The sequence below is a fragment of the Mustelus asterias genome, chromosome 1 (assembly GCF_964213995.1).
Source record: "Mustelus asterias chromosome 1, sMusAst1.hap1.1, whole genome shotgun sequence".
Lineage (NCBI taxonomy): Eukaryota > Metazoa > Chordata > Chondrichthyes > Carcharhiniformes > Triakidae > Mustelus > Mustelus asterias.
Window position 1 is genome coordinate 76,552,859 of NC_135801.1, and position 144,179 is coordinate 76,697,037.

A 144,179-nucleotide genomic window follows, 5' to 3' on the forward strand; every position below is an offset into this window, starting at 1 on the left:
GGTCTTACAAACACTTCCAGAATTTCATCAAAATTAATCTTAATAAGGGACAAATCTATAATTTAAATAAACACATATGCACAGGCTGTTAACAGAAACGAATGTCATTTTGGAAACGGGGGTGGGGAAATGTTCCCAGGCCATGTGAGCTGGATTTGGACATGTGCAGGGAGATAAATCCTCTTGTTACAGTCATATTATATGTATGCAAACTTATGAAAAAGATGGACATAGAATTTGGACAATTCTCAGGTGATTTTCTTTTCTGGTTTCTGTGCAGACAAGGACTGCAAGGACATACAATGCAATGGGCATGTCTCTGGGAGATCATTAACATGTAATTGACCTTTTCCAGTTACTGATGACTTCCCCACTGCAGTTCAATTGAAGTTACTTAGAGCAACCATGCCTGATAAGTTTAACCAGTTTCTTGGAGATGGAAATTCAAATAAGGGTATCTGGAGACTATTCATAATTGAAATCTTGATAGGCTATCAAATGTTCATCAGTGTGAAAATTGTTTAGCCCACTAAACTATTTGTGTGGACAATAGGAACATTGTTACTGCAGTCACATGACAGAAACTGGCTTGTGATAGGAAATATCTTATTAATTCTCAAGGCCAGTCCTGAAGAGTCAGACTGAGACGAAAGCTATAGAAGGAATGGATCCCACCCTGAAAATGAAGACCCCTGCTTCGTAGATCCATCACAGGCAGAGAAGTGGGGCTATTTATTTTACCTGTGGATTATAATTTCACTACATGTGTTCAATGACAGCTTCAGCTGGAAAAAAGCCAGAAATCTGCTGTTGTATGGAGTCAGCCACTGTGAGTTCATTGCCAGAAACATCCATCCTCCAGTGAACCAAGAATGAACCCTCAGGCCTTCAACATCACCAACTGTGACCTCTGGGACTGAGAATAGAACACAGAAAAAATACAGCACAAACAGGCCCTTCGGCCCACAAGTTGCGCCGGTCATGTCGCTACCTACCTCGGCTTATATATAGGCTTACCTATAACCCTCAATCCTATTAAGTCCCATGTACTCATCCAGAAGTCTCTTAAAAGTCCCTACCGAGTTTGCCTCCACCACCACTGACGGCAGCCGATTCCACTCACCCACCACTCTCTGAGTGAAAAACTTACCCCTGACATCTCCTCTGTACCTACTCCCCAGCACCTTAAACCTGTGTCCTCTCATAGCAGCCATTTCAGCCCTGGGAAAAAGCCTCCGAGAATCCACCCGATCTATGCCTCTCAACATCTTGTACACCTCTATCAGGTCACCTCTCATCCTTCGTCTCTCCAAGGAGAAAAGACCAAGCTCCCTCAACCTATCCTCATAATGCATGCAAACCAATCCAGGCAACATCCTTGTAAATCTTCTCTGCACCCTTTCAATCATTTCCACATCCCTCCTGTAATGAGGCGACCAGAACTGAGCACGGTACTCCAAGTGGGGTCTGACGAGGGTCTTATAAAGCTGCATCATTATCTCCCGACTCCTAAACTCAATCCCTCGATTGATGAAGGCCAGCACACCATACCCCTTCTTAACCACCTCCTCTACCTGCGAGGCCGATTTAAGAGTCCTATGGACCCGGACCCCAAGGTCCTTCTGATCCTCAACACTGCTAAGAGTCTTACCCTTGATATTATACTCCTTCATCCCATTTGACCTGCCAAAATGGACCACTACACATTTATCCGGGTTGAAGTCCATCTGCCACTTCTCCACCCAGTCTTGCATCCTATCTATGTCACACTGCAGCTTCTGACATCCCTCCAACCTATCCACAACACCACCAACCTTCGTGTCATCAGCAAACTTACCAACCCATCCCTCCACTTCCTCATCCAGGTCATTTATGAAAATGACAAACAGCAATGGTTCCGGAACAGATCCCTGCTCCACTCCACTGGTGAATGACCTCCATTCAGAAAAAGACCCGTCTACAACCACTCTCTGCCTTCTGCAGGCAAGCCAGTTCTGAATTCTGAATAGAAGTGACTTTTCTTAATAAATTTAAGTGCATGCTACGACTCTTGTTATAATGTTTTCTTATGTGTCTGTGTCCTATGTGAATGAATGCTGCTTCGTTTACATCTTAGGTATTGAGAAAATGAACATTTATTCTTTCTTTTAATTTAAAGCCTGTCTTGTGCCTATTCCTGAAAGTCACAGCATTAAAAGGAATGAAAACACTTCTTCTCAGTAATACATCAGGTATCCCCCTAGTCCTTGTACCATCAGCTAATTGGAGCCATTTTTCCTTGTCTACTTTATCAAAACCCGACATAATCTTGTGCACAGTTATCAAAACTCCCCTAAATCTCCTTTGCTCAAAGGACAACCCCACCTTCTGACACCTAAGCTTGTAGCTCAAATACTTTAACCCTGGAACCATTCTGGTAAGTCTCTTCAAGGACCCCCATATCCTTCCTAAACAGTAGTGACCAGCACAGTATGCAATATTTTAATTATGATTTATAAAGATTCAGCATAACTTCTCTGATTTTGTACTCAATACCCCAATTGATGAAGGCCAAGATCCCATATGCATGACCAACTATTCTCTCAATATGTTCTGCCACCTTCATTGATCTATGCACGTGAAACTCCAGATTCCCCTGTCCCAGCAGACTCTTTAGGACTGCCATGAAGTCTACATTGTCTCATCCTATCCCTTCTGCCAAAATGCATCACTTCACGCTCCTCTGTATTAAATTCCATCTGCTGCATCAACCTTTGTACAAAATACCTTTGTCCATTATTATAATGAAGACGTTAATTCATTTCTGGTAAGCTGTGTTAAAATTGTCACGAAGTAGCATATAGAGGAATTTCATACAAACATCAGTAATGGTTTTTAAAAGGGAATTTGATATATTTGTGCGGAAACAAATTGCAGGGATATAGTGGAGAGAGGGAGGACAAAATTTGAGAAGTGTTGGAGCAGACTCAACAAGCTAAATAGCCTCCATGAATGCTGTACTGTTCTACGGTTGTCAACATAGAGGATCGTACGAACCTCAGGCGGACGTGCCAGTAAAATTCCACCTAGAGTCTCATTGTAATTAGAAAGTACCACCCAGTTTGTACGTTCTGGTGCAATCACTTTTCAAACTCCTATTCACAGGTTGCATTGAATGGACGCCTGATGGGCAGGAAAACAGGAAATTTTCCTGCCTGTTTTTTGGGTGAGGTTAGTTAAATGAGTTTATGGCACTTTGTGGCCATCAGGAGATTCATGCCAGTGGTGGTGTGGTGGTGGGCTGGGGGGGGGGGGGGGGGGTGGTCTAATCTCCCTCGAGAGGCCAGAAGCAGTCTGCTGAGGGAGTCTTTGGGCATGCGCTGATCCCCCAGAATACCAGATCGGTTAACTCGACCCACCCGACCTCCCCCACTGGACATCGCCAGCCCTGACCCCCAATGGCTGGCCCTGGCCTCTGATTGCCATCCCCACATCATCCCTCATCCCCGATATTGAGTTCACCTTCCCCCCCCCCCCCCCCAGGTCTGGATCTGCCCCCACATCTGTCCCCGTGAGGCCCCACTCCCTTGGCACTGCCCAGTACTTGGTGTGCCAGCCTGGCAATGCCAGTGTGCCCAGTGGCAGTGTCAGGGTGCCAGGCTGTCACTGTCCAAGGGGCACTGCCCCCTGCCCCCAACCATCCGGCGGCCCCTATTGCCTCTGGTCCCAACAGCGAGTCCATCACGTCAGGTCCCAACTGCTGGGGACCATCTCCCATCCCTTGGTGGGATCCTTCACCAGGAAGTTGGAAATCCAAGTGAGCCCGGATGATTGCATTCCAGGCTCACTAAACAGTTGCAAACAACCATGGGGAATGGCACGACGCTGATTATGTCAGAAAAAAATGGCCTGGGAAGATCACAACTGGCTGAACGCTGGTTGCGATTCCCGTTTTTGGCCTCCTGCTTAACTTTCCCGCCCCACGATGCTACTTGAGCAGTGCAGCGGGGTGGGAAAATCATGCCCAATATATCCGAACCTGGAGAAATATGTGAATGTGTTCTGTTAAGCATGCGTACACAAAAGATTAAACCGCTTCCAAATAAACACACAAAATGTCAGGTTGAATCTTCTCTTTCCAAAGGTTGAAAAAAGTTACATGATATTAAACTGTCACAATATGTTACAAAGCATTCAACATACATATATATATATGTACACATTCTATCAGGTCAAATATAAATTGAACAAAAATATTACTATAGCAATGGCTGTTCTATAGCAACGGAAATTGAAAAATGTTTTCATGCAACAAGTGGCAATGTGAATAATAAATGCTTTTCAATGGACATTCAAACATGGAGGTAATTTTCCTTTCTGACATATTCAGAAATGTAAGGCTTTCATTGTTAGTCTTTATATATAAACATATCCAATGAAAGTTCAAAATGATCTCCTAGAATTAATATGGATTAAAATTTGAAAACAAATGACAATAAGCAAAACTTCCATCCATTCAGCAAACTTAATCAGAGTGTGAAATCAAGTTCTACCCTGGCATGTCAGATATCCTATATGACCTCCTCTTCTGGACAGTTACACATCTCAGGTACAAGATTATTTTTTGTGACAAGAAAAAGCTATTTACAATTAATTTTTACCCAAATGTATTATTCCACAAAAGTAGAAGGCCAAAGAATAGCAGATATGGGAGCAATCACTGGTTTTGAAGATCTGGTTGTACTCCTCACCTCTGCCAATGATGAGGTTTTACTTAAAAAGAGACCGAACTTATACAAAGTCACCTTAACACCAGCAACTTTATCTTAACATCACACCACAAATGGTTGGTCACGTGCAATTTCAAATGTAAAGTAATTAACAACTGAGACATGCGTTTTACACAAGTAACAAATCAGCTTCTGAACAAGAACCACTTGTAAACACATTAAACCACAGGAAGGATACATCGGCCTTGGAAGGAGCATGGTTTTAAATTACTAGAATGGCATCTGGACGCCAAAGGTCAAGAGCTAAGAGGAGGGATTAATTTAGCTTCCCTGGAATTTTGAAGGTGATGTGATCAATTTTTTCAAGTTAAGAACAGATATGATAGACTGGGAGGAACAATGTCCGATAGCCGGGAAGTCTAGGACAATGGCGCATGGTCGAGAAGTTGGAGCTACACCTTTCAGGAGTTAAATTATGAAACGTTCCTTCATGTAAAAGATGGTGGAAGTTTGGAATGCTCACTCACAACCAACATTTCATGCCAGGTCAATTATCAATTTTAAAACTAAGATTGCTAGATATTTGTTAATCAAAGGTATTTAGATAGATGGGACAAAGTTGGGTATATGAAGATGGCCTTGCAAATCACCCATGAATTCTTTGAATGGCAAAAGGCTAGAGGGACTAAGTGGCCTACATCTATTCCTACTTTATGCAAGCAAATTTTTATGCTCCTCAAAAAGGGTCCCGATATCACAAAGAATGCAGTTACTTTGTAGAACATTAAGGGATAAGGGAAGCTATTTTTTTTTATAAACACAGTCATGTCATTGAAACAGGAATGTTAAATTTGTTGTTACTTGTGTTGTCAAGGGAGGAATATTGATAAGGACACTGGAAAGGTCCTTCAAAAATGACATGGGGCTGGAATTCCCTGGCTGTTAACGCCAGCGGATTCTCTGGTCCCGCTAGCAGCGCATCCCCACCCATGGGTTTCAATGGGAAATCCCAATGACAGCAGCAGGATCAGAGAATCCCGCCACCAGCGAACGGCATGCTGTCTCCCACTGCTGAGAAACATGCGGCTGGGAGGCTGGAGATTCTCACCCAGGGTGTTTAATCTTTGCTGCTCTATGTACATGTACACCCCAACCCCTCCCCCAGCCACAAAGCGGTACCAGCTTTTAGTGGATGTATTCCTCACGTGTTATTCGACGAGCGGTGGCAGGTCAAGGGCCTTAAATGGAAATTAATTTGCCACTTAAGGTCTTAATTGGCATGCATGTAGAAAGCTATGCTCATCTTTCACTGCACCAGACTTAATTGGGGAGTGAGGGGACTGGGGGAATATTTGAAAGATGATGGACACTCCATTCCCACTTGCCTCCTAATTCTGCATACCCCCACACCACCTCTCAGGCCGCTCCCGAGGACAGAATTAAATTTTTCCTACGATGTTTCTCACTGAGCCAAATTGACAAAAAGCCAGAAAGCTTTGCCCATTTGCAATATTTTCTAATACACAAGCACTCGAATTTCTATTGCATTACAATTGCATGGAGTCAGCTGTCTGGGCTGTAAGTTCTAGAATTCCCTCTGTAAATCTCTCTCCGTCTTGACTTCTCGCTAGTCCTTTACGATGCTCTTTAAATCCTTCCTGTTTGACCAAGCTTCTGGTCACCTTTCCTAATTTCCCTTTATGTGACTCAAGATGTCAAATTTTGTTTGGTGACGCTCCTGTGAATTGCCTTGGGAGGTTTTACTACATTAAATGAGCCATGTAAATGTAAAACTGTTTTATTGCTGGCACAATAAAAGGAAGCTTCTGAGTCGTATTTAATGTGTTATTTAGGTTTCTCTTAGAAACAGAAACAAAGAACTCAGATTAAAATATAACAAACAGCAGCAACTACATCAGGGCAATCCTCAGCAAAGGCCTAGTGTTGTTTGAAGGCATTGATAAATATTCATAGCAAATCGGTTTCATTCCAAGGTTGCTATTTTGGATGTCTTTTTGCTGAGGTATTATCTGGAATTAAAAGTGGAAAGAATTGCTTAGGATTAGTTTGATACAGTTTTCAAAAGTAGTTTCTTTACATTTGGTCTTCCAGTAAGTGCTGCAGACATACCAAGACAGTGATTAGCAGTAAGGTCAAGCCAAAGGCAGAAAGCTCAAGAATGAATATTTTTCACAAATTATACAAAAATCCGGAGCCAAATGGACCAGTTTGTTTGATGCGGAATTGAATTTACATCATTAATCCCAAGAATAGAATGAAGTTTATTTAAACTGCTTTAGTATTGAGCTGGTCAATTTCTTACCTTTTGGTCTGCATTTTTGAGCATTTTGTTGGTCTGGTGATAGCTGGTTGGAGAATGGAATATACCATGGACACTCTGTCTGCAAATTACAAATTATACATATATATATATCAGAATTGAACAAACGGATTGTAAATTTATTGGATGGCTAATGAAAATGACAAGACGGTCTTGCATTCTTTAGCACAGATGCCAGAAGTAATAGCTCAGAAGTTAAATGGTAAGTTATGCTTTTAAAAAACGTTTAAATATGTCTCAACCACAGAAATGCTGGATTAGATTGGAATTACAAATACATCTTTCTATGAGTACATGTACCTGGCATGAAAGAGAAATTCAAAATCTACTTTGAGCTTAAGAGCAGTGATAAATTGCAGAAATTGCGATAAGCAGCAAGATTAAAAGAATACTCCAAGATAAATTTCTACATCAGCCCGATCCTTGAGCGTTCTTCTGCATGTACAAACTTATGTAGAATTTACTATTTAAAATTTAAAGTCTCCTTTGTTTAAGTTTTCCCATTTATCGTCTTCAGATTAAGTTCAACTTCTCTTTTCCAGAAAAAAAAGGTTGAATGTAAAATGGGATGCCAATTCATTATTACCATTGTGTTACCACCCAAGATGTAATTTATCTGGATTTTCAAAAGGCCTTCAATAAGGTGCCCCATAATAGACTGATGAATAAGGTCAGAGAATGTGGAGTCAGGGGACAAGTGACAGAATGGATTGTTAGTTAGTTTCATGAGAGAAAGCAGACAGTGCAGTAAAGGTAGTTATTTAGAATGGCAGAAGATGGGAAGTAGTGTTCCACAAGAATCAGTGCCAGGACCACTGCTGTTTACAATTTACATCAATGATTTGGACTTGCAAATCAAAAATATAATTTCTAAATTTATGAATTATAATCACCATAGAGACTGACAACTTGAAAAATAGACAATTGAGCATGCAGCTGATAGCTGAATGGATGACATGACAAGATTTTACATTTTAAGATTTTTCCTGTAATAAACAGACTAAAAGTACGTTTGACTAAACACTGGCGGAATTCTCCAATCTCGCTTGTGGTTGGGATTCTCCGATTCCGCTGTGGTGAATGGAATTTTGGCTAAGTGCCTAATTCTCCGTTCTTGCCGGCAATGGTGGCAGGGCATACGAGACTGGAGAATACCGGCCACTGAAGGCAACCTACACTTTACACTACAGAACAGAACGATTCCCTTTTTACTGGTAACATAACCAAACAAACTCACCTCAAAAGCTGTAATTTACACTGTCCCTTAAGTAGTCATTCAATTTTCATAGCTCCTGGGGGTTTACTTCACTATTTTCAATTCTAACCTTCTAGGCTTTTGTGCCTTGCTGACCTGTGGCACAATATTTAGTGCTGTATGCATTTGTATTTCGAGGTCCCTGTATTTTGAGGTCCCTCTACCTCATCTAGATTGCACCTACCAAGTAATAACTGACCTCCCTATTCTTCCCACCAAAACCTACTACCTCACATTAATCTTATTGTAGAGTCCTATAAAACTTTGATTAGACCACACAGACTGCTGGGTGACACTCAGATCACCATATTATAAAAAGGATGCAGAGACACTGGGGAGGGTGCAGGAAGATTTAGAAGGATGATACAAGAAACTCCTGAGTATATATATATAAATATATCAGGAAATGGTTGACAGGTTGGGTCAATTTTCTCTTGATGAAATGAGGCTGAGGAATGACTTTAAAATTAGGAAAGGTTTTGACAAAGTGGATACAGAGAGAACGTTTTTTCTTATGGGAAGAGGCCATCAGTATAACATTGTCACCAAAAAGTCCAACAGGGAATTCAGAAAAAACTACATTACCCCAAGAGTAGCGAGAATGTGGAACTGGCTGAAGTGAATAATATAGATGCAGTTCAACAAAAGCTGGACAAACATTTGAGGAAGAAGGGAAGAGATTTAGATGAGACAAGATGGGAGAAACACCAACATGGGCTGGTTGGGCAAAGTGGCCCGTTTCCGAGATGTCTATCTTATATAATCCTACGTATGACCAGTTTTACTGCCACCAACTTTGATTTCAAGTTTATTGGCTCTATCATTCCATGATATGATATCCCATGTGTTTTCTGCAGTGCGGTGGGGATGCCTTCAGTATTCATTTAACATACAAACCAAGAAAATAGGAATAGGACTAGGTCATTCAGCCCTTCTAGCCTTCTCCACCATTCATTTTGATCATGGCTGATAATTCAAGTCAGTAACCTGTTCCCAATTTCCCCCCTTATCCTTTGATCCCTTTAGCCCAAACAGCTATATCTAACTCCTTCTTGAAAATATACAATGTTTTGGCCTCAACTGTTTTCTGTGGTAAAGAATTTGACAGGCTTACCGCTCTCTGGGTAAAGAAATTTCTCTTCATCTCAGTACGAAATGGTTTACCCCATATTGTTCGATTGTGATCCCTGGTTCTGGATTCCCCTGCCATCGAGATCATACGTCCTGAATCTACCCCGTCTCGGCCTGTTAGAATTTTATAGGTAATATGGGATTCCTCCCTCATTCTTCTAAACTCTAGCAAATATAATCCTAACTAACTCAATCTCTCCTCATACGTTAATCCCACCATCCCAGGAATCAGTGTGATGAACCTTCACTGCACTTCCTCCATTGCAAGAACATCCTTCCACAGATAAGGAAACAAAAATTGCTCACAATCTTTCAGATGTGGTCTCACCAAGGCCTTATATAACTGCAGCAAGACATCCCTGCTCCTGTACTCGAATCCTCTTCCTATGAAGGCCAACATGTCATTTGCCTTCTTCATTGCCTGCTGCACCTGCATGTTTATTTTCAGCGCTAGTGTACAAGGACAGGTCACATTGCACATTCCCCTCCCCCAGTCTGTAGCCATTCAAATAATCATCTGCCTTCCTATTTTTGCTACCAAAGTAGATAACTTCACATTTATCCACATTATACTGCATCTGCCGTGCATTTGCCCACTCACTCAATTTGTCCAAATCACATTGAAGCATCTCTGTATCCTCCTCACAGCTCACCCTCCCAGACAGCTTTGTGCATCTGCAAATTTGGAGATATTGTATTTAGTTCCCTCATCTAAATTATTAATATGCTTCTGCTAATCCATTTCAGTGATCAGCAAAACTTACTTCACAAGACACCTAACCAGAATAGTTACACCCAATGACTATAAATGTGATTTCTGGGCTACCATGTTTCAACCATTTAGCTGCTTCGTGGACTGGTCTCTGTTTGAACTTTGGTTCTTTATGGCTTGATGGCTACTCACATCATGCAAAGGGGTAGACGGCTGCCTGGAGCTTGTTATGCGAAATGGGTGACAGTGAACAGTCTGTTTTACAACCCACTTGAGTGGAGTGTACATAGAGCTGCTGATCCACTAGAGCCTATTTTACATTACCTCCCTAGACAAAGTTTTATCCCATTGTGCCTTGCTTAAGCTGCTCGGACTGAGCGTTTATTCTGGCAGCATTAATCCCAACACTGTCAAAACAGTTTAATACAGTCAGAAAGGAAGTTAAATTGTTTGTATTCAAGCACAAAGGTAAGTTCACATTAATATCCAAACCAAGGATCAATAAGCAGAGACAGAGTTCTAGACTGAAACAGCACAGAAGCAAACTATTTGGTCCATCATTCCTGTACTGGCTCTTTGAAAGGGCTTTTTTCATAACCCCACTTGCAGTATGAAACCATCACTGGTCAACTGCTTAGTTCAAGTATTGCTGAACAATATAGACATAGAAACATAGAAGATAGGAGCAGGAGGAGGCCATTTGGCCCTTCGAGCCTGCTCCGCCATTCATTATAATCATGGCTGATCATCTAACTCAATAGCCTAATTCTGCTTTTCCCCCGTAACCTTTGATCCCATTCGGCCCAAGTGCTATATCTAGCCACCTCTTGAATACATTAAATGTTTTGCATCAAGTACTTCCTTAGGTAATGAATTCCACAGGCTCACCACTCTTTGGGTGTAGAAATGTCTCCTCACCTCCGTCCTAAATGGTCTACCCTGACCGCTGGTTCTGGACTCCCCCACCTTTGGGAATATCTTCCCCGCATCTATCCTGTCTAGTCCTGTTAGAATTTTGTAAGTCTCTATGAGATTCCCCCCTCATTCGTCTGAACTCCAGTGAAAACAATCCTAACCTAGTCAACCTCTCCTCATACATCCCTGGAATCAGCCTGGTAAACTTTCGCTGCACTCCCTCGAGAGCAAGAACATCCTTCCTCACAAAAGGAGACCAAAACTGCACACGATACTCGAGGTGTGGCCTCACCAAGGCCCTGTATAATTGCAACAACACATCCCTGCTCTTGTACTCAAAACCTCTCACAATGAAGGTCAACATACCATTTGCCTTCTTTACCGCCTGCTGCATCTGCATGCTTACCTTCAGTGACTGGTGGACAAGGAGTCCCAGGTCCCGCTGCACACTCCCCTCTCCCAATTTACAGCCATTCAGGTAGTAATCTGCCTTCTTGTTTTTGCTTCCAAAGTGAATAACCTCACATTTATTCAAATTATACTACATCTGCCATTGATTTGCCCACTCACCTAACCTGTCCAGATTCTTCTGAAGGATCTCTGCATCCTCGTCACAGTTCACCCTCCCACCCAACTTGGTATCATCTGTAATCTTTGAGATGTTACATTTTGTTCCCTCATCCAAATCATTAATATATATTGTGAATAGCTGGGGTCCCAGCACCGATCCCTGTGGCAAGTTACTGCCTGCCAATTTGAAAAGCACCCATTAATCCCTACTCTTTGTTTCCTCTCTGCCAACCAGTTTTCTATCCATCTGAATACACTTCCCCCAATCACATGCACTTTAATCTTGCACAATAATCTCTTATGCGGGACTTTGTCAAATGCTATGTATAGCTATGACGTGGCAATTGAACTAAATTTAAAAATGGGACAAATGGTGCGGATCCACAGATGTGTGCAGATGTCAGACTTAGTTCAATGGTGGCACTCTTGTTTCTTAGATTCATGGCCCCACTCCAGGGTATATAACTGATGTTTCAGTTTGGGGTAATATATGGTTGAAAGCAAATTACTGCGGATGTTGGAATCTGAAACCAAAAGAGAAAATGCTGGAAAATCTCAGCAGGTCTGGCAGCATCTGTAAGGAGAGAAAAGAGCTGACGTTTCGAGTCCAAATGACCCTTTGTCAAAGTTCAAATGGTTGAATTTGGTGCCCTTCAAAGATGATGGGTGGGACTTTCCGGCTGCGCTCGCCCCAAAACCAGAAAATCCCGCCTGATATCAACGGAGCTTTGCATGGTTCACCCCTCCCACCCGCTATGATTCCCGTGGTGGGCAGGATGGGAAAATTCCTCCCAAGATGTCAAATTGAAGTCCCCTCTGCCTCAGAGAATAGAATGACTCTTGATACTGTTCAAAGAAGAGCAGGGGTGTTTGCTTGGTATCCTAGACAGCATTTATCCCTCATCCAACATCACAAAGCCAGCTGAATTGGTCATCAATCTCTCTTTAACGTGCTATATATATGCAAGTTATTTCTTTATGGAGTAAATGCCACCCTGGCTGAGATTGTAAATTCAGTTTTACAATCACAGAGATAAAAATTGAATTTTCTGGAATTTGTTTCATGAGGGAAAATAAATGAAATCCAGTCACATTATTTTCAGCTACTACAATTATATACTGTATGTTATCAGTTTCATTTTGGAAAACAGTTTGGTTGAGAGTGAAGGGAGAGAGAAGGAAGATTTTTTGTTCAAAGCTTTTGAATACTATGGCAATTTGGTTTTATGTAGATAACATTTTTTCCTGAGGTTGGATTCCTCTGTATCAGCTCCCGGTTGGTTCCTCATTTAAGTCAAATGAGGCCAGGTAAAGACACAAGCAGATTCTCCCTTCAGTGATGTTACCTGGACTGCATGGACTGACAGGATTACATAGTGGGTTAGCACTATTGCCTCACAGCACCAGGAATCCTGGTTCAATTCCAGTCTTGGGTGACTGTGCATGTGTGTGGAGTTTGCACATTCTCCCCGTGTCTGCGTGGGTTTCCTCTGGATGCTCCTGTTTTTGCCCACAGTCCAAAGATGTGAAACTTGGGTTGATTGGCCATGCTAAATTGTTCCTTGGTGTTGAACGATGTAAGTTAGGGAGATTAGCAGGGTAAATGCATGGGGTTACGGGGATAGGGTGTGGGATGGGCCTGGGTAAAATGCTCTGTCAGAGAGTTGGTGCAAACCTGATGGGCCGAATGGTCTCCTTCTGCATTGCAGGGATTCTATATGATATACATAGTTATGAGTAGGGTATATTAAATGAAAAGTGTTGTACTTCCCTTACCTCTTACTTTCTCTTTAGGGACGAAATACAAGTTACAATTTTCTTTGTATATTTTTAGGATTTCATTGTGTAGCATAAACCACACTATTACTCACCATGGGGTGTTGATAAGCTCTACTTTCCGTCTGTGGCGCCAGTAATGCAGACCCTGGATAGTGAATAGGGATCCCGTAGGGATGTCCATAATTAACGTATGGTGCACAGGGCGCATACGCAAGAGGCGGGTAAGGAGTTGTAGGTGACTGTGAAAAGCCTGTAGCCTGAGAGAAAAGTACAAAACGTCATATAATTTACATTGGAACTGAGCGGGTTCACACAAATCTGATGCCATTAACTTGAACTGTGCCAAGCTTTACCATTATTAGAAACATAAACTGCACAAACCTTTATAACTTCTACTCGTGGCCTAGCTCCTCTGAATGCACAGAGGCTGGACCAATGGCATATTTTACAGTTAGCAAAGTTGAACTGATCTTTCCAAAGTTAATGAAAGTTTATATTAAGGTTGCATTTGTGTCCCTCATGGACATTTCGACCCCTTGATTGTCCCTGCAACGCCTCATTTCAAAGATTCAGAAATAACACTCACCATTCCTTGATGTTGGCATGGCAGGTTGATACCATAGTTATGAAATTATTTGGGATATTTTGTTTTGTAAATAGGTTGAATACAAAACCCAAGGAGGTCACACCAAATCTTTATGGATTATTGGTTAAGTCTCAGATGGAGTATTGTATTAAATTCTGGGCACCAGGCTCCACCGTCGGGGAATTTTACCAATGGGATGCGCTGCGGACAGGCTTCTCACCACAAGTAGGCGGGAAGAAAATTTAAATATTCAAATGCCTTATTGAAGGCAATTTTAGCAAGTCATCAGTGTTGTTCCAACAGTGGATTGACCCCTATCTGTCAGATGGGGAGGCTGTCAGCTGAATGCAGGTGGCCTCTTCAGCAGCAGCTGACAAGGAAATTGTGTTTTTTTTAAAATCAGAGAGTAGGCCGCATGCAGGGAAGGCAGCTCCCATGGCCCGAGCAATGGGCTCAGAGGGAATTCCCTCCAGGTAGTGCCCCTGCATGTCTCAGCAGAGGCCACTGCTCCTGGTGGGGCTGCTGAACTGCCAGTCCTTTGACTGGACCGGCAGCTCTCGGACCGAGGAGATGGATGGGGGTGGGCAGAGGGGGCATGAGCAACTGTTCTGCACAGGATGGCAAACGTAGCGGTAGATTAGTCATGAGCTACTACCAGTAAAATTGGAAGTTCCACTATCTTCCTGAGCGGGTTTGCAATCCGGATTTGCGCAAGGTAAAATTCTGCGCAATGTTTCCTCCTGTGGAAGAAGAGCATAACTAGAGGATATCAATATTTTTTAAAAATCCAATATAGAATTCAGGAGATAATCTTTCTTATCCGAACAGTGTTAAGAATGTGGAACTCAGTACCAGAGGGGAGGTTGATGTGAGTGCTATAGATGTATTTACAGGGAAGTTAGACAATCACGTGAGGGATAAAGGAATAGATGGTTACAATGGTAGAGTTAGATGAAAAAAGATGAGAATGAGTTTGGGTGGAGCATAAACACTAGCATGAACTGACTGGGCTGTTTCCCCTAGATGCCACACTCCGGTGCCTATTCGGGAACACTGAGGGAGAGCTTAGCATGGCCAATGCACCCAACCAGCACATCTTTCGGACTATGGGAGGAAACTGGTCCATCCGGTTGAAATCCACGCAGACATGGGGAGAACATGCAGACTCTGCATAGACAGTGACCCAAGCCGGAATTGAACCCGGGTCCCTGGTGTTATGAGGCAGCAGTGCTAACCACTATGCCACTGTATATGGAGAAAAATCCTGAGTGTGTGACTACATGGGACAGTTCTTCCAAAGTACTGGCACAGTCATGTGAAGTAGAAATGACCTCCTCCTGTGCTCGAAGATTCCATGATCCTTCTATTCTACTTCCACTTAAAAAAAAAGAAAATGGCTATTCCTTCCTTCATGATTCCCCACAATAAAAAATGAAAGAAAGAAATTAAGAAAGGAAAGTTGCATGACAAAAAGTGAGAGATAGGGGAATGTTTGGTCTTGATTTTCATTCCTGTTACTGGCGTGAATGGGGTTTTACAGCACACTCAGAATCAGAGTGCAGACTCTCTGCCCCATTCCTGTTGTTGCCGGGTTTGCTGCTGTTTTGACTGGGGTCTTCAGATAAGCAGTCAAGAACAGAAGCAAAACAGCCTAACCAACAGTCCCTAAAAGGGACATTGTGTGTTCCCCCGAAACCAAAGAATATGGTTTATCTTTAAGCAATTTTGAGAAAGAGGCAAGTGGAGAAACAGAAGAAGTATTGACGCTCCCCCCGATACCACATAATTGCTTTGTCTGGTTCTCCATCCTTTTGCTATCCTTCACTTGGTATCATCTCTCTTCCAAGATCGGAATATGCCAGTTTAACACTTGGAAAGTCTCAGGTTTCTTACATTCCATCTCTCCCTTTGTTGTGTAGCCTATCTGCTTCCCAATAGACTTCCTGCTTTTACTGTCCACTGCTTGTAACAGTCAAATTGGGTTAACACCCATGCAGCCGCAGTAAGCGGTGGGGACTGTTATCTGTACTGCCTCCAGAACTGTGCTCGTCCTGGTATATTGTGGTAACAATAAGGAAATGGTGAACAATGACCAGACATAATTCAGTGAGGACCTTGGAGTACATTTCAACATTGTGCTACAGGGTAAAATGGAGTGGTAGCAGGTCATTACCATTTTAGATATAGAAACACAGAAACTAGAAGCAGGAATAGGTCATTCAGCCCTTCAATGAACTGCCATGAACTCAGTGGAATTAAAAATCAGGAGAAATGAAAAACAGGCTGTTAAATTCTCCATCACCTGTTTTACACAAAGTCTAAATCTACCCCTTCCATTTCGGCAAGTTATGACTTTGATAATTATATCTCGATAATCACGAGGTTCAACAGTTCCCTGTTTTTATCTCCAGCTACCTCACAGGTACCCAAGTAAACTGAAAGGTTGAAGGAGGTTTGTTCTGCGTTATGTAAATTCAAAGGGATTTTAGCACAATACAACCTGTTAATGTCACCTTCAAATGTTTGCATTTATGCAAATTGTGTTTGAGAATCTAACGGAGTTGTTGGGGTTAATTTGTTGAAAAATTGAATGTCATTGTTTTAAATTCCAATCAGCCCCACACCTCATTGATGTAAGCATGGTTAGTCAGTGCCTTTGTAGAATGAGTTATGACAAAGTGCCGATAAAGATTGAGAAGTGAGTGGGAGCAGCATGAAGTCTGAATGACGATGGTTGTCACATGGTCCAGGGCTCAACTTATTTAAAATGGCTTCCTAACTACAAAGCGTGTTCCACTGCTGCCTGCAAATCCCTCCTAATGGGCAGCAGTGATGGAGGACATTCAGCCATCACTGACTATAGTTGCATCAGGAGCCATTCTTGTTGCTTAACCACAGTGGCACAGTGGTGAGCACTGCTGCCTCAGTGCCAGGGACCTGGGTTCAATTCCCAGCTTGGGTCACTGTCTGTGTGGAGTTTGCACATTCTCCCCATGTCTGCATGGGTTTCTTCGGGTGCTCCAGTTTCCTCCCAAAGTCCAAATGATGCGCTGGTTAAGTGCATTGGCCACGCTAAATTCTCCCTCAGTGGAGTCGAGCAGGGAGCTAGTAACAATGTAACTAAAGTAACAATGTCATAAAAAGTGTAGCTGTTGCTTTCTGTATTTTCATTCTAATTCTAAGGGAATTTCACAGTAACTTCATTGCAGCGTTAATGTAAGCCCACTTGTGACACTAATAAATAAACTTTAAACAAGTTATTTTATCTGCTTTGGAAGTTGGTACAAATCACAAATGAATCCCAGAACTCTTGACAGGAGGTTAATGCTACAGTAATCTTGATTATTAACTGTAGAACTTTGAGATATGGTAGGATTACCAGAGATATACAGAAATATTTTATAGGGAAAAGTGTAGATGAATATATAGCCAGATTGAGAAACAAATGTTCTCTCCTTAAAGGCTCATTCTGGGAGACAGTTCCACAAATGCCTGTCACCCCTCCCTAACTTCCCCTAAGAACTTTATCATCATTTATAAGCCCAGTCAAATTCAGCAAGTGATTCAATGATGGAATAACAACATAGTTGAACTGGTATCCGCACAATCCTCACTCACTCCACACATGACCCACTTTAACACTGATTAGGAGTTGGAATGCACAATGGTTTTACCTCTGATCTGCTAATTCAGCACAGACTAGAGATCAAAAGTGGAACTTTACTGCTCTGTATCATTCAATCCTACAACAGTTTGCCTCTAAAAGAATAATAAACGATGGGGTGAGAACTGAGAAGTTTAAATCCCAATTGGCCCAGGTTTTTAAAAAATGGCTGCAGGATACGAATGCTGGTTTTCCATTCTACTTTCAGATGCTGGTGTAACAGATGGCTAAGGTGGCCATCCGACTCAACTGGTAATCTCATGAATACCTTAAATCAGGGTGTTATTAGGTAGCAAGAATCATGGCATACTGAATCCACTGGAACCCAAACTGAGGCTCAGTGAGTAGGTTATTGCTTATCGAGTGCCATTTGATTGCACTGCTAATGATCCCTCCCATCACTGGCGGCACGGTGGCACAGTGGTTAGCACTGCTGCCTCACAGCGCCAGGGACCCGGGTTCAATTCCTGGCTTGGGTTACTATCTGTGTGGAGTTTGCACATTCTCTCCGTATCTCCGTGGGTTTCCTCCGGGTGCTCCGGTTTCCTTCCACAGTCCAAAGACATGCGGGTTAGGTGGATTGGCCATGCTAAATTGCCCCTTAGTGTCAGGGAGACTCGCTACAGTAAATGCATGGAGTTATGGGGATAGGGCCTGGGTGGGATTGTAGTCGGTGCTGACCCGATGGGCCGAATGACCTCCTTCTGCACTGTAGTGATTCTATGATTTTGCTGATGTTCAGGAGTAGACTGGTAGGGCAGTAATTGGCCAGGTTGCATCTGTCCTATTTCTTGTGTACAGGACATACTTGGGCAATTTTTCACATTGCCAGGTAGATGCCAGTGTTGTGGTTGTACTGGAGCAGCTTGGATAGGGACACGGCTAGTTCTGGAGCACAGGTTTTCAGTACTGGATTGTTGCCAGGGCCCATTGCCTTTGCAATATCCAGTACATGATTAATCATCCACTCAGCACTGGTTGAAGTTGGACACAAATGCTGCAGCCTTTTGCACTGATGTGCTGGGCTCTCCTATCATTGAGGATGGGGATATTTGTGGAGCTTTCTCCCCCAGTGAGGTGTTTAATTGTCCATCACCATTCACAAATGGATGTGCAGAACTGCAGAGCTTTAATCTCATCCATTAGTTGTGGGATTGCTTAGCTCTATCACCTGCTGTTTCCACTGTTTGGCATGCAAGTAGTCCTGTTTGATAGTTTCACAAGGTTAGAATCATAGAATCCTACAGCACAGAAGGAGGCTAATCAGTCCATCGAGCCAGCACTGACCACAACACACCCAGGCCCTATCCCCATAACCCCATGTATTTACCCTAGCTAGCCCCCTGACATTAAGGGGCAATTTAGCATAGCCAATCAACCTAACCCGCACTTCTTTGGACTGTGGGAGGAAACCCATGCAGACATGGGGAGAATGTGCAAACTCCTTACAGACAGTGACTCAAGCTGGGAACTGAACCCGGGTCTCTGGTGTTGTGAGGCAGCAGTGCTAACCACCGTGCCGTCCCAGGTTGACACCTCGGCCAGAATTTTACCAGCACGCCCACCCAAGGCTCGTAAGATTGCGCCTGAGGTCAACGGAGAATACCGTTCTGCAAGCCTCGCCCGCCCCAATTTCAGAGCAGCCGAGCCGGTAAAATCATGGCCCTCATTTTTAGGTAATGCCTATTGCTCTTGGCATGCCCCCCTAAACTCTTCATTGACCAGAATTGAACCCTTAGCTTGGGGATAATGGTAGAGTGAGGGATATGCCGGACCACGAAGTTACAGTCTGGCTTATTTCTTTTAAATTTATAGCGAGTGGTTCACGAGGCCATTTCATTTCCGAGGGGAGTTATGAGTTAACCACATTGCTGTGGGTCTGGATTTGCATGTAGGCCAGACCAGGTAAGGATGGCAAAATTTCCTCTCCTAAAAGGACGGGTGGGTTTTTATGGCAATCAACAATGATTTTGTGGTCAACATTATGGAGATTAGTTTTAAGTTTCAGATTTATTAATAAAATTGAAATTCCACCAACTGCCATGGTGGAAATTGAACCCGTGTCTCTAGAGCATTAGCCTGGTCTTCGGAATTAATAGTTCAGTGACATTATCACAATGTCACTACCTCCCAGGCTGGATTCCAGGTGGAAACACTGTAACATGGAGTTAAAATTCCTTGACATTTGCGGGATCCAGAACTCCTCCCTGCCACTTGGAAATCTTGCCCCAGTAAAGATCAGGGCCAAAGTTTCCATCAAGGTCTTACTTGGCAAAACAATATATCAATTTTATAATTTATTCTTGTTTTGTGGAAGCCAAACTGTAAGATGTCTAGTTTTAACAGATCCAGTTTAGTACACTGCTGATGCTGAAGTTTATCTGTCCGTGTGTGCTGTTTTCTGGCTTTTACTCAACCAAGAAATAAAAAAAGAAGAGTAAATGTCAGCAGAAACTGAGAGTTACCAGCACATTGAACTGAAGAAGAGTCACAGTCTTGAGGCAGGTGAGCAACAGATTGCCATCTTCAGTGGGTGACTCTTGCAAAAACAGAGATATTCGCAGGGTGGTTTAATGCTGCAGCTATATGCTGTTCAGTTATTATCTTTTGCACCGTGCATATGCCAAATGATTCTGTTGATAGCAAAGGCAGAAAGGCCGCTTAGACTTGCGGTGCTAGTGTTGCATAGCAACAGCAGTCACACTGCATTCCGTACAGAACTGGGCTTTTCAAAACTTACAAAATGCAGTAATCCACTGTTCAGACTGTAAATCTGCGGGGGGGAAGAGGGGTGGGGGGGGGGGGGGGGGGGGCGTGCCTGGTTAAGATGGTCGGAGAGTCGGTGCAAACTCGATGGATCAAATGGCCTCCTTCTTCATTGCAGGAATTCTATGGTTTAGAAGGCAGCTAATTTTAGAGGTAGCACAATTATAACTTTAGAAAATCCACCATCAGGAGAGACCATCATATTTTTGAGATTCTGCCTTTTCCAAGTTGAGGTGTAACTGTGGCTGCCCCCTTTCATTCTCAGATATAGGAAAATCTGCAAGCTTTCTACAACTGTTTCAGACCTCAGAAGTTTTTACCGCCCCGCCTGCCACGGAATTGAAGCTGGCGAGGGGTGGACAATGGAAATGTCCATTGACCTCAGGCAGGAGTTTACAGTTCCAGGATGAGCGAGGCCATAAAATCCCGCCTGTAGTGTCTCCCTTTTCTTTCCAAAACTCTTAAATTAAATGCCATAGCAGGGGTTTTACAGACATTATCATCTCTGTAGAAGATAAATTCATTATGCCAGGAAGAGATGACACTTGGATCAAAATTTGTATGAGCTACTGGTTAAGACAGACATTTTCAAACCTTTATACCACACTTCATTTACTCATTCTGTCTGATAATCCTTGTGTTTACAAAAGCCCAGAAAAAAAGATATCAAACTAAAAACGGGATTTTGTTGGGGTTCTACATGAAATCTGGCAATGTGAAAAGCTGCTATTTGGCAACGTACATAAGATTGAAGAGGTTCAATAGGATATACTGATACTGAGGCTAGAATAAGGGTTATTCAGAGTGTCCTTCATTCCTTAGAGTCATTTTGCAAGGCTAATCTTCAGTTCTAAAACTGAAGTTTTCTAAACAGTGTAACTAATATCATGGAATGTATTGTAGTGAATAGGAACCAGTGTACAACATGTCATCAGTATATATGTATTTTTAATTTTACTGCCAAAATCTTGTGAATACTCCCTTCAATTTTCAGTAAACTGGTCCACTAGCATAAAAGCTAAATCTAAGCTTAAGTTTATTTATTAGTGTCACAAGTAGACTTACATTAACATTGCAATGAACTTACTGTGAAAATCCCCTAATCGTCACACTCCGGCACCTGTTCAGATATACTGAGGGAGAATTTAGCATGGACAATGCAACTAACCAGCACGTCTTTTGGAGTGTGGGAGGAAACCGGAGCACCCAGAGGAAACCCATGCAGACATAGGGAGAATGTGCAGACTCCGCATTGACAGTGACCCAAGCCGGGAATTGAACCCAGGCCTCTGGCGTTGTGAGACAGCAGAGCTAACCACTGTGCCATCGTCTAAATCTAAAACTTAAGTTAAGAAAGCTCACTAATTAGTTAAATTTCAACCCTTTTAGCTCCTGATGCAATCTAAAATCTGTCTGATGGAATCAGAAACTAAAATAACAGCATTAGATAAAAGGCTACTAACTGAACTGTTGTACCAGAGGCATCCAGGCAGAAGTTCCACATGATACATATTTAATAGTATGGTCTCATACCTGTTTTTTCAGTTTCTTCCCTAGTAAATCCTTTTCTTTCCTTTCTTTCATAAAGTCTTCCTCATAAGTTTTAAGCTGTGAAAAAAGAGTTGAAAAATCCCTTAACTGACATTTGACTACAGCATCAAACAAATATATAAGACCATAAGACATCGGAGCGGAAGTAAGGCCATTTGGCCCATCGAGTCCACTCCACCATTCAATCATGGTTGATTTCAACTCCATTTACCCGCTCTCTCCCCATAGCCCTTAATTCCTCGAGAAATCAAGAATTTATCAATTTCTGTCTTGAAGACGCTCAACGTCTCGGCCTCCACAGCCCTCTGTGGCAATGAATTCCACAGACCCACCACTCTCTGGCTGAAGAAATTTCTCCTCATCTCTGTTCTAAAGTGACTCCCTTTTATTCTAAGGCTGTGCCCCCGCGTCCTAGTCTCCCCTGTTAATGGAAACAACTTCCCTACGTCCATCCTATCTAAGCCGTTCATTATCTTGTAAGTTTCTATCAGATCTCCCCTCAACCTCCTAAACTCCAATGAATATAATCCCACGATCCTCAGACGTTCATCGTATGTCAGGCCTACCATTCCTGGGATCATCCGTGTGAATCTCCGCTGGACCCGCTCCAGTGCCAGTATGTCCTTCCTGAGGTGTGGGGCCCAAAATTGCTCACAGTACTCCAAATGGGGCCTAACCAGTGCTTTATAAAGCCTCAGAAGTACATCCCTGCTTTTGTATTCCAAGCCTCTTGAGATAAATGACAACATTACATTTGCTTTCTTAATTACGGACTCAACCTGCAAGTTTACCTTTAGAGAATCCTGGACTAGGACTCCCAAGTCCCTTTGCACTTTAGCATTATGAATTTTGTCACCATTTAGAAAATAGTCCATGCCTCTATTCTTTTTTCCAAAGTGCACGACCTCGCACTTGCCCACGTTGAATTTCATCAGCCACTTCTTGGACCACTCTCCTAAACTGTCTAAATCTTTCTGCAGCCTCCCCACCTCCTCAATACTACCTGCCCCTCCACCTATCTTTGTATCATCGGCAAACTTGGCCAGAATGCCCCCAGTCCCGTCATCTAGATCGTTAATATATAAAGAGAACAGCTGTGGCCCCAACACTGAACCTTGCGGGACACCACTTGTCACCGGTTGCCATTCTGAGAAAGAACCTTTTATCCCAACTCTCTGCCTTCTGTCTGACAGCCAATCGTCAATCCATGTTAGTACCTTGCCTCGAATACCATGGGCCCTTATTTTACTCAGCAGTCTCCCGTGAGGCACCTTGTCAAGGGCCTTTTGGAAGTCAAGATAGATAACATCCATTGGCTCTCCTTGGTCTAACCTATTTGTTATCTCTTCAAAGAACTCTAACAGGTTTGTCAGGCACGACCTCCCCTTACTAAATCCATGCTGACTTGTCCTAATCCGACCCTGCACTTCCAAGAATTTAGAAATCTCATCCTTAACGATGGATTCTAGAATAAGTGGAACATGAAAGCTATTTATTAAAATAGTAGCAGATATTGAGGCAAAAATAATGTAGAAAGGTAGTTACTATGGTAATACCCTTGTGTTAAGTAAAGTAAGTTTCGATTGTAGGTGTTCAATGTTTTTCTTCAACTCTTCTTTTTCTTCATTCATTCTTTCCCGGTCACATCTTTCTTTCTGAAAGTCTTCTTCAAATATCTGCACCTTTAACAGAACCCCAAACATTTTAAGAGCTCATGGATGTAATTTGGATTGAGCTATTCTGAACAACATTCCTAACTGTCCACAGAAGAAAGAATATAAAGCTTCTTCAGATAGATACCACAACACACATCGCTTTCTTGATGTGGTTGAGTGGAAAAATGAATTGCAAGGCGCTAGCTATGAAATTCTAAATGAGAAGTTAAAATATGGAAGACGAGATGGATACGGGACCAAAAGGAAAATCAGACTTTACATGGTCTGAACTAAAAAGCCAAATATTTCCAGGCTGCTGAACAAACTGGAACATTTCCATAAGTACCCATGGAAGTTGGACACATTATCATTCACTCCTATCACCAATATTGCAAGAAAAATAGGAACATCAAGTGCATCTTTACAAAAATGAAAGATAGTCATCTTCATGGTTCATTGACATCCAAATGTTGTCTACCGATACAGATGCCATTGTTCACATGTAGATGTGAACACAGTCTCAGGATAAGTGGATGTTTATTTAGGACTGAGAGAAGCAGAAATTTCTTCACTCAGTACGTTGGGGATTTTTGAAATTGTCTAGCCCTAGTTGTGGAGACTACACTATTGAGTATATTCAAGGCTTTGTTGAATAGATTCTTGATCTCTATGGGAATCAAGCGATACAAAGAGCAAGTGGAAAAGTGGAGTTGAGATTTGAAGGTCAGCCATAATCACATTGAATTGTGTAGCAGACAGGAGGGGGCAAATGGTCCACTCCTGCTCCTATTTTGTATGTTCTTGCATTAACTTGTTTTTCTTCCCTGTATGTGCAACTTGAAATTATATAACATCTTTGACATGGACCAACATCCAAAAGTGCTTCACAGGAGTTCGATAAAAAAATTGACAATGGACCATGGAAGGTGGTATTAGGACAGGTGACGAAAAGCTTGGTTATAGAGATTGGTTCAAAGGATTATGTTAAAAGGTGGAGAGAGAGGCACGACCATGAGAGGCCTCCCATTCTAATGCAATGCACGAGATTTCAAAGGCATGGCCACCAATGCTGCAGATGAAAATCAGGGATGCATACGATGCCAGAATTGGAGAAGGGTTGTTGGACTTGCAGGAGATAAGGGCGAGCCCATGGAAGAATTTGAAAAGAAGGGTGAGTTTTCTTTTTTAAAGAATTCTTAAGAAATAAATGGAAACAAAACAATGAGGCAGGTTTTTCTAAACTCCACACACCACACTCAGTTATAATTACTTGGAAAACATTCAGTGTGTTATATATTACCTGTTGCTTCAGAACCTCAATTTGTGTTGTCAGTTCTTCAGGATGAGATTTTTTCATTGTCTCTCCACTATCAAAACTGTGAGACGTGCAGGAAACATTCTGCTTTCTTAGAGCAGCTGACAGAGCCTGTAACAAAATTAATGTAAACACTTCAGACTAATAATTGTTATCCACTGTGTCACAACAGCTTTTTTCGAAACACATATATCCTCCCACTGTGTGCTACGACATGTTGGAGCTCCAGTTTGTTGAGCTATTGTGTCATAGTCTGGAGTCCATAGAGATTTTGAATGCCCTTAGGTGAGGTGCAGTGGCCATGCTAAATTCTCCTTCAGTGTACCCGAACAGGCGCCAGAGTGTGGTGACTAGGGGATTTTCACAGTAACTTAATTGCAGTGTTAATGTAAGCCTACTTGTGACACTAGTATTAAACTTAAAACACTTTTATTTTGAAGTTCCTTTTGTGAAACATTTGTGAGGTACAGCGCCACAGTATTGTTTACAAGAATAAATCGAGTCCATGGCAAAAGTGGGGCAGTCAAATGTCTGTCAGGTAACATCCTGCAAAAACTAAAGCCATTTTGATTCCCAGCGATATCCACCACCATCCAAACCTAACAGAACTGCTTGATCAAAAATAGAATGTTTTGAAAATTTGGAGGAGGTCTGTCAGCATTTGGAAAGATTAAAAATGGCATTGGCAAAATCTTTGAAGGACAGAGTTCCTATGAAGGATATATATTTGAACTCTACCTTGTCTTTTCTCTATAGAAACTGTCAGATCTTCTCTATTTCCAGCATTTTTGTTTTGATTCCATTTTTTTTCAAATCACTTCAATGTTTCACCCTGATAATTTACTGGCGTTGGCAATAAGATCCCAAATGTGGCTGCATTTATATTTTGCAAAATATGTAAGAACTATTCAGTAGGAAATAAAATACACTGATTCATTCTGGAATTATCACAGAACAATCCACTTTTAATCTATTAAAGCAAGAATGCAACTCTCACTGCGACACTTAGAAAGTCAAGGACTTGTGCATAAATAAATTCCATGTATTCAGAACTTTAATAATAAATCTTTTACAAAGTACTTCAGGTCTCCTTTGTGGATTTCTGTGTTGTGTGAAACAGCAGGAGACTGATATTTGAAGAGCAACTGGTGGATATAATCCAGTAATACAGAACACATCTGTTTCCTAGTTTTGGAATTGGCAGGTACCAAACTGATTGGGAATTTAAAAAAATTCTCTTATTCCATATTTTCTTTTCTATCAACAAATCTGTTCTCATTGTGATTTTGGACTTTAACTATTTAACAAAAACACTTGAATCATCTCTTTCCTCCCCCAATATTTGTTTTGTCAATTTTGTAGGTCTCCCATGACATCTACTGTTCCTCAAATCTACAAGGGAAATAAGTGAACAGCTCCCAGAGCCTTACTGATGCGAAGGGACTATGAAAATACAATGGCCGACAGGTTAAATAATTCTCCAAATTTCCTTTTCCTTCCATTTAAGGAAGAACATGGATGAGATTTTCCAGCCATTCCCACTGGCAGGATCTTCTGGTCCCACCAAAGGGGACACACCCCCCTCACCCCACCCCCCACGACGGGTTCTTTAGTGGTGAGACAGGCAAACCAAGCAAAATGCCATAGATATCGAAGGGACCGGAAGATCCTGCCGGCGGCCGATGGTAAGCCGCCTCCATCTCTGGAAAACACGTCACGGGGGGGCCCGGAAATTCCTGCTCTATGCTGCCACTGGGGCCGTTCGAGTATGGCCTGGAGGTGATCTAGAACTCAATATGGCACAGCAGGGAGTGGGAGTGGCACACACACATATACACACACACACACATATGTGCACACACACATTCTTCATAGAGTCTTAGAATCCCTACAGTGCAGAAGGAGGCCTTTCAGTCCATCTGTGCTGACAACAATCCCACCCAGGCCCTATCCCCGTAACCCCACATTTTCATAATCTAGCTCATTCGAACACAAATGAACTGTGCCACGAGACCAACCATTGAAAACCTGATTCCATCTTAGGAAGGAGCATGATCATTAAAGATTGGTTTCAGCTCCAGTACATTGTACAAATACCTAAAACTCTCATACTTCACATACCACACAAGACAATGTGCAGTACAGCACTTGGCAGCAGTTAACCAGATGTTTTTGTCTTAACTAAAAAGGACATAATAAAGAGGATCTTTTGAAAGTTTAACCAGAGGCAATTAAAAAATTATATCATTTTGAGGACCTTTTGTGAGGCCCTCCAGTCCTTCACAATATTGCCTGCTGAACATAAATGGACGAAACATATGCGATTAAGGCCTACTAACACAGAGTGCGAGATAGTGCCCATGTACCTGTGCTTCAGCACCTTCACAGGAGAGAAAACTGGGTCTTCAAAATTCTGAAGAGGATTTTGTGATCAAGAAGCAGGTTTACAGAGAAAGACTGACTTGTTTGTGGAACTATTCAACTTCACTGGGCAACAGGTGAACAAGCAGATCAGAACAAAGTAACAGTACAGACCTTATTCAGACGAGAAATTTCATATTCATAATATCCTTTCTCTTTGGTTATCGAGGTGTGGCATTCTTTCAAATGTTTGTTCTCCTCTTCAGCCTCAAGCAACTTTGCATTTAGTGTCTGCTTTTGTTCCTTTTGTTCAAAAAAAAAAGGAATAAAAAATAAGCAATAGGAAAACCAGATCTTAGGGAAACAAGCTTCAGCCAAATTAAAGTTACATTAACTGTGTCATTGCTGGAGCTTCTGAAGAACTCCAAGTTTTCTATTAAATGAATTTGTTTTACAGAATTAAACATCAATTATTTTCAAGGCAGTATTGGTAAAAGCATACTTCTGCCGTGTCAAGTTTTGCTTTAGCAAGCAGCAGCTTCTTATCGAAATCCCTCTGCTTCTGGTCCAACTCCTTTTCTAGGACACTCAGGGACTGTTGGTAAGTGGTGAACTTTTCCTTCAGCTGTAGAACATGAAAGCCAATGAAGGATCCATTACATGTTGGGGTACTATAGATGATTCAAGTCAAACAATCCTGTTAGGTCAGCGAAATGACTTACAGGTTATTGTTGAAAAAGAATCAAGAATCCAAACTGTCAAATCAGGACCCAAACACACAAGTCTAATTTTTTTAAAGTTTAAAGTTAAAGTTTAAAGCTTATTTATTCGTGTCACAAGCAGGCTTTCATTAACACTACAGTGAAGTTACTATGAAAATCCCTTGATCGCCAAACTCCAACACCTGTTCGGGCACACTGAGGGAGAATTTAGCATGGCCAATGCACCTAACCAGCACATCTTTTGGACTGTGGGAAGAAACCGAAGCATCCGGAGGAAACCCACGCAAACATGAGGAGAATGTGCAAACTCCATACAGACAGTGACCCAAGCCGGAATTGAACCCGGGTCCCTGGCGCTGTGAGGCAGCAGTGCTAACCACTGTGCCACCCCATAATAAGAATATTTGACACATTTTTTATTTGGATATTTGCTTTTTTTCCCCTCTCTGCCTTTCTACGTTTTAAGCATCCACCCACCCCCGCCCCCCCCCCCCCCCGCCACCCCCCCCACCCCCCCCCCCCCCCACCCCCTCTCCCCGCAAAGAATCAAACATCATTCCCAACCACGAAGGTGTAGAAATAACTGACTGCCAGGTCTGTGCGGATGTAATTCTCCACAAACTCACTAGGAGGTGTGTGAGAACACTCTAACCCATTCAGATACCTACAATCATTTCACAAAGTGCATTTACGTTGAGAGCATTATGGACTTGGTTGGAAATTAACGCAATTAATTTAACAAGAAGGTGTTGACAATAAAATAAAACAAAGCAGATTTTGGTTTACACAAAAACGTTACGAAGTATGCTTCAATAATTTTTAGAATTTGTATATCAGCAAGATTCATTTTAAGTGCGTGTACAATCCACACACGAGGTATACCACAAACAAAAAAAACCTAGAAAAAAAAGTGCAAAGTAGATGTGGGTGTTTTACCTTCTGCTCATACACCGCCTTCATGTTCCTGAATTCTTGATCCCACTGCTTGTTTATCTCCAGAAGCTGTCAGAACAATTAGCCATTGAGCCACATCAAACTAAAAAAAAGACATTTCTCCATACACAGCCTAAAGGTTCGAGTTTTTAAATGTTACAGATTGGAAAGAACCAAGCCACAAGTACAATCTTCACTGACATAGGAAACAACATGAAAAAAAAGCACAACTGCTCCTGAGTTTCCGAAACTTGGAAGAACATAATTCCAGGACATGCCATCACCAAGCACACCTGCCCCTCCCTCTCCTTTCAGCATTCCGGAGGGGCTATTCTCATCATGGTACCCTGATCCGCTCCTCAAATCACCCCCAACACCCTCACCCTTTCCCCTGGAACCTTCCTATGCAAGCACAGGAGATGCAACACCTACCCTTTTACCTCCTCCCTGTCCACCATCCAGGGCCCCAAATAGCTCCCTCCAGGTGTAACAGTGATTTATTATACATCTATCATACAGTATTCACTTGTGAATACGCGTTGATCTCTGCACTGGGAAGATCAAACACAGATTTGATAATCAGTTTGATGAATATCTTTATCCAGTCCACAAGTCTGACCATGAATTTCCAGCTGCCTGGCATTCTAATTCTCCTCCAGCCCCCATTCTAAGAAATAGGAGTATAATTTGGCCCCTCAAGCCTGCTCCACATTCAGTACGATCATGGTTGACCTGACTGTGGCCTCATCTCCACTTTCCGGTCTAATCCCACAACGCTTGACTCAAAGAGCAAACAAAGAATAAAGAACAAAGAAAATTACAGCACAGGAACAGGCCCTTCGGCCCTCCAAGCCTGCACCGACCATGCTGCCCGATTTAACTAAAACCCTCTACCCTTCTGGGGATCATATCCCTCTATTCCCATCCTATTCATGTATTTGTCAAGCACACCTGCCCCTCCCTGATCAGAAATCTGCCAAACTCAGCCTTTAATATTTTCAATTATATTATATATTCTACTACCCTCTGGATTAGAGAATTCACTTTATAATTTATATCAATGACTTGGATAAAAGGATTGATGGTATGGCTGCTAAATTTGCTGATGATACAAAGACAGGTAAGAGAATAAGTTATGAAGAGGACATAAGAGGAGGCTACAAAGGGACATAGACAGGTTAAATGAGTGGGCAAAGATATGGCAAATGCCTTACTGAAATCCATATAGACGACATTACATGACCCCTCTAAATTGTCCACCCTCTGCACCACTGTAATATGCTCCCTAACTAATACCGCTACTCCCCCACCTTTTTTAGCCCCTCCTCTGTCTCGCCTAAAACACTTATATCCCGGAATATTCAGCTGCCAGTCCTGTCCTTTTAACCATGTCTCCGTCACCGCAACCACATCCAAATTCCGCGTAAGCATTAAGGCCCTAAGTTCGTCTGTCTTACCCGTTACGCTCCTCGCATTGAAGCAGATGCACTCCAGACTTCCAGGCCCACTCAGGTCATCCTGCTCCAGAATGCTCTTCTTCTTAGCCAGCCTTACCCTGGCCCCCAGCTCGACCCCAGCCTCAGTACTTACTGACCTACTGTTTTGATCCCCACCCCCCTGCCACACTAGTTTAAACCCTGCCGAAACACTCTAGCAAAACTCCCAGCTAGGATATTTGAGCCCTTCCAGTTAAGGTGTAACCCATCCTTTCCGTACAGATGCAATCCTCTCATGAAGACTTCCCAATGATCTATGAATTTGAAACCCTTCCTCTTGCACCAGTCCTTTCGCCACGTGTTCAATTGTAGAATCTCCCTGTTCCTGGCCTCACTAGCACTAGGCACTGGGAGCAGTCCAGAGATTGGAACCTGGAATGGGAGGATTGTCTTGTGAGAAAAGGTTGGACAGGATAGCTTTGTATATACTGGAGTTTAGGAGAGTAAGAGGTGACTTGTTTGGAACAGATGAGATCCTGAGGGGTCTTGATGAGGTGGGTGTGGAAAGGATGCTTCCTCTTGTGGGAGAATCTAGAACTAGGGATCACTGTTTAAAATCAAGGGGTCGCCCTTTTAAGACAGAAATTAGAAGGCTGGTGGGCGGAATTCTCCAGCCACTTTACGCCACTTTACGCCCATTTTGCAGTGGGAAAATGTTGTAAAATCGGACATAAAGCGGCTAGCATGAATGCCGCTGGTTTTCGTGCCTGTCGCGATTTCACGACACCCGGATTTCCGCCGTGGTCCGCCTCTCGCCGGAAATGGGCGAGATGCTGATTAATTTATTTAAATTTATGTATATATTTATTTCAATGTGTTTAGTGAGCCCGACACGCAATTGTCCGGGCTCACTTGCCTTTATGGACTCGCCGGGAGAGGTCCTCCCTGGTGAGGAAAACACCGGCTCCCTATGAACGGTGGAACAGTCCTGTTGGCCTCGCCGATGAAACCGGAGGCCATTGAGGCCCCCTAGGGAGGCTGAGTGCAAGGCAGGGGGGTGCCCTTTGGGCAGTGCCAGACAGGCAGTGCCACCCTAGCACCTGGGCAATGCCCACTGGGCAGTGCCAGGGGCAGGGCCAAAGGGGGAGGGGGGCCGCTGCCACTCTGCATGCGATCGGTGGGAGAAGGTGGGGGCCGCAATCGGTCCGGGCGGAGGGGAGGCAGCGGGGACTGTATCTTAGGCCACAGACCCCTGCTATTGCAGGGGGCGGGGGTGGGGGGGTAGCTAGTTGAGGCTGCCTGCAGTAGCAGAGGCCTGACAGCTCTCTCTCTGTCTGTCAGACCCCTGCTACTGCTAATGCAGCATCAGACATCTGCACATATGCAATATTTTGCTCTACAGGCTGTCTAGTGAGTTAAGCCCCGCCCCCAGCCTCTCTGGCTAGAAACTAGCCCATCTTTTTAGAGACAGAGTGCATAAGACTCGGTGTGAAAACTCACCCAAAAAAACGGATCTGAAACTCTCCCATTTTCAGACTTGCTAGACACTTAGAAAAAAATCTCGTAAAATTCCACCCATTGAGTCCTTGGAACTATCTTCCTCAAAAGGTGGTGGTAGAAGAGTCTTTGAATATACTTAAGGCAGAAGTGGATAGATTCTTGATAAGCAAGGGGATGAAAGGTTAATGGGGGTAGGTGGGAATGTGGAGTTAAAGTTGCAATCACCCATGATCTTAGCGAATGGCGGAGCAGGCATAAGGGACCGAATGGCCTATTCCTGCTCCTAATTTGTGTGTTCGTATGCTGACTAATGACCCTCTGAGAAGAAATTCCTCCTCATCTCAAATGGGAGGTCTCTTATTTTGAGACTGTGCCCTCTAGTCCTAGATTCTCCTACGAGGGGAAACATTTTCTCATCAACTACCTTGTCAAGCCCCTCAAAATCTCTTATGTTTCAGTAAGATCACATCTCATTTTCCTAAACTTCGATAAGAATAGGCCCAACATGCTCAACCTTTCCTTATAAGACATCCCTTCAACTCAGGAATCAACCCAGCGAACCTTCTCTGCCTCCGATGCAAGCATATCCCTCCTTAAGTAAGGTGTGTTTTCATCAATGCCCAGTTCAAATGTAGCAAGACTTTCCTATTTTTATGCTTCATTCCCCTTGCAATGAAGGCCAACATTCCTTTGAAATGTACTATACAACAGTAAGCTGTTGTTGTATCCAGAAATGTTACAGAAAGAGGAGACGGGATTACAACTGCAATTTCAAAATGAAGGTACCTCTTTTTTCTGATTTTCTAAAATCTTAATCCGTCTCTCGCATGTTTCGTTTCCATCTGTGGAAGGCTTCCTCTGGTTTTCGATTTCCATTCCAGTCACATTCTACCAGGGAACAAAGACAGAAGAATCTTCTCACTCCCTTTTCTTGGTGACCCTTCTAGTTTTGCACTTTGTGGCATTCACACATAATTTATGTTAAATGCTTTAAACATTCATAATCAAAGTTGTTTTCAATGTTGGTAACGCTGAAATGCAAACTAGAACACTTTTTTAATTGATAGCAACATTTACTTAAATTCGCCATAGTCCCAGATGGCCACATGCTGCTCATCCCTTTAAGGGAGAGAGCTGACTGGCGGTGATTTAACCTGAGGATCACCACAGCTCAGGCGAGGGGCAAGGTTCAGAAGGCGAGGCCTTCATGAATAATCTCAGCCGGTACGGGAATTGAATCCGCACTGTTGGCGTCACTCTGCATCACTAGCCAGCTGTCCACCCAACTGAACTAAACCGACAATTACTGGCATCCTTTCAGGAAATCAAATATAGGGAAGAATTCTGCTGGATTGCCATATTCCTTGATTTTCTTGTACATTTATTCAATCATTGTGTTAATCACTGTTAATAGCAATCATCTACTGATGCTAATTTAACTCGCTCATACTGGCGGGCTCATTAATTCACATTCAACTAAGTCCCTTAAAAAGGCAATCAACAATCTCAGCATTTAAAAACAATGTTTTTCCCAATCACTCAGTTATTCTTTCCAGTCCAGTGCTTGATTACATAATACAGCTCCCTTCACTGAGACTCAGTTGTTTTCCCATTTCCAAATCTCAGGTTAAAGCTGACCTTTGACCTTTGCATCCTCTCAGTTTATGGCCATTTCTATCATTTCCCTTTCCTCTTCAAGAACATTCAGAATGTTGTTTGCAGCTCCATATTCACTTAACCCACAATGCCTTGTTTGAATCTTATCAGTCTAGTCTCTGACCAGCCTCCCATCCATTGACTCTGTCTACACGGGCGGCACGGTAGCACAGTGGTTAGCACTGCTGTTTCACAGCTCCAGGGACCTGGGTTCAATTCCCGGCTTGGGTCACCGTCTGTGTGGAGTTTGCACATTCTCCTCGTGTCTGCGTGGGTTTCCTCCGGGTGCTCTGGTTTCCTCCCTGTTCTCTTCCTGTGCTCTTCCTGTGGGGGAGCACTTCAGCGGTCACGGGCATTCGGCCTCTGATATTCGGGTAAGCGTTCTCCAAGGCGGCCTTCGCGACACACGACAGCGCAGAGTCGCTGAGCAGAAACTGATAGCCAAGTTCCGCACACACAAGTACGGCCTCAACCGGGATATTGGGTTCATGTCACAATATTTGTAACTCCCACAGTTGCGTGGACCTGCAGAGTTTCACTGGCTGTCTTGTCTGGAGACAATACACATCTTTTTAGCCTGTCTTGATGCTCTCTCCACTCCCATTGTTTTGTTTCTTAAAGACTGGATTAGTTGTGAGTATTCGCATTCCAACCATTATTCATGTAAATTGAGTCTGTGTCTTTATAAATTCTGTTTGTGAACAGAATTCCCACTCACCTGAAGAAGGGGCTTAGAGCCTCGAAAGCTTGTGTGGCTTTTGCTACCAAATAAACCTGTTGGACTTTAACCTGGTGTTGTTAAACTTCTTACTGTGTTCCTCCCACAGTCCAAAGATGTGCGGGTTAGGTTGATTGCCCTTAGTGTCCTGAGATGTGTAGGTTAGAGGGATTAGTGGGTAAAATATGTAGGGATATGGGGGTAAGGCCTGGGTGGGATTGTGGTCGGTGCAGACTCGATGGGCCGAATGGCCTCTTTCTGTACTGTAGGGTTTCTATGATTTCTACTTCCCACTGCCTCGGAAAAGCAACCAGCATAATTAAAGACCCCACGCACCCCGGACATTCTCTCTTCCACCTTCTTCCGTTGGGAAAAAGGTACAAAAGTCTGTGGTCACATACCAACCAACTCAAGAACAGCTTCTTCCCTGCTGCCATCAGACTTTTCAATGGACCAACCTTGCATTAAGTTGATATTTCTCTACACCCTAGCTATGACTGTAACACTACATTCTGCACTCTCTCATTTTCTTTTCTATGAATGGTATGCTCTGTCTGTATAGTGCGCAAGAAACAATACTTTTCACTGTATGCTAATATATGTGACAATAATAAATCAAATCAAATGCACATAACCTTCTTTTACTTCACTTCTCTGAAGCATTACTGTGCCATTCTCCTCCACAGCCCAGTTCTATCCCAGGTCTTCATATTTTATTCGCTACATCTTTCTTCATTGACCTACACTAGTGCTGCAATGACATTGAAAATCCTATCCCTCCATAGCCTCCCAATCCTCACCTAATCTCTACAACCTTCTCTATATTTATAACCCTCTCCATGCTCGCTAATCTTCTGACTTTGTCTGTGTCTTTTATGAATTGCTCACACCCTGCTGTTCCAGCATCATTCACAAAAGTTTCAGTCATTTCAGACTACTCTCTAAACCAAACTATAGTCACTCCGCTTCTCTTAACTATCTCTGTGAAAGTTTAAGGCCACTATATAAATTCAGGTTGTTCTTGTTAACCAAAGACCTTCTACCATTTTCCTTAAAAACAGTTTGTGAGTACACAGCACAGTAAGAACAAAACAGTTTTGTACACAGCCTTACAATTTCTATCTATAGTTGAAAAGATTAATCCAGTATTACCTGTATTTTGATGCTATAGTCCTCTAAGGGTTAGAGATTTTTGACCCAGGTGTTCAAACAGTAGCAGATAAAAACAATTGTGTAACTTGAAGACACTTTTTAAATCTATGTTCACTCACCTTTGTAGAATCTCTCCCTTTATTCATCTGAAACACTCTGTTTACCATAACTTTTGGGGCTTGTCAAGACAAAGACTATGTATTTCCAGCTCCAACTCAATACAGTACACCGATTCAAATTTGTTCTCATATCCAGATTTTTAAATGATCCCAGTTCCTTTATCATATTTCAAACCACACCAAATTACATAAAGAGACACTACAACATTTTTGATCAATGACAATTGGTATGAACCAGGTCAGGGCTTTCCATTATGTTGCAAACGTGATACGTCTTGCCTGGATGACTAAGATATTAAACACAATCTACCAATATCTGAAAAGCCTGTTGGCAGCAGGAGTGAAACAGTGGCCAAATAGAGTAACTGCACAATGTGGGAAGAGGTGAACTTTAATTCATGAAGGTCAGCACGATCAAAGGGCCTTTATTTAATCTGATAGGCTTCATTACGGAACACAATTGTCCCTGCTCAACTTTGCATTAGTCCAGGTAATTAGATAACACCCAAAAGCAAAGGAAGAGGATCTTCTTTTTGTGTTTGACCAGAAGAGTAAGAGCCAGCATGATTGGTCTGTTTTTATAAGACTAGAATATATATATGCTTTATTCATTCATGGGACATAGGCATTGCTAGCTGGCCAGCATTTATTGCCCACCTCTAGTTGCCCTTGAACTGAATGGCAATTAAGAGTCAACCAAATTCTGTGGGTCTGGAGCCACATGTAGGTAAGGACGGCAGATTTCCTTCCCTAAGGAACATTAGTGATGGTTTTTTTCCAACAATCAACAATGATTTCATGGTTATCAGTAGATTCTTAATTCCAGATATTTTTTTTATTGAATTCAAATTCCACCATCTCCCATCGCGGGATTCAATACAGATTCCCAGAACATTAGCTGAATTTCTGGATTAATTGTATAGCAATAATACCACTCGGCCATCAGCTCCCACCATGCCATTTGTATAGCTGACGCCAGACTCCCAAAGCAACTACTTTACTTGGAACTCAGTATTGCCAGGAGGCTCCCAGGTGGAGGACAGCAGAAACACTTTCAGGACATTCTCACTGTATTCCTAAAGAGATCAAACATCCTTACTCATGGAAATCCCAGGTTTGTGATCGACCAAAATGGATAAGGCTCATGCAGAGAAGACACTAAGCACATCAAGAAACATGGTCCGAACACAGAGACCGGAATTTTCCTGTCCCACCCACCACAGGAATCGTAGCGGGCAGGACATGGACCATGCAAAGGTCCATTGACCTCGGGAAGGATTTTCGGGCCTTGGGACGAGCGCGGCTGGAAACTCTCGCCCAGAGTTGTGAAGTCAAAGAGGCAGAGAGAGCACAATAACCTCCAAACAATTCATCTGCCCAATTCACCAAGCACCACCTGCCCAGTATGTAGCAGAGTCTGCTAATCACTCATTTGATTTATCAGCCATCTTAGAATCCATTGAACTGGGATGGTAGCAAACTCAATCCCAGTGGACTGCCTAAGAAGGAGAATGTAACTAGTAATTAGTTCTGCATCTTATATATATTATGGGAGATAGTTTCATGCAGAAACAGAGTCTCAGTTAAGTGTGGATTGGTGACTATAGTGGAACATTATTGCCCTGCAATTGGAAGGTTTGAATATTGGCATCCCTCTGTGCAAGAGATCTATGTAGGGATTCTCAGTGCTGACCTGAGAATTGGGTACAGAGGCCAATGTGGCAGATTCAGTCATCCACATTCAAAGGATTGTCCTCTGCCATTTCCACCAACTCCAGCATGATGCCACCACTCAGCACATCTTCCCCTGGCTCCTCCTGTCAGCATTCCACAGGGACCGTTCTCTCTGGCACACCCTGGTCCACTCCTCCATCACATCCAACACCTCACCCACCACTGATGGCACCTTCCCATGTCATTGCAGAAGGTACAGCATCTGCCTCTTCACCTCCTCCCTGCTCAGCGTCCCAGAGCCCAGGTCTTTTCAGGTGAAGGAGTGCTTCACATGCACCTCCTTCAATCTGGTCTATTGCATTCATTGCTGCCAATGCGGTCTACTCTGCATCGGAGAGACCAAACACAGACTGGGTGACCACTTTTCAGAACACCTTTGGCCCATCCACAAGCAGGATCCCGACCTTCCTGTCGCTTGCCATTTCAACACTCCTGTCTCTGTACTGTCCTGCTCTCCTGTCTGCATTGCCGATCCTGGCATTTTGCAGTGTTCTAGTGAACCCCAATGCAAACTGAAAGAACAGCACCTCATCTTCTGATTGGGCACTTTACAGCCTTCTGGACTGAGCATTGAGTTCAACAATTTCAGAGCATGAACTCTCCCCTCCACCTTCATCCCATTTCCATTTATTTTATTTCTTCTTTCCAGCTTATTCATCCATGTTTATTACTTTATATTCTTACTTTTATTTTTCCACTTCTAAAATCTCGCTTTCCATCTTGTTTTCCATTCCCACCCCCCACTAGGGCCAACTGCCATATCCCCAGGTTGTCCTTTGACACTCTGCATCTTTGTTCTGCCATTTACACATTCTGATCTCTTAATGAACGCTCTTAGCACCATTCTCAGCCTTTAACATCACCATTTACATTCCCTTTGTCTTTTTGTCTAAGCCATTCCTATCAATGCCAGCCACCTCACCCTCCCCCTCATCCTCATCATATAAATCTTGTCTGATTTTCCTAGTGTTCAGCTCTGGCGAAGGATCATCCTGACTCGAAATGTTGGCTCTGTTTTCTCTCCACAGATGCTGTCAGGCTTGCTGAGATTTTCCAGCAATTTGTTATTTGTGACAGATTCACTGCAGGCCTGATTTTGCAACAATTAATATCCATGGCCAGGAAATCAGTGACCTCATTAAACTATCCAAAACTGAGCTCACTCATAAAATCAAGAGCAATTAATAAGCATGGAACTGAAATGTGACTAATACGCGAGTTATGAGGATTTTCCTCATTTGAGTAATCTAGAAATCCCTGGTTTTCACTGTGTATTACATTTATACAGAGTTTTCGAAAAATTATTTAACATATTAATTTTTAATTAGGCACACAAACTACTTTATTTGTTAATGGGATGTGGGTGTCACTGGCTAGACCAACATTAATTGCCCATTCCTAATTGCCCTTGAGAAGGTGGTGGATGAGCCATTGCCTTGAATGGCTGCAGTCCATCTGGTGTAGGTGCAGCAGCAGTGCTGTAAGGGAAGGAGTTCCAGGATTTCTGCCTTTCTTTTCCCTTTAACATCAGAGAAATGCCATTCCAATCTATAGAATCAACTGCAAGTTTCCTATCATTAATCCAAAAGTGCTTGATTAATGACTGATGTTTTAAGGACTGTTGTATCCAGACTAATGGCAGAAATGGAAGCGAGGAGCAGTAGATTCTAGCACCCTATTACTACAGCATGACATGGGATCCAGGTGTACAAACATCTACACCTTCATTCGCAGTCCCTCTCATCAGTAGGGACATTATTATTTTTCAAAACAAACAGATTAGAAACTCTGCTGGAATAGAGAGGAATTTCAGACGAACGTGTCAATTGTTCATCCATTAGTATCTGGAGTATTTTTTCATGCACATGGATATATCTAGAGTACACTTATCTATCAAAATATTTGAAAGCAAATTCTGAGACCGAGAACTATAAAATCCATTTTTTAAAATACTAATTTGGCCCTGATTTCTGGTGCAATCAGTCTTTTATGTAATTTAATTTGAATTTTTTGATCTGTTTTGGTTCTGCAGAGGACAGGACTACAGGAACCTGTGTCTTGAACAAATCCTTTACTCTCAAATTCCCACTAGTCTGGCTTTGAGTCTGTTTCTTGAGTGGGCTTGCCCGAAATGCCAAAATATATACCAAGATTCATATTTTCAAAATAATGCCCCTTTTTTTCATTTATATTTCTGTGTCTTATGATATGAAGGCATTTAATTTGTTTTGTCAGCACCAATTTACAATTGAAGCCAAGATCCCGCCCTGCTGGTCTCCGCCCCTCTCCAGTTCTTGTTCAGGTCTGGACTTGACAAGAACTCAGAGCGGCCTCTCCCACACGCTGAGTTGTCGAGATCGGACCTCCAGAAGCACTTACACATAGTTTCCAGGTCTCTGCCTTTTGGCTTAGATCAAGCCCCAGATCAGGTGTAATGCCTGTTCTTGTCAGCTTGGGATCTAGTATGTTTCCCTGTGGGGACCACCAATTGGATTCAATTTGAATTGGATTTTGGAGCAAGCAAGGAGATGGATTAAGGGTTTGCCCTTAATTTCCCGAATCCAGAGTTTCCGAACTCTGGGAAAGAAATAATCAAAATAAAACAACGGAGGTTTGTAGATGTACATGCTTGAAAAAAGGAAAATCCTCTCCCCGCCCCCCGTGCCCGTTTAGAAACACACAAAGCCCCAGGTTCACATCGCTTATTATCACAGTTACCTTTCACAGCTACACTGAAATCAGCCGCTGACAGAGCAGCAATATTGCCTTCAGCTTCCACCACGTCCAGCCTGTGCCGTTGTTGGAGCGGATTGTTTGCAGGCAGTTTCACACATACACAGCAAGTAGCTCAGCGGTTTTGACGATTAACCTGCACCACTTCAAACAGCCTCCCAGTAGCTGCACAATTCACATGCAATTGTTTGTGTAAACTACACGCCCAGCCAAATAAAACAAAACAGACTCCACAGGTGCTAACATGGTAAAATGCGCCTTACTTACAACTTCAATTTTTTTCCTTACAAGGCGCAAAAAGGAAAGCCCTTTCCAATTCTCGTGCTTATTCACTGCCAACTTATAAATGAAAAAATCAGCTCCCTGCGTGGGGTGATGGTAATTAACAATGCTGCATCCTCTCCCAAAACTGCCCAGATTCGAGTTTTGATACTGCCCTCTAACGGAGATCCGCTTCTGGACTTCACTGCAGTTCGGCTGTTTTTTTTTGTAAATGCCAAAACTCAGGCACCATGACTTTATATAAAAGGACAGTATCACCAGGTTCAGTGAGCTATAGCTACGGGTGGACTTAGATCGCAGCAATACAGGTCTATTCTTGGAAATCGATTTTAATTCTAGTTTTAGCCCCGTGCTAGGACTACAGGTTTTATTCTTAGTGCTACCGTGCAGATTTCGAGAAACAAATAGCATGTTTCCGTTCCCAATGGTGGGAATGGGTCGGGCCATCCTGTCATTTTCATGTTCTGCTCGCCTTCCAGCAGTCAAGATCGCCAGCCAGGACTCTCACTTTCTAAAATTGTCCCTTTCACTCGTAGTTCTGTTCTAGCCTTCCCAAATTTTAATCAGATGTTCCTTCGAAACTTAGGCAAAAAAAGTAACAATGAATAAAAAGTGTAGCTGCTGCTTTCTGTATTTTCATTCCGATTCTAGGGGATTTTCACAGTAACTCCATTGCAGTGTTAATGGAAGTCTTACTTGTGACGCCAGTAAATTAACTTAAACCCAATTACTCCAGGCATCTTTTCAAAACTCACTTTGCAAAACAAATCATACTTGTGGTTCCACTGATAGACAGCTCACGAGGTCACAGCAAACATTGAGAAGAAACTACAATAAACTGGTGTTCCACTGTAGAGCCTCAAATTGATAGCGGAAGTGAAAGGGTTAACTTTGTTCAAAAAAACACATGTAAAACATTGCTTCAGATAGTTACCAAACAAAACCTTTGCAACTCTGGAACTGTGGTGACAACAGGAAATTCTTGTTGTGACGGAGGGTTTGTTACAGCTGTCTTTTTGGCAATTTTTCAGATTTTATTTTGCTCTCAAAGTTTGTTCTGTTATTGTGACACAAAATGTATATGGAGACAGCAAGAATTATGTCGACAGCAAAAATAAAAGATAGTTTTAAACATTTCCTACTTTTGTCAGATATCTTTAAGGCCCAGAGGAGATAGTTTATGGTATGAGGAGCGCCAGTGTAAACGCCCTCACCTTCACCTGATCGTTGGGACATGGTTCACTTGGCATGCACCCAACTCTGAGAGCTGCTGCACCCTTGGGGTGTAGGATATAGAGCGTGGAGATAGCCTTATCCTGTTTTGTACTCACTGTTTAATTGCAAGTCATATTTTGATGTGTGGGGCACACGGGTAGCTTCACTGAGTCACGCAAGTGGCCAAAGGCTTGAATTCCGGATTCCGCCTTCCCCTCCGCCTGCACCCAAATGCTCTGAACAAACGCTGCCATTTGAAATATGTTAGAATGCATTCACACTCAGAAGGATATGAACTAGCCAGAAGGGTTTGAGTGTTCTGACAAGTTCTAACATCTGGATATCTCATTTGTACATCCAAGAGGAGACATTGTGTAGCCAGTTGTGCTGACTGACAATTGCAGGAACTGTGGAGATTTGAGGAGTTGCCTTTTGGGATCTTCTGCACTGGAGTCTGGGCAAGGATTTGGGTAGGGAGGAATTTGCCATCCTCTATTAATCTCAATGTTATCTTGACTCATGACCTTGCTCAACAACCTGGTGTAATAACCCACAGACCAGATTCCACCACAGCAGCAGGAGATGTTTAAGTTCTATTAGTTAAATCAATCTGGAATTAAAACTACTAGATTGTCATTAAAAACCCAACTTGTTCACTATTGTCCTTTGGGGTAGGAAATCTGCCATCCCTTTACCCAGACTGGTGTACAGGTGACCCCAGACCAACAGCAATGTGATTGACTCGTAACTACCCTCTAAATTGGTCAGTTCTGTCAAAAATGTTGTCTTTCACTCAACCATATGATATTAACAATTATGTCACATCATCTAGTTCCTGTATAGCAAGGGATGTGTTATAAAAGGAAATGCCCTTCATGTGCATTCTGAGATTTCTTAAAAGCAGGAAGTTCTGGCTGGGCTTTTATTCTCTTGCTTCCCAGAGGGTGTTCTCCGTTTCTGCCTCCTGGCAATGCTGCTAAAGTAAACAACCACCCACCTGCTGCGTGTCAGGGCTTTCTTCATTCCTGTTAATCCATTGATGCTTGGAGGCAATTTCAAATTTCTGTTCCATACTTTTGCTCTCCTTCTTGCTCCAGCTCTGTGGCTCAGCCCTCACACTGACAGTTGCACACCTGTTTAGTATAAAATATGACAGCATAACCATGGGAGTCTTGTCACTGTTATTCAATTCTGTCCCCATTTTTGCAGCCATTCCACCTTTGAATCTCCCCAGTTTTGTTTCTATCCCACTCACAATCATGAGACTCCCTTGGTCAAATTCACGAATGTGACTTTTAGGGTGATGCATCATCTCTATCTTGATCTCTCTGTGACCTTTGATGTGGCGGGCTAATGCAATTATCTTTTCTGATGCATTCCATGGTGTCAACCATTCATGACTCCATTCCCATAAGGCCATATGTAGCTAACACATCTTTTGCAATGGCTTCTCCACACATACATAAGATCAGATAAATTAGGAGCCAGGAGTAGGCTAATCAGACAACTGAGCTTGTTTCACCATTTGGGGGGATGCGGGGGTGGGGGGGGAGGAGGGGGCGCTGTGATGGCCTATTGGTATTATCGCTCGACTATTAATCCAGAAACCCAGATAATGTTCTGGGGACCTGGGTTTGAATCCCGCCACGGCAGATAGTGGAATTTGAATTCAATAAAAAATATTTGGAATTAAGAATCTACTGATGACCATGAAACCATTGTCAATTGTCAGAAAAACCCATCTGGTTCACTAACCCAGTGAACCAGATTAGTGAACCAGTTAGTGAACCAGACGGCGGTGGCACAATGATGTATAGTTGGGATGGAGTTGCCCTGGGAGTCCTTAACATCGACTCCAGACCCCATGAAGTTTCATGGCTTCAGGTTAAACATGGGCAAGGAAACCGCTTACAGGTTACCACGTACTGTCCTCCTTCGGCTGATGAATCAGTATTCCTCCATGTTGAACAACACTTGGAAGGAGCACTGAGGGTGGCAAACTGTACTCTGGATGGAGAATTTCAATGTCCACTGGCAAGAGTGACTCGGTAGCAGCACTACTGATCGAGCTGGTCGGGTCCTAAAGGATATAACTGCTAGACTGGATCTGAGGCAGGTGGTAAAGGGACTAACAAGAGGAAATAACATACTTGACTTCATCCTTACCAATCTGCTGGTCCATGATGGTATCGATAAGAATGATCACGGCACAGTCCTTGTGGAGACAAAGTCCCGCCTTCACATTGAGAATAACTTCCATCATGTTGTGTGGCATGATCACCGTGCTAAATGAGACAGACTTCGAACCGATCTAGCAACTCAAGACTGGGCATCCATGGGCACTGTGGGCCATCAACAGCAGCGGAACTGTACTCCAGCACAATCTGCAACCTCATGGCCCAACATATCCCCCACTCAACAATTACCATCAAGCCAGGGAAGCAACCCTTCTTCAATGGAGAGTGCAGGGGGGCATGCCAGGAGCAGCACCAGGCATATCTAAAAATGAGGTGTCAACCTGGTGAAGCTACCAAACAGGACTACTTGCATGCCAAATGGCAAAAACAGCAAGTGATAGACAGAGCTAAGCAATCCCACAACCAATGGATCAGATCTAAGCTCTGCAGTCCTTCCACACCCAGTCGAGAATGATGGTGGAAATTAAACAACTCACTGGAGGAGGAGGCTCCACAAATATCCCCATCCTCAATGATGGAGGAGCCCAGCACATCAGTGCAAAAGATAAGGCTGAAGTATTTGCAGCAATCTTCAGCCAGAAGTGCCGAGTGGATGATCTATCTCGGCCTCCTCCAGTGGTCCCCAGCATCTCAGATGCCAGTCTCCAGCCAATTCGATTCACTCCACATGCTATCAAGAGACAGTTGGAGGCACTGGGTATTGCAAAAGCAATGGGCCCTGATAATATTTTGGCAATAGTACTGAAGATTTGTGCTCCAGAACTTGCTGCTCCCCTAGCCAAGCTCTTCCAGTATAGTTACAACACTGGCATCTACCCAACAATGTGGAAAATTGCCCAGGTATGTCCTGTACACAAAAAGTAGGACAAATCTAACCCGGCCAATGACCGCCCAATCAGTCTACTCTCGATCATCACTAAAGTGATGGAAGGGGTCATCAACAGTGTTATCAAGCAGCACCTGCTCAGCAATAACCTGCTCAGTGAAGCCCAATGAATGTATTCATTGACATAGCCTCCACTACTCTTTGTGGAAGAGAATTCCAAAGACTAACCACCCTCTGAGTTCCTCCCCATCTCTGTCTTAACTGGGAAACCCCTTATTCTTAAACTGTGCCACTTAGTTTTAGATTCCCCGCAAGGAGAAACATACTACCAACATCTACTCTGCTAAGCTCCCTCAGAATCTCACATCTTTCAAGAAAGTCACCTCTCATTCTTGTGGACTTCAGTGAGTCTAGGCCCAACCTGCTAAATCTTTCCTCATAATATAACCCCAACATCCCAGGAATCAGCCTAGTGAAACTTCTCTGAACTGCTTCCAATGCATGCATATCCCTCCTTAAGTAAGGAGACCAAAACTTGCACACAGTGCTCCAGGTGCGGTCTCCCCAACACCCTGCACAGCTGCAGCAAGACTTCCCTACTTTGATACTCTATCCGCCTTGCAATAAAGGCCAACATTCCACTTGCCCTCCTGATTACTTGCTGTGCCTGCATGCTAAGATTTTGTGACTTATGTAACAAGATTATGAGTTAATAAATAGAGAAATGGCAGGGCTGCTCCAACCTCGAGAGTGCACATCTTGTGCTACGTGGGAACACCAGGAGCTTTCTCATTACCTGGATAACCATTTATGTAAGAAATGTTGTCGGTTGCAGCAGCTTGAGCTCTGAGTTGTGGAAGTTGTGGCAGCAACTGGCATAAATGCATCACATTCGTGAGAGTTTCATGGATTGCATGTTTAAAGATGTGGTCACCCTGCACATTAAGAGAGAGAGGGTGGGTGATCACCAGACAGCCAAAATGGAAGAGGCAGATAGAACAGGAGTCCCTGAGTGCATCCTGCTCCAAACCCAGTATTCTGTTCTGAATATTGATGAGAGTGATGGTTAATCTGGGAATGCAACCAGAGCCATGCCCATGGCAGCATGGATAGTTCAGCAACTGGCATAAATGCATCACATTCATGTGCGTGAGAGTTTCATTGATTGCATGTTTATAGATGTGGTCACCCTGCACATTAAGAGAGAGAGGATGGTGATCCCCAGACAGCCAAAATGGAAGAGGGATACAAGGAAGTCTGGATAGTAATAGTGATCAGTGATTAGATTTGGGGAATAGATTGGTGTTTCTGTGGCTGCAAATATGAATTCAGGATGGTGTATTGCCTCCCTCGTGCCAGGGGCAAGGATGTCACTGAGTGGCTGCACAGAACCCCGAAGTCATTGTTCACATAGGTACCAATGTCAGAGATAGAAAGAAGGATGTGGTCCTGGAACTAGGTAGAAAGTAGCAAGCAGGACCTCAAAATTAGCCATCTCCGGATTACTTTCAGTGTCACATGCAAGTGAGTACAGGAAAAGGGGAATAAGATAGATTAATGCGTGGCTGGAATAACTGTGCAGGCAGGAGAGCTTTAATTCTTGGGACATTGGCACTGACTCTGAGGGAGATGGAATCTGTACAGGCCAAACTGCTCTCTCTGATTATATCACGATTTGCTAAAAGTTTTACTACTTGAAGATCATTTGTCAAATGTTGTCGGTAATCCTAATTTATTCCTTGTTCATTCTCGATAGCATTTCTGTAAGAATAGGGTCAACAGCTCAACATGTGTCCAAAATACCCATCTTTACCCTTATGCTTGTTGTAAGCTGCAGTTCAGCTAGCCCATCATCATGATCATATACTTCCATCCCCAGAATCATGCCTGCTTCTGTCTCAGCACATTCTCACCACCACTGAAATTAATGACCACTTAAAGGATCTCATCCCACTGCCTCTGGTATTCAACTACATGGGGAGGCTGAAAAGCAAACAGGTGTGTGTTTGGCTGGGGGGTGGGGAGGTGGGGGGGGGGGGGGGGGGGGGGTCCATTATTCAAAGCCACTCACTGCCTGATCAAGAGACGCAGCATTGTGAAGAGCTGTGTGTGGCTGTGACCCCACCCCTTCCCCCACCTGACCCCTCCCTCCCTCTATCAGCTGACCCCACCTCTATGGGGCAAGCCTCCACTTGCCAAATAGGGGAACTCGTATTCTATGAGGTCCACGGGGATATCCACTGATGGTCCCCTGTGGCCATCATAATACCGGGGAAGGCCCAACACTGCCTAGTGCCTCACGGGCACCAAATTACAGTGGGCCTTCCCCAGTGCAGGTGACGTGGAGCTCCAGAGGGTGGGTGAGACTCTTGTCACCAACATTAAGTTCTGCCCTATGTCATCTGGGACCATAGCAACCTTTTTATAGATTGAGGGGGGGTCACTCCACATTAAGCAGGAGTCTCTCTCCCTCTTACTGCCAGCCATTGGCGTATTTGTCGGAATTTTAGGTTGATACTCAACCTGTTGGACCACATTATGAACGCACCTTCATTGGTCATCAAATTCTGAATGGGATTCGAACCTGGAGCTTCTGGCTCAGAGGCAGGGACGCTACCCACTGCACCACAATACCTTCCCTAGTTATCTTACTGATAGGTTTAATGAACGGGATAGAAATAAGGCACACCGTTCATTTTACAACATGCTTCTTCTCGAGTTTCCCAAGACAGATTATTTAGTTGGTTCACTATGCTTTATTGGCAATTCTAAGTTTATCATATAAATGTTGTCCATTGCTCCATGAGTACTGTCTGTGTGGAGTTTGCACATTCTCCTCGTGTCTGCGTGGGTTTCCACCGGGTGCTCCGGTTTCCTCCCACATTCCAAAGATGTGCGGGTTAGGTTGATTGGCTATGCTAAAATTGCCCTTAGTGTTCTGAGATACGTAGGTTAGAGGGATTAGTGGGTAAATATGTAGGGATATGGGGGTAGGATTGTGGTCGGTGCAGACTCGATGGGCCGAATGGCCTCTTTCTGTGCTGTAGGGTTTCTATGATTTCTATGATTCTATGATTGCATCGGTTCATCTTGAGAAAAGAGCTTTGCCATTTTTAAATAACGTTATAGATGTCAAGTTGTCAAGGCACACTGATCAGTTCCATTTTGTTCTCAGAAAATTTCTTTTTTTTTCAAATACCAACCAGCACATAAGAGATGATATTGACTTTTATCAGTGATAATCTGAGGTGTAGATCAGGAACCTCCTCCCACACATTCTCCAGGATCTGGTACTGTCAGCTGTAGATGATGTTGTTTTTCAGAACTGTGACTTATTTTGGTTGAGTCTCATTTCCTGCTTCACTTCAGTTGTCAGCTTCTGGCTTTTTGAAAGCAATACCTTGCACTGCAACTGTGCTTCAAATAGGTTGGATAACTAAGTAAGTGGTAAGAGTTTCTCTCATGGAGCTATCAGCCTCAACCACCACTATTTCATAACAAGTTAGTTCAATTATGGTGGAATCAAAACATTAAGATTCTAAATTCCCCGATTGCCCATCATTCTTATGAAATTCTTTCAAGAGATGTAACCATCATTGTTGCCCATTCCTAATTGCCCTTGAAGTGGGTGGTTTGCTAGGCCATTTCAGAGGGCAATTAAGAGTCAACCACATTGTTGTGGGTCTGGAATCATGTGTAAGCCAGACCAGAGAAGGAAGGCAGATTCCTTCCCTGAAGGATATTACTAAACCATGCAGATGGGTTTTTACAACAACCAGTTATATTTTCATGGTCACCATTACTGAGACGAGCTTTAAACCCATATTTTATGAATCAAAATTAAATTCTAGCAGCTGTGACAGTGGGGTTTAAACCCACCGTCAAAAAGGATTCACCTTGTTCTCTGGATTAATCATCCAGCAACATTACCACTACACCACCATCTCCCCTTAGAAACATGGGCCGCGATTCTCCCATTGTGGCCCACCACTTTTCTGGCGGGTCTGGCCGGGTCTGTGGCCTTGAACGGGGATTTGCGCATGCGCCGGGAACGCATGCGCATCTTCCAGAGCCGGCGAACAGTCGCCAGTCAGACCACGCTGGAAACCGGTGGAAAGGCAGGAAAATCATTTCAATCTGTTTTTAACCTATTTTAAATATGTATATTTGTTAATTATCGGGACCTTTCAGGTCCTAATCGAATTTCCCACCCCACCAGAAGAGTACTTCATTCCTGCAGGGTTCAGACTAGCTCCCCACATTCGGGGAACTAGCCGGAGACCCCGCTGGAATGAAGGGGGGGCAATGGGGGCTCCCCAGAGGGTTGGGCAGTGGGGGGGCGGTGCCCCCTGGGCCTGGGCACCCACAGTAAGAAGTCTCACAACACCAGGTTAAAGTCCAACAGGTTTATTTGGTAGCAAAATCCACTAGCTTGAAGGAGCAGCGCTCTGAAAGCTAGTGGAGTTTGCTACCAAATAAACCTGTTCTACTTTAACCTGGTGTTGTGAGACTTCTTACTGTGTTTACCCCAGCCCAACGCTGGCATCTCCACATCCTGGGCACCCTGGCAGTGCCAGCCTGTGTCCCCTGGCACTGCCCAACAGGCATCAGGCAGTGCCAAGGGGGTGGGGCCTATTGTGGGCGGGGCCTAGGTGCGATTGTTGTGGGTGGGGGGGTCTGCTGCCACTCTGCATTGGGATTGGTCTGGGATGGAGGGAGGGCAGCGATTGGGGCAGGCTGGGGGGGGGGGGGGGTCTGCCGGGGGTCTCTGGGGTGGTCTGACCCCAGTGGGGGGTCAGCAGGGTGGAGGGATCTGCCAGGATGAGGGGGTGGGGGGATTGCCACTGCTGGAGGATGGGGCCTGGGCATCAGGGCGCTCCAGGGCAGGAGGGGGGGGGGGGGGGTCAGGGCTGGCCTGGGAATTGTTGCGGGGGCCATGATTGGGCCATGGGGGAAGGGGGGCTGGAGGGGCAGCACTGCGGGGCCCTGGGCTGGCCAGAGATCGAGCTGGCCAGCAAATGGGAAGTTGACAGTTTGGAGCCACTGAGCATGTGCAGAGTTCCAGAACTGTCAAACTCCGGCGTGAATAGGCCCCGCCCCCCCCTGGGTTTTTAATGAGATTCACGACTGGGACCTCTTCAGTGCACAGAGTGCAGAGATTCAGGTGAGAAGCTGAACTATCAGAACAGTCGGGATTTAGAACAGTTTTCCTGCCAATTCAGCGCTTTTGGGAGAATCGACCAGATGTTCTTTTCAAATTCCAACGTGCCTTGATTTTTTGGTTTTTGTTATGATGAACACTGCCAAGTACATTCCAAACCAATAAGGGCTAACCAAATAGCTGCAACAAAATTAACAGCTCAAAACGCATGTGAACTTGTACGTAACACCATCTATTCCCACCTCCATTATATCTGTTGCTGAAGCCCTCATCCATGCCTTTTTTATCTCTTCATTTGATTATTCTAATGCACTCTTTGTCATCTTCCCTTGTTCTACCCTCTGTAGACTTGAAGTCATGCAAAACTCAGCTATGTGGATCCTAACATGCACCATGACTCCCTGACCTACATTGGCTCCCGGTTAAGCGACTTATTTTAAAATGCTCATCTTTGCTTTCAAATTATACGGTGGCCTCACCCTTTCCTAATTCTGTAACTCCTCCAATCCTACAACTCTGGTGAAACTGTGCTCCTTTAATTCTGTTTTCTTGCGCATCCTCGATTTTAGTTGTTTCACTATTGATAGTACATTCAGCTCCTCAGCCTTAAGCTCTGGAATTCCCTAAGTAAGCATTTCTGCATCTTCTTGACCATGCTTTTGGTCAAAGATCTCCATATATCACTCAGTATTATATTTTGTTTTTCCATCCTTGTTTTACAAGGGGGCATAAGTTCAAATTAAGGGGGGAAAGGTTCAGTGGAGATGTGTGGGGGAAGTTTTTTACACGGAGAGTGGTAGGTGCCTAGAATGCATTGCCAAGTGAGGCAGATACGTTAGCGACATTTAAGACTTATCCGGATAGACACATGAACAGACGAGGAACAGAGAGATGCAGTTGGTTGGTCGAGATAGGACAACGTGACTGACAGAGGCTTGGAGGGCCGAAGGGCCTGTTCCTGTGCTGTACTGTTCTTTGTTCTATCCCCCTGTGATGTTTGATTCCATTAAGGGCACTATATAAATGCAATTTCTGTTGCTTAAAACAACTAAAGATACTTGGAAAGCGCACTAGAAAACAGATTTGAAACTTGAGCTGTAGGTAATGTGGAGAATAATGTACTAATATGTATTGTTAACAGGATAGCTCAACTGTTGTCATTGTGTATCACAAACCTATGTACATCTTGCGTACACACGGATGTATCCTTTATGACACCCTTTAGTTGCAAATACTGAATACATATTGCTGAAAAAAAAGTTTATTTCATTAAAAATAAGTACTTAAGGGAATTATCGAGTTTGCACATTCCTTCTGAATGCTATATCTTCCTTCCACCCTCTCACACTCAGTTAGTGCTGTGTTTCTACGGAGTTTGGAAATTTTTAAATGATTGCATCAAAAGTTATGCATTTCAATTAACTTGAAACACAGTCATAGTTTACAATTGGTATATTGTTAATCTAAAAAAGGACATTTGGTCAAATCTGAATTTCAAGTTCTTGGATTCCAAAATATTGATTAACTGCATCCCACCATGGATTCCTGACATGTCTGCTGTTACCTTCAATTCCACTTGTGTCTCAGTGAAATTTCTGTCTGCCTTGATCTTGATAATTGAACAGCTCCACACTGATTGCCACTAATGTGTTCACTGTGCTATTTCAGATGAGGCTGTGTTTATTTATGTAAAGGCATCATTACTCACATGCACATACTGATAGAAAACAAGGGCTTGCATGCTTGGTGACATCAAGTGCTGATCAGGTGCTCCTCCATGCACAAACCTCACATATGCACAGACCTCCTCTATAAGATTGGCAGCAACAAGCACCGTGTACAGGTTAACCTCATTGACTGTGCTTACAATGTTTCGGACAAGTAGTTGGCTATGTGCTCAAGGCCCATTGCACTGAAATTAGTAATGAGCAGCCTTTTGCCACATTTGATGCACTTTCATCATGTCATTATTTTGTCCTGAGGCTTGAGATAGAATATAATGATCACAGCATTGGCAGCTACGTAACATGCCCGGTGAGGAGAGTTATCCCAATATTGAGGCATTACTAAAAGATAACTAAATAAATCGACACAAATCCACAGGCAGACATCAGTTGCAAAATACAGGATTTGTTCTGTAGCGAAAAAATCATACAGAACCATAGCCAGAAGAGGTCAGAATAAACAGGCCCACATGGCACTGCACATGAATTAAGAATTTTTTCAAGTATTCTCTAAAACAACTGTGTTAAATTCCTTATTCTTTCTGTACCTAGTAATTAGTTTCAGGCCTCTTTGATAAATTATATTTCTGCAATAATTATCCAGAGTTGCAGAGTGACTAATGCATTTGTCAGGGTGTTGTGATCGGTGGTAACTATCAACATGTCATATTGTCTTTCAGGAATCAGTACAATGTTAAGTGCACTGACTAATATATCGCATTATATGGAGGGCAATTCACCTACTTTCCAATGTCCCCACACATCTGAAGAATGTACCAGGGGTTCATGAATTCTGAACAAAAAACAGTGAGGGGGTTGGTGGCACAAAGCAGGCATTAGCTGTTATTCGTCTAATTTGCCTTTCCATTGGCAAATAGGCAAAGCATTGGACATGTCACACCCACTTTGTCCAGGAATTGAGAGGTGTCATTAACAACCCTTAAAGGGACAGCTGGAGGTCTTTCCCAAAAGGTGAAGTTTTGAGGCTTTTTACTAGATTGTTGTGGGGTAAGGAGAACACCTCCAGGCCTCACAAAATTTTCTGACCCATCACTCACCACCCCTCCCTCCCAGCCAACCCATCTGCCCTGACCAGGCACCTGCTCCTTTTCAACATGCATAGCTGAATGCAGTAGCTGGCTAATTTTGGTTCTCATTATTGTAGGGTGTTGGTTCCAGTTCAGTAGGTCTAAAGAAATCTTCATAATCTTACATGGGTTAACTATAAGTCTTTATTGACTCTTAGAACTATTTACAAATATACAGTAAAGGATACAAGTTAGGAGCTGTCTCCATGTATGCTTGTACACACGGCTCTGTCCAACACTCTGGGTGCAAAGTCTCTTACACCACTGTGTAGATGGTACTGTACCCAGTCTCACATTAACCCTATATGTCCCAGACCCATATACTACACTCACCAGACAGGTGAGCTGCAGCAGAGTGACCATATAGTGCCTGCTGTGCACTAACACAATACTCATGAGGCACAGAACTGGAGGTGAGTTCCCGTTAGAAACTGATCTATCTATCCAAACAAATCCACAGAGTTCAGACCTGATCGTACTGGGTCCAATCTATACCCGTCGAGTTTAAGACACCTCACACCCAAAACTTCTCCCCATTATCCCAGTGACCAGTCTCAGACATTATATCTGGCAGACAATTGGTTAGAAACAGACTGCTCCAGCTTCAACCCAGAAGATGAGTTTATTTGACAAAAGCTGAATATTATGAGATATAATGAAGGTAAAGCCGCCATAGTCCCAGATGACCAAAGGCTGCTGTCCCCTTTGAGGGGGAGAGCTGACTTGTGATGATTTAACCTGTGGATCACCACACCTCAGGCAAGGGGCAAGGTTGAGAAGGCAAGCCTTCATGAATAACTTCAGCCGGTACGGGAATATGAACCTGCGCTGTTAGTATCGCTCTGCATCACAAACCAGCCGTCCAGCCAACTGAGCTAAACCAACTGCCAAGTATATATATAAAAATAATGTCTTTATATATTATAACTTAAATAAAGTTGTATGTTTTGCAGTCAGTCTTAGCCCTTCATTGCGTCACATCATTCCTGGTGCAGGTAAACTTTCTGACCTGTCGACATGCCTTTGTCTTCAAAGCCTCATTGTCATTCTACCCTTCATAATCTCCCATGTACTCGTTCATTCTATTTCCACCTCCAATCTGAAGGTTGTTGAGTTGAGTGTGCCTAATGCTCAGTTGGTCTGGTTTCTCACCAGAACTGACTGGCAGTGTGAGTGCTGAAGAGGTAGATATCTGGGAGCTAGGGTTGAGTGGAGTGGTGAAGAGGTAAAGGGGGGGGCCCGGGGGGTCCCGCTCGGGGGGTCCCACCCACTGCAGAAATTGTCATGAGTGGGATGCAGAATTTGACAGACAATAAGCAAAACTTCTGTTGACCTCAGGTGGAAATTTCTGGTCCTGGGACAGGGAGGGCTGGAAAATCCCGCCCATAAATTAGGCAGAGAGGAAGGAGGAGGACAGATGAAGGCAAACACTTACCCCTTTTGTTTCTGTAGAAACAAAAGACTGTTGGTCTCTTTTTCAAAGTGCCGTTTTGTTTAAACAGGAAAAACATGTTTTTTGTAGTTGGAAAATCCCTATTGAGATTCCTGTCGAGTCATTAAAACTCTTTCCTCACTGTGCAATGTGCAAGGACTGGTTTTAGCTTTATGTGCTTTAAGCGCTTTTTAAAGTATGAAAAGAATGATCACTGTGCTGGAAAATCACACCCAACTTTGGACCTCCAACCTCATTTACGTGAGACTAGTGAGCTGTGAATGCCTGCCGTATATTCCAAGGCAGCTCAACTGTGCAGAGGATTGCAATTTAGGGCCACTGCATTAATAGCCCTCAGGGAGAGGGAGGGAAGCATCAGAAGTGAGGCGGGGAGCTGTGGGGGAGTGACAAGGAGCAGGGTGATTGGGAAAGGGGGAAGCAATAAGGAGAAAGGGGAATACAATCAGGACAAGGCCAAGGTGGGATTGGCAATGGTCTTTTGCACTGTGGTGGAGCTGGGAGTAGTCCTCTTGCATCTGACAGTTCCACATTTGGCAAATACTTAGGGACCATTGGTTAGGCTGCATCACCTTTCTCTGATTGTGATTGGCTGTAAGAGGGCACCCCAATTTTCAAAGGAGGCCTCAAACAAACAGTCCCTATTAGGGCCTGATTGTTGTTTCAGGTGCAGCATTAGGTGTGTCTTTGTCTGCTTTTACCATTGTGGCACTTACAATATATATTGAGAGCATATTGGCCTTATTGGATGTTTAGATGCCCATTTTGCACCTGAAAATGAGGTGCGGTGCTATCGAATTCCAAAGCCATTCCATTTTAATAGTATTTTTAAAAATAACAGCAGAGTTTATGGTGCTTTACCAATTAGCAGCCTTCCTGTAATGTGGTACTGGTATAACTGTAGGATGTTTGCAGTACTATTACAATGCATAGAGTTCCAAAGCAGTGACAGGCCATTTCACCAACCTCTATTAAGGCTGTTTTAATCACTTAAAGCTGCCCTGTTCCCATTTCCTTTCCAGTCCTTTGTCCTTCGTCCAACCTACCTATCTAATCTTGAACGTTCACATGATGTCTGCCTCAGCCACTAACTTGAAAATTTACCCACCTTCCTACATGCAAAGGATGCTCAAGAAGTGTCTTCAGTTCCCTGTTCTTCTGTCTCAGCTGTTGAAAAAAAGACTTGGAAAATAAGTTATTCGATCAAACAGTGTACCAAAAGAGGTTATAAATTTCACAACCTTATCAGAACAGCAAAATAAGCCTCAATATACACACTTCAATGGAACATTGCAATGGAGGTTGCATAGCTCTTATCTCTTCATCTCAAAGCATATGAATCAGTGCAGAAACAAGCCATTTGGCCCATTGAGTCCACACCAACTCTTTGAGAAAGCATCTCACCCAGACCCTATCCCTGTAACTCCACATATTTAACCCATTAATCTCCCTAACCTACACATCTTTGGACACTAAAGGGGAATTTAGCATGGCCAATCCATCTAACCTGCACATCTTTGGACTGTGGGAAAGAACCGGAGCACCCAGAGGAAACCCACGCAGACACGGGAAGAATGTGCAAACTCCACACAGACAATACTTAGGTGCATTGACCCGAACAGGCGCCGGAGTCTGGCGACTAGGGGAATTGCACAATAATTTCATTATTGTTAATGTGTTAATGTAAGCTTTACTTGTGATGAATAAATAAACTTTACGTTACTTTACTTTAGTTGCCCAAGGCCAGAATTGAACCCGGGTCCCTGGCTCTGTCAGCCACGGAGGATTAAAATACATAAAGAGATCTTCTTAGAGGGAATTTTAAAATGACACAAAGCTAAAAATTGCTGACAATGATATTATCATATGAGCACTGACATCAATTTCATTCCCACTATTTTAACATTGCTTATTTTAATGGGCCAATGCCTCCCCCTTTACATGATGGAGAGATTAAATTGATATGAAGGTGTTGAGCATTTGTAATATAACATTGGCAACAGTAACCAATAGTAATGGCTACAATGTGTAAAGAAAAGCAAGTAAAAGAAAAATTTAATAAAGCAAAGTAACTATGATTGCAACTTAGGGACAAATTTACCGTTGACAAGATCGAACCAGTCAAAAATGCCATCAAACAATAACTTAATTAAACCAAGAAGCATTGTGATAAAAAGTCAGGACAAAGTTTAAATCAGTGGGAAGCATATAGGAAATTGATGGACTGGAGCCGTAGAAATTGCACATGGAAAAATCTTTCATAGGGGGCGAGATTTTCTGCCCTCCCCGCCTCACCACATTTTTCTCAGCGGCGGGAGGTGGTTTGCCGTTTGCTGGTGGCAAGATCTTCCCGCTGCTGCCAATGGGATTTCCCAATGAATCCACCCCACGGCGGGGGTGTGCCATTGGCGGGACTGGAAGAACCCACAGGCGTGAACGTTCCAAAGGATCAGTACGTTGGACAATGAATATCTTGGGTAGTCAAATGTTAACAACAAATTTGTGACTGGAGAAACAGGGGAAATTCAGGGCCTCTAGAATCTCAGCACCACCAGGTTCAACCTAAGACCCCATGAATCTGAGATACTCTGCCCTGTGCCACCACTTCAAAATGAAGAAACCAATTTTTTTAAGTTATTAATAAGAACTGTATGATATCTCTTTGACTGAGCAAGCTTCCATATTTCAAAGGATGGAATTTTACCGCCCCACCCACCATGGGAATCGGAATGGGTGAGGGGCGGACAATGTAAAGGTCCATTGACTTCAGATGGGGTTTTACCGTTCGGGGCAAGCGAGGCCATAGATGACCTGCCCAATGTCTAACTTGGCATTTCCCAGTGCTAAAAGCCCACTGATTAGCCGTTGTTTGTGAAGCAGAGAAATGCCACGACTTGCAGTTAATGATTGAACGAACTGAGAATATACCGAGGGCCAGCAACTTCCTGATTACTCAGTGCCATGTCAATATATAAAGACAACTCAGACATGATTGGTACCTTGCAGATAAATCAATGAAAATGGCGACGCTTAAATGATGGATCGTTCAGTGGAACCTAGATGTTTATTCTGCGTTGGCTCCAACTGGTTTGGTTTATGTAAAACAAATGACTATGTAACAATGAAGGAAAACTGCCACTCTGGCAATGACTCAGAGGAAAAGTACCTCATAATTAAGACTGATACTCTTTTGTCCGATTTGTCCATCCGGTTTTATTTTTATTGCTCTTTTATCCTGGTTTGATAGGCCATTTTAGAGTTAGCCACGTTGCTATGCTCTGGAGTCACATAAAGGTTTAGACTGTAGGAACAGCAAGATTCCTTCCCAAAAGGGCATCAATGATGGATTTTTACAGCAATTCAGTGGTTTCATGGTCACCATTACAGACACTAGCATTTTATTCCAGATTTATTTAAGTGAATTTAAACTCCCCCAGCTGCCATCATGCAATCTGAACTCGTGTCTCCAGATGATTAGTCTATAAATCTGGATTACCAGTCCAGTAAACATAACCACAGTGCTACCACATCCAAGGCACTAAAATGTATTGTGTAACACTGATGATTTGAACTCAAATTTAATATTAGCTAAATATTAAAAGCCAAACACAGGAATATAAATAAATCTTTATGTTAATCTGTCTCCAAAGCAGAATCAGTTAAAAAAAAAGTCAAAAAGGTGTCACAACTTCCTGCTTCCTTTCTCTTTCTATGCATGCTCATTAACTCACACAAAGGCCAGAATTTCATGCTCCCCTGATGGCAGGACTTTAGGCAGCAAGGAGTATAAAATTGAAGGAATGGCTTAATTAGTGGTCAGTTAAGACTCCTTTCTCGCCCATCCTCAATTTTTAGGCTGACAGGAGGATTGATCCTGCGTGAGGGAATACCAAAAATCAATGAACTTAGATCTTGGGTGGGAAGTGAGGAGGAGGAGAGAGACCTCCATCAGAAGCCCCCTCTAAAGTTGATCGCCCTCCCCCACTTGTCTTACATCCAGTGATCTCTGGACCTCCTCTCTCCCCTTCCAGCCTCTCTCCTGAGACTCTGATTGCCCTCTTCATACACTCCAGGCCTTCCCTACCCACACTGCCCTGGGACCCTTGGACTTAGCTTGGCCTCCATGGTCGGACTTAGTCTCAGGTGCCCTCATGCAATTCCTCTTCAGTCCACTGTGGTTCTTGTCACTATAATGACTGGAGAGCTGCCAGCCAATTACATAGGTTGGCAGCTCTTTAAGGCGAGACTTCCTCCCAAGTGAGGGGTGGAAGTCATGCCTGCCACCATCTACTTTCTCAGGAGGCTAAGGAAATTCAGCATGTCTGCTACAACTCTCACCTATTTTTACCGAGGCACCGTAGAAAGCATTCTTTCTGGTTGTATCACAGCTTGATATGGCTCCTGCTCTGACCAAAACCGCAAGAAACTACAAAGTGTTGTGAATGTAGCCCAGTCCATCAGGCAAACCAGCCTCCCACCCATTGATCCTGTCTACACTTCCTGCTGCCTCGGAAAAGCAGCCAGCATAATCAATGGCCCCACGCATCCTGGGCATACTCTCTTCCACCTTCTTCCGTTGGGAAAAAGATACAAAAGTCTGAAAACACACAACCAACTAAAGAACAGCTTCTTCCCTGCTGCCATCAGATTTTTGAATGGTCCTATCACCCATTAAGCTGAACTTTCTCTACATCCTAGCTATGACTGTAGCATTATATTCTGCACCCTCTCCTTTCCGTCTCCCCTATGTATTCTATGAACAGTATGCTTTGTCTGTATAGCTTGCAAGAAACAATACTTTTCACTGTGTACTAATACATGTGACATTAATCAATTCAATTCAGTCCAAAAACTTAACTTAATGCTCATTCAAGCATGAAATGGCTGCGGAGCACTCGGAGTCGGTGACTCTTTGGATGGAGGGAAGCGAGGCTCCACCATCCAAAAAGTTCAGGCGATAGATAATGTTCCCTCTAATTTGTCCATGTTGTGTGCGCCCTCTTTATTGCGCAGTCTCTTTAAGACTGTGCTGCAGCCGCACATGCACGCATCGCAAAGGAAATACTTCCTGTGCGTGGTATGTTTATCTCCTCAGTGGTAAGTTCTGGACTGCTGCACAGCTGTGCACCTGCACAACTTACAGGGAACATTGCATAGAGAGGCTCATTGAAACCTATCTCACCTGGACTCGAGCTGATGTGATGTAATTAGCCACCCATTTCACAACTGTCTAATTTTACTTTCCATGGATGTTAAGAGGTTTTAACAGATAGGTCTCGCCGCTGTCTAACTTTCTACTGAAAATGGGTGGAGGGCGGGGGTAGTTGGTAGAGCAGATGGGGTGGTAGTGCATGACAGGGGAAGTCTGCCCTTTCCTGTGAGATCCAGCAGAGCTGTTCTGATGTTTCTAGTTCCACAATGGAAAGCTGGAAGAAGGCCCTTTTGTCTTCAGATTGTAGCTGTCGGGGTAGATTCCCATTCTCTTCCAGGTTAAAGTGACATTGGGTTCTATTGATGTAAAATAACCCTGATTTGCATAAATGTATGGCTAAGGCTGGCACCACATCCAGCTGAAAAATTAGGCACTTTAAAATTGCAACGCAGTGGATTTTCACACACTCTGTACTGTCCTTCCACCAAGTGAAGAGAACTGTGGCTACCACAGAACATAAAGAATTTGATAAAAACTAATTTGATGAAGAATGGGACAATGGGCAGAGTTTTCCCATCTGGGACCAGATCCTGTGGTGGGGCAGGGATGGGGCATGTTTCCCACTACGGAGGCTGATGGGAAACCAGGCCATATCTACGGACTCACCCCATCAATTATGCATCCAGGAGTTTAACACCATATGTTGCAGTGGGGCGAGCTTGGTTGCGTCCGTCCTGCCATCATCTCTGCTTGCCATATTTAAAAGGGGATGGACCTCATGAAGAAAGAAGATGGATCTTCAGAAGCACACTGAGGCTACAAGGTGGACTTCTTTGATACTCTAAATCTGGAAGATCTACCTCTAGATGTGTCACCATTCACTGCTGTGTTGTTCCAGAGTGCAGGGTCACTGGCGGCCTCCATCCTGATCTCCAGAAGCAGCTCCAGACATTTTTCAGGTCAGCCCTGATTTCTGCATGCTATATGATGCACTATCAATTATGCGACGACTAGTTAGCATGCAAGAACAAACAGGCTTTTATTCACAAAAGACTTGGAGCACACCCATGCTGATGAACTGGTCGGAACTGGTCCGGCGACTGAGGCAGGGGGGTTGGGAGCAGTCACCTTTATACCCGGGGGGGGAGGAGTCTCAGGCAGGGCCAGTAGGGGCATGTCACACATACACACAGGCAATAACTTAACAGTGGTTTACCACATTCTCCCCCTGCTTTTAAAAAGAGTCCGGCGGGGGTGAGGTGGGTGGAACAATATTTACAGAATTACAAATTTACAAATTCAGTCTCTTTGGGGGCTTGATCTGCCGCTGCGACCGCCGTAGTGCCGGTTGTGGTGTCGGTTCCGGTGGCCGCGGTGTTGGTTCAGGCGCCAGGCCGTAGCCACTCGAGTCGTTTGTGGTCCCTTCCGGTTGTCGGGTGCGTGGTGGCGGCTCCTGGGGCTCTGGCGTGCTGTATATGGAGGTTGGGGGTGTGGGGTTGTGGGTCGTCGTGATCCCTGGGGCACCTACGGGTGCCAGGTCTCGAATGGAGACTGTGTCCTCCCGCCCGTCATGGTACGCCTCATAAGCGTATTGGGGGTTGGCGTGGAGGAGCTGGACCCTTTCGACCAGGGGGTCCAACTTATGGGTCCTCACGTGCTTCCGGAGCAGGACAGGGCCTGGGGACGTCAGTCACGTCGGTAGTGAAGTCCCTGACGAGGACTTCCTGGGGAAAACAAACATCCTTTCGTGAAGGGTAGCATTGGTAGCTGTGCAAAGGAGTGATCTAATCGAGTGTAGTGCATCAGGGAGGACCTCTTGCCAGCTGGTGACTGGAAGACCTTTAGACCTCAGAGCTAGTAAAACAGCCTTCCAGACTGTTGCGTTCTCCCTCTCTACCTGTCCGTTCCCCCTGGGGTTGTAGCTGGTGGTCCTACTCGAGGCTATGCCTTTGGAGAGCAGGTACTGTCGCAGCTCATCACTCATAAAGGAGGATCCCCGGTCGCTATGGATATAGCTAGGGAAACCGAACAGGGTGAAGAGGCTGTGCAGGGCCCTGACGACTGTGGCCGAGGTCGTATCCGGGCAGGGAATAGCGAAAGGGAAACGTGAATATTCGTCAATGACATTGAGGAAGTATATGTTGCGGTCAGAAGAGGGGAGGGGGCCTTTGAAGTCGACGCTTAGGCGTTCGAAAGGGTGGGTGGCCTTTATGAGGTGTGCTATGTCTGACCGATAGAAGTGCGATTTGCACTCAGAGCAGACCTAGCAGTGTCTGGTTATAGACCTGACTTCCTCAATGGAGTAGGGCAGGTTACGGGCTTTAATGAAGTGAAAGAACCTGGTGACTCCCGGGTGGCAGAGGTCGTTGTGGAGAGTCTGCAATTGGTCTATTTGTGTGCTGGCAGCTATTCCCTGGGACAGGGCGTCTAGGGGCTCATTGAGCTTCCCGGGCGGGTATAAGATGTCATAATTGTAGGTGGAAAGCTCGATTCTCCACCTCAATATTTTATCATTTTTGATCTTGCCCCGCTGCGTGTTGTTAAACATGAAAGCAACTGACCGTTGGTCCGTGAGTAGGGTGAATCGTTTACCAGCTAAGTAGTGGCGCCAGTGCCATACAGCTTCCACTATGGCTTGGGCCTCCTTCTCGACAGAGGAGTGTCGAATTTCAGGGCCTTGGAGGGTTCGTGAGAAGAAGGCCATGGGTCTGCCCGCCTGGTTAAGGGTGGCGGCTCGGGCGAAGTCAGACGCATCGCTCTCCACCTGGAATGGGATGGATTCGTCGACAGCGTGCATCGTGGCCTTCACGATATTTGCTTTGATGCAGTCGAAGGCCAGGCGGGCCTCTGCCGTCAGGGGAAAAGAGGTGGATTTGATGAGCAGACGGGCTTTATCTGCATAATTGGGGACCCACTGGGTGTAATACGAGAAGAAGCCCAGGCATCTCCTCAGCGCTTTGAGGCTGGTGGGGAGGGGAAGTTCCAGGAGGGGACGCATGAGGTCGGGATCAGGACCGGTGACGCCGTTTTCCACAACACAACCAAGGATGGCGAGGCGGCGTGTGCGGAATACGCACTTCTCCTTATTATAGGTCAGATTTAGGAGAGTGGCGGTGTGGAGGAATTTGTGGATGTTGGCTTCGTGGTCCTGCTGATCATGGCCGCAGATGGTGACGCTATCCAGGTATGGGAAGGTGGCCCGCAGCCCGTTCTGGTATACCATTCGGTCCATCTCACGCTGGAAAACCGAGACCCCGTTGGTGACGCCGAAGGGGATCCTAAGGAAGTGATAGAGGCGGCCATCCGCCTCGAAGGCAGTATATTGGCGGTCTTCCGGGCGGATAGGGAGCCGGTGGTATGCAGATTTTAAGTCGATGGTGGAGAACACCCGTTATTGCGCAATCTGATTAACCATGTCAGATATGCGGGGAAGCGGGTACGCGTCCAGCTGCCTGTGGCGGTTAATGGTCTGACTGTAGTCAATGACCATGCGATGCTTCTCCCCAGTCTTAACAACGACTACTTGGGTTCTCCAGGGGCTGGTACTGGCCTCGATGATCCCCTCCCCTAGGAGCCGTTGTACTTCGGACCTGATAAAAGCCCTGTCTCCAGCACTGTACCGTCTGCTCTTGGTGGCGATGGGCTTGCAGTCGGGGGTGAGCTTTTCGAACAGTGAGGGAGGGGCGACTTTAAGGGTCGAGAGGCTGCAGGTGGTGCGCGGTGGGCGATCTAAGAACGGGGGATTGCAAACAGAGAGCGGGGGAGAAGGCCCATTATACTCCATGGTGACACTCTTAAGGTGACACAGGAAGTCTAGCCCCAGGAGTATGGCAGCGCAGAGTTGTGGCAGCACGAGGAGCCTGAAGTTTTTGTACACTGTGCCCCGTACAGTCAGGGTCGTCACGCAATACCCGAGGACCTCCACCGAGTGGGTCTTTGAAGCCATGGAGATCGTTTGCTTCACTGGCAGTACTGAAAGGGCGTAGCGACTCACTGTGTTAGGGTGAATAAAGCTCTCCGTACTCCCACAGTCAAATAAACAGGTTGTAGTGCGACCATTTACCTCGATGTCCATCATGGACCTGGCAAGTTGGTGAGGCCTGGATTGGTCCAGTGTAACCGAAGCCACCATTGGATCTTGCGGCGCGGCTGAAGGCGTCCAAGATGGTGGCCCGCACGGCCCCCACGCGGCTGATGGCGTCCAAAATGGCGGCCCGCACGGCTCACACACGGCTGATGGCATCCATGCTGGTGGCCCGCGCGGCTCACACGCGGCTGAAGGTGTCCAAAATGGCAGCCCGCACAGCTCACATGCAGCTGAAGGCGTCCAAGATGGCGGCCCGCGCGGCTCACACGCGGCTGAAGGCATCCAAGATGGCGGGTCGCACGCGGCGCTACTGGGCTTGGTGGTCGACTTCGCCTTGCATACCCTCGCGTAATGGCCCTTCTTTCCACACCCGGAGCAGGTCGCATCCTTCGCCAGGCAGCGTTGTCGGGGGTGCTTCCCCACACGCAGAAGTAGCACTTCGAGCCTCCGGAGACTGCCGCAGCGGTCGGGTCATTGGTGGGACATGGCGTGGCGTAGGCCTGCGGCCCTCCCGAGTACAGAGGTGGCGGCGACTGTGGCGTCCACAATGTGCTCCCGTGGTCGGGAGTGTAGGCCTCGAGATTACGGAAGGCCACCTCTAACGAGTCGGCAAGCGCTACAGTCTTTTGTAGATCCAGCCCACCCTGTTCCAGCAGTCGTTGTCGGATATAGTTTGACCTGATACCCGTGACATAGGCGTCTCTGATTAAGTCATCCGTGTTTTGGGCGGCTGTCACGGCCTTGCAGTTGCAGGCCCTGCCAAGTGCTCGCAATGCACGCAGGAATTGGTCGCCCGATTCTCTTGGCTGTTGTCTGCGAGTAGCCAGAAGATGTCTGGCGTAGATCACATTAGTCTGTTTGTTGTACTGGCCTTTTAAAAGTTCGATCGCATCCTCGTAAGTTTCAGCGTCTCTGATCATCGAGAAAACCTGATCGCTTACCCGGTGTGGAACACGTGTGGCTTTTCGGCTTCGGTCCGGACGATGGAGGCAGAGGCGGTGAGGAAAGTTTTGAAACATCACAGCCAGTGATCGAAGCTGTTAGAGGCTCCTGCGACTTGAGGATCCAGTTCTAATTTATCGGGTTTTAATATCTGCTCCATCCCAAACTTTTTGTGAATAAAATTGATGCACTATCAATTATGCGACGACTAGTTAGTACGCAAGAACAAACAGGCTTTTATTCACAAAAAACTTGGAGCACACCCATGCTGATGAACTGGTCGGAACTGGTCCGGCGACTGAGGCAGGGGGGTTGGGAGCAGTCACCTTTATACCCGGTGGGGGGGGAGGAGTCTCAGGCAGGGCCGGCAGGGGTATGTCCAGGCATGTCACACATACACACAGGCAATAACTTAACAGTGGTTTACCACACTATGTAGTTCTAGATGCATTCTAGTCCACTATTGTCTCGTGCTGGCATCACAGAGATTCAGGTGTGTGGGGCAAATGCCTTCAGTTGCATTCCATTAGCAGTTGCAAATCAGTTTTACCCCGGCCAACAATGAGTTTCCTGATCTGCCATGGCGGGCACTGGTGGAAGATCCCTCAGGGAATTCATGCTGATGTGAAGCCGATATTTGGGCCTCCTACTGAATTCTCCACCCGCCCCCCAACACCCTCAGCTCACCCACCATTTAATCCATTAAGGGGCATGGTTCTCCGATGTTTTTCTCCACAGTTATTGATTAACAAAATCACTTTCTCCAGAATAAGCCATTTCAGAGTTGTGCATTTCTATGATTTAACTAGTCAGCCATTAAGCACAGAGAAAGAGAGACAATTTTCATTTGTGTTGAAACAAAAACTTCACCCTTAAAAATGTTTGGGGAGTGGGCACAGCAGCAAATAGATTCAAATGTGGTGATAGGGAGAAAAACTCTGTCAAACACAATAACTGAATCTGAAGTAAAATAAAAATTACATCCATGCTGTTTCATACATATGCAGTTTTCAATAAACCAGATCAACCAAATAAATCTTACCAGGAGTAGGGTTTGCATATTTGAAAGCTATTAAACCTCTAAAGGGATTTCTAAGTTGGTATGGTATTTCCCTGTATTATATGTTTCCATGATCTTATATCTATATTTCTTATTGGAACAATGAGTGACTGTCCCACGAGCTATTTAAGCAGAAATCACATTAGTGTACAGAGGTCAATGATCTGAACTGCATGTGTACATTTAATCATGCAGGCACACATTTTGCCTTGTCCAGTTTAATAGTGCAGCAAGCAAGCTCTGAGACCACAACGACCTTCTCTCAGAAACATCCCTGAGTTAAATACTACTTTAACATTAGAGAAAGTACATCTGAATGACTTAAATGATTGATCTTTCTTTGATGATTCTATAGGGAAATGAATTGTTGGAGTCTGAAGCAATGCAATTATGATAAGCATACCCGTGTAAATCACCAGTTTATTTTTCAAGGAACGTTGCTTAACAGTGCATTACAATTTGTATCCTTTATTTCTATAAAATGAGTTTTAAGAAATAGGGGTTATGAAATTACATAAATACTCTCTTTCTGCATCTCGGTCATTTACACTGCAAGTGAAAATCACATAAAGATTTGATGTATCCATTTTTTATGAATAAAACACAATTTAGTAAAATCTTTTTTCAATTTATTGATGAGCGTTAGAGTGATTCATCATATTCTTAAAATGCAGCTTCAATCTGACTTTCATCACTGTTTGAATTCTGAATATATCATCTATTCTGTCATAAATGTGACCAAAGGCAACAGGAGTAGGTGGAGGGGAATACCAAACATTGATGTGTGCGCATTTTTTTCAAATGTTTTATTTTAGAAATATCTGAAAGGATTAAAAGGAATTTATTAGTCAGACATTCTTCACTAAACCTCAAGTGATGCTGGTCCCTCTGTTCAGGGTGCCTTGTGAAATGATAATTTCACCTCATGTGGTTCAGCTGTCTAAAACCTTGTTCAATTTGTGCTTCAGCATGGCTTCCTCAGTGTTATGTGGTGACACATCTAATGACTGTTTCCAAAGAAAGGAAATTGAAGCACAATGGGGCCTGTAAGCTGTGCTGTGAGGTTTTGTACACACTGAGCCTGTGGATCACAGCTCTCCATACTTTGTCACTGAACAAAATGCCACACGGGATTCTGTGATGAATTAACATTGCACTGTTCATAGCTGAAGAAATATGTTGGTTAATGTGCGTAACGGGAGCAGATGCATAGGAACCACTACCACTTGCAATTTCCCCTCCAAGTCACAAACCATCCTGACTTGGAAATATATCGCCATTCCTTCACTGTCGCTTGGTCAAAATCCTGGAGCTGCCTCCCTAACAGCACTGTGGGTGTACCTACACCACATAGGTTGCAGCGGTTCAAGAAGGCAGCTCGCTACCACCTTCTCAAGGGAAATTTGGAATGGGCAATAAATGCTGGCCAAGGCAGCGATGCCCACCTTTCGTGAAAGAATGTTAAAAAAATCATCAGAGGTGCTACTTTAACTGTTTACCTACTTGACTTGGTCAAAGTCACTGCAGTGATTTTGTAACCAGTTAGGCAAGCCCCAGTGGACAATCATTGAGCATGACATGACTTCTATTCCCCAGGAAAAATGCAGTGAAATCCTTTGGCCAAACTGATGCTACCACTCTGAATGTGCCTCAGATGAACTTTTCTGTCTAGGAGCATGTGGCATTTATTTGAGATTTAAAAATTGTATATGAAGTTGGCTTCTTTATGTCTGTGTTGCAACCCCGTCAACCTTTAACCCCGTGGAGATAAAGCGGGATTTTAACCACACAGGAGACTCGGGGCCTCACAGTGGCTGAAGAAATATGACTGTCATGTACCGTGAATGTTCCCGGCATTTCCCTTTGAAAGTTACAATCAGGATCCTTCACCAGGCTTAGGTAGGAGTGCCGAAACCTATTTTAAAGCCTGTCTGAAAGTTGAATCAGGCAGACAAATGGCTGCACATGGACCCCAGTTTCAGGCAGTTGAAAGTATTCGCTGAGTTATGATTTCCTGCTGGCTGGTTAACTTTGAGTACAGATGGTCATCCAACTCTGAGCCTTGATAGTGAGTGCTGGTGGGCTATTCCACAGAGGAAGGCATCATTGCCAAACACAATTCTGTCCTCACCTGATGTCTATCCATTTCCGTCTGGTAGTGATTGCTGGCTGGAAGCAGGAGCAGAAACCCTGGACAACTTTCCCCTCTCTAATTCTAGGGTACTGAGGCCAACTGTAGCATCCCAACCATGGAAAAGCATTTAGATTTTAACACTTGGAGTTAATTTTACTTCATAATTTTGTATTGCAGTGAACATAACATCTCCCTGCACCAAGACCTGGATGCCATTTTCAGATATACCTCAAAATTTAGCAATGAAACTTTAGTCAGCATCTAACCAACTGATATCAGTCCCACATACAGGGCAGAGGCCGTCAGATTTATACCTGAAAATTCCATTACACACAACACAATGCTTGTTTCATGTTATGGGAGAACAGTACCACTGCTCTGTGTTCATTTCCAAGTTAAAAGAGGCAGAAACAGAGATAAGTACTAGAGTCCCAGAAGAACTAAAATTTAAGGGTGGCACGGTGGCACAGTGGTTAGCACTGCTGCCTTACAGCTCTAGCGACCTGGGTTCAATTCAGGGCTTGGGTCACTGTGTGTGTGGAATTTGCACGTTCTCCCCGTGTCTACATGGGTTTCCTCCGGGTGCTTTGGTTTCCTCCCACGGTCCAAAGATGTGCAGGTTAGGTGCATTGGCCATGTTAAATTGCCCCTTAGTGGCCTGGGATGTGTAGATTAGAGGGATCAGTGAGGCAAATATGCGGGGATAGGGCCTGGGTGGGATTATTGTCAGTGCAGACTTGATGGGCCGAATGGCCTCCTTCTACACTGTAGGAATTGTATGATACTAGATAGGCTGCAGCATATGTTTATTTTTGGGATGAGAAACAATATGGCCTCAGTGAATGGTTGACTGTTAATATTTCTGAAAATAGATGGCAGTGACAGTGGGTTGGATTTTCATGGCATCAGGAAGACTCTGGAGGGGAGAGAATGGCATCCAGGACTTGATGCACGGATTCCTGACCCCATTCCTGGCATTTGCACCCACACTTCCCAAAATGAAAACCCCATCTTTCCTAGCATTTTCTCCCAATATGAGAAAGCTGAGCTCAGATGAAAATCCAGCCCAATATGGGAGGCAGATACAGCTTTTCTACATCTCCAGAGCTAAACATATGGTTGAGGTAGCAAATAAATTCTTCATTTGACAGCAAGGATAGTCATGAGGATGTTTTTAAAATTTTACTTTTCAATGAACTCCACACCTGAAAGACTTTCTTTTGTCAATTGGCTGAAGAGCAGTTTAAAATGCCCCTTGTGCAGTCGTGAATAAGCTTCTTATTCAGGTAGTGGAAATGGAGACAATTGCATTGCGTGGTATAATTCCAATGCCCTATTCCTTATAGATCTTAGGAAGTGGGCTTCTGCAATTGGTGATTACAGAGCTCTGGCCAATATTAAAACCTACAGCTGCTCATCTGTGAAAGTTACCATTTAAAGTCTTAACTTTTAATAACTCAGCTGGAGAAAAAAACCAAATAAAAGGTTTCACATAATTGGCTCTGTTACAATTCAGCGAGGGATGGAGTGGCAATTTTCAAAGTGAGCTTTTTGTACATTAGGGACATGGTTTTTTATTTGGTGGAGAGGTTCAGTAGTTTTACTTTTTTTGTTACTTAGATGGATGCATTTTGGAGTAGTTTATCTCTTATATACATTTTTTTTTGGCACATATCCAATTTCCCACGAGCTGTGAATCAAACAATAAGCTTTGTCAGAAAGCAATATTTTGTGAACCTAAAAACGACTGTTGCCAATATTAACGGATGGATATTTAATGTATAATATTATATTCCTCTGTCTGCTATTTTAATGCATATTTCAGCCATTTATTTTATTGGAACATAGAACAGTACAGCACAGAACAGGCCCTTCGGCCCACGATGTTGTGCCGAGCTTTATCTGAAACCAAGATCAAGCTATCCCACTCCCTATCATCCTGGTGTGCTCCATGTGCCTATCCAATAACCGCTTAAATGTTCTTAAAGTGTCTGACTCCACGATCACTGCAGGCAGTCCATTCCACACCCCAACCACTCTCTGCGTAAAGAACCTACCTCTGATATCCTTCCTATATCTCCCACCATGAACCCTATAGTTATGCCCCCTTGCAATAGCTCCATCCACCCGAGGAAATAGTCTTTGAACGTTCACTCTATCTATCCCCTTCATCATTTTATAAACCTCTATTAAGTCTCCCCTCAGCCTCCTCCGCTCCAGAGAGAACAGCCCTAGCTCCCTCAACCTTTCCTCATAAGACCTACTCTCCAAACCAGGCAGCATCCTGGTAAATCTCCTCTGCACTCTTTCCAGCGCTTCCACATCCTTCTTATAGTGAGGTGACCAGAACTGCACACATTATTCCAAATGTGGTCTCACCAAGGTCCTGTACAGTTGCAGCATAACCCCACGGCTCTTAAACTCCAACCCCCTGTTAATAAAAGCTAACACACTATAGGCCTTCTTCACAGCTCTATCCACTTGAGTGGCAACCTTTAGAGATCTGTGGATATGGACCCCAAGATCTCTCTGTTCCTCCACAGTCTTCAGAACCCTACCTTTGACCCTGTAATCCACATTTAAATTAGTCCTACCAAAATGAATCACCTCACATTTATCAGGGTTAAACTCCATTTGCCATTTTTCAGCCCAGCTTTGCATCCTATCTATGTCTCTTTGCAGCCTACAACAGCCCTCCACCTCATCCACTACTCCACCAATCTTATTGGGTATACTCCTCTGTTAAAATAGCCAACAAAATGCCAAACAAATACATTATTCATTCAACAAACTAATATTGCTAGCAGTAATTTCTAGATTTTGGTCTCGGAATGATATATTGACGATATAATAGTGCAATGTGAAAAAATGGCTTTTTCAACATAATTGCCATAGCCCCGGAGAACCAGCATCAGAAGACAGCTGTCCATATTGGGTTGACCTTGTGAGATTTAACATCTTTAGCTTTTGGGTCTTGGACCTTGGCCTCCAACATTGAATAAAAAATGGATATGCTTCCTGTTCCAAACTGCCAAAAAGTGGGCTTCCAAAAATAAGTAGCTTGCACACTTAAGATATGTCTCTTCACTACCCTCTTAGGAATAGTACAAAAGAATGAACACAATAACAGAAACCAACGTTTCCTCTTGGGTATTTTACATGAATAGCGGTTTAGAATTCTTGTTGAAAGAATCCGTGACAGATAAAAATCGCCTATTCTGTTGTCCTACGCTGAACACCTCCCGTAGTTACAGAGATCTGGGATAATGATGGGCCTGCAACACAGCAAGCAAAGTTCAAGGATTGTGCGGCTGGAGTGAGTTGTTAGATTTCTTGATACTATTGAATACCTCTCGCTTCAATTCATTGGAGGTGATGAGCAATTCTGCCGTGAAATGGCATCGACCTTGAGAAAAAGTTTTATGAGAGGGACTGTCCAAATTTCCAGGGCAGGGTGAAGGGAGTTGGCTGTGGGACAAAGGAATGCTGCTTTTATGGTTTATTACTCTCCAGAGACATTTGAATGAATTGCTACGCTGCCAAATTCATAACATTGGTAATTTTACAACCTCGATAGAATACTTGCAGTCATGTTTCCTCACAAAAGAGTCTGACCATGTTTTAAAGCAATTATTTGTACATCAAGCACTTTGATGTATTTTCACATGATTTCCTGGTATGGTACAAATGCCAGATTTCCTTTTCCGCTATCAGTCAGTTTTAGATTTTATTTTAGTCTTCGATTTTATCCACACATTGTTAGGTAAATAAATTACTGGTGGGTGAAGCTGTATAATATAAACACTCATTCGTAATATTTACCTTGATATCTAATTCAAGAATAAGGCAATATGAGAGTTTCAATGGAAGCGTCTGAGGCATTACATTCTTGTTAACATTCAGCTCTGCCAACCTATCCTAAATAGGAATTAACATTTGTGTACAAATGAGATATTAAATGTGCTTGTCGGCATGTGCAGATCTGGTAGCCTTCCTCCATTTTTAACATGTATCTCTCTTGGCCTTAGTTACTTATAGAGTCATTCTAGCTGAATGCCATTCTGATTGGAACTTCTCTTCCAATTTTTCCTGCGTTAGTTTATTAATTACATCTAAAATTATGCATATTGTTTTCCCACATAACAAATGGTAATAGAAAATATATGCCGCAGTAAACTTTTTGCAGATATGACAAGGTTGGAAATGAATTACGAGACAGATTGAGATTACGTCCAAACATATTAGAGTTGAAGCATCAGGCTCCTATTGAACATTATGATGGCTTACTGTTTGTACTGGGTATCAGGGTAAATGTTATGAATTAAAGCTGAATTTCAATCCAAAGATGTGCGGGTTAGGTTGACTGGTGATACTAAATTGACCCTAGTGTCAGGGGGATTAGCACGGTAAATGTGTGGGGTTACTGGGATAGGGCCTGGATGGATTGTGATCGGTACAGACTTGATGGGCCAAATGGCCTCCTTCTGCACTGTAGGAATTCTATGATTCAATAAGTTTAATTATCCAGAATTCTTGCACAGTTTATAAGACACAAACAGGTCATTTGGCTGACAGTGTTGTGCTAGTGTTTATGCCCCACAGTTTCCTCCTTCCACCCCTGCACATATCCATCCATTCCGTTTTCATCTCATGTATTAACGTAACTTCCCCCTTAAAGTATCATAGAAATCATAGAAACCCTACATGCAGAAAGAGGTCATTTGGCCCATCGAGTCTGCACCGACCACAATCCCACCCAGGCCCTATCCCCATATCCCCACATATTTTACCTGCTAATCCCTCTAACCTATGCATCCCGGGACACTAAGGGGCAATTTAGCGTGGCCAATTAACCTAACCCGCACATCTTTGGACTGTGGGAGGAAACCGGAGCACCCGGAGGAAACCCACACAGACACAGGAAGAATGTGCAAACTCCACACAGACAGTGACCCAAGCCGGGAATTGAACCCAGGTCCCTGGAGCTGTGAAGCAGCAGTGCTAACCACTGCGCTACCATGCCGCCCCTTACGCCATTTGCCTCAATCACGCCAAGTGGTAGTGAGTTCAATATTTTGCACCATTCTCTGAGTAAAGAAGTTTCTCCAAAATTCTTCATTGAATTTATTAATGACTATCTTGTATTTATGGCCCATTGTGGATACTTTATCCTATCATGTCCCTTCCTCAATTTAAAAACCTCAATCACCTCACTGCTGAGTCTTCACTTTCCTAGTGAAAATAAATCAGTCTGTTCAGTCTTTCCAGATAGCTGTATCATCCTTGTCAATAACGTTTTTCAATTTATTTTTAGTAATATGGTATATTTTTAGTGACATGCAGGTCAGAATTATATTCGGTACTGAGAGTGGTCAAACCAAGATTCTTCATAAGTCTAATATAACTTATCTGCTTTTGAATTCTGCTATAGTTGACCCCAGTGGCTTGTTTTCAGTTCTTACAGCTTTGTTAACCTGCCGGCAAACTTTTAAGGATTTGCAAATTTGTGCCCCTAGATCCCATTGCTAAGTAAATTGTATTTGTAGAATTATAGAATCCCATTCAGCCTATTGAGTCTGCATCGACTCTCTGCCAGAGCATCCTACCCAGACCCTCCCCTCCACTCAATCCCCACAACCCCACGCTTTTATCCCGCTGAGCCTTCCACATCTTGGGTCATTAAGGGACAATTTTAGCATGGTCTATCCACCTGACCTGCACATCTTTGGACTTTGGGAGGAAACCGGAGCACCCGGAGGAAACCCACACAGACACGGGGAGAACGTACAAACTCCACACAGACAGCCACCCAAGGCTGGAATCACTAACCACTGTGCCACCATGCTGCCCGTGCCCCCCTATCCGATTAAGTATTGTTAGTTTTCATTTATCCAATTAAGTATTATTATTTTTACACAATATTAGCAAATTGTTTGATATCATCGGTCAATGTCAAGCGATAAAAAAAATCACGCATGTTTATCGGGTGTCATGGAGTATCCCGTCTGGTGCACTGGTTCATGGAGCATCAGTCCGGGAAATAAGAACAGTGACAATACAGAAGTACAAGTTATTCTGGATGGTGACTCGCAGTAAAGTTCACCATTCCCCAATACCAAATTTAAACAAGCATTCTTGATGACACTATGACGGCGAAGTTTGAGCAGCCTTCTTAGCCCAGACACTGTCGTACATCCACTGATAGAACTTTGCTAATCTTGATAACACAATCTGCTTTATTTTGTAGGCCAGCTGAATATAGTGCAGCCATTCCGACATTAGTGAAAGTAAAACATACGCTCAGAGCCGGGAAGATTTGGAACATTCCCTGAATGTTACTGAGTTTCTTGTTTCTCTGTAGTTCAATAAAACGTGGTGTGGAAGAGCCAAATACACTACATATCAATCACAACCAGAGATTCATTGTACACAATGTTGCATGAAACAATGCCTTAAACAATGTAAGAAATTATACTGCACTATTCATTCTCTTTATAGTCTATTTAACAGCTATCGCATATAAGGAAATGCTTCATCACTGAAACTTTCCTTTAGAAATGCTTTATCACTGTATTCCTTTCAAATGGATAGGAAGTGAGTGCTGTACTTTCAGGAAGAATATATTCTTAATTGACGTGAACTGAGACCAGAGTTTGGGGTTGAAAGCAATGTATAAAGTGACAATATCTATATTTTAAATGGTTTTTCTATATTAATACACAAAAGGACAGGAAGGCCTAAATGTTACTTACCATAAGTAGTTTGTAGGTGATTCTTCAGGTCCTTTACTTTTATATTCAACGCACAAAGTATAGATCTCCACCAACAGAAATCACTGGTGCTGTGACTAAAATGGAAAGAGGATGATTTGTGAGAAAGACGACTGCTCAAGTATATATATGAAAGAAAAATCTAACCCACCCTTTTCAAAGGGAAACCCCTTCGAAAAAACAAGTCACTTTCTCACTAGAACTATCAAAATTTTTCAACTTTTTGACCCTCCCACGGGTTTCTTCTGAAAAGGCATAGAGAAAGGTCGAGCCCCCTGATTGATGTTGCAAGCATGAGGATTCCCTCTTCTGCCCAGCCGTAATGGAAAAAAGGGTAGACACACTCCTACACTGCAAGAGGAAGCCCTGAAGGAAAGCCTTGGTGAACAGTGCAGCCTACACAAGTGGAAAACTTGCATCAACAGCAATGGTAACAATATCACAGAGCTGTAATTTACAGTAATAACTTTGTATGAATCGTAAATGTTTTTTTAAAAATAAACCGATCAGTCGGTTCATTAATATTTTTTTAAAACCGCACAAAATGTACCTGAAAAGAGTTACCGAATAAATGTAACGTACTGATATCACTGACCACAGTAATGTGGCTTCTCTGCATTTGAAGTACTGAGGGATAAAGTAGAACATAGAACATAGGACATGTAGATACCCATTCTTTTTAATAGCTGTAGTGTGAGGTACATTTAAAATAGTTGCTATTTAGAAAAAAAAACTTGCCTAGAAATGTGTGCAATTGATATTAATGGGTTCTGATAAAGAGTGATCAGTGTGAAATGTTCCTTTCTCCACAAGTGCTGCTGAGTGTCTCTGGTTTTTTTTCTGTATTTATTTCAGATTTTCAGCAACTACGTTTTGTCTAATATTTATCTGTCATTCAATATTTCAGTAGAGGAGCAAGCTCATTTAAAATGAACAGGTTAAAGGATGTGTTATGATAAATTTATTTATCAGTGTCACAAGTAGGTTTACATTAACACTTCAATGAAGCTACTGTGAAAATCCCCCAGTTGCCACATTCCAGCGCCTGTTCAGGTACACTGAGGGAGAATTTAGCATGGCCAATACACCTAACCAGCACATCTTTTGGACAATAGATGCGTAGGTAGACTCAGCTGTAAGATTAACTATTTATTTTGTGAAATATTTGTTCAGCAATATCTATCCCACCAAATTAATCGATAATATAAAAGAACTGAATTCAGGTTTTGTTAGTGAAATTCACATCAGCCCATCACTGGTGCAAAAATACTTTGCCTCTTCCAGAGCTGACGCCCTTTTCTAAGTCTAAGAACAACTTTAGTGAACAAGCAACACAGTTATGTCACATTCTTCTGCCAGTTAGTAGAACACACAACATTAATCTGTTTGAAATGAGTTTGACCTCTGCTGAAATAGCAGGCAGAAGAATATGACGTGAACATTTTACGTTCTAGGCCTTCTCTAAAGCGGCTTTCTAGTCTTTGAAGAAAAGTCATACTGACTCGAAATGTTAACCCTATCCTTCTCTCCACAGATGCTGCCAGATCTGCTGAGCTTTTCCAGCATTTTCTGTTTTTATTTCTTCCTAGGCTATACATTTTAGAGATTTGGAATCTTATGCTTCCAGCCTTAAGCCTTAGTTGATGGTGTAGTGGACCCGAGAATCAGTGTGTTGATTTTGTAGAACTATTTATGACCTGTGCTCCAGTCCAGCAAGACTATTTTTGTGACACAGGAAGAGCTTCTGGAGGGAGTCCATTGGACTAATATCAGTGAGGAAGTTGTGGGTTTGAACAGGACCTAAGAACCCCAGAAGGCCTGGGAAACAGAGACTCCTGGCAAATTTAATGGCAGGGCCTCAAGATCATTTTTTAACTTCCATGTCCTACTTGGCAGCTGGCTAGGTTGACAGTGGGCACGCTGCCAGGTAGGGAAAAATGGTAGAAAGATGCAACTAGGAACCCTTAGGGGCGGTTCTTAGCAAACAGATTTCCGGGCAGGGCTGGAGCGTCAGGATCAAGGTCTGGAGCAGGGAATGGGCCAGCCATGATCTCTGGGCAGGTGCATATCAAGGGTGGGAGTTGCCATTTGTGTCAGAGTCTTTAGATGGCCTGAAGGAGACCAAAGGCTTCCTTGCCGGCTGAGGGGAAGCCCTCCTGTTCTCCCTCAACCATTAGGTGGGCTATAAAAAGCACATACCATGTGGAGTTGGCATAGGGTGCCAACTGTAGTTAAACGTACTCCTGGAGGTTTTCTCACATCACTTGCCCCTACGCTCCAGCCATTAGTTGGCGCACCCTAGTGACGTACTTGCTTCCTACGCCAACAGTAAAGCAAAAAGGCTCATTGAATGATGCTTGATTGTCAACCAAACAGCCATTTTCCCCTGTTTTGAATATTTTTATGTCTGGGAAAGAGAAATATTCAAAGAAAATGAAAAAAACCTTTTAATGGCATTTCTCCAGGATTGTACACAGCAGTGTCTTGGAGATTGATCTTCAATTCTTGGAAAGTCCAGGCCAATCCTGAAAGGTTGACAATACTAAATTGACTGTTCCCACTTCTCATTACCGCCTGGGCTCCCCAAGCCCTGAGAAACCTGACTGTCAACAGTTAAATATAAATCAGACTCCTAAATAAACTGGGGAAGCCTGACTGAAAAATGTTAATGAGGTGTTCCACCTCAGTGAGACAAGGCATTCACATGGCATGAAACCTGTCGCTATAAAGAAAGCAGCTGATGCTTCTGCATCAGTTTGGCTTTGTCTTTCGAATATTTTGTGTTTCTGCTCCCATCCCCACTGACCTCCTCCTGCCATAATGTGTAATAACATCAAAAGTCTTTTCATTTTTAAAGCACTTTGCTTCTACAATCAAACAAACTCAACAGAAACACACCTGCAAAAGTAAGTGACTAAACTTGCATTATGAGAAGAATTAGTCAGCTGCTCCCACCCAGAAAGTTCAAAGTTCAAGTTTCCTTCCAGTTAGTCCCTTCAACTCATCCGCCCCAGTCGGGTGAATGGGGTATGTTGTCACTGTAACGGAACATAAGGGCTGGAATTCTCCGGACTCGCACGCCACGCTACCGCTGACGGTGAGAATGGAGAATTTGGCACTCAGCCAAATCTCCATTCGCAGCAGTGGAACCAGAGAATCCCAGCAGGGTTCCCAGAGAAATCTGGCCCAAAATGCTTTGTCAAGTGATTTGGGATTGGGGGTGAAAATAAAAACTGACATTTTCAGTCAGATCTTTCAGTTGCATATAAAAGAGCCCACAGCTGAGGTCCAACCCACCTTTGTGTCGCAGCTTTGACAGGATGTGTGGCAACATGATGAGTGTGGTCTTAGGGGGAGGAAGAAAGGGAAACAGCCAATAAAGTCAGCTGGCTTTTTAAAACAACCACACTATCCTTTGGTGAAAGTTTTATATCCTTTGCACTGAACAAAATATCCATATTTATCCTTTAAGAATTCAATGGTAGATTCTATCACAAGACTTTGTACAATAATAGAATTGGAAATACTCTATTGGCTTTACGTTCATTGGTGCCCTATATGAATTTGACCAGCCTCTATATTATGAATTAATGCAACTAAAACTTTGATTACTTGGAGGTAAAATCCTTCTAATCAGTGATTTCAGTGAAGTCAATGCTAATCCACCTCACGCCGCATCTTCCATTAAAGTTAACATCTGAAAGAATTTCAACCCTTTCTTGCCCAAGTATGATGGCATGTTAACCTATTTTCTTTCAATTTGAGCTGCATTGCCGTGAGGGGATAGTGAACAGGAGAGCCAAATATCTTTTGACAAGAATGGAGGGAAATGGGAAGGAGAAGCAGTCACTCCGTTTATTTCCTTACACAGGCTTCCTAGAGGTCAACACAAGACATGGATAGGAGGTAGCCATAGGTTAACTGGTCCTCCATCATACTCTGTCAGATGCAAGTCCTGTTCAGCCCAAAGAGAGCCAAGACAGACTAAGACAGAAGGCTAAATTAGAGAGTAACATAGCCAAAACAAAAACATCCTTAACCTTCTTAACATTGCCAGCACTGCCATTTTGGAACCAAGAGTTTGAACAGCCAGGTAAGAAATTGGGCTTGTTGGCACCTATTTCTGGCCATTGTGAGTGTCCTGCGGGATACAAAATGACATCTGCAGAAAGTATGCACATTTGAGAAGCAAAGTACACTGATTGTTATCTTGGTGTATGCATTGGCACGCATGCCTTGAACATCTGCTGGAAGTATGCAGAGTAGGCGGATCATGATTTCTATCAACATGCAATGCAGATTTGGACCAATGCTATCTCTTAAGGTCACACAGCTGAACACATGCAAAGCAGTTGGAAAGATCCCCAACAGCACTGTTTAAAGGATCATCAACTGCATGCAGTGTCGTTTCTGGTTGATTTTTTCTGGCTGCGGCTATAAATTTTGCGATGCTTTCATGAGTGGACAAACTTACCACCAGCTATCAGGCAAGCTAAGAAGCAGGTGCATCTGAAAGAGCAGACAAAGGAAGAGAAGAAGGCAGAAGAGGAAGGGAAATGGCAGCATGGACATCACCCTTCCGCTCAGGCTAAGTGTGAAGAACTCATCCAAGTGTGATGCCAGTAACCGATTCCCCATTCACCAACAATCCCACACTCCTTTGCTTCCCTCTGTTTCCGACCTTGGCCACAATGCAAAAATATAAGTCACCATAAAATGAAGATTCCATACCAGATTTGTAAATATAATCATGCCATATTGCATCAAATATCAACTAATTACCCTCAGTGCCTGTCCACCTGCGTGCTCCTACTGCACAGTGTTACCCCAGTGGCTGCAACTTGCCTGGTGGAAGGCTTGTAACTTTCACTGGAAGAGACTGCAGATGGCCTGGAACAGCTCTGGACCCAACAGGTTCAACTTCAGCCTGTGCCATCTCAGCATGGACTCACTGGCTGACAGGCACCAGCAAGGACACTGCTAGAGTGGCAGTGGTGGGAGGATAATCATTCTGGGGGAGGATAGCAGGCTGCGTATGATTCTATGGAGCCATGATCACTTTCCTCAATAATTCTATTGGAGGATAGAGTGCTGAGCTGCTGTAACACCCTGCAAGCCCCTGTTGAACACTGTTATCTGCAGCAGTCTGAGCTCGCGTGACTTCACTCTGAACTCCCACTGCAGCACTCAAAAAGTTTGGTTGAAGCTATTTCTTCTACAACGGAATGTGAGACATAGAACCATAGAATCCCTACAGTGCAGAAGGTGGCCATGACCCATCGAGTCTGCACCGACTTAGCATCTTACCCAGACCCACTCTTCCACCCTTTTACCATGGCTAATCCACCTAACCTACACATCTTTGGACACTACTGGGCAAGTTAGTATGGTCAATCCGCCTAACTTGCACATCTTTGGACTGTGGGAGGAAACTGGAGCACCTGGAGGAAACCCAGACGAGCACGGGGAGAACATACAAACTCCACACAGTTACCAAAGGCTGGAATTGAACCGGGTTCCCTGGCGCTGTGAGGCAGCGGTGCTAAGCACTGTGCCACCATGCCGCCCATATTGGTCATCAGTTGCTCCACTAGGGTTGAGTTCATGAGTGTGCTAACTGTGTTGGCTACCATTTCTGTGCTAAAAAAGATGTGCTCAAGCTCTGTGCAAAACCTATACCAAATTGGTGCCAAACACCTTGGCACTGACTTCCTGGTAAGCTTCCCAATGCACCAAGCATTTTAGTGAGTTGAACCATCAGTCTTTTTCTGTAGCCTGGACTGTTGATATCCTTCTTTGAATCTTCTGCAACAGATCTTGTATTAACCTCACTCTCTGATGAACTGGCACCTGCACTATCCTTTCTTCCTGCCTGGCTGCATCCCACTTGTGTCCAGGGTCACAATGTGTGCAGATCTCACCACTGATATATCTCCTAAGGCACGCGTAATGCCATTATCTTGCTAGTGACTGTGAGATAAAATCAAGTGATGGTACTGTATCATCACTGTCTTTTTCGAGTTCCTCCTTCGAAAGGCAAAAAAGTACAAGGGTAAGGATGTGGTGTGGAGAGAGGGAGGGGGCAGGGTGAAGCACAAGGTTCACGGTTACAGAATCTGCAGTTTATACATAAGAAGAGACTGTGGGATGAGGAGGAAGTGAGATGTGAGTAAAAGAATTAGGTACGAGGATACCATCATCTTTAATTTTCTTCAGGCCTGCCAAAGGCCTCAGAAATGACTGGTCCAATAATAACCTGTAATGCTCCTCCTTGTGGGCTAGGACATGCAGGCACTCCTGTACCAACTGCCCTGGCTATACCACTCCTGATGCCTTTGATTGTATTCCACCTACACTTGCAAGAGAAAGGAAAGTGTGTCAGACGTGAAGTATTTTGGATGGTGTGGCTGTCGTGGTTGAATGTTGGCTGTGTGTATAAAAGCTGTGAGATATGAATTGCTAGTAGGTGAGTGATGAGGCTATGGTGAATTAAGAGGCTGGGGATAGTGACGGAGTGATAGAGATAAGGCATTTGAAAGTATATTTACTGTCCTTGAGCTTGCATGTGAGATCGCTAAACTAATCACGGCATTGTATCTAGATCCTTAAGAGTAGAGACTTGGCAATGATCTCTGTGGCTATCTGCTCAAACTGTTTTTTTCACCATGTATCTGGACCATCCCCTATCATTACCCCCCTTCCCCCCCACACATACACACACTTGTTGGAGATGGTCATTGCCTGGCACTTGTGTGGTGTGAATATTAGTTGCCATTTGTCAGCTCAAGCCTGAATATTATCAACTCCTTGGTGCATCTGGACATGGACTGCTTCAGTATCTGCGGAGTTGTGAATGGTGCTCAACATTGTGTAATCATCAGCGAACATCTCCATTTCTGCTGTTATGATGGACCTCATAGTAGTGATGTCCTGGAACTGAGATGATTGACCTCCAATAACTACAACCATTTTCCTTTGTGCCAGGTACGATTCCAACCAGTGGAGACTTTCCCTTTGATTCCCATTGACTCCAGGTTTGCTGGGGCTGCTTAATGCCGCATTCAATCAAATGCTCCCTTGATGTCAAGGGCAGTCACTCTCACCTCTGGCATTCAGCTCTTTTGTCCATGTTTGAACCAAGGCTATATTGAGGTCAGAAGCTGAGTGACCCTGGCAGAACCCAGCTGAACATCAATGAGCAGGTTATTGCTGAGCAAGTACCGCTTGGTAGCACTGCTGATAACATCTTCCATAACTTTGTCTTTTCTGATGATCGAAAGCAGACTAATGGTGCGGTAATTGGCTGGGTTGGATTTGTTCAGTTTTTTGTGGGCAGGTCATACCTGGACAATTTTCCACATTGCTGGGTAGAGGCCAATATTGCAGCTGTGCTGGAACAGCTTGGCCAGGGAGGCGGCAAGTTCCAAAGCACAAATCTTCAGTGCCATTGCCGGAATATAGTCAGGCCTCATAGCCTTTTCAGTATTCGGTGCCCTCAGCAGTTTCTTAATATTAGTGGAGTGAGTTGAATTGGATATAGATTGACATCGATGATGCTGGGGACCTTCGGAGGAGGCCAAGATGGATCATCCACTCAGCACTTCTGGCTGAAGATTGTTGTGAATGTTTCAGCTTTATCTTTTGCACTGGTGTGCTGGGTTCCTCCATCATTGAGGATGGAGATATTTCTGGAGCCTCCTCCTCCAGTGAGTTGTTTAATTGTCCATCACTGTTCATGATGGGATGTGACTGGACTGCAGAGCTTAGATCTGATCTGTTGGTTGTGGAATCAGTTAATTCTGTCTATCACTTGCTGTTTATGCTGTTTGATGTGCAAGTATTCCTGTGTTGTAGGTTCACCAGGTTGACACCTCATTTTTAGCTATGCCTGGTGCTGCTCCTTGCATGTTCTCCTGCACTCTTCATTGAACCAGGGTTGATTGGCTGGCTCAAGGGTGATGGTAGAGTGGGGGATATGCCGGGCCATGAGGGGACAGATTGTTATTGAGTACAATTCTACTGCTGCTGATGGCCCACAGCACCTCATGGATGTCCAGTTTTGAGTTGGTAAATCTGGTCAAAATCTATCCCATATAGCACGGTAGCACTGCCACCCTACACTGTATCAGCTAATGGCAGAGATAGTGCTGACTGTATGCACAAATTATGTAAAGAGCAGACAGCACAAAGGTGGCTATCTAATTCAGCCCCAAAGCATCATGTAGTTTTTACAATGTCATAATTTTTATATAGGTTAGCTGAGAACACATTTACAGCTGCTGGAAAATGAGAAGAAGCAGTTTTCCAGCTCTGTGGCATGTTGAAAAATCCTTGTGTCAAAAATGTAATACATGGCACTTGAAAAAAATTAGCCCATTAAAATAGAAGTGCATTCTCTGGTTAGTATGTAAGTACTAAATGACGAGGAGCAAAGGGGTCAGCCTTGGCTCTACAGATGTACTTTTGCACTGAAACAGAAGGTTATGCATTCAAAGCTAAACGCCTGTACGTCAACACATAATAGAGCTGAGGCTGACAGCGTTCTGCACAGCCAGTGATGGTGCTTTTTACACGGTGACCAAGAAAATTAATAAACCCTTGAGGTGGGCATACAAGACCCCATGACACTATTTGTGGGAGAGCAGGCGGTGCCATGATCAAAAATTATCCCTTAAATAACAGCACTGAAAACAGAATATGTTATTATTTATCTTATTGTGGTTTCTAGGAGAAAGCTTTGTAAAACCTGGCTGCCATATTTGCCTACATTACCGGAATAACGTCACTTCGAAAGGACTTAATTGGCTGTGAAACTTGACAATGTGTAATGCACTATATAAATTCAAGGCTTTCTATCTTTTGCTCAAACTGGAGGCATGGTTTCCTCTGTAGCATTAGCATTTCATGAGAACTGCTACAAAACAAGCTGAAAGCTCCTTTCAATTTTATAATCATATTTATGGAAATAAAGCATAAGATCCCATAGATCTGATTGTGACCTTGATTCCACGTTCCTGCCTGACCCCCAGTGACCCAGCTTTGACTGCTCTCTGTGGAAGAGAATTGCAAAAACCAAAAACCTTGACAGAAGGAATTTCTCCTCAAATCTATCTTAAATGGGTGACCCTTACTTTTAAAATGGTGCCTCCTAATCCTAGATTGCTTCACAAGGGGTAACATCTTCTCCGCCAAGCCCTCTCAGAATCTTATGATTGAATAAGATCGCCTGTCGTTCTTCTAAACCTCAATAAGTATAGGCATATCCTGTTCAACCTTTCCTCATATGACAATCCCTTCATCCCAGAAATTAGCCGAATGAACTTTCTCTCAACAGCTTCTAACATGTCCCTACTTGAGATCAAAACTCGAGACGGAGTAGAGGAAAGAGATAGAGAATCTGGTGAAATGGTGCGATGACCATAATCTCTCCCTCAAGGAGATAGTCATCGACTTCAGGAACCGTAGTGGAGGACATACCTTTGTTTACATCAACGGTGATGAAGTGGAAATGGTCGAGAGCTTCATGTTTCTAGGTTTTCAGATCACCAACAACTTGTTCTGGTCCCTCCATACCGATGCTCTAGTTAAATAAACCCACCAATGCCTCTACTTTCTCAGGAAGCTAAGGAAATTCAGCATGTCTGCTACGATTCTCACCAATTTTTACAGATGCACCATAGAAAGCATCCTTTCCGGATGTTTCACTACTTGGTATGGCTCCTGCTCTGATCAAAACCACAAGAAACTACAAAATGTTATGAATGTAGCCCAGTCCATCACGTAAACCAGCCTCCCATCCATTGACTCTGTCTACACTTTTCACTACCTCGGAAAAGCAGCCAGCAGAATCAAGGACCCCATGCACCCCGGACATACTCTCTTCCACCTTCTGTCAAGAAAAAGATACAAAAATCTTGAGAACATGTGCCAACCGACTCAAGAACAGCTTCTTCCCTTCTGCCATCAGACTCATGAATGGACCTACCATATATTGAGCTGGTCTTTCTCTACACCCTATCTGTAACTGCAACGCTATTTTCTGCACCCCCTCCTTTCCTTCTCCCCTATATACTCTATGAATGGTATGTTTTGTCTGTATAGTGCACAAGGAACAATGGGGGCGATTCTCCTATCACGACCTGCAACCTTTCTGGCAGGTCGGGCTGGGAGATACGCATCATCGGCCTTTTTCCAGGATTTGCGCATGCGCCGGGAACGCATGCACATCTCGCAGAGCCGGAGAACAGTCGGAGTCCAGACCACGTTGGAAACCGACGGTAAGTGATTTGAATCTTTTTTAATATGTTTTGCATGTGATTATCGGGAACTCGCCGGTCCCGATTGAATCCCACGCCGCCAGGAGTATTTCACTCCAGCAGGGTTTAGAGTAGCTCCCCATGTTCGGGGAACTAGCAAGAGACCCTGCCAGAATGAAGGGGGGCAATCGGGGCTCCAGGGGTTCAGGCAGTGGGGGGATGATGCTCCCTGGGCGTGGGCACCCTGGCAGTGCCAGCTTGTGCCCCCTGGCATTGCCCAAGGGGCAAAGTGCCTACCTTGGCACTGCCCACTGGGCATCAGGCAATGCTAAGGGAGCGGGGCCTATTGTGGGTGGGGCCTTAGGGCAATCAGTGAGGGTGGGGGGGTCCCGCTCCACTGTGCATGGTGATCGGTCTGGGCTGGAGGGAGGGCAGTAATCAGGGTGGGCTGGGGGGGGGGGGGGCGGGGGGTGGCTGGTGATCAGCTGGGAGGGGAGCCTGCCTCCCGGGGGGGTGGGATCTGGCCCAGGGGATGGTCAGCTGGGGGGTGGGGTCTACCGGGTGAGGGGTTGGGGGGATCGCCATTGTTCGGTGGGGGGAGGGGGCTGGACATTAGGGCGCTCCAGGGTGGTGGGGGTTCAGGGCTGGCCCAGGAATTGTCGTGGAGGCCGTGATTGGGCCATGGGGAGGGGCTGGAGGGGCAGCACTGCGGGGGTCCAGGGCTGGCCAGTGATTGAGCTGGCCAGCAAACGGGGAGACTGACAGATCGGGGCCACTGCGCATGCGCAGAGTTCCAGAACTGTCAGACTCCGGCGTGAATAGGCCCCGCCCCCCCACCTCCGAGTTTTTAATGAGATTCCCAATTGTGACCTCTGCATTGCACAGAGTGGGGAGATTCAGGTCTGAAGCTGCACTGAAAAAACAGTCGTGATCGAGAACAGTTTTCCCACCAATTCAGCACTTTTGGGAGAATCGCCCCCAATATTTTTCATTGTATCCCAATACATGTGACAGTAATAAATCAAATCAAAAACTGTCCACTCCTGCTTATAATTTCCTAATATTAAGTTTTTGTGTTAACAGTAGAAGGTGTAACTTTATGGCATATTCGTGTCAATCTGTCAATTCATCTATCCAAATCAGTGCTATTTTCAAGTTACTCTCAGATCACAGACTCCTCTCCTGTGCACAAGACAACCTTATTTGTAGTGCTGGACTATGAGAATGAGAACCTCTGCCGAAAATGTTCAATTGCCAACACTAGTTTCGTAGGATTATTATTTCTGCTTTCTAATTCATAAAATGAATCTAACAACTCCTACTTTCTCCAGTAAAAAGAAGCATCTCTGGATGAACGGCAATCACACAGTGCTGTCCCATTATACTGTCAGTAAAATTAATTGTGGTTTAAAGCTCACGAAGAACAAATGCTAGACTGCCAACTGGCATAAGAGCAAGGAATCAGTGGTACAGTCATGAACACAAATGATGGAAGCTGGTAACGTTTTTCTCACTTTGAGTATGTGCACCATCGCTTCCTTCATGTGAAAAAATGGCTCAATTACTTGTATTTAAATGTCCAATCCAATTTGGAAATGTTAGGTGGTAAATGCACCTCAGTGCTCATTCCTACTTTGACATTGTGACTAATGGCATGAGCAATTTAAAAATCTACAGAAGGACAAAAATGACCAGTTAATCAATCAAATCTAACCTCCCTTGTAATAGAACATTAAGGCATGGATAAAGGCCATTATATCCATTAAGTCTGTATGACATGATCCACCGAGTCTAAACCCACTCCCTCATTCTGCTCCATCATTTTTAATATTCTTCTCTTTCAACCCAATTTTGAATTGCAAAGGATTTATGGACTCTGAACCAAAGAGGCCAAGAAAGTCTCTTTTTCTCCCTAGTCCAGTTAGGATCCAAACCATAGAGCAATACAGCTGTTGCATTAGCTACAGCTTCGCTAGATTAAGGCAATGAAATTTTGCCAGGATCCCAAGGGGCACCTGAGTAATGTGCAATGACCCCTACTGGAAGTGTAAGATATGGATGCTGGGTGAGGACAGGAATGAACTTGTTGGCGATCTCCACGATCTGATAGGCCATTGATACTCACTGATAGAAACATAGAGAATAGAAGCAGGAGTAGGCCATTTGGCCCTTCGAGCCTGCTCCGCCATTCATTATGACCATGGCGGATCATCAAATTCAATATCATGATCTTGCCTTCCCCCATATCTCTTGATCCCTTTCGCCCCAAGACCTCCATCTAATTTCTTCTTGAAAGCACAAAACCTTTTGCCCTCAACTATTTTCTGTGAATTCTACACATTCATCACTCTCTGGGTGAAGAAATTTCTCATCACCTCAGTTCTAAAAGATTTATCCCTTATCCTCAAACTATGACCTCTAGTTCTGGACTCCTCCATCATCAGGAACATTCTTTCTGAATCTAGCCCGTCTAACCCTGTTAACTATTTATAAGTTTCTATCAATAACATATTCATATGAATGATGACTGTTAAGTCTACTAGAGGTACTAGAGGATTTTTTTCTAGAATGTGGGCATGACTGGCCAGGCTATAATTTATTCCTCTTCCCTAATTGCTCTTGAGAAGGTGGTGGTGATCCATCTTGCACAACTAAAGTCCATGTAGGGGCATCCACAATGCTGTTAGGGAGAGAATTCCAGGATTTTGAGCCAGTGACAGTGAAGGAATGGCAAAACAGTTCCAAGTCAGAATGGTGTGTGGCTTGGAGGGAACTTGCATGTGGTGATGTCCCTATGCATCTGTTGCCCTTGTCCTTCTAGATGGTTGAGGTCATTGGTTTGGAAGGTGCTGTTGAGGGAGCCTTGCTGCAGTGCATCTTGTAGGTGGCACACACTGCTGCTACTCTGTTGGTGGTGGAGAGAGTGAATGTTTGTGGATGGAGTGTCAATCAAGGGGGTTGCTTTGTCTTGGATGGTGTCCAGCTTCTTGAATGTTGTTGGAACTGCATTCATCCAGGCAAGTGGAGAGTATTCCATTACACTCCTGACTTGTGCCTTGTAGATGATGGACAGGCTTTGGGGAGTCAGGAGGTGAGTTACTCACCACAAAATTCCTAATCTTTCACCTGCGCTGGTAGCCATAGTATGAGATAGAGGATCAATCATGAACATATTGAAAACGCGGGGCAGGCTCAAAGGGCTGAGTGGCCAACTCCTGTTCCTATTTTGTATGTTTCCATGTTTCAATTTATATGGCTTGTCGGGTTCAGTTTCTGATCAATGGTAACCCCCAGGATATTGACAGTGGGGGATTAGCAATGGTAATGCCATTGGATGCTAAGGAAAGATGGTTAGATTCTCCCTTGTTGGTGTTGGTCTTTGCTGCGACTTGAGGTGGCACAAATATAACTTGCCACTTCTCAGTCCAACCTGACCACTGCTGGTTAAGTCATACTCCACTGAGAGGGTAAGCACCTTCAGGACAGGAAATCACAAGAATTGACGAGAAAATCACAGGAATTTTCAAAAAATGCAATAGTGGATTGGCCCACTTAACCATACGTCTCCTACTATTAAGGCACTGCACTAATGTTATATGGTAAAGTGTGGCTGGTTCAGAAGTGTGAATGACGCAGCAATATTCATACAGAGATAATGTACAAGGCTGGATGAATGATGTAGCAAATTAGAAAATGGAATGGATGAAATGACTCATTCAGTGTTCATAGTTTTTCAAGATGGAATTTCAAAAGTGGAGAAATAACTTCAAAGTGACCGTTAGTATCAATTTAAAATAATTGTAATTTTAAATGTATGAAACACTGAGGGGGATTCTTTCTGAATCTAGCCCGTCTAACCCTGTTAACTATTTATAAGTTTCTATCAATAACATATTCATATGAATGATGACTGTTAAGTCTACTAGAGGTACTAGAGGATTTTTTTCTAGAATGTAGGCATGACTGGCCAGGCTATAATTTATTCCTCTTCCCTAATTGCTCTTGAGAAGGTGGTGGTGATCCATCTTGCACAACTAAAGTCCATGTAGGGGCATCCACAATGCTGTTAGGGAGAGAATTAATGGGCTGAATTTTACAGGATGCCATAACCCCCTGCCCCCCCCCCCCCCCCCCCCCGCACCCCCCCCGCCGCTCCCCCCCTCCCCCCGCCACTGAGAAGTGGGCTGGACCCCACTTATGAGAAAGCTGGCTGTCACATAGCCATTTTACACTTGGTGGAGTGTTAATTGACTGCTGACACCGGCTGGGGGGAGAAACCCACCTTGGAGAGCTGTCGGCCAATTCAATTGGCTAGCAACTCTATATTTCCATCAGTGCCAGGTTCTAGCGATGGATACATCTAAGAGCACAGCCAGTCCCCGTGGAAGAGGAGGTGATGAAGGCCAAATGAAAGCAAAATACTGCGGATGCTGGAATCTGAATCAAAAACAGAAAATGCTGGAAAATCGCAGCAAGTCTGACAGCATCTGTGGGGAGAGAATAGAACCAATGTTTCTAGTCTAGATGACCTTCGTCAGAGCTCAACTCCAGAGCTCTGATGAAGGGTCATCTAGACTCAAAATGTTAGCTCTATTTTCTCCCCACAGATGCTGTCAGACCTGCTGAGATTTTCCAGCATCTTCTGCTTTTGATGAAGGCCAGACTTCAGGTAACACCGAGTGTCAGTGGGTCTTGCCTGGCAGACCCCTGTGAGGTGGGTGAGGGGATTGATGGGCCAGGTTAGGTGCATTGACCCGAACAGGTACTGGAATGTAGCGACTAGGAAAATTTCACAGTAACTTAATTGCAGTGTTAAGGTAAGCCTACTTGTGATTAATAAATAAACTTTACTTTACTTTTACTTTACTTTAGGTTTGATATGCCTTGCAGCAAGTGTTAAAGAGGGAAATATGACCTTGTGGGAGGAGAGGGATGAGGCACTTAAGGGGCCATTAATTGTCCACTTGCAGATCTTGATAGGCCCAAAAGTGGAAGAACTTTTCAATGCCTCCTCAGCCCTAAATTGGGAGACAGGTTGGGGTGAGCAGGAAGGCAGCGGGCAGACCACATGTGGCATTTTACGAACACCTCCACCTTCAAACATGCTGGCAAAAATCCAGTCCTCCATGTTCATCTATGTCTCTCCACCCACACCCATGGCCTCTCATATCTTCCGTGCCAACCTATGGCACGTCCGTGCCCATTCATCCAGCATACACTCTTTATAGGACTATTGAATATTATAGTAACAATAGAATTGATATATGATAGACTTGACACCTCAGTCAAGGATACATAATGAGGATTTGCTGTGAACCCAGACATCCATATATCTGTTGAAACAACTGTGTCCCTTGGAAAACATTGCCTGACTGACAGTATTTTTCCTTTGATCTATTCTGTCCATTGCACAGTGTTTATATGCACAAGATAAAGAGGTGTCAAGTGCTCACAGTTTAAGCTATTGATACTTCAAAGGGTGTGAATGATTGACACTTTTATAGAGCTGTACTAAAAGCATTCTTTCAAATAAAGTAGAATGTTATGAATGAATGATTGTTTCTCTTCACAATTTCAGTTCTTAAAACTCTTTTGTGCACATACTTTTTTTTGGCAGGGTCATTGGTATAGTACAGAATGTACACTGGGTGAATGGGTGTGAAATTGCTGTGAATTGGCATGGAAGGTATGATTGGCTATTGGGAGGTGTGTGGAGGAGCATAGCTTAGCATGAAGGGTATGGAGGACCATGGGGATGGGTGGAGGGTTATAAGCTGGCAAGGGGACATAGGTAAATCCTTTTGAATTTACCTTTCAAGTTTCCTCCATCCACACTATGGCTCATGACACCTCTGAGGGATCGTGAACCACAACTCCTTGAAAAACTGACTCAACTCCACCAAAATAATAAAGGTCTAGGAGATGCTTATCCCCACAATTAGGCCGACCAGGTCGGAAGCACAGGTTGCGGGCTAACGGCCTGCACTAACTTGCAACCTTATCCCATGCTATGGAAAATTGGGGGTATCCGGAATTGTGCTAGGAATCCCAGAATAGGGTCCTAGCAGCCATTTTTATCAGCTCTGTGGAGTCTCCCTGATTCCATGGAAATCCAACCCATGACCTGTAGGTGTAAATTGATCGTGATTCTTTTGTAAAAGGGATATTATTCCCACTGTGTTTGGCTTTCAAATGAATCCAGTTCAGAGATTTACATGCAATCCACAGGTCACAAAGTGATCTTATGGACAAAATGGTCTATGATAGTGTTTATACTCCACACCACTCACTTCCCACCCTATCGCTCTACCCTTTGTTTCAGATGGCCTCATATCCGTAACTTAAATAAACCAGCGTCATTTACTTAAGCCATTCCATGTAGCAGTGTGTTCCTGGGACCTCTAGGAACAACCTAGTCTAAAATCCTCCACTGCAAAGCTTCAGTATGAAGGAATCCAATTTAATTTTCTCTGATAATAAGAAAGACAAACTGATTACTCAGTGAACTACCATGAAAGCTAAATTATCGGGCACCAGCATTAAAAGTTTATTCCAAGAAAACTTTTTAAATGACAGGAGGAATCACTTGGACTTCAAAAAATCCCCACCTTACAGAGTGTTGAAAAGCCGAAGTGGAAGTGATAATAAAGGTTAACCAAATATCCCACAGAAAAAAAAAACAGTTTCATAACCTTAAAATGATGGCTCAACTGAACGTGGCACACAGTTAACAGTGGAACTTTTTTTTAACTAAGGCCGGAGGGGCACACCCATGAAAAAAACCCCATGAACTGCTGAAAGAAGTGGACGCCTCCTCATACTCTTTGGTATTCTTCCTGAGGCAGAGAGCCAAATGCTGAATCCTCAACTGTGACAAGTTAACATGTGATAAAGTACATGGTTATGAAAAAAAAATGAAACTTTTTTTTGCTGATATACATCATGGCATTAGTTTCTTTAAGTCTGTCACAGTACATCATGGGGTGGGAGTATTTAAAAAAGCTGGCCTCACTCAAAAAAGCATGCCTAGAATAGAATCCCTACAGTGCTGAAGGAGGCCATTTGGCCCATCGAGTCTGCACATATTTACCCTGACACTGACGGGCAATTCAGCATGGCCAATCAACCTAACCCGCACATCTTTGGAGTGTGGGAGCAAACCGGAACACCCGGAGGAAACCCATGCAGACACGGGGAGAACGCCTGGCACTGTGAGGCAGCAGTACTAATCACTGTGCCACCATGCCGCTCATATGCGTTCCCTTTCCATGCCTTTGTAATGTTCCAGATTTTAATCATTTAGTTTCATCTGGCATCAAAGGAGGAGTCAATTCATTCAAATCAAATATGAACATCTTGTAGGGTTTGTTTAAACAGATGTTTTATTGGCCGCTCTGAAAAAAATTAAGGTTTTTCAAGCTTCACTTGTCTTTTTGGGAAATATTTCCGAGTCTGCCTCCAGTTGAAGAGTCTATTTGAAGCCTTTGAAGAGTGATGGTCAGGTCAGGTGGCTTCTATAGAAAGTGAGAGAAGGGAAAAAGCAGCAGCAATGATACAGGGCTCAGTTCATTTGGAGTTCCTGGTGAACTGGGGCATTGGCTAAGTGAATGAAGGCTAGTGAAGTCAGACATTGAAGGAAAACTTGGTTCTACAGTCCCCATACTGAATTAGACAGTCCACATGTATCACTGACAGCGTATCAGGCAAACAATGCCAACCACTTGTTCCGACCGGCCCCCAGGCGAGGTCCCCCAGATTTGTTACCCCAAATGAGATCTCTCAATTTGTTAAATTCCAGATGGTATACACCCAAATTGTTATGGTCCCAGCTGAGAGGGGTGAATTGCCTCCCTTTCTTCATTCAACACATTGGTTGGTTGAAACGGTATTATCTGAAAAAGGATCCCTTCCCTTCTAGGTAGCTTTTCACAGCCTCAATATATTTATGTTTTAAAAGGAGCCAGGCTTTCATGAGTTAAAAAAAAACAGTGAGTTTATTTGCTACTAAAATGCAAGGCTATACTAATATGCATGCACATGTGTACACATTGAGTAGCAATGAGAAGTGTGTCTGAAAATTAAAAAAAAGAATCAGTCTTTGACTTGGCAATGAGGAGCAGATAGTGAAATGTTGTGGCCATTTGACATTTGTGATTCCAGTAGTGCTGACTTCAGCAGTTGAGTTTTGAGATTCCAGGATCTGGCAGTTGAGCTGAGGAGTTGTCCTTCCCTATCCAGCTGTGGTTTTGCTGACTTGACTTGCTTCTGCAATCAGAGAGAGATCGAGGCTTGTACTCATGCCTGCCTTAGAGCATGAATGACTGCTGGTGTCTTTCTTTGCTTCTGTGACACACACTCTGACACATCCAGTACTAGTCCACGTTGATAAATTTTGCAGCTGGCTTTTATCCCAGCCCCCTGAGTATCCTTGGAAGGGTAAAATTCACATTTGACATTACTTACAGGATACCATTCCTGCTGAGATGATAATCAGCTCCATCATCTCCACAAGAGATAGCAGTTAGTTTCCGTATGGTTTTTGTGCCTTTGATATGTTCCTGCCTGGAAAGAGGGTGTGATATTCCATTGTCTATCTCTTAGTATCACTCACACTGGAGGAATTCAAACAGTGACTGAATTTACATTGACATAATTTACATCCTCAGCCATCCTTGGTTTGTATGTCCATTTTTAAACACACATGTCTTATTTTAAAAGTTCAATATATAATTTAGGGATTTTCCCCGTCGTTGTGACACAGTTTCTGTTTTAAAAGGAAAACTAGCCAATTACAAAGATATTATTTATAATACATCAAACACACTGGTTATTTTACCTCATTATCATATTTGTACTTAAATCCCTTCATGGGTCACACTGTGTCATTTTGTCAGGTCTCACTATAATTTAGTGAGATTGCACAACACCACTGAGCTAGGCAGACACAAAATAACCCTTACCGCTATAGTGGACATGTTGGTGTTAGGGTTGGATGGTACATTGTCTTTTATAGGGATTAATGTTTTTCTCACTAATGAGAACTGAGAGCAATATAGCACCCATTTGCTCCTGCAATTTGCACCACTCCACGTCTGTTTGTTTAGGCTTCTTCCCTTCACAGAAGATGTGATTCTTTTAAAATGAGTGGGCACTGCCCTGTGTTTGGCTAGTTCCCTGGGGAACTAATCATTCTACTCATCTCCAACGCAACCTCCTACATCTACCGACTTGTAAGTGATAAATGCAATGGATAAATACAACTCTGATGATCGCCAAATCTATCTCACTAAATCCTACCAAGCCCTGACAAAATGATGTCAGAATCAGAGATCATCTTTAGAGTTATGCTGGTCTGTGTGCCAAGTCTTTCTTTCTTTCTACACATCGAAAAGATGCTGAACTAATGGCAATTAGCTTCCAATAAACCATAAAGGTTCATTTTAACTCCGCCCTTCAGGCAGTTAAAACAGCTGCAGCAACTTCTGCAACCCCACCAAATCGGTTGTCTATCATTAGGTCATAATTTTAACCAACTATTTTGGGCGGGCCAACAAAGCAGCCATCAGAAGGCAGAAAGGTCCTTCTTTAAATATACAGATTAAGCTTCAATTAAATCATGAGGCCTGATAGCAACTTTAATCCAAGGCCCACATGAGGAGGCTGGCTTGGCTATCACAATCCAAAGACCACCAATAAATAATTAATATATTTTATTTCCATGTTGGCCAGGAAGCGCAGATATACTCAACCAGACCCCACAAGAAAACACTGAACTTTCCTTGCCCCAGGTTTCCTTGCCCTCTACTGAGCACAATGCCCTCTGGAGCACTTAGATAAATATTGGGTATCGTTCATTTGAGTCCTTGACAGCAGCTTCCTGATGCCTGAAAGCCTGCCCCTGTGCACCAGCTAGTGTTTTCCAGCAGATTTAGGCAGGAGACATACAGGACACACATAGACAAGGCACAGGAGTTAAAATCTCCCAGGTCCTACACTGTGGTGGGCTACTTACGTTAGGATACAAAAACAGAAAATGCAGGAAAATCTCAAAACATCTGACAGAATCCATGGAGAGAGAATAGAGCCGATGCTTCGAGTCAAGATGATCCTTTGTCAGAGCTCATATCCCTTTGTCAGCTCTGATAAAGGGTCATCCAGACTTGAAACATCGGCGCCATTCTCTCTCCACAGACGCTGTCAGACCTGCTGAGACTTTCCAGCATTTTCTGTTTTTGTTCCAGATTCCAGCATCTGCAGTATTTTGCCTGTATCTTAACAATATGACTCTCAGTGGGAGTTAGAATTGGGGTTTATATTCCACAAAATGACTTGTGTTTTTAATACTAAATACAAAGAAAAATGACTTTTGCACCCCCTGGAAAAAAACTCAAGAGCCTTTCATTTATAAAACGTCCTCCATGACCTCAGAACACCCCAAAGCACTTTTACAGTGCATCACTGTGGTGAAATTAGGAGGCTCAGCAGCCAATTTGTGCACAGCAAGATCCCATCTACAGCAATGAAGGAAATAACCAGATCATCTGTTATAGATGTTGATTGAAGGATGTTGACTGGAACATTTGAGAGAACTCACCTGCCCTCCTTTAAAATAGTGCGACATTCACCGGGGATGGCAATTTAACTCAGTTGAATGTCTTAGTCAAAAGACAGACTTTTGAAAAGTGCCGCACTCCCACAGACCGCTACTGGAGTGTCAGGCCAGATTTTACAGCTGGTTCTCTGGGGTGGGACTATCATTAATTTAAATAACACTAAAATAGTAAAGAATGAAGACCTAAAGTTGCATTTCTAACCGGAAAGGCCTAGGACTATACACAATGTTCAGTCTAAATAAATAGGAGGAATTAAAAACCTGCTTTTCATGTTAAACACACAACACAAAACAACTTGTGAAACAAGTTTTACTCCTATGAGATCCACCCTGGCGCTTTAATTTTTTTTGTCAGCGATCAGAGGAAATGACAGGATATAGCAGTGTCTGAAAATATGGAAACAAATCGATTAAAAATACAATGAAGAAGTTGGGTCAGATTTAACTCAGTGATTATTATGCTGTGTAACCTCATGATGTTATGAAGAAACTGCCTGCCACCCCATGCAGCCCTGCATTGTTGTGAAATCCTGTACTTTTAGTAAAGCATGTACCATAGAGCAGGCAATAATAATACTGTACCTGCAGGCCCAATAACTCTGCATGTGTCATCTCTAAAAGAAAAACGCACCCTCTTTAACAATAAATGAAATAATTGGTGTTGGACGACTGAACAAAAACTCCAGTAGCTGATTTATCCTTAAAAGGAGTGTAATTTGGAATATCTTTCTAATAGCTTTCTGAGTGGTTGCCGCCCAGTATGTTACTAAGTCACGCAAATCACAGAGGGCTCAGTTTGATTCTTAACTGATTTAGGTGATCTGTCAGAACAGCCACATCTATTTTCTAATCAAAAGGTCCGTTGTGTGCAGTTTTGCTGTCCTTATCTGAGGAAGGATGTTCTTGCTATGCAGACAGTGCCATGAAGGCTTACCAAGCTGATTCCTGCGATGGGAGGTCCGTCACATGAGGAGAGACTAAGTCAGTTCGGGTTGTATTCATTGGAGTTTAGAAGAGAGGGGATCTCATAGAAACTTATAATATTCTAACAGGGTTAGACAGGGTAGATTCAGAAAGAATGTTCCCAATGGTGGGGGTGTTCAGAACTAGGAGACATAGTTTGAGGGATAAAGGGTAAATCTTTTAGAACTGAGGTGAGGAGAAGTTTCTTCACCCTGAGAGTGGCCAATCTGTGGAATTTACTACCACCGAGTGTAGTTGAGGCCAAAACGTTGTCTGATTTCAAGAAGAAATTAGACATAGCTCTTGGGGCTAAAGGGATCAAGGCATATGGGGAGAAGGAGGGATCAGGATATTGAATTTGATGATCAGCCATGATCAAAGTGAATGGCGAAGCAGGCTTGAATGGCGGAATGGTCTACTCCTGCTTCTATTTTCTATGTTTCTAAAGATACTCCGGATTGAATTTTCCCTAAATTAGGCAAGTCCTAATCAAAGTCTTAGCTTGATTCAATTTTGTACTCATTATCCTGCTGCTTGGAATGTTCTACGACCTTCCCTTCAATCAGAACCAGTTGGCTCAGCACTGCCACCTGCTGTTGAATTGTGGATAATGTGTTGGTCTTTTCAAAGAGATCTATGCTTAAGCCTTCCAACTGGTTCCCAGCCTTCCCTTTACTCTGCCCAAACTCTTCAGCTCATGCCCTTTAGTGCACTGACATGGCCTGCCATTATTGGCTGGTTTACTTGGGTATTGTCTTTTTCCCATTTGTTGCTTTATTGCGGGTATTCTGTCCTGCTTTCTGCATGCTCCACCACTTGAAGATTAAAATACTTGTCAAAGGCCTTTAATATTTCATTAAAGTTGACTGAGGATTCATCAACGCCATGTTTTAGGATTATTTCATCAGCAATTTCACCAAAGAAGTATTAAAAAATATAAAAAGTTGGACTTCCTTTGATTTTCTTACTTCTGTTGTACTTCAGTAACTTAAATATTTTCTTCTCCCCGACACCTCATTTTTCATCTGAATTGACTCTTATATCAGCCCAAATTGATCTGGTTGGGTTAATTGATTATCTTTCAGAGTACAGATTTAAATGTTGCTGCACTTTTAAAAATGAAACTGCTATAATCATTTTGTTTCACTTCTTCTTTCCATGTTTGCTGGGCTTTGGTGAGCTTTCACAGCGGTTGCAGGGCCGATTTCTAAGGGGTCGATTTTTTTGCACAAAGTCTTTAATTTAAAGGTTTGAGCCAGCAAGTATGTTTTTGGAGTGTGGGAAATCAATTGAAAAGTGACTCTCAGCTCTGGCTGGCTTTGTAAAACTTTTATTTCTTTTTTTCAACGGTACCTGGCTACCACATGATCATAGATTCATAGAATTCCACAATGCAGAAGGAGGCCATTCGGCCCATCGAGTCTGCATTGACCAGAATCCCACCCAGGCCCTATCCCCATAACCCCATGCATTTACCCTAGACAGCCCCCCTGACACTAAGGGGCAATTTAACATGACAAATCCACTTAACCCGCACATCTTTGGACTGTGGGAGGAAACCAGAACACCCGGAGGAAACCCACGCAGACATGGGGAGAAAGTGCAAATTCCACACAGACAGTGACCCAAGCCGGGAATCGAACCTGGGTCCCTGGTGCTGTGAGGCAGCAGTGCTAACCACTGTGCCACCGTGCTGCCCATTGTGCCACCGTGCCACCCATATTGCTTTGCCTTTGGACCCGGGCTGGCCATAGCGATTAAAGAAATTGCATTTCTCTGCCTGATCAGTGCCCATGACTCCCAAAGGCTGAGGCAGCCTTTTGTACAAAATTTTGTTCACCCTTCCAATCTGGCTAGGTCCTCTGACTCTGCATTTGATTTGGACTCACATTGGACCTCCACATCCTCTCGTGGAGCCCTTCAGCCGCACACTGGATTTTTCTTCTGCTTTTCAACCTCAATGTCTGCAATGGAACTTTGTTATAGGTGACCTCCAGTTGTGTCTTCAATTCAGGTGTACTTCATTCAAATCAGAACTGCAGTATCTTTAGTTTTTTTTATGCCTCAAGATTCTGGGGCTGTTCTCCAGCTTCTTTGAGGTTAAGGGTTCATTCATTGCTGCCACCATGTTATAAGGGTTTGCCTAGTGTCTCACTAAGAGTTCTTGAGGATTGTATGGTTGAACATTAATTGTTTATTAACAACTCATAACTATACACATCGCCAAGGTATAGCTCTGACTAGAGTCACACTGATATTATAGTCTCAAATTATTTATGGGTATATTGAACTTTTAAGGGAGATATGTCTTTTTAAAAGAAATACAAGGGAAGACACTGAACTAAGAATATAAAGTAACCCACTTTTTGGAAAATTTCTATGTAGGTTATACTAAGTCCCGAGAGACCAGGGAATGTCGCACCAGACAGGTATCAATGCCTACTTCAGACAGACACACTATAAAGGGGAGATCGGAAAAATGCAAAAGACTGAACTTTAATTTCTTGTGGTTGTGGAGACAATGGAGTCTGATTGCCACATCTCAACAGACATCCAAAACCCATCTCCTGTTGAGTTATGTCTGAGAACGTGCAAATGGTCTGAATTGAAAAAAACCTACCTCTTGGGTGAAAGACGTGCACCGGAATTCTACCACCTTGCCCGCCACACAATTGGAGAGGGTGAGGGGTGGGCAACGGAAATGTCTGTTGACCTTGGGTGGGAATTTCTGGTCTCGCTCGAGCGAGGCCGTAAAATCCCTCCTTGTTGTTTGTTCTTGCTCAGGAATACGCAGGGGAATAGAATTAAAAAGCTAACTGCAGACCTACTCTCTGTGTGCTGCTGCTGGGATGTCAGTGTGTGTGTGACACAGGAACAAGGAGAGACAGCAGCCAGTCATCCCTGTATAAAGACAAGATGGGCGAAAGCTCAGCAAAAGCCACAAGCTGAAGGAAAGCAGACAGCAATCCAACAACCCTGCAGAAGCTCAGTTTCTCCAAAAGAACTGCAAACCTCCCAAGTCAGCTCTACTGGAATCATCCAACTTAATGGCCACAACGTACCACCGTCTCCACTCAGAGACAGGCCAAAGACTGATTCGTACATATTTTTTACTTTTATCTGCACTTATAGCTTCCCATTTCTGATCAGAGTGTGTGTTGCGTTTATTTTTATTTTCTTAGCTTTTTCATATCAAATAAACATTTTCATCCATTGATTCAGGAGAGCCTGGTTGAATTGGCTCCTTCTAAAAACTAAATACGTTTAGACTGGGAAAAGGTATTTACAGGGGAAGGGATTCCTCTTAATTTAACCTTGTTATGATCAACAGAGTGGGGTTTGAATAAATCCTTCCTCACCCAGGAGCATAACAAGTTGGGGGCTTGGTACCGGGATATTTCCCACAGGCCACAGGAAAGAATTAGGGTTTGGAAATAATTGTTCCTTTGAAATCAACTTTAAAAATCTGCAAAAGGTTTACTTGAGTCTGTACAACCAAAGTGCATAAATGTCCATATTTAATGCAGTAAGAAATCTCTCAACACCAGGTTAAAGTCCAACAGGCTTATTTGGAATCACGAGCTTTCGGAGCAATGCTCCTTCATCAGGTAATGTTCTCTCACCTGATTAAGGTGCAGCGCTCTGAAAGCTCATGATTCCAAATAAACCTGTTGGACTTTAACCTGGTGTTGTGAGACTTCTTACTGTGCCGCCACCCCCCCCACCCCAACCCCAGTCCAACGCCAGCATCTCCACATCATATTTAATGCAAGTGCTCTTCTCGGGGAAGGAAGAGTTACTTTTAAGGATTTAAGAGATCTGTCCCTTGAAGAGTTCATAGAGTCATAGAATCCCATAGTGCAGAAGGAGGCCATTCGGCCTATCGAGCCTGCACCGACAACAATCCCACCTTGACCCTATCCTCATGACCCCATGTAATTACCCTGCTAATCCCCCTGACACCAAGGGACAATTTAGCATGGCCAATCCACCTATCCTGCACATCTTTGAATTGTGGGAGGAAACCGGAGCACCCGGAGGAAACCCATGCAGACACAGGGAGTATATGCAAACCCCACACAGACAGCCACCCAAGGCTGGAATTGAATCCGGATCCCTGGCACATGAGGCCGCAGTGCTAACCACTGTGCCACCATGCCCCCCAGTTAAAAGAGGTAGATAGGCACTTAGGAGTAGAGATTCCCATGAATGAGATGAGATATGTAAAATTACTGTGTGTGACTGGAACATTACATCGCAAACATGAGGCAAGAGTACAATAAGAAGTAGCATTGCTGAGAACAGAGCTAGAATAGAGATGAAAATAATTAGAAAATGAGGGAAGAAGAGAAAAAGAGAGAAAAGAAAACAGGTAAGGACACAGTGAGAAGAGAGAGAATTTCAAGAAAGAGGGATGGAAAGGGAAAGGGAGAGAGGAGAAGAAGAGGAAGCTTTCTAAAGAAAATAGAAAGATAGACAGGAAAAACAGAGGGAAAGGGAGGAATCTTTCCAAAGAAGAATGCATGAACTGGAAATAGAGCAAGAGACATCCAAGTCATCCCATAAAATAATACTCCCGAGCAGTTAGGAAAATTCACTTGATTCAAAAGAACTTGAAAGGGCTGAAGCACGCCAGCCAGGATCTGTAGGAGTACAGGTACCCCAGAATGGTCAGAGCTCTTAATGGGGGCAGTAGAGTTGGTAAGGGTTGGAGTAGCGAGGCAAGGGTTACTTGCAATCAAAGAGGCAGAGAACATGCAACCAAAGTCTTCAGTGAGGCAGAGAGCTGGAAAGTGTTCAGGGGCTCAAGAGAAGGCAATAGATTCAGTGAGGGTTGGAGAAGTTAAGAAACAGCTTCTTGATAATATAAAGGCCAAGACTAGGCCTCTAAAATTTCCGAGAGTCCAGAAGAGACCAGTGGAATTTAAAACAGGCCAGGAAGATGACCTGGAGATCGAGTTAGTCAGCACATTTTTTGCAGAATTAAACTTGGACCAGGCAAGTTCCAAGGCAAGTAAGGAGCCAGTAAGAGATGTGCACGCCCAACTGCAGAGTTACTTGAAGTTCAAAGGGCCAAAAGCAGGCCAGCAGAAGTGAGAGGAAAGAAGGTGGACCTGAGCAACCAAGAGGTCCATGAGGGACCTGTAAAGGTTCAAAAGGAGGATATGAATGGGCCAATGTTCTGTTGGTAGACAGCTTCATGGCAGCTTTAAATGGGAACAAGGGAGAAAAGTAGATAGTGCCTCACCCAATTGAAGAGCCACAAGGGAGTATAGCAGGAACTGAACATCCACTTGGAAGGAATAATGTTTCAGAAGACGTGAAAGAGGTCAGGAGAATGCAACGAAGGGTGCTGACAAAGCAATGTTCTGTTTGATTGGTATCATCAGGGCAAATTTAAATGGGGAACGGGAAAATTCCTAAATAGGCCAAGGAAGAGTGAGGGTGATGCCCCACTTAGCTGAAGAACCACAGCACAGAGCATCTGAAGCCCAACCCCTGTGAGTGAAGGTATCCCCAAAGGTGTAGTGCAGAACAGAAACGCAAGAAGGTCACAAACAAGGCAGAACACTTCAAAAAGAAAGGGGCCCGGGCCCCTATGATCTGGCTAGCCCACTCCATTTTTCCAAGCTTAGAGGAAGGACAGAGAGGGTCCCAGATGGACGTGGAGATGGTGAGGGGGATGCCTCATCTAGTTGCAGAGCTGCAGGGCAGAGCAGCAACAGCTGAGCCTCCATCTGAGGAGGGCAGTAATGTCCCCAAGTGCATGGGACAGGTGAGGGGAAGAGACCTTCCTGAAACAACAGAGGAAGACAAGATAGCCTATCAGAAAGTGAGCAAAATATTTGGAAGGCATAAGCAGAGTCACAGGGAAACCCATACAGGGGTAAGCACTGATAAACCAGATTAAACCAACAAGCTTCAGACCTCAACCAGGACAGTGTTGATGAAAAACTGACTAGAAACAAAGTGCTAGAGACCCAACAGGAAATGGAAGTCAAAGCACAACCCACTAACCTCCTAACAGTTAAACCTGTAAAAATGCCTGGGACTGAGCCAGTAGATGAATGGGTTACAGAGGTAGGCAAAGAGCTAAGCCTAACCCGAACAACTCAGCCCAACAGCCAAACAAATTTACATAGTAACAGCCTTTGTGAGCCACAGCGGGAGGTTAATGCCAGGGAGAAACATAGGCTGCTCCAGGACAGCTTGGCTGTCGTTAGCTATCTGGGAGATAACAGTTAGGTAAAAAAAAAATTGATGATACATCACAGCGAGGGATGGACACAGCGTTACTGACCAGAGATGACTATAGTACAAGCAAAGACACTGAGCCAAAGATGGCTGAGAATATAAAGTAGCCGCTATGAAACCTTGATACGAAGCTAATCTGTAAATGAATGTAACCAACCACTTGAAGAAAAACAATGTGAGCATGCTATCCAGGGTCTAAAACCATTTATGGTCACCTGGGTATGACCAAGGCTAAAAGAATGAATATGAGAGTGTGTTGTTCTTTTTTTCCTTTATAAACAAAATGAGAATGAAACTCAATTCACTCCTCGAAGGTGGGAAATGTCATGAGAATGCATTGCAGCCTCCAATTACTTACGGGCTTGTTGAACTTTTTAAGGAGACATGTGTTTTTAAAAGAAATACAAGCAAAAACACTGAGCCAAAGTTGGCTGAGAATATAAAGTAGCCACTTACTGAAACATTCCTATGTGGATTATACTTACTCCTGGGAGATCATGGAATGTCGCACCTAAAGTGAGTCAAGGCCTATTTCAACAGTGACACTTAAAAGGGGATTCAGAAAAAATATAAAAGACAGAATTTTAATCTCCTGAGGTTGCAGAGACAATGGAGAACGATTGTTACATCTCAGCTGATTTCCAAAACCCATCACAACAAAAACAGAAAATACTGGAAAATCTCAGCAGGCCTGACAGCATCTTGGAGAGAGAATAGAGACAATGTTTCCAGTCTAGACGACCCTTCGTCAGAGCCCAAAACCCATCTCCTGCTGAGTTATATCTCAGAATGTGGAAACAATCTGAGTTGAAGGAAAACTGACTCTGGTGTGAAAGACATGTTGTTTTTTTCCCTTTCGGGAATACATAGGGAAATACAATAAAAAGCTAACTGCAGATTTAATCTGTGTCTGCTGGTGCTGGCATGTCAGTGTGTGTATGTGTGTGACACAGGAACAAGAGTCAGCCCTGCAAAAGGACCCACAGACAATGGACCTTTCTCTCTATTGCTGAAAGAAAGCTACCCTGCAGAATCCCAAACAAACTGCTCACCCACCAAAGTCAGTTCTGCTGGAATCCCTCAATTTAAAGGCTACACTGTACCGCCATCTATGCTGATTTTTTAAAACTTTGGTCTGGACTTTTAACTGCCCATATCTGATCAGTGTGTGAGTGAATGCACTGTGTATCTGATCAGTGTGTGAGTGAATGCACTGTGTATCTGATCAGTGTGTGAGTGAATGCACTGTGTATCTGATCAGTGTGTGAGTGAATGCACTGTGTATCTGATCAGTGTGTGAGTGAATGCATTGTGTATTTTTTTATTTTCTTGCATTTTTAATAATTAATAATACATACTCTTTCTATGGGCCAAGAGAGCCTGGTTTATTTGGCTCCTTATAAAAAGTAAATAGATTTGGACTGGGAAAAGGTATCTACAGAGGAAGGGCTTCATTTAAATTGTTGGAGGCATAGGGTCGAATTCACTGGAGTTGGGAAGACTTCACTGACCTTTAAAAATGGCGGGCAATATGCGAATGCAGCAGCTAGTCTCACGCCCATTTCCAACAGGTCCTTCTTTTGCCAATAGGGAAAGGGGGCTGAGTTCAAACAGACCACATTTTGGCTGGCCAAATGACATTAACTCTCAACGTGGGAATCGTGGACATAAATTCTCTTGAAGAGTGGATAAGGTCTGTATAATTGTCATGATCTGGAATTTCTAAAAATTCATCCTCTTTATATATTAAAAATTAAGCTGCAGCTGCCTCACTGTGGTTTCCTCCAGCAGAAAGAGCCATCCCTGATTGATGAACACCTCACCTCCCCCTGGCCTTTCAATCACTATAGCTTCCCTTCACTGGGACCTGACTGATTGGCCCCAGTGAGCCCTTCCCTTTTACCCTTCCCTCCGGCCTACCCAGTTTCCAAACACAGCTCACCAACAAAATATCAATTTATCCTTGATTTCAAATTGCTTCAGGCTACCAATTGCTTCATTAGACGTGCAGCGTGGGCTCATTGTCAATATCATACCCATTCTTCAACCAAACTGAAAATCTTCACCATTGTGTTTCCTTCACAATTATTTATCATTCTGCTTTTGGCATTCGCTTCCTGGTCTTTTCATAGACATAAGACCATAAGACCAAAAGACATAGGAGAAGAATTAGGCCACTCGGCCCATCGAGTCTGCTCCGCCATTCAATCATGGCTGATATTTTTCTCATCCCCATTCTCCTGCCTTTTCCGCATAATCCCTGATCCCCTTATTAATCAAGAACCTATCTATCTCTGTCTGAAAGACATTCAATGACCTCGCCTCCACAGCCTTCTGCGGCAAAGAGTTCCACAGATTCACCACTCTCTGGCTGAAGAAATTCTTCCTCATCTCTGTTTTAAAGGATCATCCTTTTAGTCTGAGGTTGTGCCCTCTGATTCTAGTTTTTCCTACTAGTGGAAACACCCTCTCCACGTCCACCCTATCCAGGCCTCGCAGTATTCTGTAAGTTTCAATCAGATCCCCCCTCATTCTTTTGAACTCTAACGAGTACAGGCCCAGAGTCCTCAACTGTTCCTCATTCAACAAGCACTTCATTCCAGGGATCATTCTTGTGAACCTCCTCTAGACACTTTCCAAGGCCAGCACATCCTTCCTTAGATACAGGGCCCAAAACTGGTCACAATACTCGAATTGGGGTCTGACCAGAGCCTTATACAGCCTCAGAAATACATCCCTGCTCTTGTATTCTAGCCCTCTCGACAAGAATGCTAACATTGCATTTGACCTCCTAACTGCCGACTTAACTTGCACGTTAACCTTAAGAGAATCTTGAACAAGGACTCCCAAGTTCCTTTGTGTTTCTGATTTCCTAAGCATTTCCCCATTTAGAAAATAGTCTATGCCTCTATTCCTCCTTCCAAAGTGCATGCCTCATACTTTTCCACATTGTATTTCATTTGCCACCTCTTTGCCCACTCTCCTAACCTGTCCAAGTCCATCTGCAGCCCCTCTGCTTCCTCAATACTACCTGTCCCTCTATATATCTTTGTATCATCTGCAAACTTAGCAACAGTGCCTTTAGTTCCTTCTTCCAAATCGTTAATATATATTGTGAAAAGTCGTGGTCCCAGCACTGACCTCTGAGGCTCACCATTAGTCACCGGCTGCCATCCTGAAAAATACCCCTTTATCTCCACTCTCTGTCTTCTGCCAGTCAGCCAATCCTCTATCCATGCCAGGATCTTACCCTTAATACCATGGGCTCTTAACTTATTTAACAGTCTCCTATGCAGCACCTTGTCAAAGGCCTTCTGGAAATCTAAATAAATCACATCCACTGGTTCTCCTTTATCTAACTTCCTTGTTACATGTGGGGGAATTCCTAAATATCTGCTATTCCTGGCTTAAATGTATTCAACGATGGAGCATCCACAACTCTGGGGTAGGGAATTACAAAGATTCACAATCCTTGAAGTGAAGACATTTCTCCTCATCTCATGATTGGCCCCTTATCCTGAAGCTCTGCCCCCGTGTTTTAGATTTCCTAAACAGTGGAGACAATTTGTCAGTGTCAACCCTATCCAGCCCCTTCAGAATCTTAATGCACACGAATACATTGGGGACATACTGGGTTGAATGTTGCCTGAGGAATCAGGAACCTGACATCCAGGTTATTTCAGGGTCATGAACTTGTTTGAGGCAGCAGTGCACTTTCCGGCTGAATTTTACTGCTGGCAGCCAATTAGTAGATCTCTTCCGTGTTCATTGTCCAGTTAGGAACGTTAGGCAGCTTCCGAAGGTGGGAATTGCAGACAGTGCAGCCCTCCGCAAGGAAGCAGCCCACAATGTGTGACCTGTGGGAATGCTGCAGAGGCCCAAGCAGCAGGAATGGAAGGGATGCACTGTAGCTGCTGTCAATATCAGGGAAGCATCTGAGACTTCAATAGGCCTGAGGCATGTGGAGACATCCTCTCCAGGAATTTGACATTCAATGTGGGGCTGTGACATGGGAAGACAACGCCGGCATCTCCAAAACATGGGAAGACAGCAGCCATGCCGTTTTCTGTCAGAGATACTTAGATCTCCTTCAACTGTAACACAGCCTCAACCTCCTGCTGTGCAGCCGCCTCCTGTCACTTGCAAGATAGGAACACAGCACGGGGTGGGGGCTGGTGGGGGGGGGGGGGGGGGGGGGGGGCGGTGGGAGAGGTTGGGGTGGGGGAGCATGTGCAATGTCTGCAAAATCTTACTGCTACAATAATTATCCGCAGGTATCTCCTTGATGGGTTGTCATCCCCTCTGCGCGCCTCCCTCCAGGAAAAGTGCAAGGAGGCAGGAATACACTGGGGAGCCAGTCTGACACATTTCACTGCCGTTTTCTGAGTCACCCTGTCTTCAAAACTAACTCCATGGGGCAGGGAAAACTCTGCCCAATGTGTGCAGAGATTTACAACAGTAAAAACACTGTGATATTTACATGCTATCAATGTAGTGAGCCAACTCAAGGTGCTTTGTATAAAGCATGCTTGCAGCATTTTTTGACCATCACCACTATCTTAAACACTTTGGTTTTGTAACTGAATGCTGAGGCACAAAACAAATGCAAACGCCACAAATGTTTCTACAGATTCCTACAAATGAGACAGCAATTCCCATGAAATTCTCACACCATCCAGTCTTCAAAGTTATAAACTGCCACAAAAGGCCGTTAGTGGAGAAATCAATTTATCAAGATGTGTGAGAAATTGGAAAATGTATCCCTTTGGGCATCACAGTGACAGAGTGGTTAGCACTGCTGCCTCATAGTGCCAGGGACTTGGGTTCAAGTTTGGCCTTGGATTACTGTCTGTGTGGAGTTTGCACGTTCTCCCCATGTCTACGCGGGTTTACTCCGGGTGCTCTGGTTTTCTCCCACAGTCCAAGGATGTGAGGGTTAGGTTGATTGGCCATGCTAAATCACCCCTTAATGTCAGGGGGACTAGTAGGGTAAATAAGTGAGGTTAAGGGGATAGGGTCTGGGTAGGATTGTGGTTGGTGCAGACTCAATGGGCCAAATGGCCTCCTTCTGCACTGCAGGGATTCTATAATTCTATAATTCCATGATAAATAAAATGTCCTTATTGTTTTCATCAATGCCAAAGACATTATTACAAGGTAAATGTTTTCTACTTGCTGGTTTTTGAAAATAAATACACACACAATACAAACACAATGATCCCTATTTTATGAAGGTCCCAATGCACTGCTGTTATGTGGACATGCCTGGTAATAGAAAATAATGTGGAGATACCGGTGTTGGACTGGGGTGAACACAGTAAGAAGTTTAACAACATCAGGTTAAAGTCCAACAGGTGTATTTGGTAGCAAATGCCACTAGCTTTCGGAGGGCTGCCCCTTCGTCAGGTGGAGTGGAGAAATGCTCACAAACAGAGACACAAATTCAATTTACAGAATAATGATTGGAATGCAGTCTTTACAGATAATCAAGTCTTAAAGGTACAAATACAAAAGGTACAATAGAAAATAAAACAAAGATGGGAATAAGAGAGTGGGGTAGGTGAAAAGATGAGACAAAGCATGTGACGAGAGAACAAGAAAATGCAAAAAGTGAGAGGGAAACAACAGAGAGAAAAAGAAGAGTAAGAAGGGCAAAAATAGTCAGAAAAAAGTAGCAAGGTCAAACTCATTGACAGAAAAGAACCTGAAAGATTTAACAATGAATGAATGGCAATAAAGAAACAGATCAAGAAGTAAAAGTCAAGAAGTAAAAGCAAAGGAAATGAAGAAAATTGAATTGGTATCTTTAGTATGAAACTTACAGTGAGAGAATTGATTCATGTGGCGTAATGTTGTACAGTGATTGCATAATTAATATAAATTTGGTTTGTGCCAATGAATTGACCTCCTTAGCTCCCAACTCCAATGAACTCTTGGAGAACCTCCTGCTACTTCTTACATCTTAAAAATATTTTATTTTACAAGTGGTTAGATAGCCCACCTGATAAGTATTCATGCGACATAATTCAGTTCAATATATTTTTAAGAGTTTAATTACATTTTGTGCTTTTTTTATGCTTTTGGTTTATTTCACCATTTCTCCACAATCTCTTTCTATCTCTGATCCGTATCCAAAAATCAATGAGATATACAGCAAAATTGAAATTAAACTCACTAAACTAAACAATGTCAGTACAGAACACATGCAGGTGTTTTCCAAGCAAGATGCTTATCATAACACCGCTGTTATTAGTATTCGCACAGGTCATGCATATCATCCAAAGCAGTACTTTCTTTTCGCCACTCCTTGACGTGTACCTTTACATAGACTGGACTAGGAAAGGGAAAGGTTACACCTGGGCAAGGAGTGAGGCACTTTTTAAAAGAAACATCTATGTAACATGAGGCAGCTCACTTACCTGGGAGACTGTCGAGACATTCACCTGTGAGCACTTATGATTTAATAAATCTTCCTCAAAGAATCAAACAATCTAACCCAATACAGCCTTGTTATTAGATATGATACACTCTGCTTCAGTTTAGGAATATGTGGTGCTTATACCTCCTACCTTAACCTAGAGTGACATTTGCCTGTTACTCAACCTGTTAACTAGCACATTTCAAGTTTTGACCTTTTCTATTTCTATAAAAGTCATTTGTGGAACAGAAACCTTGCTGCTGTGACATTTACCACTTGAAACTGCATTTTACAAATTGGATGATTTACGAACTTTCTACGTACTAAATTGCTCATGTTGAAGGATGCGTGGTTCACCCATATGCAATGCTGTTTGTGTGATAGCGGACTGGTCTTCTCAAGAGACCTAATTCAAATCTTCAAGTTATATTTAGAGATATTTTCCATAAAAGGCCCTGGAATTTTGTATAATTTGGTAAGCACCGTGGAAATCATAGGTGAAATCTGACCAAAAAAATGGCAGAGTATTGATTCTGGCGCGAGAAACGGAATGCTTCCCACTGATGGTACAGGTGTGATTTCGGCCGGAATCTTATGCCTCATTAGCAATAATTTTAATGCCCATGGGAATCATGCCGCACCTGCAGTGTGTTCCCTCTGATTCGCCCGTCCCGCGACAACTTAGCCATTGTAATAATTGGGGAGCTCCATATAAACGGCTCCCCAGCACTTGTTCCAGAACGACTGCAGGGGATGGCAGCCAAGGAGTCCGCACCTCGCTTTCCGGTGGGGGCCCTGAGCGGACTGCTGTTTGGAGTGGAGTAGAGGTGGGACACTCCAACCCCACTCCAGGAGACGGCCATCCATCACCACCCCCACCTGGGATGCAGTGGCAGACCTGGTCAATGCATGCGCACTCCAGAAGAGGACAGGACAGCAGTGTTGGAAGAAGATGAATGATTTTCTTCATTCAGGGAAGGTAAATGAACCACCACCAGTCTCCCACTGGACCTCCTCACACCCCTTGCACCTTCAACTCCACCTCTCATCCAACCACCTCGGGGGATGGCGGGGGTGTGGATGAAGACCATGTCCATGCTACTATGAAGTGGGGGCAGGAGATAAACAGGAGAACCCCAAGACATGCTGTCATTCCCAAGTTAGTAATCAATGTTCCCTCCATATGCCCTGTAATGCACTGATGCCATGTCCCTTCTCTTGCAGACCAGCCAGCAGAACAGGCTGGACAATCCTCATGCCCCCTGGAACTACCAGGTTTCAGCAGATCCAAGGGAGACTTCTCCACCCCCACCGTTGAAGAGTGGTCAAAGATGTCACCCACATCCGGCACCAATGCAGCTACCCACACCTCAATAGGTTCAATAAGTAGACAGGTTTCTGGGTCACTCACTGGTGAGCACCTCACAGCTGAAGATCCACAACAAGTGAAAGCAGGGATGTCCCAGGGGACCGGCACTCAGAAGGATGCAGGAGCCAGGACTCTGCTGAGCCCTTTGCCAATGATGTACCTCTGCACCCAGTTATCCCAAAGCTGCTGGAGCTGCAAAGACAGAGTAACAAGCATCAGGAAAGAATGATATATCCCTCCTTGAACTGCAAAGCCAACTGGAGGAGTCTCATCACCTTCTATCTGAGCAGATGGTGCCATCATTGCAGTGCAATGAGGCCAACACTGCAAGGGTGGCTTCCACAGTGGAGACCTTAGCGCAGGACATGCACTCCATGCAGGAGATGTTCGCACCATGGTTCACCTCAAGACCTGTCTGAGGGCTTCAATTCCATGATGCAGGCACTGGTGGGAAGCTATGAGTGTCAGCACCAGAGGATGGCAGTGCTTCTGGATTTCCAGCTGCCCGTCCATCCCATGGAGAACAGGGGCTCCTGGGAACCAGAAGGGAAAAGGGTCAGCAGGAATACAGTCCGGGGCCCTCCAGCCAGAGACCTTAGGCTTCTCCAGCCCATGTGACACCCCCATCCCTGTGAACGACACACCTCCAGCCCCTGGTACCTAGGAGGATGCAGTCAGACATCCGTACTGTCCAAAAGCCAACCTGGATCCTCCAAGTCCTGGCCTTCCAAACAACACGCCAAGGTTGTCTCGGGCAATGATGCCTCAACTGTGGTTCCTAGGGATATACTTGGATGTATCGTGAGTATGAGAAAGATTGAGAAACTGTAGGCACTTAATGGGCACAATTGAACATAGGCACGAGTGTAGAAAAGTCACCATTATGTTGAACGTTTGTCATTAAAATTCACTTTATTCACCCACCGAACCTCCACCCTGCCACCAAGCTTGGAGGAACCATTGCACTCACCCAGCGCCTCATCCCTATGGAGAGTGAGAATGGCTGTGCTATGTCCCTCCCACACCAGCGACGCAGTAAAAAGGTGCTGCTGATGACAGTCCTCTCTGGTAACCCCTATGCAGTGTACACCCCGGAGGGTGCTGGCTGTCTGAGTGCTCACCTCTGAAATTCCCCTCGGAAGTGAAGGCGCAAGTTTCACGCTTATGTGGAACTGTTGTAAATGGCACCGTCACACCAACGCCTACTGAGTATCTGGTGAGGAGGGAAGTCCCAGAGAGCGTGCTCACTAATGACTTGCTAATGTATTAAAATGAGCTTCCTGGGGTCTTGCAGCATGCTTTAAGCTATTCCGTCAGAGTGGGGACTGGAAGATTGGAACTTGGAAACTCACAGGAGCGAATGGCATTTTCTGAATCTCTCTAGATTTTGAGCATGTGCTGCCATTCCCACAGACAGAGTGCACGGGTTCAAAACTGTCTCACATATTTTATAAACACAGTGTCCCAGATTTTGCAAGTATAATAATGTCAATGTTCACTGTCATTACAACTGACAGCAAATTCTGGCTTCCACATTTACACAATTAAACGTGGAAAATCAGAAGTTGCTGATGTGATTCCTTGCTCTTCTGTAGGGTGCACTGTTGAAATCCCCACAGAAAATGACCAACTAGAAATCAGTAAATTGATGAGAATTGCTCCTCTTAAGTTATAATGTTGATGTTAAAATCAGCTGAAAATGTTTCATCTCATAAATTAAGTATAATTGGGTTTGTAATGGTATATTTTGTGATAATTATTGCTGAAGAACATCTCTGGTCCTGGTATGCAATTTACTACATCTGTAATGTCAAATGTTTCCACTATATAAAAAAATAAACATTAAGGAAATTTTTTAAAAATTGTGATAGTTCAGCTCCTAATGAGTATGTTCCAATAATTTATTCCCTTTCCATAAAGTTTATTAGAAGTGAAAGTTAATCTATACACTTACTTTCTGGTTTGCTGTCTGTGAGAATCCTTCAATGTGATTGGCTACTTAACATATTTGATGACATCGCTGTTGTTGTATGCTTTGAGATCGCCTTGACTTGGGACCAGATTCACATTAACATTGGGAAATGTAAAATCCAGGCTACAGAGATCACAAGATCTTTGTGGACAGAATTCTTCAAGTTAAGCAGAGAGTGCATCATTTTGCTGCTGAGAACAAAAACCGGGTCAATTAAAATTTGCAGAAATTTAAAATGGCACAAACTTTATGGCAAATTAAGCTACATGACACTAGGAAGTCCTGAGGAACAAAGGGATGTTAGTATGTTTGTCCATAGATCTCTAAATGCGGAAGTGCATGTTAGTAGGGTGGTAAAAAAGGCAAATGGGACACTTGCCTTTATCAACTGAGGCATAGATTACAAAAGCAGGGTGGTCGTTTTGAAATTGTATAGAACTTTGGTGAGGCCACAGCTAGAGCACTGTGTGCAGTTCTGGTCACCACATTATAGGAAGGATGTGATTGCACTTGAGAGGGTGCAATGGAGATTCACCAGGATGTTGCCTGGGATGGAATATTTAAGTTATGAAGAGAGATTGGATAGACATGGGTCATTTCTGTTGAGGTAGAGAAGACTGAGGGGTGACCTGATCGAAGTGTACAAGATTATGAGGGGCATGGATGGGCTGAATAGGCTAAGGGGCGTTCCCCTTAGTTGAAGGACCAGTTACGAGGGGACATGAGTTCAAAGTGAGGGGCAGGCGGCTTAGGGGGGATGTGAGCAAAAACCTTTTTACCAGAGGGTGGTAACGGTCTGGAATGTGCAGCCTGTGGGGGTAATAGTGGTGAGTTGCCTCACATCCTTTAAAAAGTACCTGGAGGACCATTTGGCACATCATAATATTCAAGGCTATGGACCAAGTGCTGGTAAATGGGATTAGGTAGGTAGGTCAGATGTTTCTCACATGTGGGGGCAGGTGCGATGGACTGAAGGGCTCTTCTGCACTGTGATTCTGTGATGTTTACATATATATATATGTGTGCCTGAGCATCTATGTGTGTATATGTCTGTATCTGTGTGTATGCCCACATGCCAAGTTTATGTTTGCAAAATATGGATGTATTTGGATGTGCACATTCCTGGTATGGACCCATCTTTTTTTTATTTCCACGTTGAATGTGGGCAACATAAGCCAGAGCACTACCCATCTTTATTTAACCTAAAGCAATTGCATGCACTACCAAGTGCTTCCCGCCGATGTTAAGAGTCAACATGTAGCATGGACTGTGATCAGTCCCAGACCAGACCAGTCAATGTGGCAGGTTTTCTTTTCTGAAGGATGTGAGTGGAACGATTAGTATTTTCCCCCTGGAGCTAGCTTGCAAATGACAGATCGAATTGATTTCCACACCTTGCAATCCTGGGATGTAATTTGACCCCCGCAGAGTTATTAGTTCAGTACTATGACCAGTGCAATATCATAACCTGTCCGTGTCACTGCCGCTGTTTCCCTGTTGGTGTGAAGTTGGAAGTTATGTTGCTTTGCGACAGCTCAATTCAAATTGTTACCGAATTGCTGACTATGTAGAATTTTGATCTGAGCGAGTGAAACAGCGCAGTGGGTTGATCAACATTTATATTTTTAACTTTTGATGAAGTTGTGAACTTTCAAAAAACAGTTTTCAAAAAACAATAACTCATGAAGTTGATCTTTCTGATTAAGCAAAGACTATAAAAGTCAATCAAAAACCCCAATGATAAAAAGCAACTGATGCACTTATTGCCATGTGGTTACTATCCCAGTTAGCAGTATTTACATGGTAACTCCTGAGACTCGATGAAAGGGTTAATATTAAGCGATGACTGACAGCCTTAGGGTTCAAAAATATTCAGTACTATCTAGTATCAACAGCTTCCATCTTTCAAACACCTGGAGACACAGGACAAAACCCTTGACATCACACAGTTGTTAAGATATGTTTTCCAGCTGTCTCAATTAACTATTTCCAAGGCAAAATTCTCCCAAAGAAAATGCTAAGTGTTGAATTTGCGGGAAAACTGGAGTAATTCACGCTGGTATTTTCAGTGGGAGTTCAGACTAGAATCTCCCACACTCTGCTCACTGCAGAGGCCACCAGCGTGAATATCATTAGATTTCAGGGGCAGGGGCCTATTCCCGCCCGGGAAGCTGAAACCAGCATGCGCAGTGGCCCTGAACTGTCAGCCTCCCGTTTACTGGCCAACTTGATCGCTGGCCAGCCCGGGACCCCCGCAGGGCTGCCTCCCAACCCCCCCCACGGCCCCCCCGCCCCCAACCATTCCCAGCGCTCCCCCATCCCGAACTACCCTGATTTCCAGCACCCTCCCCCGCAGTGAAAATCTCCCCCCCCCCCCCATTCCTCGCAGTGCAGCACCTACTCCACCCTTCCCCCCCCCCCGACCCCCCCCCTCCCCCCCGCTGATCCTCCCCCCCTCCCAGCGCACATCGATCACTGGCCTACCTCCTGCCCCCATCGCTCCCGAGGCAGAGTGGCAGTGGGATCCCCACCCCCACTGATCTCCCCCTAGGCCCCACCCCTAATAGGCACCACCCCCTTGGAACTGCCTCATGCCCCTTGGGCAGTGCCAAGATTGCCCTTAGGCATGGGCACTTTTCCTCTTGGTCAGTGCCAGAGGACACAGCTGGGACTGCCAGGGAGCCCATGCCCAGGGGGCAACACCCCCTGCCGCCTGACCCCTTGGGTGGTTCTGATTGCCCCCCTTTACTCCAATGGAGTCAGGCCACCAGCTCCCCAAAAGTGCAGAGCTGGTGTAATCCCCGCTGGAGTGAAACACTCTGGCAGGGTGGGCGAGGCTAGTGGGCCAGAGAATTCAGTGCCCGGACTGCTAATAGTGTTTAAATGATATGTAAAATATCATTTAAATACTAGCCCCAGCTCCCCGCTGATTTCCAGACCCTTGCAAGTAATTGATGTCTTCAGAAGAAGAGGGGGGGGGGGTGGAGAAAGAGAAGATTGGCCGAATTTAATGACCTTGGATGTGAGCCCGTCCACTGGCCAAAATGCCATTTGTGGCACGGTCATCTGGGAGCCCTGAGGAGATTGAATCCCAATCAGGCTTGATTTAACTGAGGGGGAATTCGGAAGATGGCGGGCTCATCACCTCGTGCCCTTGCACCTGTTTATAGGATCCCCTGACACTTCCCAGACCACTCCCAAGTAGAGGCATTAAATTCTGCCCACAGGATGAGGAGTGGTACTTGTAAAACAGTATCAACTCCAGAAGATTAGAAACTTCACATTCAGACACACACGGCCTGATTTTACCATTTTCATTCTAAGTGCTGAATCTGGGCGCAATTCAAATCTGACTTGGAAATCTGTTCTCAGATTTAGTCTCAGTCTGAAAAAAAAATCGCGGGTCTGAATCGTGCTGTGGGCGGGGCTTAGTACGCCTGAAACGATCGGAGCTTTGAACTGCGCATGCGCAGTTTAAAAAGAAATTGAAAATCGCACCCCTGTCACATCGCTCCCGGGCCGCAAAAAGTGGATAAAGTGGCCCGGGAAGGAAGGCCCCCACAGACATCATCCCCACAACATAACTTTCCCCCTTATCCACCCACCCTCCCGCTACCCAGACCGATCGCGACCCTCTGCCCACTTTCTCCCTCACCCGCAGAGTGGCAGCGGACCCCCCTGTCCCTGCACCCAACCCCCCCCTCGAGATCCATCTGGCCTCCCTCCCCACCCCCCCATCAGAGAATGATCTGGCCTACCCCTCCCCAGAATGGTCGGGCCTCCCCCACACCCCGCCCCGCCCCAAGAGAATGATTGGGCCTCTCCCCCCCACACCAGACAATGATCTGGCTTCCCTCCTCCCTCACCCCCATCCACCAGAGATACATCTGACCCACCTCCCCCCCCCACAAGAAAATGATCGGGCCTCCCTTTTCCCCTCCCCCCCACCCCCCCCACCAGACAACGATCTGACCTGCCTCCTCCTCCCCACCCCCCCATCAGAAAATGATTGGGCCTCCCTTCTTCCACCCCCCCCCACCCACCAGAGAATGATCTGACCCGTCTCCCTCTCCCCTCCCCTCCCCTGACCACGATCTGCGTCAGAGAGCCTTTGGAACTTCTGAACTTACCTCTTCAGCAGCTGGAGTGCCCAAAACAGACCTTTGCTGAGCATGTCTGTTTCGTGCTGAATCTGGCTGTGCGAACATGATGGTAAAGGGGGAAATGCTGATAAAGTTGGGTGGGCAGTTCATTAATTCAATTTAAATGCATACAAATGCATTTAAATCGCCGTTGCGCCTGTTTCGGGCGTGAATCGGATCGCGGCCATTCCCGGGCCTCAGTAAAGCGGACACGGGCACGGATCTCGTTAATGGCCTCACGCCCGACTTTACCACGTTTTCGCGCCCGAAAACGGGCATGACGCAATGGTAAAATCGGGCCCAGAGTGTCTCTTTAATAGACTAATGTTCCAAGGACGTAAATTCAATAAAGTGCAGCTTCATTACTATTGTCAGATGCAAGCTGCCGACCCCGCTGGCAGTGGGCTGCCCGGCTGATAGATAATGAATTGAACCTCAGTGATAGTATTCTTCTGGCATTGACATCATTCAGAGGATCAGTGCATTTGAAAAGGGAAGAAAATAATTATCTTTCAATGACATCTAACATGCAGATTTATAATTTTGGACTTTGTAACAATGTTAATAAGAGGCGTGTTAGCCATCAAAACTTATATCCTACATAAAAGGTTGAGAAAAATTTTTGAAGTGGCATTTTTTTGCTTTTAAATATATTTTTACACCTTCTAGTTTCGCTATGTGAAATACAGATAACTTAGATGGAAACTGACTGAACCCGTTCAGCCTCCTTAAAGTCCCTGGCTTTGTTCACAGTTTCAGGACTAGCAACATTCACACAGTTTCTTTTGATAACTGTCCAAAGGTTTAGCAAAGTTCTCGTTTGAATATAAACCATAAGCGAGAAAGCCCACGTAGCTCGTATGTAGTGCCATCACAAATGAGTTGTCTTTGGATTCCTGACAGCTCTGATCATTGAACAGTTTGTGATTGTCTTTTTTTCATGCTCTCAAACCCACAGACAGGCGTTTACTGGAAACGAAGGCTGCATTGAAAAGAAGTCACCTTTATATCGTTACAGGTGCAACACCAAGTTACTTGAGGACAGCACAATTCACTGACAATTAAGGGGAGGTAGTGACGTAGTGGTATTGTCACTGGACTAGTCATTCAGAGACCCAGGGTGATGCTCTGGAGACCGGGGTTTGAATCCCACCATGGTAGATGGTGCAATTTGAAATCAATAAAGATCTGGAATTGCAAGTCTAATGTGGGTGGCATGGTGGTACAATGGTTAGCACAGCTGCCTCACAGCACCAGGGACCCGGGTTCAATTCTGGCCTCGAGTGACTGTGTTGAGTTTTCACATTCTCCTTGTATATACATGGATTTCCTCTGGTGCTCCAGTTTCCTCCCAAAGTCCAAAGATGTGCAGGTTAGGTTGATTGTCCATGCTAAATTACCCCTCGTGTCCAAAGATGTGTAGGTTAAGGGGATTAGTGGGGTAAATACATGGGGTTACGGGGGCAGGACCTGGGTAAAATGCTCTGTCGGAGAATCGGTGCAGACCTAATGGGCCAAATAGCTTCCTTCTGCACTGTAGGAATTCTATGATTCTATGATAGAATCCCTGCAGTGCAGGAGGCCATTCGGACCATCGAGTCTGTACCGACCATAATCCCACCCAAGCTCGATTCTGATAACCCCTCATATTTACCCTGCCACCCCCCCTGATACTAGAGTTAATTTAGCATGGCCAATCAACCAGACCCGCACATTTTTGGACTGTGGGAGGAAACCGGGGCACTTGGAGGAAACCCACGCCGACACGGTGAGAATGTGCAAACTCCAAACAATGACCCGAGGCTGGAATTGTACCCAGGTCCCCTGGCGCTGTGAGACAGCAGTGCTAACCACTGTGCCACCATGCCGTCCCATATGATTCTATGATGACCATGAAACCCATCCGGTTCATTAATGCCCCTTAGTGAAGGAAACATGTCACCCTTATCTGGTCTGACCTACATGTAACTCCAGATCCACAGCAATGTGTGGTTGAGTATTAAATGCGCTCAGGGATATGTCAATAAATACTTGCCCAGCCAGCAACACGCTGGCCCAGCCAACGATGCCAACATCCCAAGAACAAATAAAATGAAGTTGTGTTCCCACTAGTCTATTTCCTGTGGCATTGTCCAAGGGAACTCAAGACATGATCGCGAGAATTCTACTGCCCCACCTACCTGGAATTGGAGCAGGCGAGGGGCAGACAATGGAAATGTCCGTTGACCTTGGGTGGGATTTTCTGGTCATGTGTCGAGCAAGGTTGTAAAATCCTGCCCGATATGTATGCAGATGTAAGATTTTGATTATATCATGAGCCAATCTTCCATGCCACTGTACTGGGTACATTAGAGGATATAACAAAACATAATTTAGTTTCCTAAAGTCACACAGTCTGTCCTTGTTTTTGTATTTGCATTCTCAATGGAAATTAATAAGTAACCTTAAGACTTGGTAATTGTACCTTTCTACCACTGAAGGTGCTAATGAAATATATGAATGTTAAGAAAACTGGAAAGAGAGTGAATCTATTTCTACTGGCATGAAAAATATACTTACTTAAAATTCATTGTGCGCACTACTGGCAAAGCTAGAGTTTATTGCTCATTGCTAATTGCCCTTCAGAAGCTAGTGATGAGCCAAGATAACTTTACAATTTTATTACCATACTACCGCAGAGAATGCAGTGTAATGTATAAAGACAATGGGCGGGAATTTCCAGCCGCACTTGCCTCAAGGACGGAAAATCCTGCCCTAGGTCAATAGACCTTTGCATGGTCTCTGTCCTGCCCGATATGATTCCCGTGGCGGGTGGGATGGGAAAATTTCACCCAATGTATTAATGCAGTCTGATACGTTAATGCGGTGAAATGTATAAATGCAGTGAAACATATAAACACAGTGTAACGTATCAATGCAGTGTAATGTACAAACACAGTGTAACGTATCAATGCAGTGTAATATACAAACACAGTGTAACGTATCAATGCAGTGTAATGTACAAACACAGTATAATGTATTAATGCAGTGAAACATATAAACACAGTGTAATGTATCAATGCAGTGTAATATACAAACACAGTGTAACGTATCAATGCAGTGTAATGTACAAACACAGTATAATGTATTAATGCAGTGAAACATATAAACACAGTGTAATGTATCAATGCAGTGTAATATACAAACACAGTGTAACGTATCAATGCAGTGTAATGTACAAACACAGTGTAATGTATCAATGCAGTGTAATGTACAAACACAGTATAATGTATTAATGCAGTGAAACATATAAACACAGTGTAATGTATCAATGCAGTGTAATGTACAAACACAGTGTAATGTATCAATGCAGTGTAATGTACAAACACAGTGTAATGTATCAATGCAGTGTAATATACAAACACAGTGTAACGTATCAATGCAGTGTAATGTACAAACACAGTGTAATGTATCAATGCAGTGTAATGTACAAACACAGTATAATGTATTAATGCAGTGAAACATATAAACACAGTGTAATGTATCAATGCAGTGTAATGTACAAACACAGTATAATGTATTAATGCAGTGAAACATATAAACACAGTGTAATGTATCAATGCAGTGTAATGTACAAACACAGTGTAATGTATCAATGCAGTGTAATGTACAAACACAGTGTAATGTATCAATGCAGTGTAATATACAAACACAGTGTAACGTATCAATGCAGTGTAATGTACAAACACAGTGTAATGTATCAATGCAGTGTAATGTACAAACACAGTATAATGTATTAATGCAGTGAAACATATAAACACAGTGTAATGTATCAATGCAGTGTAATGTACAAACACAGTGTAATGTATCAATGCAGTGTAATGTACAAACACAGTGTAATGTATCAATGCAGTGTAATATACAAACACAGTGTAACGTATCAATGCAGTGTAATGTACAAACACAGTGTAATGTATCAATGCAGTGTAATGTACAAACACAGTATAATGTATTAATGCAGTGAAACATATAAACACAGTGTAATGTATCAATGCAGTGTAATGTACAAACACAGTGTAATGTATCAATGCAGTGTAATGTACAAACACAGTGTAATGTATCAATGCAGTGTAATATACAAACACAGTGTAACGTATCAATGCAGTGTAATATACAAACACAGTGTAACGTATCAACGCAGTGTAATGTACAAACACAGTATAATGTATTAATGCAGTGAAACATATAAACACAGTGTAATGTATCAATGCAGTGTAATGTACAAACACAGTATAATGTATTAATGCAGTGAAACATATAAACACAGTGTAATGTATCAATGCAGTGTAATGTACAAACACAGTGTAATGTATTAATGCAGTGTAATGTACAAACACAGTGTAATGTATCAATGCAGTGTAATGTACAAACACAGTGTAATGTATCAATGCAGTGTAATATACAAACACAGTGTAACGTATCAATGCAGTGTAATATACAAACACAGTGTAACGTATCAATGCAGTGTAATGTACAAACACAGTATAATGTATTAATGCAGTGAAACATATAAACACAGTGTAATGTATCAATGCAGTGTAATGTACAAACACAGTGTAATGTATCAATGCAGTGTAATGTACAAACACAGTGTAATGTATCAATGCAGTGTAATATACAAACACAGTGTAACGTATCAATGCAGTGTAATATACAAACACAGTGTAACGTATCAATGCAGTGTAATGTACAAACACAGTATAATGTATTAATGCAGTGAAACATATAAACACAGTGTAATGTATCAATGCAGTGTAATGTACAAACACAGTGTAATGTATCAATGCAGTGTAATGTACAAACACAGTGTAATGTATCAATGCAGTGTAATATACAAACACAGTGTAATGTATCAATGCAGTGTAATATACAAACACAGTGTAACGTATCAATGCAGTGTAATGTACAAACACAGTATAATGTATTAATGCAGTGAAACATATAAACACAGTGTAATGTATCAATGCAGTGTAATGTACAAACACAGTATAATGTATTAATGCAGTGAAACATATAAACACAGTGTAATGTATCAATGCAGTGTAATGTACAAACACAGTGTAATGTATCAATGCAGTGTAATGTACAAACACAGTGTAATGTATCAATGCAGTGTAATATACAAACACAGTGTAACGTATCAATGCAGTGTAATGTACAAACACAGTGTAATGTATCAATGCAGTGTAATGTACAAACACAGTATAATGTATTAATGCAGTGAAACATATAAACACCGTGTAATGTATCAATGCAGTGTAATGTACAAACACAGTGTAATGTATCAATGCAGTGTAATGTACAAACACAGTGTAATGTATCAATGCAGTGTAATATACAAACACAGTGTAACGTATCAATGCAGTGTAATATACAAACACAGTGTAACGTATCAATGCAGTGTAATGTACAAACACAGTATAATGTATTAATGCAGTGAAACATATAAACACAGTGTAATGTATCAATGCAGTGTAATGTACAAACACAGTATAATGTATTAATGCAGTGAAACATATAAACACAGTGTAATGTATCAATGCAGTGTAATGTACAAACACAGTGTAATGTATCAATGCAGTGTAATATACAAACACAGTGTAACGTATCAATGCAGTGTAATGTACAAACACAGTGTAATGTATTAATGCAGTGAAACATATAAACACAGTGTAACGTATCAATGCAGTGTAATATACAAACACAGTGTAACGTATCAATGCAGTGTAATGTACAAACACAGTATAATGTATTAATGCAGTGAAACATATAAACACAGTGTAATGTATCAATGCAGTGTAATATACAAACACAGTGTAACGTATCAATGCAGTGTAATGTACAAACACAGTATAATGTATTAATGCAGTGAAACATATAAACACAGTGTAATGTATCAATGCAGTGTAATATACAAACACAGTGTAACGTATCAATGCAGTGTAATGTACAAACACAGTGTAATGTATCAATGCAGTGTAATGTACAAACACAGTATAATGTATTAATGCAGTGAAACATATAAACACAGTGTAATGTATCAATGCAGTGTAATGTACAAACACAGTGTAATGTATCAATGCAGTGTAATGTACAAACACAGTGTAATGTATCAATGCAGTGTAATATACAAACACAGTGTAACGTATCAATGCAGTGTAATATACAAACACAGTGTAACGTATCAATGCAGTGTAATGTACAAACACAGTATAATGTATTAATGCAGTGAAACATATAAACACAGTGTAATGTATCAATGCAGTGTAATGTACAAACACAGTACAATGTATTAATGCAGTGAAACATATAAACACAGTGTAATGTATCAATGCAGTGTAATGTACAAACACAGTGTAATGTATCAATGCAGTGTAATGTACAAACACAGTGTAATGTATCAATGCAGTGTAATGTACAAACACAGTATAATGTATTAATGCAGTGAAACATATAAACACAGTGTAATGTATCAATGCAGTGTAATATACAAACACAGTGTAACGTATCAATGCAGTGTAATGTACAAACACAGTATAATGTATTAATGCAGTGAAACATATAAACACAGTGTAATGTATCAATGCAGTGTAATGTACAAACACAGTGTAATGTATCAATGCAGTGTAATGTACAAACACAGTGTAATGTATCAATGCAGTGTAATATACAAACACAGTGTAACGTATCAATGCAGTGTAATGTACAAACACAGTATAATGTTTTAACACAGTATAATGTGTGAATGCACTATAATGTATAAATGCAGTGCAATGTATTAAAATAGTGGGGAGTTGGTTTAGCTCAATTGGCTGGACGGCTGGTTCATGATGCTGAAGGACACTAACAGAGTGGGTTCAATTCCTATACCAGCTGAGGTTATTCATGAAGGCTTGTCTTCTCGACCTTGCTCCTCACCTGAGGTGTGGCAATCGTAGGTTCAATCACCACCAGTCACCTCTCACCCACAAAGTAGAGAGCAGCCTATATGGTAACTTTATCTTTTATTAATGCAGTATAATTTTGTAAATTAAATGCAATGCGTAAATGCAGTGTCATGTATAAAGGCAGTGTAATTTATAAGTGCTGTGTAATATATAAATGCAGTGTAACGTATACACGCAGTATATTAACCCAGTATAATGTGTTAATGCAATATAATGCATAAATGCAGTGCAATGTATCAATGCAGTGTAATGTATAAATGCAGTGTAATGTATAACACAGTATCATATATAAACGCAATATAATGTGTTAATGCAGTATAATGCATAAATGCAGTGCAATGTATCAATACAGTGTAATGTATCAATACAGTGTAATGTATCAATACAGTGTAATGTATCAATACAGTGTAATGTATAAATGCAGTGTAATGTATCAATACAGTGTAATGTATCAATACAGTGTAATGTATAAATGCAGTGTAATGTATCAATACAGTGTAATGTATCAATACAGTGTAATGTATCAATACAGTGTAATGTATAAATGCAGTGTAATGTATAACACAGTATCATATTTAAACGCAATATAATGTGTTAATGCAGTATAATGCATAAATACAACGCAATGTATCAATGCAGTGTAATGTATCAATACAATGTAATGTATAAATGCAGTGTAACGTATAACACAGTATCATATATAAACGCAATACAATGTGTTAATGCAGTATAATGCATAAATACAACGCAATGTATCAATGCAGTGTAATGTATAAGTGCAGGAAAATGTATAAATGCAGTGTACTGCATTAATGCAGTGTAATCTTGTTATGATATGGCAGGTGGTATTGCAGAGTTGACCAAATCCCAAAGGTGGTGATGAGCTGAGAGGAATTTTACAATTTAATCACAAAATTACAATTTTGCAGAAAATGCAGTGTAACGTACAAACAGTATAATGCATTAATGCAATGTAATGTATTAATGCAGTATAATGTATAAACACAGTGTAACGTATAAACATAATGTAATGTATAAACTCAGTGTAATGTTTAAATGCAGTGTAGTGTATGAATACAGTGTAATGTATTAATGCAACATAATGTATAAACACAGTATAATGTATAAATGCAGTATACTGTATTAATGCAGTGTATTGTATAAACACAGTGTATTGTATAAGTTGCCTACTATGTAATGTTTAATCTTTGTTGATTTTAGCATGTGTGCCACAGTAAAAGTCCTAAATGTGAAATCTTGTTGTGTGACCTTTACGAAGGTCACTGGATATTTCATAACACTTTGTAAAAGCTATCAGTCTTCATGGAGATTGTAACATGATTCAGACAGACCCAGAAAGTTCCAGATTTGATCTCTCATCTGTGCTGAGTTAACTGATCTCAACCAGGGACACTACAAATGACCTCAGTGTTAATAAGTTAAGAGTGGGGATACTGAGTCAAGGTTCCTGCTTATAATTATTATTCAATGATGCCTTTTGAAAAATGTGATGCATGGATGCAGATGTGGACAGGATCAGGTTTGACTCTGATGGCTTTGGTAGTCATATGTTTTTCTAATTCTTTCATGGGGGTTGGGCGTTGCTGGCTAAGCCAGCACTTTTATTGCCCATCCCTAATTGCCCTTGAGAAGGTGGTGATGAGCTGCATTCCTGAACTGCTGCAGTCCATTTGATGTAGGTACACCCTCAGTGCCCTTTAGGAGGAAGGATTTTGACCCAATGACATTGAAGGAATGGCAACATATTTCCAAATCAGGATAATGGGTGCCTTGAATGAGAACTTACAGGTGGTGGTGTTCCCATGTAAATACTGCCCTTGCTCTTCTAAGTGGAAGAGGTCACAAATTTAGAAGGTGCTGTCTAAGAAGCCTTGGTAAGTTGCTGCAATGCACCTTGTAGATGATACACACTGCTGCTACTGTACTTCTGTCCTGTGGATACTTACCTCAAGACCTATTGGTGAAAACTGATCCTTTCCCTTCAGTTGATAGAGACTGCAGGAACTGTGGGATATTTCTAACAGGGCTATCAGGAGGCAGCAGCAGTAAATCTGCTTGCTTCTGCTATTTTCAAATTGAACAAAGTCCAGCTTTTCACACTGTTACATAAATGTACACACACAGCTGTGCTCTGACTGCAGATAAAGAGAACGCACAAAACATCACGCTGCCAGAGAGCTTTTTAAAATTGAAAATGTTGATTGCACATCATCTGCAGAGTAATTACAACTGACCTACAACACTTGTAGGAAATACTTCACATTTAGTACCATTAGGTGAAATAGTGCTTTACCAGTGTGATGCAGTGGGTATAACTAGCTCAATACCTTGATGGAATTTTGCATATTAGTAATGTGCACTCAGGTTTTCTGTTATATTACATTTCTAATAGTTCCATTGACTGACAACTATTTTTATGATAAAATAAACATGTAAATAAAATCAGAGGCTGGAGTGTTACCACCATTCACACCGGCAGGATTTTCCCATCCTGCTTCAGTGAACCGAGGTTTGGTTGAATGTCTAATTCTCTGACCTCGCTGCAGCGGGAGCGTGGCATGAACAGCCAGTAAGATCACGCCTAGAATGTTTGAAGAAATTTGAATTCATGGGTATGTTGGTTAGATGGGTTAACCTCTGCTTTCACAGTAGATGGCAGATAATAATGACACCATTGATGGCTGGGAGTGTTGAGAACATAACATAAGAACATAAGAACTAGGAGCAGGAGTTGGCCATCTGGCCTCTCGAGCCTGCTCTGCCATTCAATAAGATCATGGCTGATCTTTTCGTGGACTCGGCTCCACTTACCTGCCTGCCCATCATAACCCTTAATTCCTTTACTGTTCAAAAATTTATCTATCCTTGCCTTAAAAACATTCAATGAGGTAGCCTCAACTGCTTCACTGGGCAGGGAATTCCACAGATTCACAACCCTTTGTGTGAAGAAGTTCCTCCTCAACTCAGTCCTAAATCTGCTTCCCCTTATTTGAGGCTATGCCCCCTAGTTCTAGTTTCACCTGCTTCTATCTTATCTATTTTCTTAATAATCTTATATGTTTCTATAAGATCTCCCCTCATTCTTCTGAATTTCCAATGAGTATTGCCCCAGTCTACTCAGTCTCTCCTCATAAGCCAACCCTCTCAACTCTGGAATCAATCCAGTGAATCTCCTCTGCACCCCCTCCAGTGCCAGTATATCTTTTCTCAAGTAAGGAGACCAAAACTGTACACAGTACTCCAGGTATGGCCTCACCAGCACCTTATACAGCTGCAACATAACCTCACTGTTTTTAAACTCCATCGCCCTAGCAATGAAGGACAAAATTCCATTTGCCTCCTTAGTTACCTGCTGCACCTGCAAACCAACTCCTTGAGATTCTTGCGCAAGGACACCCAGGTCCCTCTGCACAGCAGCATGTTGCAATTTTTTACCATTTAAATAATAGTCCATTTTGCTGTTATTCCTACCAAATGGATGATCTCACATTTACCAACATTGTACTCCATCTGCCAGACCCTCGCCCATTCACTTAGACTTCTCAACACTCCCAGGATGTTACCTGGTATGGTGGGGAAATCGTATGAGGAAAAGCTGAGGGGCTTGAGGTTGTTTTCGTTAGAGAGAAGAAGGTTAAGAGGTGACTTAATAGAGGCATACAAGATGATCAGAGGATTAGATAGGGTGGATAGTGAGAGCCTTTTTCCTCGGATGGTGATGGCTAACACTAGGGGACATAGCTTTAAATTGAGGGGTGATAGATATAGGACAGATGTTAGAGGTAGGTTCTTTACTCAGAGAATAGTAAGGGCGTGGAATGCCCTGCCTGCAGCAGTAGTGGACTCGTCAACATTAAGAGCATTCAAATGGTTCTTGGATAAACATATGGATGACATTGGAATAGTGTAGGTTAGATGGGATTTAGATTGGTTTCACTGGTCGGCGCAACATCGAGGGCCGAAGGGCCTGTACTGCACTGTAATGTTCTATGTTCTATGTTCTATCTATATCCCTTTGCAGACTTTCAGCATCCTCTGCACACTTTGCTCTGCCACTCATCTTAGTGTCATCTGTGAATTTTGACACACTACACTTCGTCCCCAACTCCAAATTATCTATGTAAATCGTAAACAATTGCGGTCCCAACACTGATCCCTGAGGCACACCACTAGTCACTGATCGCCAACCAGAAAAACACCCATTTACCCTGACTCTCTGCTTTCTGTTAGTTAACCAATCCTCTATCCATGCTAATACATTACCCGTAACACCGTGCGCATTTATCTTATGCAGCAGTCTTTGGTGCGGCACCTTGTCAAATGCCTTCTGGAAGTCCAGATACACCACATCCACAGGTTCCCCATTGTCCACTGCACATATAATGTTCTCAAAGAATTCCACCAAATTAGTCAAACATGACCTTTCCTTCATGAATCCATGCTGTGTCTTACCAATGGGACAATTTATATCCAGATGTCTCGCTATTTCTTCCTTGATGATAGATTCAAGCATTTTCCCTACTACAGAAGTTAAGCTAACTGGCCTATAGTTACCCACCTTTTATCTACCTCCTTTTTTAAACAGTGGCATCACATTTGCTGTTTTCCAATCTGCGGGAACCACCCCAGAGTCCAGCGAATTTTGGTAAATTACCACCAGTGCATTTGCTATTTCTCCCGCCATCTCTTTTAGTACCCTGGGATGCATTCCATCAGGACCAGGAGATTTGTCTACCTTTAGCCCCATTAACTTGCCCAACACTACCTCTTTCATGATAATGATGGATTCTAGGTCCTCACCTACCATAGCCTTCCTGTCATCAATTTTTGGCATGTTATTTTGTCTTCCACTGTGAAGACCAACACAAAATACCTGTTCAATCCCTCAGCCATTTTCTCATTTCCAGTTATTACATTCCCCTTCTCATCCTCTAAAGTACCAATGTTTACTTTAGCCACTCTTTTCATAGAAATCATATATATTTGTAGAAATTTTTGCTATCTGAGAAGTTATCAAAGAATCCCTATAGTGCAGAAGGAGGCCGCTCGGCCCATCGAGCCTGCACCGACAATGATCCCACCCAGCCCCTATCCCCGTAACCCCACGTATTTACCCCGCAAACTCCCTAACCTACACATCTTGGGACACGAAGGGGCAATTTAGCATGGCCAATCAACCTAACCTGCAAATCTTTGGACTGTGGGAGGAAACTGGAGCACCCGGACGAAACCCACACAGATACGGGGAGAATGTGCAAACTCCACACAGACAGTGACCCGAAGCCGGAATCTCGGGCGCTGTGAGGCAGCAGCGCTAACCACTGTGCCACCATGCCGCCAGTTATGTAAGAGGATAGTGATCGAAGGGCAGTGACCAATGGAGATCTACAGGACTCTGTTCCCGAACTCCTGCGACTCATAGGGCCCTATTTTACCAAAAATGCGGGCGCGAAATCGCGGTAAAGATGGGCGTCACGCCTTTAACGCGATCTGCACCCGAATCCGAGCAGATCGCGGCTTTACCAACATCCGATTCGGGCGCGGGTCCGGTCCGCACCCGAATCGGGCGGCCCAGCAATTTAAATGCATTTGCATGCATTTAAATCGACTTAATGAACCAGGCGCCCAACTCTACCGCCAAATCCCACTTTACCGTCTTCTGGTCCGTTCCGGATCCGTGCTGTAAGCGACCTGCAGAATAAAAATCCGAAGCGGATTTCTATTCTGCAGGGGAACCTCCGAAGCCCATCCTCCTTGACCTTCCTTCGCAGACCCCCCCCGCTAACCATCCCGGCAGACCCTCCCCCCGGGATCGGACCCCCCTGGGAGGCAGGCCCCCCTCAGCAGAGCACACCTCCAACCTACCTCGATCGCTGGTCCCCCTCCACCATCCTTCCGACCTGCAGTCCTTCGAGAGCCTGCAGCACCTTCCTGGCCTTCCGCTGGCGTCCGCCGGAGGAGGGGGGCGGGCTCAGGTGGATCTCTGGTTGGCGGGGGGGGAGGATGGGGGGGAGGATGGACTTGGGAGAATCTTGCAAACTGAAAATAATGTAGCATCTTCTTTGTGCTGCCTAATTATCTATGGGAAAGTTAATTAAACTACAGTGTCCTAGTGAGCAATTAGTGACCTGTATAATACATTTGTGATCTGTAACTGGATTGTTGATGTCCCTGTAGCCATGAGCCAGGTGCTCAAATGTTCAGAGTCATGTGGTGAACTTGGAAGAATTGTCCCCGTGGTGGAACTTGGTTGGAAATAAGATTCAAGGAGATGACTAAATCTGGGAAATCAACCATAGTGAAAAGAAGTTTGTATTGGCAACTCTTCTCTCACATTCCATGGCAGATGTGCCCCTACTTATGAATGTGATTTGCATGGGCAACGTTGGGTGCAGCTAATCTGCCTCTGGAGCAGCCTTGGATCCTTTCTTTCATCTTGTTTTCATCTGAACATTGCACAGAATTAGAGGAATTCCCTTTGGAAGATACTGTCAAAATTATAATCGCAGGAACTAAAAACCTGACAGGCAAAAATTTGGGAAAATATTTCAAAATATGGATGGGGGGATATATTCCAAACCACATGACTCTGAACATTTGAGCACCTGGCTCATGGTTACAGGGACATCAACAATCCAGTTACAGATCACAAATGTATTATTCAGGTCACTAATTGCTCACTAGGACACTGTAGTTTAACTACCTTTCCCATAGATAATTAGGCAGCACAAAGAAGATGCTACATTATTTGCAGTTTGCAAGATTCTCCCAAGTCCATCCTCTAACCTCCCCCCGCCCCCCCCCCCCCCCTCTCTCTCTGCTGTTTTTTTCTTTTGCGTCAGGGCGCGCTGCTCCAGATTTTTTTCGAACTGCGCATGCGCAGTTCAGAGTTCCGATCGTTCCAGCAGTGCTAAGCCCCGCCCACTGCGCGGATCGGACCAGAGCCGGCAAAAAGCGTATGGGCACGCTGCAAAGAGGATTCCGGGCTCGGATCTGCATTACGCCCGGATCCGGCCCTTTGACTCCAAGTGGTAAAATAGGGCCCATAATGTTTTTTTTAAATATCACATACAACAACATATTATTCAGACAGCTCATCAGTATATGGATGATTTATATTAGTCAATGTGTTTCAGAAATTAAGTTGATGAGCTAAGGAATAGAAAATCTTTTTATTATTGTTCATATGCACATTGAAACAGGAGCCATAAAGCATGCAGACATAATGGGCAGCATTTATTGCCAACACGCTCCCCCCACCCCACCCCCCCCCCCACCCCAAACCCCACTGGAGGCCGTTTTGGAGGTAGGAGGGTATTTAATAGGGTAAGACAATGTTGAGTGGGACCATCCTGCATTCTTCCCTCTGCCAGACTAAATGTAGGGCGAGTTGACCTGTGGGCAGCCTTCCTACCCAAATGCAAACTGACATCCTTTGGCTGGAAAATTGGGCGGGGATCCTGGATTCAGGATTCAATCCTGGACCGGGGAGCGGCGCGGGCTTGGAGGGCCGAAGGGCCTGTTCCTGTGCTGTATTGTTCTTTGTTCTTTGTTCTTTTGTTCAATCATTTAACACCCACTTAAGGACCTCATCCCGTCTCTGCTGGCATTTAACCAGTGGCAAGTGGGAGAGTCACCACATGGGGAGGGATTTCCTTGCAGTCTCCTGGGGAAGGGTACGGCTCGCTCATTAAAACATTCAGTGCTTAATCGAGGGGCCTAGCATCAAAAAGGTGAAGACTGGCAGAGAGCCTACACCTTGACTTTGACCCTCTCTCCCTCCTCCTGCAACTTCTCCCAGCTGCAATCCCCATTGCACCCTCAGTCTCCTTTGGCCTAATGTCTCTCATTAATCCTGGGCCTCTGGCAGCTGCCACCACTTCCAGTGATGTTGATGGCAATGCAGAGTTGCTGGCCTCTGACTGGCCAGCAACCCAGGCTCAATCCTGGCCTCAGGTCTATGTGGAGTTTGCACGTTCTCCTTATCTACGTGGGTTTCCTCCCACACTCCAAAGATGTGTGGGTTAGGTTGATTGGCTATACAAAATTACCCCTTAGTGTCAGGGCGATGGGCTGTGTAGACACATGGGCTTATGAGGATAGGGCATGATAGGGCGTGGGTGGGATTGTTGTCAGTGGAGGCTCAATGGGCTGAATGGCCTCCTTCTGCACTGTACGGATTCCATGATTCTATGTCCAAGAACATGATGGATTTCCCTTGGAAGAAATGCAGAAATTACAGTCTTTAAAAGAAACCAGGAACTATTGAACATAAAGGGGAATCAGCGAAAAGAATTAAAGCTCTAGAGAAGACATTAAAACAAAATGATGAAACGACTGACAGTAAACTTGCAAAAACGTTGCAAACGAAATTGACAAAATGAGGTTAAGAAGAAGGAGGACTTAAGACAATGGTAGGGGGTGGTAGCCTCGGTACGATTTTTCCCTGTTAGCAAATGCCCTTTGTGTTCCTGACAAAGGTTGTAGCATTAATCATTACATCGTTATCATCCATTGACTACAGATGGGATACTGTGTGTTATTATGGTTCCCTTCTCTTCTAAAGAATATTGTTCCGTTTGATACTATTTGGAGCTGAATGAGGAGAATAATTCTGGGGTTTCCTCCGGGTGCTCCAGTTTCCTCCCACAGTCCAAAAGATGTGCTGGTTAGGTGCATTGGCCATGCCAAATTCTCTCTCGGCGTACCTGAACATGTGTCAGAGTGTGGTGACTAGGGCGTTTTCACAGTGACTTCAATGCAATATGCTTTGTCTGTATAGCACACAAGAAACAGTACTTTTCACTGTATACTAATACATGTAATGATAATAAATCAAATCAAAAATGTAAGCCTACTTGTGACATAAATAAGCTTTAAAACTTTAAACTGCTGATACCGTTTGCCGATATATATAAGCCCTACGCAGCTGCACATTACTTGACTTTCTTTCTGACACTTTCCATTAATTATTTTCTTCTTTCCTGCTTTCTTGGTATCCTTCACCCACTGTCTCCTTAACTCTTTGATGTTCCGTTTTCCCTCTTACACATACATTTTATTATGCAGTGGAAACCATTGCTGCAGACTTTTCTGGGACTGGTGCCATTGATATTTAAACAGTGCAAGAGAAAGAAGAATAAATGCACTTGCACTGTGAATAAGGGTACTCCATATTTCCCTGGGACTTTTGCATTCCTCTGCCAATCCCATTGTCAAAAACAGTCAGAAGGAAATGATCACAACTCTGCACCCTCCCCTCCACCCCCATACCATCAATGGCAGTCACCATTTTCCTCATTTAAACTGGAATTCACACTGCTGCCACTTAGACTTAAGAATAATAGTCCAATTGGCCTGCGAGCAGCATGATTTCTGCTTGAAGGTTGGTATGGAAAAATTAAATCCAATATTAAATCAATTTGAATAAAGAGTCGCACCTGAACCATCAGAAGACCTACAGCTGCAACAATTATCATTGATAGCATAAAGCAGGGCCAACAATCCTTGGCACACAAATGTTGTCTTTATCAACAGTCAAGTGGTCTATAATGGATAGCGTAGATGAGTACCCATGCATAGGCTGCAATTACATACACCCATAGTCATATAAATGTTGTGTATTACACTGATAATTTTATTAATTTTCTTTAAATCATATAGAATTTATCTTAACCAGCTGATTCATTATTTAATGACTATGTTTTAACACACAGGATAAAATGCATAGTATCCGCATGAAAAATAACAATTTTCGACAGATTCTTCTACTGATCCCTGACTAGGAGTTGATGTCACTGTCTCCGCACTCAGAGAAATGAAGCTGAGCTTCAGGAAGTTTACCTGTTTCCCACATCATTGAGAGTGAATTTTGGATTTGTAGCTGATAGGAGATGATGCTGAGGAAACTGACCGGTCTTGGTCAAGGGTGGGGGTGTGCGGGGGGGGCGGATAGGGAGGGGGGGGGTGGTACCATGGTCAAAAGGGTATGTGCGTGGGTGTCATCTGCATGCACCAGAAGCAACTGAACTCGTGCTATCCTGATGTCACTCAGCAGCACTTTTTTCCATATTTGGACCGTGGCGGTTGACTCAACAAACCTGCCCATTGTTGATCAAAGATTAAGCATTAAGCTGCAAGAGGGGCCCAGCATTAGTGTTACTTAAAGGACCTGGCATCCAACTTGCAGAAAAGGGAATTATGAATAACTTCTGTTATTGCAAAGTTTCTGGGTGTACCCTGGAGTGTTTTTGGAGGTGTTGTTGTGCATGGTTGGATTTGACAGGGTGTGTTACTGTATCCTCACAATGAGAACAAACGATTTAGAGACCTGCCCACACAAAAGCTGCAATGGCTGTGCCTCTGGGCCTGAAAGACGACAACAAGATGGAGCAGAGGCTGCGAAGAAGGGAAGCTCTGTACAATGTCCTCTGCCAAATTGGAGCTGGACTGCCTCATGCTCTTTAACAGGGCAGGTCAGCCATTGTACCCAGCTTCTTGGTGTGTAAGTCCATCAATATTCTCCTGCTTGCCAACCCCTCAAACTCCTCATCTGAGCAGAAATCGCTGGAGATCTCACCCTCCAGTGAATTGGTAAATGAACCGTTTTTTACCCATGACCTGGCTGCAGCCCATGCAAGCCCAGTCACTCACCATGTGCTAATTCAACTCTATACTAGTCTTCGGGATGCATACAGTGCCAGTGTCTGAGCTGAAGACTGTGAGTAAGGATCAAATAATGGCACTTCTTCATTAGTCCTGTGCTGTTGCTCTCTCTCTCTCTCTCTCCTTCTCTTCAGGTCATGGCTGAGCTGCTGGCAGTTCTTAGGTGGCTGAAAGAAGGATCTCAGACAAGAAGTTTGGGGTGAGGGCTGGGGTGCAAAACAAGAGGTCCATGGCTACACCATCAACAGCTTGCTCATCATGCCAGCATCCATGATGCAAGTGAGCTGGGAGTTAAAAGGACCAAAAGACAGGAGCGTGCCCTCATTCCCAATAGTCTCAGCAATGTCAGATCTAACCCCATGATGTGAAGAACCATCTCCTCCACTAGGGTTCAGGACATCCAGGCAGCCTAGTTCCTACCAGTTCTACTCTGCCCCTTTCTACTGTATGCTACTTCATCCTGCAAGAGGGCAAAATGTTTGCAATTATGTAAGATTGCATTTGAGTGATGTACCTTCCATAGCCGAATAGCTGGAGTATGTGGAGACTGTGAGAAGCGGCTGTGTGGCTGACAGTATTGGACGGTGTATGAGAGTGAGATAGAGTTATCTGATGTTAGATGTAAGTTCTGGCTATCAGGGAGTACTCCACAGTGAGTGATGCGGGTGTGCTACATTGAGAGGCTGGTGATGTGCTGGGGAGATTTGATTTTTGATTTGATTTGATTTGATTTATTATTGTCACATGTATTAGTGAAAAGTATTATTTCTTGCGCGCTATACAGAAAAAGCATACCAAGTGGAAGGAAAGGAGAGAGTGCAGAATGTAATGTCACAGTCATAGGTAGGGTGTAGAGAAAGATCAACTTAATATGAGGTCGGTCCATTCAAAAATCTGATGGCAGCAGGGAAGAAGCTGTTCTTGAGTTGGTTGGTATATACTTAGAGGATTTCCATTCAGTGACCTCGATCACTCATGTTATGTCATTAGAGTTCTAATGGCACTGCTTGCCTGCGGCAAGACTTCACCATGGAACCATGGAGCCTCCTGTTCACCTCCACCACTGAAAGCCTCCAGGGTTACATCCACGACCCTTGACCTTCTCTTTCTGTCCTGGCATTCCATTTTCCTTATTTAGATTTGTAGCAATAGCATTCCGCAGCAGCTCCCTGCAATTCAGTACATCTTCCTTTTAAGAGGGACTGAGGTAGGCTGCACTCTGTGCTATAGCACATGCTGCTTGGAACTCTGCTGAGCGCTCAGGCAGCCAGCAGCATGGCAGATCCTTGGCCCTACAGTCAGCTGCTAATAGCATGAAATTTGTGTGGTGCCTATAGCTCCACTTCAATGGATGCTGGAGGGGAGGGGGGGTCGTGAATCATGAGCCTCACACTGAAAAAACGGTGCAGAACTATTTATAGCACCATGTATGGCAAGGAAAAATGTAATTATGAGAACCAATTGTTCAAATATTATGACCAAAAGCTAACAGAATATAAATCCCTGACCGGCTGAGATTCAGGAAACTCCCTGGAACTAATAAATCCAATAAATGATCCTTTATTGTTAATTTAACAACAATGGTTTTGAAAATGGTTGGGGGAGGGCGGTGGAGGACAAAGTCAGCTTTGTACAAAGTTTCTCTGGAGATTGCTCTGTCAGTTCTTGATTAAAGAAGTCATGCAACCAGATCACATAAAATAAGGATAAATAAGAAATATAAATAAGAGGGTTTCACTGTATCAATCTACCTTGTGGACAGATCTATATTTTATTTGTTTTACAGAAGAATAACTTTTAAAACCTTTTTAAATAAAATTTGACAAAACCAATTCCAATTGCAGAAATCGTCAGAACTTAAAGTTATCACTGAGTTAAACTGTAGCATTTCACCACCATGATAAAGAAAAAGTAACATTAGTAGTGGGATCAATCCACTGACTTAAAAACAGAAAATGCTGGAAAATCTCAGCAGGTCTGACAACATCAGTAGAGAGAGAATGGGGCCAACGTGAATTCACTCTCCAGAAATGCTGTCAGACTTGCCAGGATTTTCCAGCTTTTTCTGCTTTTGTTTCGGATTCCAGCATCCTCTGTTTTTGCTTTTATCCATACATTGACTATTGGCTTCATTTCTTACGATTTGTCGCCAAGTTCGACTTAGAAACTGTAAAACATGAAAAACAACGTGATTGGCACATTCGGAAGAGAATTGTGTAGAGTACATTGCCGGTCTCACTAGTGCAGTAAAATCTAGGCCAATGAGTCAAGCTCGCAGAGACCAGGTGAAGAACACAGATTTACAGTAAGTCACTCTTTAAAATCAAGGGTTTTGCTGATTCTGATAGGCCTTCAGTAAATGCCTGCCCTTTTCCGTGGTATGCAGACAAACGCCTACACTCTGATGTAGTGGGTCCAAAATGAAAGCCACAAATCGCCATGAGCACATCTGTTAACTGAAACGTAATGTGGGGGATACTCTTTGACTTTTTAAAAAAAGGTTTCTGAGCAGATTAGTCATGTACATTGAAAGTGTCATATGGAACATAGTTTCATTTAAAAAAAACAGAATCACTCAAGAGAGAGCAGACCCAGATTTAATGTTGTAAACAGGTTCACATACAAGAGTCACAGAGCCCGTCCTGTGGTCAGCGACCGTAACCAGTTTGTGGAGTTTAAGCCGACCACATAAGTGACTCACATCCACACTAAAGTTCTGTTCACTGCGATTACAGTAAAATGTCTGTGATTATACTGTAACAAGGAAGGCAGGCGACACTGGTACGCCTAAAATTAATAGAAATAAACCACAACAAAGTATTTCAGATTGATTCTTTTTAAGAGAATAACAACTGAAAACTGGGGGCTAGGTTTTCAGAGAGTTGTGGAGCTGATTTCGGAGGCTGGCGTGCCGGTAATTTTGTGATACTGTGCCACTCTGCTTGCCTGTTCCCACCTCTGGTATATCTTCATGGAGGCACTTTGGGGGGGTGGGGGGGAAGGGGGGGGGGGGCACGGGAGGGGGGGTGGTGGAGGATGTGTGGTTGATGATGGCTACCCATTCACCAGAGGCAGCTAGCTGCACTCATCGGACATCGTCTGAGATTTTCCAGATGGCAGGTAGCCCCTCGCTCCACACCACTGAGAGGTAAGACCAGCCAATGGATGAAATGGCTGCTCAATGGCACACAAGGAAACTAGCGATGCCTCATTTCATTTCCCCCGCCATCCCAACCCAACCGCACTTGCTAAAAGACCAGGGGCCGGATTCTCCCACGTCGCCCACAGCTGGGATTCTCCGGTCCCCCTGCAGTGAATGGAGATTTGGCTAAGTGCCAAATTTTCCGTTCCCGCTGGCAGCGGTGGCACAGCATGCGGGGCCAGAGAATTCAGGCCCACAGCCGAGGCAGTGTAAGGGCTCCTGTCCCATGGTAATAACCAGGCAACTTTAGCCATTTTTTATTGCCGTTGACTGAATGGATCTCAGTCCCCCGCTCTTGTTCTCCCACCTCCACTGGCAGCACCTGTCTGACGCTCTTAATCAGATGAGGTTTCCAGAGGCCACCACTGAATTGTCCATCTCCTCTAAAATCTCCCCAGTAGCCCACATTCGCATTCCCGGAGGCTGGATCAGGACTTGGGATCAAAATTTCTGCTCCTTGTCTTTTTTTCCAGTTGATCTTACACAAAATGAATATGCCGTTAATCTGGCCTGAGGCAGGCGGAAAGAACAAAGCCAGTTTAGAAATTTTTGTGCGGGTCAATTTTCTTTAATTTTCTGCATTAGCTTTCACTATCAATACTGAGCAGTACATGTTTATACAGATGCTCGATCACTGTAGATATAATGACCTGGATATATCTAAGGGGAAGCGAGATAAACACATGAGGGAGGAATGAATAGAAGGATATGCTGATCGAGTTAGATAAAGAGGGGCAGGAAAAGGATCATGTGGAGCACAGAAATTGGCATGGACCAGTTGGGCCAGATGGCTTGTTTCTGTGCTGCCTATTCTCTGTAATTCTGAGTAATTATGAACACAGTACTTTAAAGGGATGAACATTTGTACGTTGCATCAGACTGAATTTATAAAATCGTGCCTTGTTAAAAAAGATTACACAATTGCATGTTGGGGAAACATCCTGGCAAGCAGTATGCAAGGGGCGAGGGTGGTGATAACAGTTCATACAAACATCCTTTGATGAGGAGAGGGGGAGATTATTTGGCTGCAGTACTAATTGAGAGAATGTTTCCAACAGTAGGATTGCATTGAGTGTTTTGTATTTGGGTTGGCAGTCACTGCCAGCCTTCATCCACAATGGCGTTTGTTTTTGTATTGATCAGGAAAAAGGCCTGGTCAGTTTTGAGGCTGTGACATGTTCCACGATGCAAAAAGTGAGTTTATGTTTTAAATCGCTATTTAGAAAGAACATGAATTCTCATTTTATGCTTTGAGAAGAGGGAAGAAATCTGTGATTCACTGTTTTGTAACTTATATCATTCTTTCATCTATTTTACTCAAACGAAAGCTTGTGTTGCAGCCAAGCTGAATCTCATTCCTGTAAAAATAAAAGTTTGTTCAGTCTGCTGACTGAAGAGAGGAGAATCACATGGGGAAACACGATGGCCGGAATTTTCCAGCCGTTCCTGCCGACAGGATTTTCTGGTCCCGCAGAAAGTGAAGCTCTGCCGTGGGTTTCCTGGTGGAAGAGGCATGCATAAAACAGGAAACCCCACTGACAGCGGTGGGACCAGAAAATCTCGCCAATGTTGGGCCGTCACTCCATCATGCAACACGTGGCGGGGGACCAGGAAAATTCCATCTGATACATGCGAGTACAGAGCAATGGGGTGGAATCTTCCAGTCCCACCAGCAACCAGAATCATGGCAGATATGGGGTACTTAACTTGACAGGAGGAAAAATATCTGTTTCCCGATAGCAGGAGAAACTTGCCATGTGGGTTAAAGCTTCCTAACAAACAATGTCGGGAACTCCACCATGCTAGAATTAAATTAAATTCCCTCCTCCCACCAGTACGCCAGCAGGAATTTAGAGCATTTTATGAATGTATGTAAATGGCGTGCACCCAGCACCTTCCCGCCTTCCACAACTTTGGGGTCAGTAGATGTTGCTTTCGCCTCCTTTGGGGCTTCCTGTAACTTCACTCATATCAAGTGCCAGTCGCAAAAACTGTGCCAAGTCTGGACACAGGAGGCAAACAAAGGCTGGAGAGGGGTGGATCAGATGGAAGAGTGAAGTGAAGGAGGCAGTCTTACTGGGAAAGGTGGTGGTATGAGTGGGGATTGTTGGGGTGGGGGGGGGGGAGTTAGAGGTAGGGGGGTTGGGGGAGGGCGGCATGGGGGGAAGGGGTGAGAGGTGGTGCAGTGTCAGGGGAAGCGGGGTGAAGTGTCTAAGAGAGGTGAGTTGAAGGTATCAACGGTGGGTCTTATGGGGAGGTTAACTCAGCGTACTGCTGGGAGGAGGGAATAGTCACAGCCAGAGAGGGGGGATTGGGATGTGGTAGGGTGGCAGATCCACGATGAGAGTCTTGTTGATGGAAGTCTGATGTTGAAGGAGATCATGGAGGGGGAGAGACAGCTAGCTCGGATAACAGGAAGGGGTAGGGTTAGGATGGGCATGGGGATGGTAAAGGGTGTTGGCTCTGAGGGGAGGGAAGGCATGTGAAGGTGGAGCATGATAGGGCCATGGGTAAGTGGGGGTGGGGGAGGGTTCTAGGGATAAGCAAAAGGCAATGCTGGAGCTGCCCTCCAATGTCCCGGGATGTGCTTGCTGACACCTACCAGTATGAGCTGTGGCCACAAGGACTCTGGAGGAGTAATGCAGACCTCCTGGTTGGCACCAAGTGAGTGTCTGTCCAGGTGCTTTTTAAATATGGTGCCAGGACCTTGGACCCCAAGAGGTAACAGCAGGGCTGGTGACTTCCTGCCCATCCCACCACTAAGATTTGCCAAGCTCCTTGCAAATGCACAATTAATACGCTGAAGAGCAGAAGATGGCATATATTCAGCTGTCCTGCCACTCAGTGGGAATCACTTTGAGTTTTCCACCAGCCATCAGACTTCGGCTTCAGAGTGGAAGTTTCCATCCAGTATTTTGATTACAATCTCTGGGCCTCACAATTATTTGCCTGGATATTAGTTTCTAGATCTTGAGGTGTGAGGTCCCTTTTGAAGAATACCATAGAAACCCTACAGTGCAGAAGAAGGCCATTTGGTCCATTGAGTCTGCACCAACAACGATCCCATCCAGGCCCCATCCCCGCAACCTCACATATTTACATAGGGCAGCACGGTGGCACAGTTGTTAGCACTGCTGCCTCACAGCACCAGGGACCCGGGTTCGATTCCCAGCTTGGATCACTGTCTATGTGGAGTTTGCACATTCTCTCTGTATCTGCGTGGGTTTTCTCCGGGTGCTCCAGTTTTCTCCCACAGTTTGAAAGACGTGCTGGTTAGGTGCATTGACCCCGAACTGGTGCCAGAGTGTGGCGACTAGGGGAATTTCACAGTATCTTCATTGTAGCCTTACTTGTGACTAATAAATAAACTTTAAACTTTTTACCCTGCTAATCCCTCTAACCTATGCATTCCAGAACACTAAGAAGGAATTTAGCATGGCCAATTCACCTAACCCGCACATCTTCGGACTGTGGGAGGGAACCGTAGCACCCAGAGGAAACACACGCAGACACAGGGAAAACATGCAAACTCCACACAGACAGTGACCCAAGCCAGGAATCGAACCCAGGCCCCTGCCACTGTGAGGCAGCAGGGCTAACCACTGTGCCACCGTGCCACCCATACTTATTGATGCTGAAGTTAATGAAATGTCTAATATAAAAATTCTAAAACATGACTATTCTTTCCTTCCATGAGCTTACCAAGTTCTTGCCTGTAGTGACTCAATAGAATTGTGCCAGCAGTTTATTCCATAGCAGCTGACGACTTTCTAAGATGGCATCTATCTTGACCCTACCTCATGTTTCATAAGGCTGAATTTTCATGGAGTTGGGGAGACATTGTGAAGCTGTAAAAATGGTGGATGGAGGCCTATTCCAGGATTCTAGAGCCCATTCCCAGCACCTCCAATTTTCACCAGTATAGATTAAAGGTGCAGACTGGTTGGGGTCACAGGCATGCACCCTGCACTCCTGACCTGGCCACAATGCCTCAGCCCCCCCACAATTTTCATAGAGTCAGGTCAGCTTTTAAAGTACCCATGATTCGTGATCCCTTAAAGTTGTTGTTAAAGGTCTTACCCAGGAAGCCCATGCCAAGCTATGCCACTTCACCCACCCCTCTCATAACCTCCATGTCTAGCTATGGCATTTCCATGCCCATTCACCCACGAGACACTCAGTACAGAATCATGTTATGATGAGAATAGAACGTTTAAAAAGAAAGCTTTAAAACCAGTAATTCACAACTATCCACTTCCTTTACGACGGCCCAATAAAAGTATGAATCATCCAGACTCATTAAAGTATCAATCGTAGAAACTGCAAGCACTTGAAACCTATTAATCTTCTCTAAATAAGCATTGACCAAGTGACAAAATAGGCCAGAGAGCAGGAGTTGTCAATCAAGCAATGTTAGAGTCTTGCAGCACCCCTGGAAACACATCGCTTGATTGACAGTTCTTTTTAACACATCCTATTGTCACCATAGTGATCTGTACAGAATGTATAGTGGGTGAATGGACATGCAAGTGCCAGAGCTTGGCATGGACGGTATGAGGAGTCATGGGAGGTTAATGATGGAGGATAGCTTGGCATGGAGGGTATGAGGGGTGGGAGGGATCTGAGGTGGCATGGATTGCATGAGAACATATGAGGGTCATGGGGAATGTATGAGGATCACGGGAGTGTGAAGGTTGAGGGTTAGAGGCCCTTACAGTTTTTATTATAGCTGGGACAAGGGGAGGTTCAACAGTGACCGATGAGTGAAGGTAACAATTTGGGGGGCAGTGGTGGTGGTAAATGGCAAGGGAGAAGGAGGGTAGAAGGTACTGGAAAAGGCTTGGAATGTGATGCTCACTATCCTCATGTGAAGGCAGACCTGTCAAAACCTTCGATATCCAACAGAAAATATGTCCAGTGGGACGAGGCATAAAATGGTTCGGCACAGACAAGAAGGGCCAAAAGGCCTGTTTCTGAGCTGTAATTTTCTATGGTTTCTATGGTTCTATATACACAGACAGGGAGGATATACACAGACACCTCAAACACCTCCATCAATCTCCTCTTTATCCTCTCTGCTCCATGGAGAACAACCCCAGCTCCACCAGTCTCTCCACATGACTGACGTCCATTGTTCCTGCTCCCCTCCTGTGAATCTTCTCCGTATTGGTTCCAAGCTCTTGATGGCCTCTCTAAAGTGCGGTGCTGAGCTGAGTCCATACGCAGATTGCCTCTCATCCAGGGGGCAGTCGGGGAGTTGTGATTGGCCACAGTACCCAGGGCTGAGGAGAGGAGATAACCCTGCTCTTGGATTTCCCCATCACCTTGACCTCTCCCCCAGTGAAGAAACAGGTGCTGAGTAACAGTGAGTGAATTAGTGACTCCTGCCACGGCTCAGCTGGGCATTGGGAGTGAGCTGGTCAGAGAGGGTCAGGTGGGCATTGGGGGTGAGCTGGTCAGTGAGGGTCAGGTGGGCATTGGGAGTGAGGTGGTCAGTGAGGGTCAGGCGGGATAGAGCACAAGCTCGGCTCCATTGGACAACTGAAGAAGAATCCTGATAATCTATCCTGACAAGGCAAATGTCTCTCTTCAGACTCCAAAGGGCAGTAGCAGGTGAGTGGGAGGTTTCTCACACATGGCTCACAGCAGTGTTGGCACAGAGTAATGCCCCTATTTGCATTTATGATTCAAGAGGACGTAGACCCAGTCTTGGTCCCCTCGCTGAGAGAGGAGCAGGAGGAAGTGCATGCAGCCAATAACACAAGTAGCAAAGAAAACAGGAAACCTCTGTGAATTGATTGGGCAGCACAGTGGCACAGTGGTTAGCACTGCTGCCTCACAGTGCCAAGGATCCAGGTTTGATTCCCAGCTTGGGTCCCTGTGTGGAGTGTAAAGTTTGCACATTCTCCCCCTGTCTGCGAGGGTTTTCTCCGGGTGTTCCGGTTTCCTCTCACAGTCCGATAAACGTGCTGGTTAGGTGCATTAGCCATGCTAAATTCTCCCTTAGTATACCCGAACAGGCGCCAGAGTGTGGGGACTAGGGGATTTTCACAGTAACTTCATTGTAGTGTTAATGTAAACCTAATTGTGACACTAATGAATAAACTTTAAAAAGTGCAATGATTGATATATTAACATAGGTGCTCAATCAATATTCAATGAATAAACATCCATGCCATCAGTATGAATTTAATACTTTTTATTTTTCTTATTCTGATCAGCTGCCTGCGTGAAGGAACAGTTTCTCTAATTGTGCGTACATGCTATAGCTGTGCTGGTATATTTGGTCGTTCATGTCCACTGCATATAATCAATGTAAGAAGTCTCACAACACCAGGTTAAAGTCCAACTGGTTTATTTGGTAGCAAATTATGGTATTTGCTACCAAATAAACCTGTTGGACTTTAACCTGGTGTTGTGAGACTTCTTCCTGTGCTTACCCCAGTCCAACGCCAGCATCTCCACATTATAATCAATGTGACAACTGTGCTATGCATGTCCCAAGTCACCATGTGGGTTGACTCCTGTTAAGAGCATTGATGGTTTGTACCCTGACTCAGTCTTTATTAGACCTGAATGGAACATGGCTGCTTCCAGTCAGTGCCTTGTGGCAGAGGTCATTTGACTATGGCAAACCAGCTAGGACCTTTAGTACATTCTTGCATATCAATCCAAACAGAGTTCCTCAGCCATATTGGAAGTGTGTTAAAGAAAAATTACTCAGACCAATATTTTTGTAAGAAAGTTAAATCTTAGTGTAATAACTCGAGGTAACTCAATGTGGTGAATAATTAACTAAAGGATTTATTGATTGGAAGAACTATATACATGAAGGGTACAACAGCACAATACAAGTCTATTCCTAACAACACCCTGACTCCAACTGAAGCCCTGCAGCCTCAGGAATGTTTGCCCTTACTTCTGATTGGCCCAGGTTCATGCGTTTGCACTCCATTGGCTCTGACCCGGCCACGTGGCCCACAAAGACTTGCCCCTTAAAGGGGCCATGCTCCCACAGGTAGAATTTTACAGAATCAGCCCATTTAGTTAAGTCTTGTCAGAAGCCAGTGGATGCTGAAAGATTGAAAGCAGAGAGAACAAAAGACTTTAAATGATATCATAGCACTGTAAAGACTCAACACAATGAAGGGCAAAAATCCAATTTTCATCATGTCAATTCCGCCGAGGAACTGGATGAAGACAATCGAACTGCAAG

The 144,179-nt window shown here is 43.8% G+C and overlaps 1 protein-coding gene across 1 annotated transcript; it reads right to left on the reverse strand.

Annotated features, from left to right (window-relative positions):
* Window positions 1–4,098: 4,098 nt before the first annotated feature.
* On the reverse strand, window positions 4,099–81,550 carry LOC144507914 (uncharacterized). Its single transcript, XM_078235469.1, has 13 exons — window positions 81,446–81,550; window positions 55,066–55,124; window positions 42,508–42,643; window positions 32,688–32,789; window positions 28,969–29,034; window positions 27,813–27,935; window positions 27,485–27,613; window positions 24,935–25,060; window positions 23,536–23,661; window positions 21,962–22,036; window positions 13,505–13,669; window positions 7,033–7,111; window positions 4,099–6,739 (listed from the first exon to the last, which is right to left on the reverse strand). Exons 1-13 carry the CDS (start codon window positions 81,548–81,550, stop codon window positions 6,708–6,710), a joined length of 1,323 nt encoding a protein of 440 aa, XP_078091595.1. The 3' UTR covers window positions 4,099–6,707.
* Between the last annotated feature and the right edge of the window lie 62,629 nt (window positions 81,551–144,179).

Bases quoted from the DNA above. Each gene is read 5' to 3' on its own strand.
- LOC144507914 (XM_078235469.1), bottom strand. From the start codon at position 81,550: ATGGCACTGAAGATTTGTGCTTTGGAACTTGCCGCCTCCCTGGCCAAG. The intron at 55,125-81,445 runs GTATGACCTGCC...TTTTTTCAACAG, and splicing joins CAATGTGGAAAATTGTCCAG to CTGAGACAGAAGAACAGGGA. The intron at 27,614-27,812 runs GTATGCTTTTAC...TTTGAACAAAAG, and splicing joins CAAAACTTGACACGGCAGAA to GAACAAAAGCAGACACTAAA.